The 144,179-nt window shown below is 37.2% G+C and overlaps 15 protein-coding genes, 1 non-coding gene and 1 pseudogene across 18 annotated transcripts; 5 read left to right on the top strand and 12 right to left on the bottom strand.

Moving 5' to 3' along the window:
* The first annotated feature begins 4,189 nt into the window (after positions 1-4,189).
* Positions 4,190-5,422, top strand: LOC141706224 (uncharacterized). The gene is made up of 2 exons (XM_074509037.1): positions 4,190-4,748; positions 5,040-5,422. Exons 1-2 carry the CDS (start codon positions 4,190-4,192, stop codon positions 5,420-5,422), a joined length of 942 nt encoding a protein of 313 aa, XP_074365138.1.
* Positions 5,423-15,551: 10,129 nt separating this feature from the next.
* LOC141666716 (dihydrofolate synthetase) lies at positions 15,552-22,851 on the top strand. Of its 2 annotated transcripts, none has more exons than XM_074472884.1 (11): positions 15,552-15,884; positions 16,347-16,444; positions 16,803-16,953; positions 17,537-17,599; positions 17,831-17,992; positions 18,769-18,960; positions 19,051-19,150; positions 19,594-19,725; positions 19,852-19,983; positions 20,295-20,643; positions 22,717-22,851. In XM_074472884.1, the coding sequence occupies exons 1-11, from the start codon at positions 15,600-15,602 to the stop codon at positions 22,727-22,729; spliced, it is 1,677 nt and encodes a 558-aa protein (XP_074328985.1). In that variant the 5' UTR covers positions 15,552-15,599; the 3' UTR covers positions 22,730-22,851. The 2 variants fall into 2 exon arrangements, with proteins under 2 accessions (XP_074328985.1, XP_074328976.1); XM_074472875.1 differs by lacking the exon at positions 22,717-22,851 and adding an exon at positions 21,673-22,057.
* On the bottom strand, positions 22,753-25,044 carry LOC141706213 (G-type lectin S-receptor-like serine/threonine-protein kinase At4g27290). The gene is made up of 4 exons (XM_074509029.1): positions 23,748-25,044; positions 23,523-23,646; positions 23,228-23,354; positions 22,753-22,980 (listed from the first exon to the last, which is right to left on the bottom strand). The coding sequence occupies exons 1-4, from the start codon at positions 25,042-25,044 to the stop codon at positions 22,753-22,755; spliced, it is 1,776 nt and encodes a 591-aa protein (XP_074365130.1).
* A 4,904-nt stretch (positions 25,045-29,948) lies between these two features.
* On the bottom strand, positions 29,949-30,776 carry LOC141706193 (uncharacterized). Its single transcript, XM_074509010.1, has one exon. It carries the CDS (start codon positions 30,774-30,776, stop codon positions 29,949-29,951), a length of 828 nt encoding a protein of 275 aa, XP_074365111.1.
* A 13,339-nt stretch (positions 30,777-44,115) lies between these two features.
* LOC141666706 (sulfite reductase 1 [ferredoxin], chloroplastic-like) lies at positions 44,116-48,640 on the bottom strand. The gene is made up of 8 exons (XM_074472864.1): positions 48,368-48,640; positions 46,823-47,605; positions 46,446-46,742; positions 46,064-46,261; positions 45,743-45,877; positions 45,503-45,619; positions 45,196-45,354; positions 44,116-44,589 (listed from the first exon to the last, which is right to left on the bottom strand). Exons 1-8 carry the CDS (start codon positions 48,542-48,544, stop codon positions 44,383-44,385), a joined length of 2,073 nt encoding a protein of 690 aa, XP_074328965.1. The 5' UTR covers positions 48,545-48,640; the 3' UTR covers positions 44,116-44,382.
* Positions 48,641-51,155: 2,515 nt separating this feature from the next.
* On the top strand, positions 51,156-53,365 carry LOC141720685 (glycerol kinase-like). The gene is made up of 3 exons (XM_074523247.1): positions 51,156-51,540; positions 51,789-52,743; positions 52,997-53,365. Exons 1-3 carry the CDS (start codon positions 51,338-51,340, stop codon positions 53,240-53,242), a joined length of 1,404 nt encoding a protein of 467 aa, XP_074379348.1. The 5' UTR covers positions 51,156-51,337; the 3' UTR covers positions 53,243-53,365.
* Positions 53,366-54,145: 780 nt separating this feature from the next.
* On the bottom strand, positions 54,146-59,857 carry LOC141666700 (calcium-dependent protein kinase 8-like). Its single transcript, XM_074472852.1, has 9 exons — positions 59,575-59,857; positions 58,775-59,334; positions 58,396-58,519; positions 58,116-58,259; positions 57,748-57,900; positions 57,491-57,606; positions 57,217-57,384; positions 56,658-56,888; positions 54,146-54,883 (listed from the first exon to the last, which is right to left on the bottom strand). Exons 2-9 carry the CDS (start codon positions 59,279-59,281, stop codon positions 54,743-54,745), a joined length of 1,584 nt encoding a protein of 527 aa, XP_074328953.1. The 5' UTR covers positions 59,282-59,334; positions 59,575-59,857; the 3' UTR covers positions 54,146-54,742.
* A 4,547-nt stretch (positions 59,858-64,404) lies between these two features.
* On the bottom strand, positions 64,405-64,788 carry LOC141706183 (14 kDa proline-rich protein DC2.15-like). Its single transcript, XM_074509003.1, has one exon. The coding sequence runs from the start codon at positions 64,786-64,788 to the stop codon at positions 64,405-64,407; it is 384 nt and encodes a 127-aa protein (XP_074365104.1).
* Positions 64,789-79,859: 15,071 nt separating this feature from the next.
* On the top strand, positions 79,860-79,966 carry LOC141683305 (small nucleolar RNA R71). The gene has a single exon (XR_012560226.1). It is a non-coding gene; the product is annotated as a small nucleolar RNA R71 (small nucleolar RNA).
* A 16,722-nt stretch (positions 79,967-96,688) lies between these two features.
* Positions 96,689-97,072, bottom strand: LOC141706177 (14 kDa proline-rich protein DC2.15-like). The gene has a single exon (XM_074508993.1). It carries the CDS (start codon positions 97,070-97,072, stop codon positions 96,689-96,691), a length of 384 nt encoding a protein of 127 aa, XP_074365094.1.
* Positions 97,073-103,359: 6,287 nt separating this feature from the next.
* Positions 103,360-103,743, bottom strand: LOC141706167 (14 kDa proline-rich protein DC2.15-like; annotated as a pseudogene).
* Positions 103,744-107,388: 3,645 nt separating this feature from the next.
* Positions 107,389-107,766, bottom strand: LOC141706157 (14 kDa proline-rich protein DC2.15-like). Its single transcript, XM_074508978.1, has one exon. The coding sequence runs from the start codon at positions 107,764-107,766 to the stop codon at positions 107,389-107,391; it is 378 nt and encodes a 125-aa protein (XP_074365079.1).
* A 3,232-nt stretch (positions 107,767-110,998) lies between these two features.
* On the bottom strand, positions 110,999-111,382 carry LOC141706154 (14 kDa proline-rich protein DC2.15-like). Its single transcript, XM_074508964.1, has one exon. The coding sequence runs from the start codon at positions 111,380-111,382 to the stop codon at positions 110,999-111,001; it is 384 nt and encodes a 127-aa protein (XP_074365065.1).
* A 2,563-nt stretch (positions 111,383-113,945) lies between these two features.
* LOC141720679 (14 kDa proline-rich protein DC2.15-like) lies at positions 113,946-114,478 on the bottom strand. The gene has a single exon (XM_074523235.1). The coding sequence runs from the start codon at positions 114,439-114,441 to the stop codon at positions 114,055-114,057; it is 387 nt and encodes a 128-aa protein (XP_074379336.1). The 5' UTR covers positions 114,442-114,478; the 3' UTR covers positions 113,946-114,054.
* Positions 114,479-115,947: 1,469 nt separating this feature from the next.
* On the bottom strand, positions 115,948-117,902 carry LOC141666684 (14 kDa proline-rich protein DC2.15-like). Its single transcript, XM_074472832.1, has one exon. It carries the CDS (start codon positions 117,066-117,068, stop codon positions 116,691-116,693), a length of 378 nt encoding a protein of 125 aa, XP_074328933.1. The 5' UTR covers positions 117,069-117,902; the 3' UTR covers positions 115,948-116,690.
* LOC141666691 (14 kDa proline-rich protein DC2.15-like) lies at positions 117,813-118,254 on the top strand. Its single transcript, XM_074472840.1, has one exon. It carries the CDS (start codon positions 117,813-117,815, stop codon positions 118,179-118,181), a length of 369 nt encoding a protein of 122 aa, XP_074328941.1. The 3' UTR covers positions 118,182-118,254.
* A 584-nt stretch (positions 118,255-118,838) lies between these two features.
* On the bottom strand, positions 118,839-125,038 carry LOC141666671 (nuclear transcription factor Y subunit A-1-like). 2 transcript variants are annotated; one of them, XM_074472814.1, is made up of 6 exons: positions 124,880-125,038; positions 122,783-123,039; positions 121,350-121,444; positions 121,142-121,213; positions 120,723-120,884; positions 118,839-119,768 (listed from the first exon to the last, which is right to left on the bottom strand). In XM_074472814.1, the coding sequence occupies exons 2-6, from the start codon at positions 123,015-123,017 to the stop codon at positions 119,502-119,504; spliced, it is 831 nt and encodes a 276-aa protein (XP_074328915.1). In that variant the 5' UTR covers positions 123,018-123,039; positions 124,880-125,038; the 3' UTR covers positions 118,839-119,501. The 2 variants fall into 2 exon arrangements, with proteins under 2 accessions (XP_074328915.1, XP_074328922.1); XM_074472821.1 differs by having other exon boundaries at positions 120,723-120,857.
* Between the last annotated feature and the right edge of the window lie 19,141 nt (positions 125,039-144,179).

Genomic DNA, 144,179 nt, shown 5'->3' with positions numbered 1-144,179 from the left:
ATTTATCAATCAAACTCATTTTGATTTTGCAACTGCTTTAATTGGTTTTATTGGGGATAGGATGACAGAGGATCGAGATGTTGTTTATTTTGCTAGATTCTGTCAACTTATTTACACTTATTGTACTAATGAACCTCATTTAGTCAGCACCCAAACCCCACCTTTTAAGGTTGTAAAATGATACTTTAATGACCTGGTAAATGCTGATACTAAGAAAAAAGTGGTTAGACCATTACAGATTCCTCAGTCTGTAAAACAGATCCTAGTAAATGCTGATCCTGATACTTATAGATCTGTTTACTCTGATGTCCAACCAACTCCAAACACCCAAAATCCATCAACCTCAGTACCTACCTCTCATTCTACTCAACCTACCCTCAGAACATATCTCAAATCCTATCTTTCCACTTCACAGACTGCTCAACCTTCATCTTCAGCACCTACTGTGAAATCTTCATCTTCCAAGCCAAAGAGGACAAAGAATGTTCCTCAAACACCTCAAAAGAGAAGGAGGATTGCATTGAGAGATGAATCTGATTCTGAGGAACCGGTTCCTGCTAGAGAACCTGTTGTAGCTGAAGCTGAGAAAGAGATTTCTCAGAAGGATTCTGAAATTGGGGGTTCTAGGCTTCTCAAGAGGCTTAGACGAATGACAGTTCCTGAAACTCCCAAGGAATCCAAATCAACAAGGAAGTACAAGAAACAGAGGGCACAAAGGCCAGTTTCAGATGATGAAGAGGAAGCAACTAAGGAAGGGGATCAGGAATCTCTGATCTCACAAGATAAGGCAATTTGCTCCAGTCACTTCTTCTCCATCAACTCCATCTCAGGAAGCTGTATCTGACAAGGCTAACTCACCATCTGTGTCTCTTGTTGATCCAGGCACAAGTGCTGATATTGATGTTCAACACTTGGTTGTGTCTGAAGTATTTCTCTTAGAAGCTCCAACAGCGAAATAATCCTTCCACAACACCTGTTACTGATGCTTGTTCAAACTCCAGAGTTATCAACAACACCTTCTCTGCATCAAGATGCTGAAGATCAGACTTTAGGTGAGCATCAGGATATGGCTGTTGATCAGAACTTAGTATCAGATCAGTAATTAGAGGATGCTGAAGCCTCCATTGCTACTCACACTGTTGTCTTATCAGAAGATACTGATTCTTTAAGTTCTGATGCTGCAAATGCTGGAGATACTGGTGATGCTGCTCCAACTGTAGATGCTGATGAAGCAGGTCCTTCAGGACATACTCCTCAACAGACTCTTCCTAAGTCTGAACTGGTAAAGAAGTTTATTACCGGGGAAGCACCAGTACCTTGGAGTGAAACTCCTGCAGGTCAGGAGTGGACTAAGGAATGGAACTCAGTTTCATGTGTTCCAACTGAAAAACATCTTGCTGAGCACTTGACTAAAGCTGATGAAATGTTAAATTCTGATGATTTTAAAACCCAGCTTAGAGTCACTGCATGAGTACTAACATCTACAAGGTCTTCATTCAACTACTCATGCAGAGCTACACAAGATTCAGGAGAACTTTATCAAACAGGAACAAGTTTGAAAAATTGATAAGAAAAAGTTCTTTCAACCTACCATTGACAGGATTGCTTATATTGAGAAAACTCAAGAGAAACAACAAGCTCAGATTGATGAAATTCTGACAAATCAAGCTTCTCAGTAATCGCAACTTACTGAAATCCAATCCTCAGTGGAATTACTTATCTCTCTTTTACTACCTGCTGATGCCAAAAAGGGGGAGAAGGTAATTAAGTCCAAATACAAAACTAACAAGACACTGCAAGGAAAGGATGATGGAAATGATGATCAAGGATACTCTGGAATGGGTAGCGGTCATAGTCAAGGTAGAAGGTTTACATCAAGACAAGCTAGTCACAGGACAAGTTCTGATACTGGGAAAATAATAAGTTCTGCTGCTTGGTAAAAGGATAAGTTCCTGATGAACTTCTAGATCTTGATGAGGAAATGTCAAGACAGTTATTTCTTCAAGAAAATCCAGGAATGGACTTGGAAAGTTTAAAGGAAGAAGAAGCCAGACTTAAATCAGAGAAAGTCACATCTAAATCTGAAGCTTTCTGGTAAAAAATCACTTCCAAAACTCAAAGGCATTGTGATCAAAGAAAGGACACATACTGAAGCAACATTGGCTAGATCACAACCACAGATAGATCCAAGATCCAAGGGTAAAGAAAAGGTTGGTGAACCTATCAAGGTTTATGTACCTCCTGAGGAAGAAGAAATTACTGATGAAAAGGATGATCTTGCTCTGACTTCAAGAAAAGTTCTTAAAACAACCTCTGACATGGCTCAAGTTGTTCAGAGTCAAGAAATTGTAAGTTCTGATATTCAGAAGAAGCAAGTAACCTCTGACATAGCTCAAGTTAACTTGATATCAGAAAATAGATCAAAGACACTCCTACCAGGATTCACTAAAGCAAAACAGACCAATCTTTGAAGACTACTGCAAGTGGTTTTGAAGCAAGAGTAGTTACTGGAAAGGAAGCTAGAGATAAAACTGGATTGGGAAGTGCTGATGAAAGAAGAGTACACAACACTACCAATGATCCAACTTCCTTGAGTGAACCAGGTATTGGAGCAACTCCTGAGAGATTGAATCAACTGGAATCTGTACAGATGGTTTACCATACCTACTTGAAAGAATACATCATGTTGTATTTCATGACAGATGGTAGGGTTTATCATATAAGACAAAATGCCATTCCATTGAAGTATTTTGAAGAATTGGAGCATGTACTTTTCTTACTTCAAGTGGATGACAGAATAACAGGGACTAGCTGCAAACTACTTAAAAGAACAGATTAGAGACAGAAAAGGCTTTATTCTGTTAAGTCTGACAGCATATATGTTCCAAAGTACAGAGATCACAATGGTGATATTGTTGATATGAATCCTAATACTGCACAGATCAGAACATATCTTGGTATTAAGGGACTTGAATTCAATCTAGAGTCTGACAAAGCTTATGTCATAAGACTAGATCAGGAGTTGAGAAAAGCAAAGATCAATGATCTCAGAGCTGCAATCTTTCAAACTGGTGAAGATACTGCAGAGCTTAAAGATGTCAAAAGGAGAATGATTGATGAACTCAGATATGCTGAGAAATGTTTGTTGAAGAACTATCTCAGAACAAATCCTGACATCAGAGAGATCAGAAAATGATGAAGCCAAGTCGAAGATCTACAACTGCTTAAATTCTGATATTTATACAGACTGAAGTTGTTATCAGAAGTTGAAATTGGTAAAAGCTTTAAGGACTGTAAGTTGTAGTTATCTAGTCTAATTATCATGCATTTGTACTTAATGTTTTTGACATCATCAAATATCTGTTAAACTTGTATATTATGTTAATTTACAAGTTGGGGGAGATTGTTAGATATATTTGATAATGTCATGGCTAATATGTTTTATGTTTAGCTTTCAGATCTTACTTGAACAGGATAAATCAGTACTTAACTGTTGATCAGTACTTATACTGGAAGTCAGGACATAAGGATATCAGTACTTATGTTATTAGGAGATAATCATCAGAAGATAGATATCAGAACTTAAGTGCTGAAGGACGATCAGATAAGGACAGTAGTTGATTAAAGGAAAGAAGATCAAGATAAACATAAGAAGAGATATGCATGAAGAAGGAATTTTGTAAAGAATGGAATACTTGGAAGAAAAGATATCTGATTGATATATTTTAGGAAGCAGAATTATATTCCATATCAATTAGCGATTATCTTGTAACTGTGTAGTATATAAATACAGACATAGGGTTTACACTATATGTGTTATCATTATTAGAGAAGATTATTCATTGTAACCCTAGCAGCTCTCGTCATATTTGTTCATCACTGAGAGGTAACAGTTCCATACTGTAACAGAGTTTATTATTTCAATAAAGTTTATTTTATGTTACTTAAGTTCTTAAAGTTCGATTTGAGTGTACTATACACTGTATTCACCCCTTCTACAGTGTGTGTGTGTGACCTAACAGAAATCATGAACACCAATATCACAAGAAATTTCAATATGCCAACTATAAAGGCCTATGATGGAACGGGGAATTCTGCTAATCACGTCAGGACCTTCTCTAATGCACTGTTGCTGTAGCCTGTGAATGATGCGATCAAATGCCGGACTTTCCCTCAAACCTTATCAGGCATGGTCCAAAGGTGGTACAGACGTCTGCCACCGAACTCAATTGGATTATTTAGCGATTTAAGTCAAGATTTCATCAAGCAGTTCATCAGCGGGAATGTGCATAAAAAAAGCTCCGCTTCTCTCATGAGTATAGTGCAGGGGGCAAATGAGTCTCTTATGGACTACTTGAATCGATTCATAAAGGAGGCTTCAAAAGTCCCAGATCTTGATGACAAGGTAGCTATGATAGCGTTGCAACAACGAACAAAAGATGAGTTCTTCAAGATGTCTCTGGCCAAGCGGCCACCTGAAAATATGCTACAACTCCAAAGTAGAGCAGAAAAATATATCCAAGTTGAGGAAAGCATGAAAAAGATGGTGGTAAACAATGAGCTCGTTGGTAGCAAAAAGAGGAAAATAGATCAAGAGTATGATGTGAAGGACAAGTATCTGCGGGTTAACAAAGAGGCTGACTTAAATATGAAGAAAGGAAGGCCTGGACAAAAGTTTACCGAGTATGATAGGTTGAATGTTCCTAGGATTCAGATCTTAATGGAAATCGAGAGAGATAAGGATGTTCGTTGGCCTAAACCCCTGAAGGCTGATCCTGCCAAGCTAGATAAAAGCAAATATTATCGATTTCACAAAGATACTGGTCATGACACCGAGTGCTGACAACTAAAAGACGAAATTGAATTCCTTATTCGAAAAAAAAGATTGAGTAAGTATACTGGAGATGGGGAGAGGGGAGAAAGAAACAATAATAGAAGAAGGAACTTTGATGACCGTAGGAGGGATCAAGATGATCAGGGGTGATATCCCCAACCCCGATGACCGATGATAAATACAATCCTTGGAGGACCAACTGCAGCTAACTCGTCTAAAAACTCAAAGAAAGCTTATGCTAGAGAAGTCATGCACATCATTGCAGAAGCTCTGAAGAGGGACAAGACAGGAGTAACAATGGCATTCGATGACTTTGACTTGAAAGGGATGAATTTTCCCCATGACGATCCCCTAGTCATAACACCTATCATAGGAAACAACCCAGTAAAGAGAGTCCTTGTAGACAATGGAGCATCGATAGACATCTTACGCCCTAATACCTTCATAAGAATGGGATACAACGATTCTCAATTGACCCCGACTGATATGCCGATATATGGTTTTGCTGGAGTCGAATGTCTGGTTGAAGGGAAAATTAAACTACCTTTAACAATGGGCAGGAGCCAAGACAGGCCACACAGATGTTGAACTTTGTGGTGGTTAAGGCTGGGTCAACATATAATGCAATCATATGAAGGACATATATACATGCCTTCAAGGCAGTCCCCTCATCCTACCATTCCGTGATCAAGTTTCCAACTAGAGTGGGATAGAAGAAAAAAAAGGAGACCAGAAGATGGCCAAAAGCTGTTATGTAGCCTCAATGAGGGCATATGGAGCCGGGGGCAGGTCTTGCCCATTGAAGATCTGGATATTCATGAGAATGATTAGAAACGAGGAAAACTGGCAGAAGACTTGATCCTGATCCCTTTGACTCCCGAGGATCCCGAGAAAGTAACTTTCGTTGGAGCATCATTGGAGGAGCCCCTTAAAGGAAAGTTAATAAGGTTCTTGTAAGAGAATAATGATGTGTTTGCATGGTCGGCAGCAGATATTCCCGGTATAGACTTAGAGTTGATCACCCACAAGTTGAACATGGATCCAAATCGAAAGACCGTAAAGCAAAAAAAAAGAGTTTTGCCCCTGAAAGGTAGGAAGCTATCAAGCAAGAAGTTGAGAAGCTCTTAGAGGCTGGTTTCATTGAAGAGATACAGTTTCTGAAATGGTTAACGAATCCTGTAATGGTAAAGAAGGCTAATGGAAAATGGAAAATATGTGTTAATTTCACGGATCTGAATGATGCATGTCTGAAGAATTGTTTCCCTTTCCCAAGGATAGACACTCTGATAGATGTTACCATGGGGCACGAGATGCTGATTTTCATGGATGGATTTAGCGGATACAATCATATCAAGATGCATAAAGATGACATCCCAAGGTATCATTTATCACTCACGTTGGTATTTTTTTTTACCTTGCTATGGCATTTGGTCTCAAGAATGCATGAGTCACGTACCAAGATTGGTGAACAAGATTTTTAAGGACCTTATTGGGAAGACCATGGAGGTTTATATAGATAACATGTTAGTCAAGAGTCTCAAGAAGACAGACCATGTAACCCACTTGAGGGAAGCCTTTCAGGTCTTAAGATATCATGAAATAATGTTGAATCCTGCCAAGTATGCTTTTGGAGGATGTTCTGGAAATTTATTAGGATTGATGGTTTCTAAAAGGAGAATTGAGGCCAATCCAGACAAGATAAAGGCCATCTTAGACATGGAACCTCCACATTCCGTAAAGGATGTTCAAAACTTACCGGAAGGGTTGCAGCTTTGGGATATTTCTTCTCTAAGTCCGGGGACAAGTGCTTGCCATTCTTCAAAGCTTTGAAGAAAGTGGAAGACTTCGCATGGAATGATGAAAGTCATATGGCGTTTGAGGAGTTGAAGAAATACATGGTTCAAGCCCCTCTATTGGCTAAGCCAGTCTTGGATAAAACTATGTACTTATATTTGGTTGTTTCTGAAAATTCCCTGAGCGCCGTGTTGGTGAAGGAGGAGCTTTTAAAGTTCAGCAACCCATATATATTATGTCAGCAAGATTCTACATGGGGTTGTGTTGAACTATTCAGCTATAGAAAAGTTCGCCTTAGCCTTGGTTATGGCCTCAAGGAAGTTGCATCCTTACTTCCAAGCTCATAAGATCGAGGTACTAACAAACCATCCTTTGAGAAACATCATTCACAGTCTTAAATCCAGTGGAAGGCTGATCAAATGGGCCATAAAGCTGGGGGAATGTGATCTTAAGTATAAACTCCGAACGGCGATCAAAGCCCATGCCTTAGCTGACTTCGTGATTGAATGTACCATTGCCAACCAAGAAGTCGAGGGGCAGGAATATATTACACCTTAAGTCGTGGAGGGCAAAGAGGAAGGAGGGCAGATCAAGGATAAGGAATTCTGGGTACTCTATTTTGACGGGGCATCAAAAACAAATTCAAGTAGAGCAGGGCTAGTTTTACAAAGCCCCGATGGGTTCTTAATTGAATAGGCTATGAAGTTAGATTTTCCCACCACGAATAATGAGGTTGAGTACGAAGTTCTGATCGCTGGACTAGGCCTAGCTGGGACATTGAAAGTCAAAAACTTGAAAGTTCGTGGGGATTTGAAACTTATAGTATCCCAGGTTACGGGAGGTTCGAAGCAAGGGACGAGACCATGGCAAAGTATGTACGTCTAGTGAGAGCTGTGATGACTCAATTCGATGAGTGACATGTCGAGCATATACCGGGAGAAGAAAATGCTAAGGCCGAAGCATTGTCCAAATTTGCCTCCTCGGAGGTGAAAGAAAGTTTTGGGAGCATGTATTTTCGTGTCTTGAAAACACGAAGCATTGATGTTAAGCTTGTTACCCCCATAAGGCTTGGAGGATCATGGATAGATCCCATTAAGGGCCATATCCAAACTGGCTGGCCCCCATGTGATGTGAAGGAATTGCAAGAGTTGGTTGTGCAAGCACTGAGATATTCTTTGATTGACGGAATCCTATACAAGAGATCTTATGTGGTTCCTTACCTTAGGTGCCTTTGGCCCGACGAGGCACGATTGGCCCTTGAAGAAGTGCATAAAGGTATTTATGAACAACACTTGAGGGGCAGGTCCCTTGCGCACAAGATAACTTGTTTAGGCTTCTACTGGCCATAAATGATGGTTGATGTCAAGTACTATATGAAGAAATGTGATCACTGTTAGAAATATGCACCAGTTGTTTGACAGCCTCCCGAGATGCTAACTTCCATAAATTCTCCTATTCCCTTCGCCATGTGGAGAATGGATATTCTCGGGCCCTTTATCATGGCCATAGTACAAATAAAGTTTTTGATTGTGTCTATGGACTACTTTACTAAGTGGATCAAAGCCAAGCTTTTGGCCAAAATTACGACCAAGCAGGCTGCACAATTCCAGTGGGAAAATAACTTGTGCAGATATGGAATTCCTCACATCTTGGTAACCAATAATGGAATACAATTCAATAATGAGGAATTCAAGAAGTATTGTGAGAAAAATGAGATTGAACTGCGGTTCACTTCCGTAGCCCACCCTCAAGCCAATGGGCAAGCGAAAGTGGCAAATCGGATTATCTTAGATGGATTAAAGAAGAGGATTAAGAAATCCAGGAATAACTGGGTGGATGAAATACTTTCAATACTTTGGTCTTATAGGACCACATGTACAGTCACGACAAGAGCAACACCCTTTATGTTAGTATATGGGGCAGAAGTGGTCATTCCAGTGGAGATATCACATTCATCTTAAGAATCCAAGCCTACAATGTTGAGGAAAATGAGGAAGGGAAAAGATTAGCCATGGATTTAATAGATGAAGTGCGAGATGAAGCACATGCAAGGACTGTGGAGTATCAAAAGAAAGCTTCTTTCTATTACAACCTAAGGGTGAAAGAAAGATTCTTCAAGCAAGGTGATTTGGTCTTAATGAAGGTGGAAGCCTCTGGAGTAGGACAGAAAGGAAAACTTTCCCCAAATTGGGAAGGGCCGTATAAGGTTAAAAGCGTTCAAGTAAGAGGATCTTACAAGTTGGAAATTTTGGATGGGGATGAAGTACCAAGGACTTAGCATGCTCAGAACCTAAAGACTTATTATATATACCTCTAAAAAAGAAGTTCTTACCTACTAATACTTATTAATGCAGTAATAAGGTCCAGAAAAACCATGAGCTTTGGCTCCTTAGGATTTGTATTCCAGTTAGGATTTATATTTTAAGCTTAGTTTTATAAAGTTTATGTAAGGATTGGATCCCAAAGACTTCTAAAATTTTCAATATATGGCACTAAGTTTCTATGAAACATGAAGTTATGATAAGTAAATCAAAGCGCGAGAATGAAAAGGATAATAGTTCAATACATAAAGAAAAACTACAAGTTTTAAATATAAATGTGCATAAATAAACAGCCACACGGGGCTTAATAAGAGCCTCAATGGGCAGAAGAAGCCTCAACATCCATATCACCCTCTCCCTCGCTCTCGCTAGATGCCTCCTCGCTACCACTCTCATCAGAAGAAGTGTTGGAGTCCTTTACATCAGGTCTGGAAGATGACTCGGGAGGAGAAAAAAGCTCGGTACGAGGGACGTCCTAAGAGACAACCACGCGAGTGCGAAACCTCTATAGAAGGGCCTCGTCATCCGGAAAAGGGTGGTTTTCCGGGTTAATATCAGGACAAGCATTGTTCACGGTCCCAAGGGTCGTACCCCAGCCAATCCTGAAAAATTCGGGAAACACCGTACCGTCCCTGACCCGCTTAGACTGAGCAAACTCATCTGTGTCTAGATAGGCATCTATAGTCATGTCCCGCTCAACCTTGAGCTTCACCAACTCCGCGTTGGCTTCAGAAAGTTCATCCTCCTTGCGTTTCATTTTCATCTCCAGAGCAGTGTGATTGGTCTTCTGCTTCCTTAGGGCCCTGTTGGATTTCTCTGAAGCCTTCTTCCGGGATTCGACATGTCGAATGGCCTCCTGGAAATGAGCATTGTTCTAAAACAATAACAAACATGAGACAAGGCAAGAATAATGCTTCAAAAAAAGAGAGTTAAAATAAACAGGGAAATGGCATACCGAAGCAATGGATTGGGCTCCCATGAGCTTCACCCGCTCTAGGTCCTGTCCATCCACAACATCCGTAAATTTCTTAGGGGTAATAGAATGGTAGGACCAATCCCAAGCATGTTTCGTGGAGCCAACCACGGTATCCCCTCGACGAAATCCCTAGAGGGGTTGGAATGATCCCGTAGCGGTGGAACAGGAATGGTTGTGGCCTCAGTTCCAGCTGAGGAGGCCTCCACCACAGGTTCTTTGTGCTTCCTCAGGAAGCTGGGCTCAGTAGCCTACCTACGAGTATCTAGCCCTGCAAGTCGGGCTTTCTTCATCCTGGTCGTTCCTTCGAAAACCGGCACAGTTGCGTTGTTAATCTTCAGAGCCGCTGAAAAGAAAATAGAAACAAAGGATAAGATACGTTAATAACATATGAAAAAGGAAAACAAAAGTAAAGAGGAAGAGAAATACCCTACAATATGACTGAAGAAAGTCCCGCATCAGCCCGAAAACTCTTCCTACAAAGTCCAACTTGCGGTCTTGCCTTCATCTTTTATAAGCTCACTATATATAAGGTTTTCCTCAGCTAATAGGTGAAGGGTTTTGGGGCTACCATCACTAAATTTACCGAAGAATGATCTAAAAAGTGTGCCCCAATCACCGTTCTCCCATCTCAACCCAACAAAATTGTCCTTCCAATCCTGGTTGTTATTAGGGATGAAAGCACTATTGAAAATTTATGGACATTTGGGTCTCTGCCTGATATAAACCCAACCACAAGAGGTCTGGGCACTGTTATAGCACTGAAATATTTTCCTAAAAACGGCTACAGAAAGGGGAAAACCCTGCCTAAGTTATAGAACCATAAAACATAGGACGTTCCTCCATGCATTGAGTGGAAGTTGACAAGGGTTAACTTGTAAGTCAGCTAACAACCTAGGGATAAACTCGTGAAAAGGAAACCTAAGCCCCACGGTGAGGGAATCTGCATAAATAAAAAGATTATCTCTTTTCCAGTGGCATGTACGATCACCACCGTTATCTTAAGAGTAGGACGAATATTATAGATTGTGTTAAGCTTATTAATATCAGTTACGTTATACCATTTATTGGAGTGATCAAAAGAATCTAAGTGAGCTTTGGATGGGTATTCGTCCCCCCTAGTGTTGATCATATCTAATAAAGATATATAAGATGAACGAACTTGAATTTCGTTACCTTTTTTAGAAGCTAAGGCAATCTGAGCAGCTCTCTCTGCACTTTTGTCCGCCATTTATGGAGATGGGATGAAAGCTTAAAATCGGAAGTTGAAAGAAAAAGATGAAGACTCAAGGAATCCCGAGCAAAAACCCAGAAAACGGCGAGTAGAAAGGTTGAAGCTGACCACCGGAAAAGATTTGAAGGTTGAGAAGTAAGGGGAAAGGGAGTTAAAGATTTGAAAATATGGAAATGAGAAGTGAGGTGAACTCCCACGCATATATAACACCCCCTAACCGGTCAATGGGCCGGTAAAAAGGGAATTCTAACCGGCTATAGCCCATTAAAAGCCCAACCCAATATACAGGCCCAATTCGAGAAGTTTCCAGGATATTCCCAAAGAAAATTAAAATTGGAAATCGAGAAAACTCTAAAACATTCTAAAAAAATCAAGAAAAATGAAAAAGAAGAAGCCCAATATATAGGCCCAGTTAAAAGGCCTAATTTAGGGCCCAATAATCTAGAAGTTTCTAAGCTTGGAGGCCCAGCTTAACAAAAATTGATAGGCCCAATTAAGAGGCCCACAAAAGAGCCTAATGAGGTTAGAAAATGTTTTTTAGTTAATCCTGGTTTGAACAAGACAATTGAATTTCGATTACAGTTCTTGTCGAATGAATCCTGGTTGAATTCGACTAAAATCCTATTTGAAAACATTTTGATCGAAAAACCCACGACCAGGAATAATTGGAGCTTAATTTGGTGAAGAATTTAGTCAAAGGGTATATCTTGACCAAAATTCGGTAAAATATCATGGTCGAAAGACCCACAACCAGGGATAATTGGAGCATAATTCGATCACGAAATGAGTCAAAGGAAAAATCCTGACCAAATCCTGACCGAAATTGTGGTTAAAAAATATCCTGGTCGAAAAACCCACGACAATGAATAACTGGAGTATAATTCGGTCAGGAAATAGGTCAAAGGAAAAATCTTGTTCGTAATACTGGTCGAAAATCCTCCTGGTCAAAAAACTCACGACCAGAAATAAATGGAGGGCATAATTTGGTCAGGAATCAAGACTAACTGAAATTCGGTCAGGATCCTGGTCGAAAACCATCATGACCGAAAGTCTCACGAGCAGGAAGAAAGGGGGTTTTCGACCAGGATCCTGGTCGAAAAAGCATATATATATAAGAGAAGGAAGAAAAGAAAAGAGGATTTTTTTTGGAAAATTTCAGAAAATCATAATTTCTGGAAAATGTTTTCTAAAAAGATAGGAAAAATTTCAGAAAATTTTCTAAAAATTAAGGAAAAATTTCTAAAATTTCTAAAATATTAGGAAAAATTAAAAAGTAAGTAAAAAAATACATGTGAATACCAGAAAATTCCTAAAACTAGGAATAAGGTATGAAAATGAGTATTGAAAATTTCAGAAAATATCCTGAAGCCTTGGATAAGCCAAATCGTTGTAAATGTGTAGGTCGCTTCACACTTTACGTTAAAAATGATACCCTGCAAGGGGATATAGGAGCTTAACTTCTACGAAATCTTGCACGGTTTTCTAGAAGTTGGGGGGCAAATGATAGAGAATAAAATAAAACCTGATTGCGTAATTAATATCGTATTGATTATATCCGATTTGATGTGCAAATAAAGCCCATTTAATGAGGTCCAAAATCCTGAATATTAATTATTTTTGTAATTAATAAATATGGGTAAAATCAGCTGACCATTAGAGTTCAATTGAAGATATAAATCCTTGGAGGATAATCTCCAAGAAATTTCATAGGACAAGGAATCAATTTTCTGCATTCTAGGACTCCAAAGTTTATTATAAATCTGAGACTTGCCCACCAAGTTTCTTAACCCTAATCCAATTCAAGGCATCTCATGCCTATATAAGAGGTCTCACCCCACAATTCAGAACTACGTTTTTTATTTGATCCTTAGCATACAACAAAGTATGTAGACATCTTGTGAAGGCTGATTGAGTCACGAAACACGAGAGTAGTCAAACAGAGCATTGAGCTCACGAACCACAGTATTAAACCTAAGTTTTTTTTACCCATGACACTTATGACATGGCAGCTTCAAATTTATATTTAATAAATTTTTCAAAGATTAAATTGCTATACCTGTATTATAGGTGTCAGGACACTTGAACTACAAAACTTTAAAAACTCTAATCTGCTATATTGAGATTACAATTTACTTACATATTGCGGACTTTCGACGAATCACCTTAATTTCGTCTATTTTTACGAAGGTAAATTACTTTTTACTCTTTTAAAACACACTTGGATAAATCAGTCTTTACTCTTTTAAAAAACACTTAAAAAGGAAGATGATTGAGGGTTGTGATTTAAGAAAAGAAAGTTGCTGATCAGTGTTTTGATACTTGTCTTAATTTTGGGTAGGATCGATATGATATGACCAGGTTTTTGATTTAATTTGTCTCATTTTATAATTAATTAATTTGATAATGGAGTTGTTGGTTCATGACAAAATATACAAAGTTGGATAAACTTGATGGTCATACACTCATACACATTTTCTAAAAAACTTTAAAGTATAAGCTTTCTTAAACGGGCTCTTAAGTTCAAATATAAGCAATTTGATTTAAATTGACATCCAACAGTGTGGTTTCTTAAATCACTGATACATCACCTTTGTATCTTATATTTAAGAAACAACTAGTTATCCCTTATATCATTTTTATTAATAGAATATTAATTTTCCACTCTTTCTTCTACTTTTTTCTCTCTCTTTAATACATCACCTTCGTATCTTATCTTTAAGGAACAACTAGTCATCCATTATATCATTTTTATTAATAGAATATTAATTTTCCACTCTTTCTTCTACTCTTTTCTCTCTCTTTCTTCCACTTTTTGTTCATATCTTTTCAAATTTATTATTATAATAATAAGGGATGGATTTTGAGATCATTGTTGGAGTTGAAATATAAAATCATGTTCTAACTTCCTAAGAGTTATTATTTTATAATATTTATAAGGAATCTACTAGTTGGACTTGCTCTTAGAGCATTAACACCCGCCCTCATATCTCCATCCTCGTAATCTTATTGAAAATAGTAAGTTTGTAAATCTATCCCTATAATTTATTTATCATCCAAAAATTTCCTACATCTCAGTCCCCATTTTCATTTCTATATATTATTTTATTAATTCTTTCTCCCACTTTCTTTAAATCTTTAACTACTATTAATATTATTTTATCATTTCTCTCTCCTCAACACATAGATATCATTCAAATATAAATGGGGATTGAATAATAAGTCCTCAAATTTGGGGACTCATTTTCAGTCTGCAAGAATTTCCCTATAATAGGGAACTGGATGGAGCCTCGTTTTTCACTTAAAATTCATCACTTTCTCACAATATGGGGAAATAAATGAGGAAACCAATGAGAATGCTCTTAGTATAGCAAGTGATCCGACATCTAAAGTACAAGTGCATAAAATGCACTTAAAATTTTATAATAAAATGATATTTTGAATTTATAAAGCGGTCTTTTTATAAAGAGAAATGTTATGTTTTTCAAATTTTTTGTTTAATTTTTTTTCAAATATGATGTGTGACGTTATAGATAGTAACTTAGTCGATAATAATATAACATCTGTATGCATATCACAAATCAAAAATTATCATGTATTTGCCACATAATTTGATAAAAATTTTGGAAAACGCAATGTTATGTTTCGTGGTTAATTATCAAATAATCACTTACTGCATCCAAATGTATCAAGTGAGTCACTGATTACAAAAGTGACTCAAATGGGTCAATCATTTTAAAAATTGTATAAAAAATATCACTATATCGTTAGTCGAAATTCTTAAAAGTATTATATATTGAGTTTCACACATTTTTTATGAATGATATTACATCCAAATGAAAGGTTCCGAGTTTTACTATTTTAAATAATTTTATTAGATTTTTAAAACTTTATCAACTATTTATTTTTAATTTTTTGATTGTTTTATTTGATTTAAATAAAAAAATTAGTAGATAAATTTTTAAAAATCTAAAAATATTATTTAAAATACTAGAATTCAGAATCTTTCATTTAGATCTAATATCATTCATAAAAAATGTGTGAAACTCAATATATAATACTTTTAAGAATTTTGACTGATGATGAAGTGATATTTTTGATACAAATATTTAAATGAGTGATTCATTTGAGTCAGTTTTATAATCAATGACTTACTTGATACATACCTACCTGATAATTAACCATTATGTTTCGTGAATGCCAATCTCCCATTTTTTTGGTCAAAGGACAGATATAACCTATTACTAAATAAATTTGACAAGAATAACCTGTTAGTAAAATATGTTCAATTTTAACCGATCAAATACGCGTATGACAACCAAATAAAAAAACTTCAAAATTAAGTTATTTTTTTCATTTTTTCCAATTTTTTTTATACTTTTAACAAGAAATTAGAGGAAATTATAGGTTTCATAACTTCAATACAGGAAACCGGAGAAGAAAAGAATGAGAGTATCGAGAGGTGTGAGGTTTTGCGCCCAATTCAAGGACGCCTTGTATGATTATTCAAATGTTAATGCCCTCAACAGACATAGATTCTTCAGAGGCTTGTCTTCTGTCAGACAACAATACCCTGAACTGAAAGATGTAATAGCTTATCTTGACAATCTTAAAAACTATGAAAAACTTGGGGTTCCTACAGGTGCTGGGACTGATTCTGATGATGGGTTTGATCTTGGAAGGATGGAAAGATTGATGCAATTACTTGGTAACCCTCATTTGAAGTTTCAGGTCTCTCTCTCTCTCCCCCGTTCTCTCTCTCTCTCTCTCTCTCTCTCTCTCTCTCTCTCTCTCTCTCTCTCTCTCTCTCTCTCTCTCTCTCTCTCCCTCTCTCGCTCTCTCTCTCTCTCTCTCTCTCTCTCTCTCTCTCTCTCCCTCCCTCCCTCCCTCTCTCTCTCTCTCTCCTTCTATCCCCCCTCTCTCTCTCCTTCTCTCCCCCTCTCTCTCTCACTCTCTCTCTCCATCCCTCTCCCCCCAGTTATGCAGTCTTCAATAAATGCAAATTAATAAATTATTTAAAATGTGCTGAACAATTATTGACACTGGTCAATGTGTTCTTCGTAGATGGCGTCCACATATATATTTTTGGTGTTATATGTGTGTAATTATTTGATAGCTATTGTACAACCTTAGTTGAAATTTTAATATGTTTGGTTTGGGATGATTTTAAACTAGGATAAAGTTATTGTATAGGCTATTCATGTTGCTGGGACCAAAGGAAAAGGATCAACTGCTGCATTTCTCTCCAATATTTTAAGGGCCCAAGGATATTCCGTAGGATGCTACACTAGGCATGATTTCCACTACTCGTGTTTGTTTACTTAATCTTTGAAATATGTTATTATGCATTTATGTTACTAGTCCATATATAAAGGGTTATGTTTTTGAATATTTTTTAGCAGCTTAGCGCAACAATGAAAGCAAAACTTGAGGTCGAACTGTCGATTTGTATTACCCGTTGATGTCGTTACAAACTACATATACATAGAATTATTTTTTATGTAATATAGGAAGTACTAGATATTGCTAATCACATGTTTTCTGATATATTTCCTAATCATTTACTCTTAATGTCTAGAGTTTTTTTACCTACAAGATTATGTTTTTTGTCTTGTAACTTTGAAACGCCGACTTCTTTTGTCTGAGCAGTCCACATATCCACTCAATTAGGGAAAGGATATCTGTTGGAAGACGAAGCGAACCGGTATCAGCAAAATCTTTAAATCTCCTATTTCAGAGGATCAAAATGATGCTGGACCAGGCTATTGAAAATGAAGATAAGCGCATTAGTCATTTCGAGGTAAAATATGTATGAATGAGGTTAGGGGTGATGGTGTAGCTCATGTGGTAAATGAGGACTATGCCTTGTTGAACCACCAAGGTTCGATTCTCCCCTACCACGTTATCAGAACAGATACTAAGTTATACGCAAAAGGCTTGGCAAAAAAAATGTATGAATGAGGTTTTTAACAACATTGTAGATAGTTCAAAGGTGTGAGGTGGGTGTGCAATTTAATCACCCATTTGTTTCCTGTAATGTTTTCATAGGTTAGTTGGAGGTAAGTTAACAGCTGCACTTAAACTCACAGTTTCAGAATTGTGTCATCTGTAAAGAACATCAACATCATCTATTGATGACAAGTGAATATTGAAAATGACAGCTTTTGAAATCTCAAGGTTCATGTTTTATTCCGCCCCTCAACTATATGTCTTTGCTGTCTTGAGATTTTTATGGCTGGGAGATGAATTATGTTTTTTGTTCTCAGTTTACTTATTGAACCTGATAATAATGTTGAGAATTTCATTATGTTAGTTTAAACCATCTCAATATTTTCTATGTTGATATTCCCTTTCATTTTGCTCTTATGATTGATATATTACAGATGCTCACAGCTATGGCATTCAAGTTATTTGCTGACGAAAACATTGATATCGCTGTGGTTGAGGTGAGATATTTTGATTTAATCTTTTCAGAAAGGGCTTTTCTTAATGTCAAGCTTTCCCTTTGTTAACATTTCAAGTTATCGCTATAATTGATATTATTATCTCAATAACTTGAGTTTGCTATGAGGTGTTATTATCGTAATGAGTTACCTCTAACAAGGTTTTAAGCTTTATGAATTTGTCAAAAATTGTAGTGACCAGACGTCATCCTAAAATTTACCAGACTTTTGTAGGCGGGGCTGGGCGGTGCACGAGATGCTACAAATGTACTCTCAAGTTCTACGCTTGCGGCGTCAGTTATTACAACAATTGGGGAAGAACATATGGCTGCACTCGGAGGTTCTTTGGAGAGTATTGCAATTGCAAAATCAGGAATAGTGAAAACAAATCGTCCAGTTAGGTGATTTTCCTCGTGCTGTTATGATATAATGGTTACATATAATTGTGCTGCCTGTAGTACTGCTTACATAGTATAACATGTTTAGGTTAAAGGCCAGATATGAGGAACCATTTTTATATAGTGAAAGATGTATAATGTCATAGTTCTTTTCTCGAGTTTTTGTTGTTGACAAGTTCATCAGTCATTGCCTCTAGACCTGTATTTACATGTGACTTAGCTAAGATTCTGTGTATATTACTGAAATTAAGGTATATATGTGTATGACAGGTGTAAAAACCCATTGTTATATTTTCTCTATGAACTTCCATAGTAGAAGATTCTTTATTATTAGAATGACATGAAATGATAAGTTGTTAAACAGCCTTTCCTTCATCCAAGTGCTAAGTTTTGAAAAATAAGCTAGCCTTTTCCAGATGGATTTGCAATGTTCTGGTCAGTGATGAGCTATAGTGGGAGTTTTATCCTTACATGGTAAATGCAACTATAAAAGTAAGTAGTAACAAGTACAAGACAAGTTAAAAAAACTTTATTTGAGAGTTAAGTTAGATATCTTTTCTAACCCTCGACTACAAATGCTTACTTGCCTGTTCTCTCTATTTATCTTACTAACCACAGATATATTATATATTAAATATTTATGGACCTTTATAATTACTTACATTTATTGTGTTTATGAGCCTCCAAGTTAGTACATTGTTCTCTAGTATAGTCCTGTAGTCACTTATCTTATAATTGTATTGAGCTTTACGCCATTATTGATTTCATCTCTAGTTGGTGCTTGGGGGACCATATCTACCAGAAATTGAGAGCATTCTTCGTGCCAAAGCATCCTCAATGGGTTCACCTGTAGTATCAGCGTCTGATTCTGGAAATAAAAGTGTTGTTAAAGGCATAAGTGATGTATGTGGAAAACCTTGTCAAACTTGTGACATGGTGCTTGAAATAGAGAATGACTTAAATCTGGTTTGCCCACTTATAATTTATCCTTGTTAGATCTCTATTTTCTAATATGTATCTTTTACTGAAAAAAATTTCATTATAAATCATATGCAGTTTATACAATTGTTTAATGTGAATCTGCGCATGCTTGGACCTCATCAACTTCAAAATGCTGCAACCGCTACTTGTGCAGCACTTTGCCTTCGACATCAAGGTTATAGTTCCATGTGTCTATATCTCTGTTGAACTTTTAATTTGTTGAGATACAAATTTATTACTTTTATTAAACCAGGACTTGGCTCTGAAGATTTTCATGAAACTATTAAAAATAATATATTAAGCAAATCGACTGCTTTAATTTTTACTGCTTTTTTGGTTGATTTATGTGATTTTATTGTAGTAAACTTTGCAATTTACTACCACTAGAAAAGCTACGTATTTCAATTAGACTAGAAAAACTTTGTAATCTCTGAAGAAATCTCAAAAAACTCATGTTTTATATAAGGATCTTTGCTCATGTTATATATTACCCTTGGCTTTTTTATAGCATTGTCTTTGTTCTTTTCCAAAGCTCACTGCTGTGTGATGAATACTTCAGTTGTTATGTTATGCTATTTCTGATTTTCTTTTCTTTTTCTAATTCTGGTTTATTTTTAGGATGGGGTATTTCGGATGAAGCTATCCGTACTGGTTTAGAACATACTGAGTTGCTGGGTAGAAGCCATTTTTTGACATCTGAGGAAGCTGAAGCAATAGGACTGGCAGGAGCTAAAATTCTGCTTGATGGAGGTTTTAGCTCTGCGGTTTTTCCATCTTAAAACAAATGCAACCAGCCATTTAGAGATGCTGTATTTCAGTATTATTGTTCTTCAATGTCTTAATTTTTGTAACACCGGTGTGTTTCAATCTTTCCAGCACATACCAAGGAGTCTGCCAAGGCCTTGGCTGACACAATTCAGATGACATTCCCAAAAGCATGCTTGGTTCTTGTAGTTGCTATGGCGAGTGACAAAGATCACGTATCTTTTGCTAAAGAACTACTACAAGGTACAGAAAAATTGAGGCTGCAAAAATTAAGATAAATAAATGTAAATTGTAATATCTCACGTAAATGGAGAGGTGTGGATTAATTGCTCATGATGGTGCCCACTTATAGTACATGGTTTTCTTACTATAAAGATAAATGCATTTAAATAATTTTTCTCACAGTGTGTGTCAATCATACTTGGGTTCAGGAGTGATTTTTGTCCTGCAAGTTTTTTATTTTTCTTTTAGTTGGATACATCCATTTCGGTAAATCCTGAATTTGCAATTGTAATCTTTGGAAGGTTCTAACATAGTATTGATTTACTTTTCAGTGAGACAGTTAGATGCTGTAATTTTGACAGAAGTTAGCATTGCTGGGGATAACTCTCGTTCAACACCTTCATCCTTGTTAAAGGATAGTTGGATCCTAGCTTCGGAAGATGTAGGTGTTGAAATTTGCGATTTTGGACTTGCTAAATGTATCCCATTTCTGGAAAAACAAGTCAACTCAACCACAAAGAAACAAGAACATAGGACAATTGCACTTGTTGAGAGTTCACATGAAGACACCCTCAAGATCGTGAATCAGATGCTCAGAACAAGAGGGGATCACGCAGATAATATTGTTGCGGTTACTGGATCTTTGCATATTGTTTCATCTGTTTTGGGCTATCTTCAAAGGTAAGATGTGTTCCTCAACATGTAAAAGTACTGCTCTTGGAGCTGTCCCTTTAATCTGAGAGCAGATACACTCATATTTAGATAATATCTTTTTCGTTTGTATCATCTACCTTTTTGTGATGTTAATCTGTTTATTTCCCAGTTTATCAATGATGTAGAATGATGGTACTAGTTTAACTTTTTGTTTTCTTCTCATTAATTGCTTTATTCTGCTAATTAATCCTTCTCTTCTCATTTACAAATGTAAAGTTCTCTGTATAAAGCAAAATTTTAAAAAGGTCAAGTCGCGGACCTTCTAGTCCTTCATATTTAAGTTCTTATTTTTCTTAGTTCTAGTGTCTTCATAGAAACTGATACTATATTTAATTTTTGACTTAAAAAGTCTTATTTAAGAGCATATTCTAAAGTCGAGGTTATCGAGGGGTTTGGTAGTTTAAAAATTTGTACTCTGCACATATTTGAACTCATAGAATCATTACAAAAATCAAAACTATGATCATCTTTGATACTAGTTTCATATCCAGTCCTACTATAGATGCTGAGGTTTATAGCACAGATACTTTATAATGTGAGTGCTTCAGTAGTTCAAAAATGCCTATCCAAAAATACTTTTCATTTGCTAATTGGTAAAGAGGAAGAGACTCCAGTTTATGTTTATGTAGAGATGACTGAAGAGCGCAAAAGATTGTGCAATGAGTTGTACCCCTGTCTTGCAGCTACGCGATCATCACATCATAGCAGTCTGAGGTTGTTCTATTGCTCATCGTTAACGAATACTTCTAACTAGGGTTTATGTGTCAGTAAACAACTTTACTAATTACTATTAGGTTACCTTTACAAGAAACTAAATGAATGTGATATCTAGTGAAGCACTTTGAATAAGGGGGGTTATAAGTGGAACAATGTGTAGTGAACATAGACATTCTCCTTCTGTGATTATACTTGAATTAAACTAGCAGTACAATAGGAATATTATGCAATACATTTCTCAAACTGATGCTAATAGAAAAGAACCTTTCATTTTTCTAGTTACAGAGGACCAAACAGGTATCACAGTACCAAAGCAGTTCTCCTGTTAAGCACTTTAGTAATACTATCTTGTTGCAACCTTCGTAATGCTGTAGTTGTTCGATGAAGATAACATGGGTTCACTCGATGAATATTCATTTGGATGTCGTTTTCTTGCTGTGAAAAATCCAGGATGCTTGGGTTTGGGCAATTCAGTTTTACTATTTAACATCAGAACCACAGATGACATGTCTGGTCGGTCTCCTGGATACTCTTGAACGCTAAGTAATCCAATTTGAATAACTCGAAACACTTCATGTTGATTAGACTCCAAAATCTCCCCATCAACCAGTTCCTCAAGCTTCTGTTCATTATAACATCTCCAAGCCTATATAATGTGATTTTAGAGCTTACAATTAGTCATGAAGATACTATGTTTAGAAACTTTTCATAGTACATATGCATATGTGCTTACATGTCCTAAGAGGTTGAGATTGTGATCTGGATGTTCAAAGCATCTGTTTTTCTTCCCGCTTACTATTTCCAGTACCAAGACACCGAAACTATAAACATCAGATTTGATTGAGAATACTCCGTCAATGACATACTCTGGAGGCATGTAACCACTGTCGGACATAGAAAACACGTTAGAATTTTTTAAGTGAAGAACAAGAAATTCTCTAGAATTTTATAGAACTCTTACTATGTCCCAACAACCCTGGTTGTATTTGCTTCAGTTTGGCTTCCTCCAAAGCTTCTTGCCATGCCAAAGTCTGAAATTTTCGGATTCATCTCATCATCAAGCAAAACGTTGCTAGCTTTAAGATCTCTGTGAATAATTCTTAGTTTGGAGTCTTGATGGAGATACAAAAGTCCCCTGGCAACTCCATTTATAATTTGGTAGAGTTTTCTCCAATCTGCCCACTTGCTCAATTCTTTATCTAAACATTTTTATTAGTACAAGATTTAGACTATAAGTTCGAACTGCTCTACTAGGAATGATGTAAAAGTAAGTTAATTTTCCCTGGAAAATATGAGTAAGAGCTCTAATATTACATCTTACAGGTTACAAGTGTAACTGGTTGGGAAAAAGATTGACATCTAGAAGAAGGATATACCGAAAATAAGAGAATCCAGACTTTTGTTGGGCATGTATTCATAAATCAATATCCTTTCCCCTTCCTCAGTGCAATAACCAAGAAGAGAGACGAGATTTCGATGTTGAAGTTTTGCAATCAATGAAACTTCATTCTTGAATTCATCTTTTCCTTGTCTGGAATTCTCTGACAGCCTTTTCACTGCTATCAGTTGCCCGTCCTCTAGCAATCCCTGCAAATTGATCATTGTGATAGTTGTACTGAGTCGCATACTCTACTTCATAGGTTTCTTTGTTCATATCACCTTTATAATGTTAGTTTACATATTGTGTTTTCAAGAATAATGCAGCTTATGTTTTGAATCTACCAGACTCACTCAAAATCCGCAAAAATATGTAATATAATGAATATAAATTTAATTATCCTGTGGTTGCATAACCTGTCTTGACTAATACTGCAGTTGTGCAATTGATACTCACCTTGTAAACAGGTCCAAAGCCTCCCTCTCCAATCTTGTTATCACGAGAAAAGTTACATGTGGCCTTAGCAACTCGTTTGAACTCAAAGAATGGTAGCTCTGTATCTTGGTCTGCATCTGAATTTAACCTTCCTGTGTTTTAATGAGAAGCAACTTAGAAGCAGATGGTGCTTAAGTTTAAAAATGTTCAGTACAACATACTTCTACTCCTATATCTTGTTGAAGTATTTTGAAGGTTCCTATTTTTGAATTCTTTTAGTTTTTACTTTTTAGTGCATAGTTAAATCATCAAACACTTGCCTTTTGATCTCAGCCTTTTCTTCTTGAACAAATACAGGGCCACCAAGATTGATATCACTGTCAATACCACTGCAATTGAGATGAATGGCATGGGATTCACTCTGGATCTCTTGCTTTTGTCTACGAGGTAAAAACAGAACTTGATGTAATGTTTTCTTTATTTATACTTCTGTTTAGGCCGTAGTTAGTAAAGATGTGTGACTGGGAAATGATGGTTTTACCTGACATTGAAGCTGGCATTTTCACATAGATATCTTGCCCATATTTTGTAAATCCAGTGATATCCATCAATGCCTCAAACCATAGTAAGCATCCACTTGGATCTTTTTCGACGTTTGTACTACTTGAATAAGCTATGCAACTGCAATTCTTCAAACAAATACTTTTGCAATCCTCCAGATTCAGACTCAAACTGTACCATGAACGTCGTGTGTCTGGCAATTTCACTCCAGCATACCTAGTAAAACCTTCTCCGCGTCCACAATCCAATGGAGTAACACGAACACCCCCATCTGTCCAATCGCCAGCATCCCATTTTTCTTGCATCTTTGGAATAAACCCTCTCAAGCATGCACATCTTGGAGCGGTGCTGATGTCACAAGTACTATATGGACCGCAATATCCATATTGATCGCAGTCACTCAGTACTGTATTGACAAAATTTGTCCATTCTTGCTTAGGATCATTCCATACCTGGCGCTGTAGATTACCATTTGGAGTCAATATTACCCTTGTGGCAGGCGTATCAGAACTGTTATCCAGAGGATGAGATATATAGTAGATCTCCTTCTGTCCTATGACTAATTCGTTTTTATAGATTCTTGTTTTTACTAATGGATCGCCACTAAACCGATTACCAACCCATGGTCCAGACCTAGAATGTAGCTGTGATTTTTTCCACAACAGGAGCTGTGGATAACCATGAACATCCACTTTATGTACATAGCTTCCTGGAGACGGATCATCCTCACTTTTCCAAGAAGAGTGCTCCAATTGTATACCTCTCTCCGAATCCACTCCAAGTTTCATGCCAGCCAAAATAGTATCTCCAGGATAATCGAAACTCTGCCAAACAAAATCTTCCTGTCCACCATGTTCTTCTTGGTCCCTAAAAACAAGATTTCCACTATCCAACAGCTGAGCAACTGGATTCTCGACAAATCTTGAATAATTCGAGGACCAAATAATAGTACTAGTAGCATTATCAAGTATCGAAAAAGCCTTGTTCTGGATCATTAGTATTCCAGAAGTGTTAGTGAGTGGTGCATCTCTGTTAGCTACCCAAACAGATGTCCCCTGTGAGATTTTCTTGAACCATATGCCAACATAACGTTTCGTGCTGTGGCCAGGGCTGAAAAATCCCAGTTCGAATTCTTGATTTGCTGAAACAAGAGTGTCTCCATCTCTGATTGTTTGGTTTATTGTTAACACATGTACAGCAGAGGAGGGGAGTGTAGAGATGGAGAAGAGTAACCAAATGGTGGAATACAAAACTAAGTTTGTGCATGTGCCTTCCATTATTGTGGAGTCTGCAAACAAACTACTTCATTATGTACAATCAACCAAAACTCCTGTTAAAAAAATATGCAGTAGTTGAGTTGTTTGTTAAGCGATACAATGATTAAGTAGCTATGTAACCCTGACTCGAATATGGAATGTCGAGAGTTCGACTTAATAAGTCTAAAAATAAGGGACAAGAGTACATTGTCTATTTTTGAATACGGTACATAGACATACACTTTTATTAATAAACAAATATTGTATTGAGTTATTTAAACACTTTGATGAAGTGTTGGTGTTTGTTTTTTCATAGGTCTGAGAATATGTTTGCTCATGGTTAGCTCGATCGGCATATTTTATGTCAGAACTCACGGAATGGGTGTCAAATGCTCCGGAGTTTATCTTATGTAATCTTGGTTTGGAAATGATTTAATGCAAGTTCGCTTTTCAAAAAAAAAGTATGTTATGTTAGAGATATTATAGTAAGATAACATATTTTTTTAGAGTAAACTTGATTTTCTAAAAAAATTTATGAATTTGTCATTTTTCATACTTTTATCTCATTCTCGCTACTTTCTTTTTCTTAAATATTTATTTTGAGTATTAAATATGACTAATATTTTTCATCAACAAAAATGTGACTAATATATGATCCGTAAAATTGTCAAAATGTCCATATTTTAGTTCAAAAATCCTTGGTGAAATAAGTATCATGTCCAAATGTTCAGTTGCGCGACTCGAAAACCACAGCCTAAACACAATAGTCGGACTATACCAAAGTTGTTTATGCAACAGTCATGATCCATGTATTAACCCTTGATAATTTTTTTACATTAATAATTTTTCCAATCCCAACAATATCATTTTCATCTTACACTTTTCATTTGTTACCGTACAATTTTTATATAGAAAAGTGCACCAAAATAGTTATCATATCACATAAAATATGATAAGTGTTGTAAAATACTAACTATATTATAACAATAGCTGGATTAAATGAAAGGGTTGAAGAGCTGATGAAAGAAGAATGCAAGCAGATGAGAGGAATGTTGCTGCTCGGAGGTGTGTTTTTATTCATCACAAACGAAGTTATTTATAGCCAAAACAAGAGACAAGGAAATTAAATGTAATGTGAAGATTTCCAAGTCTAAGCCTAGCCTTACTATTTAATCTTTGACAATAACAATCAATTTACAACACTCCCCTTTGATTGTTATTTTGGAATGGATCATAGACTGCCTCGTTAAAATCTTGTCAAAGAAAAACCCAGTGGGATAAAAACTTTGGCGAAGGAAAAAGAGTACAATCTCCCCTTGGAAGAACTAATCATTCTCCAAAATTTTGTTGTAACAAATCCTTGAGTCGACGCATTCCAATGTTATGTCGTAACTTCCCAAATGTTGAATTCGGTAATGATTTCGTGAATAAATCAGCAAGGTTGTCACATGATCGAATTTGTTGTATATCAATTTCACCATTCTTTTGAATTTCATGAGTATAGAAGAATTTTGGTGAAATGTGCTTCGTCCTGTCTCCTTTGATATATCCTTCCTTGAGTTGATCAATGCATGCGGTGTTATCCTCAAACATAATGTTAGGACTTCTAGAGATGTCTGATAATCCACATGATTCCTGAATATTCTTGATGATAGATCGCAACCAAACACATTCTCTACTGGCTTCATGAATTGCAATGAGTTCTGAGTGATTTGTTGAGGTTGCCACTGTAGTTTGCTTCGTAGATTTCCAGGAAATGGCTGTACCGCAATATGTAAACACATATCCAGTTTGTGATTTACCAAAATGAGCATCTGACAAATATCCAGCGTCTGCATATCCAATTAACTGAGATGTCGAGTTTTTCGGGAAGAATAATCTAAAGTCTGTTGTTCCACGAAGATAACGGAATATATGTTTGATCCCATTCCAATGTCTGTCCATCGGAGCAGAGCTAAATCTAGCCAATAAATTCACAACAAATGCAATATCTGGCCTTGTATTATTTACAAGATACATAAGCGCACCAATCGCGCCTACATATGGGATTTCAGGACCAAAAACATCTTCATCATCTTCTCGTGGTCGAAATGGATCTTTATCAGGCTCTAAAGATCTAACCACCATTGGAGTAGTCAATGGATGGGATTTTTCCATGTAAAATTTGTTCAAAACCTTTTCTGTATATGTGGTTTGGTGGAGGAAAATTCCTGTTGACAAGTGCTCGACTTGTATCCCAAGACAATATTTTATCTTTCCAAGATCTTTCATTTCAAACTCTGTCTTTAGGTATATGACAGCATCATTAACCTCTGTAGATGTTCCTACAAGATTTAAATCATCCACATATACAACAATAATCACAAAACCAGATTGTGATTTTTTGATAAAAACACATGGAGAAATTTGGTTACTAATATACCCATTCTTTTGCAAATAACGACTTAGTCTGTTATACCACATACGACCAGATTATTTCAGTCCATACAATGATCGTTGAAGTTTAATGGAGTATATATGACGAGGTTTCTTGAACTCATCCATTTTTAACCCTTCTGGGATTTTCATAAAAATTTTACTATCGAGTGAACCATATAGGTATGCAGTAACGACGTCCATAAGACGTGTTTCCAAATTTTCTTTAGATGCCATACCTAATATAAAACGAAAAGTAATTACATTCATCACTGGCGAGTATGTCTCTTGATAATCAATGTCAGACCTTTGAGAAAACCCTTGTGCTACAAGTCGGGCTTTATATCTCATAATTTCATTCTTTTCATTTCGTTTTCTTATGAATACCCATTTATTCCCAACAGGGTTTACACCAATTGGTGTTTGGACAACAGGTCCAAATACTTCTCTTTTACGCAATGAATTTAATTCTGTTTGGATTGCGTCTTTCCATTTTGGCCAGTCTTTTCTTTGACGGCATTCATCCACACTTTGTGGTTCAGGATCAGAATTTATGTCTACATCCAATGCTGCGGAATACACAAATACATCATCAATTATGGCTTTACTTCGATCCCATAATTTCATATCATGCACATAATTTATTGAAATTTCATGATTGTTTAATCCCGTATCTTCAGAGGATGGAATCTCTTCAGGAGATAATACCACTTCAGGGGTATTTGCTTCTTCTGGAGCATGTGCCACTTCAGGGACAATTTTCTTTATTTTTCTTTTTCGTGGTGCAACATCTTTTGCACCGACCGGTCTACCACGCTTTAGGCGTGGCTTTGATTCTGTAACCAATTCTTTAGTATCTGATTTTTGAATTGGTATATCTATTCTGGCTGGAGTATTTACTGCAGGTATATGAGATTTAATTATATTTCTAGAATCGTTAAATGCGTCAGGCATTTGGTTTGCAATAGTTTGCATATGAATAATTCTTTTAACTTCAAGTTCGCATTGACCGGTACGTGGATCTAGAAAATATAGTCCTGTTGCATTCCATGATAGGTCAGGATTAACTTTATTCGAATATTTATCTCCCCCTAAGGGAGGAAACATATACTCGTCAAAATGACAATCTGCATATCTTGCGGTAAATAAATCTCCAGTTAGAGGTTCCAGATATCTGATTATAGATGTGGAATCAAAACCAATGTAGATACCTATTCTTCTTTGAGCTCCCATCTTCGATCTTTGTGGTGGAGCAATCGGTACATATACAACACATCCAAAAATTTTGAAGTGAGAAATATTAGGAACTTGACCAAGTACCAGTTGTAGCGGAGAATGTTGGTTGTATGAAGTTGGTCTAATCCTAAGAATATTAGCAGCATGAAGTATTGCGTGACCCCAAATAGATGTAGGTAATTTTGCTTTCAACAACAGCGGTCTTGCAATAAGTTGGAGTCTTTTGATAAAAGACTCGGCTAACCCATTTTGTGTATGTACATGAGGAACTGGGTGTTCAACTGAGATTCCTACAGACATGTAATAGTCAAAAAAAGTTGCAGATGTGAATTCGCCGGCATTATCTAAACGAATTGACTTGATGCAATGATCTGAGAATTGAGCTCGTAATTTGATTATTTGGGCAAGTAATTTTGCAAAAACATCATTACGAGTTGAGAGAAGACAAACATGAGACCATCTAGTTGAGGCATCAATTAATACCATGAAGTACCTAAATGGGCCAGATGATGGGTGTATAGGTCCACATATGTCGCCTTGGATCCAATCTAGAAAAGTTGGGCTTTCAAGCTGAACTTTAGTAGGGGATGGTCGAGTGATCAATTTTCCTAAAGAACATGCTGAACATGGGAGGTCATTGTTGGAAAGAACTTTAAAATCTTTAAGAGGATGGCCAGTAGAATATATTCTCTATAATACGACGCATCATAGAGACGCCAGGATTACCTAATCTTTCATGCCAAAGAGTAAAAGATTTTGGATCTATGAGTTTGGAAGCAATGACATTGTGTGACTCAATAGTTCTAATTTTCATCATGTATAATCCTGAGGAAAGTGAGTGAAATTTTTCTAAGATTTTCTTGTTGTTAGGATTAGCGGAAGTAATAAGAAGATATTCTCTATCAGCCTCAGAGGTAGTTTCGATGTGAAAATTATTGAGTCGAATATCTTTAAAACTAAGAAGATTTCTAGTAGACTTACTAGAATATAATGCATTTGAAATGTGTATGTGGGTACCGTTAGGTAGGACGAAACTAGCTTTTCCAAAACCTTCGATTATATTAGATACGCCGGAAATCATTCCGACTTGAGCTTTGGTTTTGGTTATTTGGGTAAAATACTTTTGGTTCTGTAGAATCGTATGAGTTGTACCACAATCAGCAATGCATATATCTTCAGAATCCATTCTGTATATAATTAAGAAACATAATTTATTTGATAAGAACATAACACACTACATAGTTCAAACAAAATAAAGCACACAATACACACTACTAATCTTCAGCCTCCCATATGGGAGTTTCGTTAGGTTCATTCGGACCATTAATGCTTATTCCTCCAGTTGTGATTCTCGAGAAATCATCTATGTTGTTGTTGGCGAAATTAGTTTCTACCATTTTCTCTTTTGATTTTTGAGAAGATTGGTATAACTTAACAAGATGATCCGGGGTATGACAATTACGTGTCCAGTGCCCATTCATGCCGCACCTATAGCAAACATTTTCAGTTTTTCCTCCTCGTGATGCCTTTCTTTTACTCTGTGATTCAGATTGCCACTTCCGGTGACCAGAGTTGTTATATGGACGAAAATGCCCGTGTCTCCGACCTCGTCCACGGTACCGCCCTTGGCCCCGTCCACCTCTATACCCTCTTCCACGTACATTCTGCTGGAATGACATGTTATTTACTTCAGGTAATGGGGCAGATCCTGTTGGACGGGATTGATGATTCTTAATCACCAATTCATGATTCTGTTCAGCAACGAGGAAAGTTGATAGAAGATCCCCGAATTTAGTGAATTTGCGCTCCTTGTACATCTCTGCTAAGTTGATATTGTTGGGGTGAAAAGTTGATAGTGTTTTATCGATTTTTCTTTTTTCCGTAACTTTCTCACCGCACATAATAAGCCTAGAACTTATTTTGAACAAAGCAGAGCTATATGCTCGGACACTCTTAAAATCCTGAAGTCTTAAATTAGCCCAATCATTTTCAGCTGCAGGTAGATAAACTAGTTTCTGGTGATCGAACATATCCTTTAGATTTTCCCATAAAATAAAAGGATCCTCGACTTCTAAGTACTCAGATTTTAAATCTTCATACATGTGGTGTCGGAGAAAAATTATGGAGGTAAAGTTTTCTTCAGCCGTGGATTTATTTTCTGCATTTATTGTATCGCTTAATTTCTTTGAACTCAAGTTGTTATGGATTAAAACTACTATATATAATTGCTGTATTTAATACTAAGGAACGTGAGCTCCAAGGCTCGATTTGACTGCTCTTGTGTTTCGTGACTCAATCTGCCTTAACAAGATGCCTACGTACCTTGCTGATTGCCAAGGATCAAGTCAAAAAACGTAGTTCTGATTTGTGGGGTGAGGCCCCTTATATAGATGTGGGAGTCCTTGAATTGGACTTGGTATAGGAGACTTGGTGGACAAGCCTCTGAATTAGGATAGACTTAGGAGTCCTAGGAAGTAGGAAGCTGATTCCTTATCCTTTTAGGTCCCCTTGAGGCTGATCTATAAGGATTTATATCCTTATCGGGACTCTTCTCAATAGCTGATTTTTCCCTTATTAATTAATTACGAAATTAATTAATAATCAGGGCTTTTGGGCCTTTTTTATTCCACCAGGCCTGATCTGGTCCATCAGGCTTAACCTTTCTGGTCTGAATATCATATATCTTTTTATTGGGCCTAGCAGCCCACAGTTTGTACAATTAATGCAGTATTTAATTATACAATCATAATTTATTTATCCCTATCATTTGCCCCCCAACTTTTGGGAAACATTGATTAGGTTTCGCAGAAGTTAAGTCTATTCGTTCCCTTACAGGGTTTCGTTTTTGCGTAAAGTGTGGAGCGACCTACACATTCACAATGAATCTTCCTTTTATTCAGAAATTATCTTAATTTCCAGGAATTTTTCCCTAATTTTCTGGGATTTATCCTTAATTTCTGGATTTTTTCCCTAATTTTCCGGGATTTATCCTTAATTTCTGGATTTTTCCCTAATTTTCTGGGATTTATCCTTAATTTCTGGATTTTTCCCTAATTTTCCGGGATTTATCCTTAATTTCTGGATTTTTCCCTAATTTTCCAGGATTTATCCTTAATTTCTGGATTTTTCCCTAATTTTCTGGGATTTATCCTTAATTTCTGGATTTTTCCCTAATTTTCCGGGATTTATCCTTAATTTCTGGATTTTTCCCTAATTTTCTGGGATTTATCCTTAATTTCTGGATTTTTTCCCTAATTTCCCGGGATTTATCCTTAATTTCTGGATTTTTCCCTAATTTTCTGGGATTTATCCTTAATTTCTGGATTTTTCCCTAATTTCTGGATTTTTCCCTTAATTTCTGGGATTTTTCCCTAATTTTCTGGGATTTATCCTTAATTTCTGGATTTTTCCCTAATTTTCTGGGATTTTTCCCTAATTTTCTGGGATTTATCCTTAATTTCTGGATTTTTCCCTTAATTTCTGGGATTTATCCTAATTTTAATATTTTTCAGAAATTATTTAAGGAATTTCCTTATTTTTTTGTGATTTTCCAGGATTTTTCTTCCTTTTCTTTTTCTTCCTTTTTTCTCTCTTCTCTCTTTTTTTTTTTTTTTTTTTCGACCAGGAATCCATTCGACCAGGATCCTGGTCGAATTAGCCTTTGTCGTGCCTTGGTCGAAGGGAATTCGAGGAGGGTACATTCGACCTCACTTCCTGGTCGAATTTCGACCAGGATTTTTGCTTTGTATTTTTTTTTTTTTTTTTTTTTTGAGCAGAAATCTTCGACTAGGAATTTTTGTCCCTTTCGGTCAGGATTCCTGTGTTTCTGACCGAATTAACCACCTTTCTTTGCCTTGGTCGAAGCTATTTCGGGCAGGAGTGTTTCGAGCAGAAGTCCTGGTCGAATTTCGGCCAGGATTTTTCCTACCCCCTTGTTCTTTTTTCGAGCAGGAAAGTTTCGGTCAGGATGTTGGGTCAGAATTCTATATTTTGACCGAATTAGCCATCTTTTGTTGCCCAGGTCGACAGAATTTTGACCTCAATGATTTCGACCAGGAATCTTTCATGTTTCTTGGTCGAATGGGTCTCATTTCTAGTCGAATTAAGCCTCTTTTTCAACCCTGATCGACTTGATTTCGAGCTCAAGCCATTCGACCTGGACTTCTTTGTGTTTTCTGGTCGAATAGGTCAAGATCATTTGCATAAATTTTTGTACATACTTGGATTTAGGCCCCTAATGCTGGGCTAAAACTTGGGTTTTGTTTTTTTTTTTTTTTTTAAAATATAGTGGGCCTTATCCTGGGCCTCCCACTTTTAATTATATAGGCCCTTTTCTGGGCTCGCTTCTTACTGACCATCTTTTCCACAGGCCTTTTAATTGGGCTCCCAACTCTGGGCTTTCAATTTGGGCCAAAAATTTAGCTAGGCTTCTTTTCACCCTTTTTCCTAAAAATCAAGTGGGATTCATACAAGGCTTTTCAAACACTTGGGTTGTCAACTGGGCATGATTATTTCCTCAGGAACATTTTGGTCTTGATAAATATTTTTGACCGAATTAACCTCCTTTTCTAGCCTTGGTCGAAGCCTTTTCGATCTCAACTAATTCGACGATGAATACAACATGAAACTTGATCGAATTGGGTCTGGGATTTGGGATATATTACTTTCTGTGACTCCATATATTTGATTTGGGCCCTAAGTCTGGGCTGGATTTTTTCCAATCTCAAATTTGAGCCTAAGATTTGGGCCTGAATTCTTTTATGGGTACTTTATTTTTGACCCTGGGCCTTTTCCAAACCAGGCCTTTACCTTGGGCCTTCCCCTTTTTTGACTGGCTTTTTGTATTAGGCCCCTTACTTTTAACTGGGCTTCTTTGGTCCACCCTAAATTGGTCTTTAATTTGGGGCCATTTAATTTTCAGCTAATTGGGCCCTTTTCTGGGCTTACCTCTTATTGGGTTGATCTTTGCCCTAAAACCTGGGCTAGATTTATGAAACCTTGTATTGGGTTTCAACTTGGGCCCTTCTAGGCTTTGATCTTTAATTGGGCACTTAGTATTGACCCTGGGCTTGATTTATTGATCCCTATACTGGGTTTTTTTTCTAATTCAAGTAGGATTAGGCCTTATTTTTGGGCCTTCATTTATCCAAATCCTTTTTAGATTTGGGACTTATTTCTGGTTTTTGAAGATAATACTCATATATATTTTCTTCCAGTTTTTGGACCCCGGGTGCTGGGCTTTGAATATTTGGGGCCCTTTTCTGGGCTTGACATACTTCCAGGCCCAACAAGTTTTAACCTTTTTTTTTTGAATTGGGCCTTTTTATAGGGCTTTCATATCATGCATCTAATTTAATTTCCATGCCATAGAGATTCAAACATATTTCAAAAAATTCTCTGAGCTTCAAAAATTGTTTGGGATTCATCCCTTACACAAGTCTTAATAAACTTCATAATAAGACATATAAATCCTAAGCAAAGCTTCAAGGTGCTTTTCAACCTACTCTCCATCCTGACGAGTGAGAATCGTACTTCGATCATCTCACACGTAGTAAACCTTCAGGTTTTGTGCGTGCCAGGTTCTCGGGACTTCAAAACCATCCATAGTCTCCAGCTTGTAGGTTCCTCTACCCTGAACGCTCTTGACTCTATACGGCCCTTCCCAATTTGGGGCAAGCTTTCCTTTCTGTCCGACACCAGAAGCCTCTATTTTTCTCAAGACTAGGTCACCTTGTTTGAAAAACCTCTCTTTAACCCTTAGGTTGTAGTAGAATGAAGCCTTTTTCTGATATTCTACTATCTTTGCGTGTGCTTTATCTCGCACTTCATCGATTAAATCCAGGGCTAACTTCTGCCCTTCCTCATTTTCTTTTTCATCAAAAGCCTGAATCCTTGGAGAAGAATGTGATATCTCCACGGGAACTACTGCTTCCGCCACATATGCCAACATGAAAGGAGTTGCATTTGTCGTGACTCTACAGGTAGTCCTATAGGCCCACAATATGGGAAGTATCTCATCCACCCAGTTATTTCTTGACTTTTCGATCCTCTTCTTTAGTCCATCCAGGATTATCCGATTTGCTACCTCCGCTTGCCCATTGGCTTGCGGGTGAGCCACAGAGGTGAACCGTAACTCAATTTCATTTTCTTCGCAATACTTCTTGAATTCCTCGTTGTTGAATTGTGTTCCATTGTCAGTGACGAGGATACGGGGAATTCCATATCGGCACATAATGTTTTCCCACAGGAATTGTGCAACCTGCTTAGTTGTGATTTTGGCCAAAGGTTTGGCTTCGATCCACTTGGTGAAATAATCAATGGCTACAATCAGAAACTTCCTTTGTGTTGTGGCCATAGGAAAAGGCCCTAGAATATCCATCCCCCACATAGCAAAGGGAATAGGTGAGTTGATAGAGGTCAGCATCTCGGGGGGTTGTCTGGCGACTGGTGCATGCTTCTGACAACGATCACACTTCTTTACATATTCTTTGGCATCAGCCATCATTTCTGGCCAATAGAAGCCTAAACGAGTTATCTTATGAGCCAAGGCCCTGCCCCCCAAGTGTTGCCCACAAATACCTCCATGCACTTCCTCAAGAGCTAAGCGTGCCTCATCGGGCCTGAGACACCTCAAGTAAGGAACCACGAAAGATCTTTTATATAGAATCCCATCTATCAAAGAGTACCTTAGTGCTCGAACAGTTAACTTCCGTGCCTCAATTGTATCGCTTGGCAACCAACCGGTCTGAATGTGAGCCTTGATGGGATCAATCCATGACGTCCCCAAGCCTACGGGAGCCACAAGCTTAACATCTATGCTTCGTGTCTTCAAAACACGGAAGTACACACTTCCTGAACTTTCTTCAATCTCGGATGAAGCAAACTTTGATAGCGCATCTGCTTTAGCATTTTCTTCCCTTGGAATGTGTTCAACATGGCATTCATTAAATTGGGTCATCACAGCCCTTACTAGGCGAACATACTTTGCCATCGTATCATCCCTTGCTTCAAATTCTCCCTTTACCTGGGATATGATCAACTTCGAGTCTCCACGGACCTTTAAGTTTTTGACTCTAAGTGTCCCAGCTAGACCAAGGCCAGCAATCAGGGCTTCATACTCTGCCTCATTATTTGTGGTTGGGAAGTCTAGCTTCATGGCATACTCAATTAAGAATCCATCAGGGCTTTGCAAAACCAACCCTGCTCCACTGGAATTTGTTTTTGATGCTCCATCAAAATAGAGAACCCAATATTCTTTCTCCTTGTCCCCATTGTCGACTCCCTTGTCTTGAGGTGTGGTATCTTCCTGCCCCCCGACTTCTTGGTTGGGTATGGTACATTCCACCACGAAGTCAGCTAGTGTCTGGGCTTTTATGGCCATACGTGGCTTATACTTGAGATCGAACTCTCCCAATTCTATTGCCCACTTAATCAGTCTCCCACTTGCCTTGGGACTGTGAATGATATTTCTCAGTGGCTGATTTGTTAGCACTTCAATTTGGTGAGCTTGAAAATAAGGACGCAGCTTTCTTGAAGCCATTACCAAGGCTAAAGCGAATTTCTCAATGGCTGAATAATTCAACTCAGCACCATGCAAAATTTTGCTGACATAGTATACGGGTTTCTGGACTTTTAGTTCCTCCTTAACCAACACCGCGCTCAAGGCGCTTTCTGAAACAGCCAAGTACAAGAATAAAACTTCACCCAGAACTGGCTTGGCCAACAACGGGGCCTGGCCCATATACTTCTTTAACTCTTCAAATGCCTTCTGATTTTCCTCACTCCATACAAAGTCTTTAATGTTCTTTAATGACTTGAAGAATGACAAGCACTTGTCTCCTGACTTGGAGATGAATCGTCCTAGCACAGCAACCCTTCCTGTGAGTTTCTGAACATCCTTGACAGTTTTTGGGGGTTCCATGTCCAGGATTGCCTTTATTTTATCGGGGTTAGCCTCAATTCCCCTCTTTGAGACCATCAATCCCAAGAATTTTCCAGATCCTACTCCGAAAGCACACTTCGTGGGATTCAACATCATCTTGTGGTACCTCAGGACCTCAAAAGCTTCCCTCAAATGGGTTATATGATCAGTCTTTACTAGACTCTTGACTAGCATGTCATCAACATAGACTTCCATAGTCTTCCCAATAAGATCCTTAAAAATTTTATTCACCAACCTTTGATAGGTGGCTCCTGCATTCTTGAGACCAAACGCCATAACAAGATAACAATAAACGCCAAAGTCAGTGATAAATGATACCTTTGGAACGTCATCCTTATGCATTTTGATCCGGTTGTATCCGCTAAACCCATCCATGAAACTCAGCATCTCATGTCCAGCGGTGGCATCAATCAAAGTATCAATTCTAGGCAGCGGAAAACAGTCTTTGGGGCATGCATCATTCAGATCGGTGAAGTCTATACACATCCTCCACTTTCCATTAGCCTTCTTCACCATTACAGGGTTTGCTAACCACTCCGGAAATTGAATCTCCTCAATGAAACCAGCCTCTAAGAGCTTTTCCACTTCCTGCTTTATAGCATCTTGTCTTTCCGGGGCAAAATTTCTTTTCTTTTGTTTCACTGTCTTCCGGCTTGGATCCACGTTTAACTTGTGGGTAATTAACTCCGGGTCTATGCCTGGCATATCAGCTGCTGACCATGCAAACACATCACTATTTTCTTGCAAAAATTTCACTAACTTCCCTCTAAGGGGCTCCTCTAATGTAGCTCCAATGAAAGTCATCCTCTCAGGATTCTTGGGATCTAAAGGAACCGAAACCAATTCTTCTGCTGGCCTTCCTCTATTCTCATCATTTTCTCGAACATCCATATCTTCAATAGGAAGAACCTGCCCCCCGACTCCATCTGCCCTCAAAGAGGCCACATAACAGCTTCTAGCCATTTTTTGATCTCCTCTCTCTTCTCCAATCCCGTTTCGGGTGGGAAACTTCATGACTGAATGGTAGGAAGAGGGGACTGCCTTGAAGGCATGTATCCCTGTTCTCCCCATGATAGCATTATAAGTTGAACTAGCCTTTACCACCACGAAATCCAGCATCTGAGTCGCTTGCCTTGGCTCCGTACCTATGGTGGTTGGCAATTTAATTATCCCTTCCACAGGACATTCTACTCCAGCAAATCCATATATCGGCATGTCGGTTGGTGTCAACTGGGAGTCGTTATACCCCATCCTTAGAAAGGTGTCGTGGAGCAAGATATCCACAGAAGCACCATTATCCACAAGGACCCTCTTAACCGGGCTATTTCCTATTATCGGCGTTATGACCAGCGGGTCGTCATGAGGAAACTTCACACCCTCTAGGTCGGAATCATCAAAAGCCAATGTTACTTCTGTCCTGGCCCTCTTCGGGGCTTCTCCGACAATATGCATAACCTCTCTAGTATATGCCTTTCTGGAATTTTTGGACAATCCAGCAGCAGTTGGACCTCCAAAGATCGTGTTTATCACAGGCCCTCGAGGTCTCGGCCCTCCATAAATGGTGTTTATAACTGGTCCTCTAGGTTGGGGATTCCGCCCCTGTTCATCTTGGTCCCTCCTACGATCTTCAAAGTTCTTCCTTCCATTATTATTTCTGTCCCCTCCATCTCCAGTATACTTGTTCAATCTTCCTTTTCGAATCAAAAACTCAATTTCATCTTTCAACTGCCTACACTCATCGGTGTCATGGCCAACATCTTTGTAAAACCTACAATACTTGCCCTTATCTAGCTTGGCGGGATCAGCCTTCAAGGGCTTAGGCCAGCGAATATCTCTATCTTTCTCAATCTCCATCAAAATCTGACTTCTGGGAGCATTCAGCTTAGCGTATTCATTGAACTTTTGCCCAGGTCCTCCCTTCTTGGGGGTTGAATCAGGGTTTTGTTCGGTTCTAGGATATTTGTCCTTAGCGATATACTCCAAATCAGTTTTTCGTTTCTTGCCTCCAGTGGGCTCATTACTTACTACGGTCTTCCTCATACTTTCTTCAACCTTGATATACTTCCCTGCCCTCTCTTGGAGCTGCAACATGCTCTCAGGGGGTCGTTTGGCCAAAGACATCTTAAAAAACTCATCCCTAGTTCCTTGTTGCAGTGCTATCATGGCTACCTTATCATCAAGGTCTGGGACTTTTAAAGCCTCCTTTGTAAAACGATTCAGGTAATCTCTCAAGGATTCCTTAGCTTCTTGCACAATACTCATAAGAGATGCTGAACTTTTCTCATGGACTTTTCCACTGATGAACTGCTTAATAAAAGCCTGACTTAACTCTCTGAACGATCCAATAGAGTTTGGGGGCAAGCGACTGTACCATCTTTGAGCCATACCTGACAGGGTTTGAGGGAAGGCCCGACACTTTATAGCATCATTCACGGGTTGCAGCAACAGTGCATTAGAGAATGTCCTAACATGATTAGCGGGGTCTCCCGTACCATCATAGGCTTTGATAGTGGGCATCTTGAATTTCCTTGAGATATGGGCATTCATTATCTCTTCTGTGAAGGGTGGAGTTGGATCATCAGGATCTCCAAGGGGAAGGAGATTGCTTGGATCAGTTCTTGGGATAACAGCCCTTCTTCTTACCGGACCATCCAGGTCTATGATAGGAGGAGGATTTCTCCCCCTAGGAGGTATGTGGGTTCTGGTGGCTTGGTGAGCCTCCAAGTCACGCCTCAGCCTTTGGATTTCAGCCTCATGAGCCCTGATCTTTTCCTGCACTTCTTGGGGATTCGCCCCTGGGGTGCTTTGGGGGCGTTGCCTTCCATCGGCCATTGGCTCTTTTCCAGGACGCCTCCTTCTCGGGGCCACTTCATCATCCGAAGATTCGGAGTCTCTCTCAGTGTATGGACCAGAAAATTCCCGATCCTCAGGGATAGGATCCAAACCTCGTATATAGGGGGGCGACCGCCCTCGTACTTCACTTCGCCCAGCATATCCGCTTCCTCCAAAGTCCAACCTCAGGGTGAAGGGGCATCCCATAAGGGGGGTTAGTAGTAACAACAGTTGAATATTCATACCCGACGGGTCGAGAATTCACAGGTATATGTACTTGTTGAACTTGAGGATTCGTACCTTGAATAGTCGGGGGAGTTGTCCCTTGTGGCTGAGGTTGAGTTGCCCCTGTCTGGGCTTCCCCCTGAGTAGATGCATAAGTTGAATGGGGAGGAACCTCCACGGTTGATGAAATCACCTGGGTTGTCCCTGATGGTGTTCCCTCCTCCAGAGTGCTGGTTGTTCTCCGTGTTCTCGCCATGGTTGTTGTTCCGTTTTTCCCACAGACGGCGCCAAATGTTATGGATTAAAACTACTATATATAATTGCTGTATTTAATACTAAGGAACGTGAGCTCCAAGGCTCGATTTGACTGCTCTTGTGTTTCGTGACTCAATCTGCCTTAACAAGATGCCTACGTACCTTGCTGATTGCCAAGGATCAAGTCAAAAAACGTAGTTCTGATTTGTGGGGTGAGGCCCCTTATATAGATGTGGGAGTCCTTGAATTGGACTTGGTATAGGAGACTTGGTGGACAAGCCTCTGAATTAGGATAGACTTAGGAGTCCTAGGAAGTAGGAAGCTGATTCCTTATCCTTTTAGGTCCCCTTGAGGCTGATCTATAAGGATTTATATCATTATCGGGACTCTTCTCAATAGCTGATTTTTCCCTTATTAATTAATTACGAAATTAATTAATAATCAGGGCTTTTGGGCCTTTTTTATTCCACCAGGCCTGATCTGGTCCATCAGGCTTAACCTTTCTGGTCTGAATATCATATATCTTTTTATTGGGCCTAGCAGCCCACAGTTTGTACAATTAATGCAGTATTTAATTATACAATCATAATTTATTTATCCCTATCACAAGTGCAACTTTACATCTTGTACCCATGATAAATAATTATCGCCAGAAATGTCCAAGGAAATGAACGACAAGCTTGTAATATTTGTCATACTAAATCTGAATTAACACGAAAATAATTAAATTTTAATTCATCAATGTAAATATTACATAAAATCCTACTTAATCGGGTGCGTTAACAAGTATGCAATAATCAATGTATATATCATTATTATCATTGATAATATAAACAAATCTATATATAAAATGACAAATGGATTTTCACCCGCCATACGGACGTCTACGGATGCAGGTTATCTCCGACCAATAATAAATTAAAGTGGACAATCCTGCATAAGTTAGTTATGGGTAAAGTTATTATCCGATAATTATGCAATTTATAAAATAAGGTTCCCACTATATTTCGGTATTACCCAAAATTAAATGGTACCGTAAAATAATTTTAATAGGCGGTGCTCCGGCCATATATATTTAAATTATTAGTAGAGGGTGTAACCACGTCTACTTCGGTCACATATATATATTATATGTAGAGGGTGTAACCACGTCTACTCATATATATGCATATTTAAATTAAAATTATACATTCTCAGTTTCAGCAGGGCTTCGTGCTGATAACGTGTTGTAAAATACTAACTATATTATAACAATAGCTGGATTAAATGAAAGGGTTGAAGAGCTAATGAAAGAAGAATGCAAGCAGATGAGAGGAATGTTGCTGCTCGGAGGTGTGTTTTTATTCATCACAAACGAAGTTATTTATAGCCAAAACAAGAGACAAGGAAATTAAATACTGTGAAGATTTCCAAGTCTAAGTCTAGCCTTACTATTTAATCTTTGACAATAATAATCAATTTACAACAATAAGAAAATTATATTACACGAGGTTACAAACATTTTTTACCATCGTATTTGTGTTTGAAATAAAATATATAAAATTACACGGACACGAAAATGAGAGTACAAGATGGAAGAAAAGAAGACGATTGCTTTATTCACTTTTTCAAGGCAGATCTAGTACAGGATCCATCAAAGTCTTTGGACACTTGCGAAATTTAAAATGTACTTACAATTTTCTATGATTTTATATTTATTGCGTTCTTAGCGTGGTATTTATTTAATTAATAAAACAACGTGGAGATTAGATTAATAATAATGTAAACAATAATATCCCCTATATCTAAAGACACCCTACTACAATCTCTTTCCTGTTATTATTTTAAAAAGTTTTGCAAATACAAAGGGACAAACCTACCTCCATTATTCTGAAAAATGACCCTAAATCTCAAAATTTGGAAGTAATGGTCCAAAATCTCACAAACGGGATGGATGACCTTTAATACGATAAATAAACGTAAATAAAATTTGCGTAGGTCAACCAAACTGAAAAAGCACTATTCATGTTATTGGGCCTCTAAAAATTCAAAGCAACACATTTGTTACATGCATTCTTAGTTAGGAAAAGCATATTTTTTATGTGTTTGAATCATAAACGCATTTTTTGGATGCGTTTTCAAATTTTATTTTTTTTAAATTTTATTTTTACAATTTATTTTATATTCTAAAATTAATATAAACGTAAATAAAAAATGCGTTTTGCAGAAACGTAAATAAAAAATGCGTTTTGAAGTGATAGTAAGGGGCATTTTTCCAGATTGCGAGATTTTGGGCAATTTCTTCAAAAATTGTGATAAAAAGGGCCAATACCCCATTATTCTCCAATGAAATTCTAAAAAATGAATATGCATATAGTGATTTAACTATCCAAGACCTTCATTTTAGTGCATACTCTTACATCCTGGCTTTTCATCCAAAATAGTAACATAAGAAGATGCCTTGCTCGAATCCTATAGATTCATAAGAAGATTCATAAGAAGATGGATACAATAACTTTAGATAATGAAATATTATCATAATTAAGTTGATGCATAGGAACTCAGTAGTAAGAGCACTTTGGATAGCTAAGTGGCAAGAGTTTATCCTCTATCGTCCCAGGAGTTGGTTCGACCCTTGCTCTCATATAATAGATACTCATTTGTAACGTTATAAATCATATTCTTCGAAAAAAGTGAACTCAGTGTCTTTCCTTGTGTATTTCAGGAGGAGCAAACATGGACACAGTGAGGTTCCAACCAAAATACTGACTTGTTGGCATCTGAAAATGTACCAAAAAACCTGTTTTTGTATTCAGATAAATAGCTACCACTATCTTAGTAACATTTTTATCTAAATATGAGCCGAACTATACTATCATCGCCTCTCCATCCAACTCGAACACCCTTGCTGTTTTCCACAAACTGAAATTTAGAGCAGGATGCTCATCGATAAGCAAACATTCAGACTTGAATCTCCCGTGAACAATATTGATGGGACGAGCGACCAGCCAGTTCTTGCAAACAACACGAAAACGAGCCTGATCAGCGAGATAAAGTCTGCTAAGAATTTCACCCAAAAGATTTGCATCAAGTTCTGACCATAAGTTGATATCAGTTTGTTGTTTTTCTTCTTCTGCTGAAAATTTAATAAATCTCTTTATAACTCCTCTCAGTTTATGCATGATATTGTTTAGGTCACTAGTAAAAATTGGTCTATACATGGTTAGAATATAGATTTGGTTGGGCCTTTCTCTAACACCTTGAAGTTTTAGATGACCCGATGAGCCGCTAGTTATGATAACCGGAGAAAGATAGGAACCGTGAGGATGAAGAAACCAGGCAATTTTGTCAGCTAAGAACTCTTTTGTGAACCCTAATTGTGTTTTATTCAATTCAAGAGCACGGTGCACCTCCAATATTTATATATATAAAAATCGGCAAAATAGGGTAAAAAGTTGCTTGTGAAAATTCTATAAAGAAAACAATTCTCTGGAAATATTTTTTCTGTAGAAATTTCTCAAAAACAAATTTTGTAAAATATCGCCTTTTGAAAACTATTTTCTAAAAAAAATATTCTCAAATTTGAATAGGTTTGACCTACTTTTCTAGACGAAGTATTTTTTTTACTCAGAGATATTTAAACGAACATACCATTTATGTATTATATAATTTTAAATTTCATAATTTATTTTAAGTGAAAAAATGACAAAAGTAAGTGAAGCTGATAATATCATATATATAACCGGTGTGCTATTCTAAACAAACTAAATTTATCATTCAATTAAGGGGTGTATTCAATTGGAATTTTAGGGGATTTATAATAACTGCGTTCTTAGCGTGGTTTTCAATATATTTAATACTCCCTCCGTCCCGCTAGATAGTTTACGTACACTGTTTGCACGTATTTCGAGACTCCAATAAAGTATAGTTTCATAATATTTTTATTAAAAAAAAAATTTTGAAAAAAAGTTTAAACATGAAATTTTTTCATAATGTTTCATAATGCAATTCACAGGATAGAATACGACAATAGTCTTGATAATAATAACAATGACAGCATTAGATAATTATCAACATAAACATATTCTTCTAGAAACTTTTAAAGCAGATGTCAAGAGAATGAGATTTCAGCGAGTAACTATCACTACGCAACATCCCAACAATAGATATGTTTCATGAAGACTCTGAGCTAAAACAATGGAGGAATGTATAGGAAACAAGGTTTTAACTGTAATCTTTATCCTCAAAATTTCCCAAATGTCAAACTCGGTCATGTCAAATACAAATTATACAATCAAACTAAAAACAAACAACAAAAATGGTATGTGGACTTCCAACATCAATCACTTGTTAAATTCAAGGTCGGCAAGTTTTAGTTGTTACCTAGCACGGTAGTAAAAGCAGGCAGTGAAGATGCGGAAAGAAGCACTGGCAACCTCGGAGAAGGGATAAAAAATATAAATTGTACTCGGGGCTCACTCATGTTTGCCATTTTGGTGAGAAGCAACAAACTTACGGATAATATCTATGGCTAACTGATGAGCGCTTTTATCCTGGATCTTCGCAAGTTTATCAATCGCATCGTATGTCTCCTTGTCAGCAAAAAGCTTTAAGTTGTAACGTGCAGATGACTTGGGTATACCTTCCCATTTGTCAACCAGCTCTTGTAACTTCTCAAACCCCTAACAAAATATCAGACTGTTATATTACTGATGATTTTCTCAAATACACGAAATTAAGACAAACAATTTAGAGCTGCATGAGAGTTTGCAAACTGTTTATAAAATTCGGTACTTCTCATTATCTATTTACCTCACCATATGAATTTTTTTAAAAAATTATATTATTTGGAAACCCTCCTAAATTATAAGATAAAAGAGATGCAGTCTAAGTTTCTATTAATATTTCCTGCAAGCAATAAGACAACTGATCTGCGCAGGGTTAATATGAATAAACAAGATGTACAACACAAAATATGATGTTTCATAGTATCTAACTATCTATTCACCTCACCAAATGACTTTGAAAATCAAAATATAATGTTTGTATAACTCCTAAGACTAATCATAAGAAAACAAATCAGTGTAAGTTTTAAATCGTATCTATCAATATTGCTTGAAAGCAATAATACAACTGATTTGTGCAGACTGCAGGGGTTGATGTGAATTAACAAAATGTATAACATAAAATTTACTGTGAATATAAGACAGCTTAAAGTGCAACAATAAAACACGTCATCTTTCTTAAATAGGAAGATTATGACAAATATATGTAAAATCTACACTCACCAGGCGATTACTAAAATCACCAAATGACTCTTTAGATTGCCGTTTCCTCTTCCAATTATAAAACAAAGGTTCAAAAACTTTCTCAAGGTCTTGAAGCTTTACTTTGTTCATGAATGTTTTGGCCAAGGATGTCTGATTAGGTGTTCCTCCGAGCCAGATCTGTTTTAAAAGCATATCTTTATAACTTAGGATGCTCTTCATGATATATAATGCTTTTTTAAGAAAAATGTTTAGTCCTGTTGAATTTTGGTAGATTTTGGTAAAGCTCTAGATTTAAAATTATCTTTAAAGGGCAGGACTTGTATACCTGGTAACTGTTGGGTCCATCTCCAACTAATCCAAGTTCTGCCATGTACGGACGAGCACAACCATTGGGACAGCCAGTTATTCTTATTACCACAGATTCATTGTACTTCAGACCAACCTGAATCATACATATCATGCTTGTCTATAAGTGTTAAGAACCTAGTCCAGTCTATTAAAATATATCCATTCTTCTTCGAAATCTATGTACGACTTTAATATAATTGTATCTTCGGAAATATACCTTCTCAAATACCACTCGAACTCGCTTGAGAATGTCTGGTATCCCGCGTTCAGCTTCAGCTATAGCCAGAGGACAAAGTGGCATAGCTGGGCAAGCCATAGCATTAATGTTGAGAGGATCTACATATTTAGGTAGCTGCACCATAGCATACCATACCAACCATATCAAAACAAAGCATTGATCATGTGTGCTAGTTTTGAACCCACACAGCCAGGTTATCGTGGAGTCTCAAACAACTAAATACGTTCAGTGAACTCATGATTTGATTGTAGTGAGATAAATCGTACTAGTATAGATGGTCATTTGAATTTTAATTCTTACCAGCAGACCAGACTGTGCAAGAGCTGTGGTGATAGGCCGTTTCCATGATCGGCGGATATCACATAAGATAATGTTCTGGTTTGGAGTGATACGAGCATTCAGGTTATACTTATCAAACAGCTCTCTTAATGTTTTTTTCATTTCTCCCTTAATACGCCCACTATCAACATGAAGCCCACAAAATAAACTACCATCACCCTGCCAGACACATCCACAATCCACATGTCAGCAGATATAAGTTAAAGGCAACTGATAGCAAAAGTCAGAAAAGTAAGGGAAACCGATGCACATAAAACTCAAGGTGAGAAAAATTCTAGGGGGTCATAAAATGAATACCACATGGTAAAATAAATGAATTGTTTGCACAAACAACTATACTCGCCTGCTCATGCCATCCCAAGTAACTTTTAAATTCCCATTCTGGTAACTCACGGCAAGGTTCAAATTTCTTTCCATGGTATTGTTCAACAACAGTTCTGAATTTCTCAATCCCCCACGAGCTGATTAAGTATTTCATTCTACTATACTTTCGATCATCTCTTCTGCCATTTTCTCGTTGTGTAACAACAATTGCTTTCACCGCAGACAATATATCCTTTTTGGGAACAAAACCTAATGGCTCCGCAAGACGAGGAAAAGTTGTCTCTACTCTATGAGTTCTTCCCATACCACCACCAACCTGCAATAAAAACGGTTAAAACTTTCACTTAAAGATAAAATAGGAATGTAGATCAATATAATAGATTAATTTTCCCTTACATAGATGTTAAACCCCAGAGGCTCTCCACTATCATCAGAGACAAGAACTACACCAACATCATTTGTGAAGAGATCAACAGAGTTATCTGTGGGGACAGTAACTGCAATTTTAAACTTCCTTGGTAGAAATTGGGTTCCATATATAGGCTCTGGTGAATCTGGGAAATTAGTTCCATGTGTGTTATCATTGCGAACCTTGACAACTTCAGCAGGTTCTGCCGTCATAAATTTTTCTCCATCCACCCACATATCATAATAAAAACCAGACTGGGGAGTTAGCAGTGCAGCAATGTTGTCTGCAGTTTGTTGCGCAAAGAGGTAATCTTTTCTGACAAGAGGGGCAGCAGGGGCAAGAACATTTCTGTTAAGATCACCACAGGCACCAAGAGTTGAACCCATGCTCGTAATGATAGTACTCATGACCGTCTTAAGGTCTTTTTTCATAACACCGTGGAGCTGAAACGTCTGTCTGGTAGTGAGACGAAGCGTCCCAATCCCAAACTGATCAGCAAGATCATCCATAGCCAAATAAAGTTTATTGGAAACCTTGCCACAAGGGTTTTTAGTTCGAAGCATAAATGAGTACGTCCTTGAACCGCGCTCGTCTCTGTTATATTGTTGATAGCTTCCATGGAACTTAATCAACTGTGTTGCAGGCTCATTTATATTCGGGGCATCTGTCAGTAACTCCTCATTGAGAGGATACCTTATGAAGTTACTTTGTTCTTTGAATATTTCAACCTTGCTACGTTTAGGCTGAACGCTAGTTTCTGTCTTAGTAGGCTTCAATAAAACACACAATATTTAGAAACCAGAAAGTAATAACCTAACTAATAAAGAACATTACGATAAGCTAAACGTCATAAAACCAATTATTATACTATCTACTTTCATCCTGATTAACAAGTTGAAGAAGATATTAACACTATTTTCCAATTTCAACTAACAGGTATATGATTCACAATAACTCGAAGATGGAAATGAAACAATAGACAAAATCACAAAACACAATAAAAACAGATATCTAGAACCCATTCAATCCAACTTGAAAGCGTCCGAATAAAACAAAATCAAATGCATTTTATATGATTTTTTAGATTTCGCTAGTTTCTTTTAATACAAAAACTTGTAGAATAGTCTATATTGTTATGGAGAAATACACAACTGATAAATGATCATAAGAATTGAACACACACACACATATAAATTAGCAAATCAGAAATTGTGTTTAAACAAATAATGATGTGTGAGAGAGGGGGGGGAGAGAGAGAGAGGAAGGGGGAGAGGGGGAGAGAGAGAGAGAGAGGAGAAGGAAGAGAGATACTGAGAGAGATTACAGGGAGAGAGAGGAAGGGGGAGAGGGAGAGTGGGAGAGGGAGAGAGAGAGAGAGAGGAGAAGAGAGAGAGATACTGAGAGAGATTACAGGGAGAGAGAGAGAGAGAGGAGAAGAGAGATACTGAGAGAGATTACAGGGAGAGAGAGAGAGGAGAAGAGAGAGAGATACTGAGAGAGATTACAGGGAGAGAGAGAGAGAGAGAGATTACAGCAGAAACAGCTCGAACAAGGAAAGGAGAAACAGGAGAGAACAAATTAATGCGATTGTTGAAGGAGTGTGGCGAATACAGCAATTTCAATCCATTGAATTTCTGAAGTTCAAGGTGCTGGTGATTAGGATCCTTAGAAATGCTACAGATTTGAGAAGCTCCAAACGACGTCGTCATAAAGTAGAGAAGCTTGAGATGGAATTTGAGTGAAGGGGAGAAAATGGAGGAAGAGCTACTTTACTCTGCTTTGTAGACTAGTGTATGAGTATGGCTCTATGCCTTACACGCGCACATATAATATCACTGTTAAATTCATATACATTAATAAAATATTTTTTTGTAAAAATCTGAAAAAAATAAATATTTAAAAAACACATTCGCTCCACCTTAGCTACATAGCTCAGGACCAGATATGCACAAAAACCCGTCGCACCGATTTTTATTCGGACTTTAAAAAATTCGATTTTTTTGAAAATGGATCGGACCGGACTTTTTTAAAAATCGGGCAGTCGGACTTGCTAATAAATATAAGGCCTGTTTTAGGCCCGCGGGCCGGACCAGATCAGTCCGAAATAGGTTTTATCGGGGCTTTTTATTCATATATAAAAAAATATTTAATATTTTATAACTCGAATTATGAGTAGTTTAAATATCTGATAAAAATATATTTTGATATATCAGATAGAGGAGTTTAGACACCGAAATAAATAATTATTTTTAAATAATAAATAAATGATCATATATACCTTAATTGGTTCTAATATTATAATATAATATTTTAAAAATCATAAAAAAATATTGTTTATTTTCAATTTTATATAAAAAAAATCTGTTTTTAATCGGGCTTTTCAAAAACCCCGAGCTTTTATCCGGGATTTTTTAGATCTGTACTTTTATCCGGGTTTTTTTAGATCCGGGCTTTTATTCGGATTTTTCGAGTTTCGGGCCGGCCGGATTTTCGAGAAAAAAGAGGCCCATTTAAGGCCCGTGTGCCGGGCCGAACCGGGCCGGACTTTTTCCAGATCGGGTTTTTCGGGCTTTTTTCCGGATCTGGCTTTTCAGGTTTTTTTTCGAATCGGATCGGATTTCCTATTTTTTATACATTTCTGATTAGAATTGTATTTGAGTTGGCCCGCTCACGAGCAACACAAACTCGTTAAATATGGTTGCGCAAGGCTCGAGCTCAAACATAGTTTTGAGCTCTTTCAATTATAGTAGATGAGGGAAGTATGTGTATGGCTCGATTGAAACCGAGTTCGAACTTGTAAACCAGCTCGACTCGACTCGACTCGAAACGCAAATAAATAAATATAAATTTTAATTTTAATATTTAATTTATTAAAAGTTAGTTTTGTTTTGCTGAATATTAAAAGTTAGTAATTTTCTATATTTCTAATATTTTTAATTGTTGAGCTCGCGAACAAATCATGTTCGACTCATTTAAACTCGCAAGTAAACTCGACTTGGGCTCGGTCAAATGTTTAAGATCGTTTATGTTAAATGAACGAGCGACCTCGGCTTATTTAATAGACGACTCGACTCGTTTATTAAACAACTCTAACTCAATTAGTGAAATATCAAATCTAAACATGCTTTTTTTGACATTCGCTATTTCATATTCGTGTATTTTTTACCATATTTTTGTATTATAAGGTCGAATAAAAGTCCAATTCAAATTAAAACTCAGACATATAGGCCTAAAACAAGTCTTATATTTTAAACTCGAATTTTTTAAAAATTTGAATAAAAATCCAGTCCGGTAAAAACACGACCTCCGAACTTAAAACAAGTCTTATATTTTACACAAAGTTTAGGATCTAACTAGGCCGAACTTTTTATAGAGCTAAGAGGAAGTCCAACAATCTCTTAATAGATTTCTTATAAATATTATAAAATATTAACTTTTAGTGATTTAAAACATAATTTTGAATTTCAACTCCAACAATATTCCTTATGTTCAATCTTTATTATTATAATAATAATAAATTTGAATGAGATATAAAAGTAAGAGAGAGAAAATAATTAAAAAGAAGAGAGAGAAATCAATTTTTTATTGATAAAAATGATATAAGGGATGATTTGTGATTTTTTAAAAATAAGGTATGACAGAAATATTTTAGTGATATAAGGAACCACTAAGACATTGTTGAGTGCAATTTTATGTCATCTTCCTTATATTTGGGCTTAAGAACATGTTTAAGGGAGCCGTTGAACTTGCTCAGCCTACTTTTTATGCATTCCCAGCTCCTTCCGGAAACTCAAATCAAATCAAAATCAAAATCTTCTATAACTAATTTGGCGCTAGTTTTCCCGATAGAATCAAATTTATTTTATACCAAAGATGTTTTTACACTGTCTAGTCAAAATTATAAAACTTGAGAATGGAAACTATACTGTTTAATCATATCATCATATCCATGTCATAACAGGATAAATCTCACGGGCATTTTCCCAAGAAATCAGCCTTTGTCTCGACCTATCTATCCCATCAACTTGCTATATAATCTCTCCTCGCTCTGTCATTTACTCATTCATCATAACACAAGCATTTAACCTACTCTTTATTCTCTGCCTCCATTTTCATTAAAACATGTCGAACTCGAATGTTTTTATTGGTTCACTTGATCAAGGCACCACTAGTACGAGATTCATCATTTATGATCATAATGCTAAGGTGGTTGGATCACACCAGGTTGAGTTCACTCAGTTTTATCCAGAAGCAGGGTAAGTTATGTATTTGCGTCTACGTGCATGGACGGATCCAGAAATTTTTCTTTAGCGGGCCATCAACTATATTAACTTTTTGTGACAGACCCTTCAATATATTTGTAAAATTTTTAGTGATAATACAAATGTCAAATTTGTTGCGGTGCACCTTACTAGATACGTCTCGTCTCTGTTTATGTGTTTATATTCGTGCATGATGATGTTTGAGATTCTTGATTGTTTAGATGGGTGGAACATGATCCAATGGAGATACTGGAGAGTGCAAAGGTTTGTATGACCAAGGCCATTGAGAAGGCCACTGCTGATGGTCATGATGTCGAGAATGGCTTGAAGGCTATTGGTATCACTAATCAGAGAGAGACTACTGTTATTTGGAGCAAATCAACTGGTGCTCCTCTTCATAATGCCATTGTTTGGATGGATGTTCGCACTAGTTCTATTTGCAGGTTCCTTTCTCTTTACCATTCTTTAAAGTATATGATATGCTAGATCAATTTGGACGTCTGTCCACATCCAACGATGGTTGGCAAATCATGTCCGCAAAAAAATTTCGTGGATAGAGTTATGTGGGGACAAGATAGTTACAACTGTCGATTGTCAGGGACCAAGACCTATGCACAAATGTTGTTTATGTGTGTGTTTTAGGGTGTTTGTAATAGTATTTTAAATAATGAATTGAATTTGATGTTTACAGGAGATTGGAGAAAGAGTTGGAAGGGGGAAGGACTCATTTTGTTGAGACTTGTGGTTTACCCATAAGTACTTATTTTAGTGCTTTGAAGGTTTTATGGTTGTTTGAAAATGTTGAGAAGGTTAAGAAAGCTGTTGAAACTGAGGATGCTTTATTCGGAACTATCGATAGCTGGTTGATTTGGAATCTGACTGGAGGGGTTGATGGAGGGCTACATGTCACTGATGTTTCGAATGCATCCAGGACTATGTTGATGAATCTTAAGAATCTTGATTGGGACGATAAGGCTTTGGGAGAATTGGGGATTCCTAGTGGAATACTTCCCAAAATTGTTAGCAATTCGGAGATTATTGGGAAGGTAGCAAAGGGATGGCCAATTGCAGGAATCCCTATTGCTGGTTGTCTTGGTGATCAGCATGCAGCTATGGTTGGCCAAGCTTGTAGAAAGGGGGAAGCGAAAAGCACTTATGGGACTGGTGCTTTCATTCTTCTAAACACTGGTGATCAGGTGATTAATTCAACTAATGGGCTACTAAGCACTGTGGCATTTAAGCTAGGACCTAATGCTCCAACAAACTATGCTCTGGAGGGATCAATAGCTATTGCTGGAGCAGCAGTTCAGTGGCTCAGAGACGGTCTTGGCCTAATTGGTAGCGCAAGTGAGATTGAGAAATTGGCATCAGAAGTTGATTCCACTGGCGGGGTTTACTTTGTGCCAGCATTCAATGGACTGTTTGCTCCCTGGTGGCGTGATGATGCTCGTGGAGTTTGTATTGGAATCACAAGGTTTACAAATAAGGCTCACATTGCTCGGGCTGTCCTCGAAAGCATGTGTTTCCAGGTAAAAGATGTGTTGGATTCCATGCACAAGGATGCAACAGAAGTCCAAAGTGAAGAAAAGTTTCTGCTTAGGGTGGATGGCGGTGCTACTATCAACAACCTCCTGATGCAAATTCAGGTACTATTCAACACTCCATAGTTTGTAGTATAAATGTGGCTGTCTGATACATGTTCCTCAGTTTCTTCTGTTCCATAATTCTAAGTACTGCCCTTATCATATGTCTCTAGCTGTGTTAATGAGCCTGATGCCTTCTGCAGTCATGCTGCATTGTCCCAGACTGTTGCTATTATTAGTTAGTTACTAGTTTTCATGAACTCTAGAGTAAAATGCAGTTCGTGTAATCGAGCTTCTCTTTTGTTATGAACTGCAGGCAGATGTTCTGGGCAACCCAGTCGTAAGACCAGCTGACATAGAAACAACAGCTCTGGGAGCTGCATATGCCGCGGGTTTAGCTGTCGGGGTGTGGAAGGAAGAGGAGATCTTCTCTTCAGGTGAGAGGATGAAGATAGCTACCACTTTCAAGCCAGTTTTAGAAGATGAAAAGAGGAAGAAAAAAGTGGAGTCATGGTGCAAAGCTGTATCCAGGACTTTTGACTTGGCTGATCTATCTCTGTAGAGATTGAGTCTTTTTCTGTTTAGTTTCCCATTCATACATGAAATTTGAGTGATTTGAAGGCAGTATTGTAGTTTCATATTTAAGTTTGCAATGAAGTTAATAAATTAGTAGTTTACTATATTATGTTATGAGTCATTTCAATTATCTTTTGCTAAGTATGATTCAGAATTTCATTGTAGGTGCATGTGATTACTGCATTTCTAAAGTTATTACATTAAGAACTATTGAGATATAAATTTTGTTAATATCATTAACTACTAAGATTGCAACTAATATTTTGTTAAACCAAATGTAGGTATGTGAAATCGGAACCTTTTATATGGGTAAAAATCAGACCCACTGTACCCTTTCGATTTCCATTTCATTCTCATTCTCGTTAATCAGATCACGTAATTTTCAGTGACATTCTAATTACCATTTTTCGAGCTAAACAAAGCCCTATTATATTGGTAGAAAAGACACAGAAAGACCATGATTTTCACTACTATTTTTAAAACCAATGGCCGCAAAATTTATGTAGACTCTAGTGCCTCAAAAAAATACTGTAAAGATATTTTTTTTTTATATTTTGTCAAAAAAAATAGATTTTTCCAAAAGAAAGGAGAATACAATTTATTTAACTGTTGTCTACTTATGCAGTGAATAATAAAACTAGCTACAAACATAAATAAAAATGAATCATTTTTAAACAAAATGTACATTGCAGACAGTGTCCCAAATATGCCAAACAGCATACATAAGTGCTTTACATACTCTGAGGAATTTTCTTTTCGATAATTAGAACATCCACACACCTGTCTTTGTCTTCGTCGAGACTTGGACAACAAAGAAATTACATTTAAACAAAGAGATCACTTGGCCGAAAAAAAGAGAGAGAATATACTCGTACGCATATGAACTATGTAGTGAAAATCCTTGGAGGCATTGTTAGGGTCAATTACCAAACTAAAACTAATGTAATATTACAAAATACAAACCCAAGACAAACAGCTTGAAGTAACCATAATCTTTTTTTTTTTGGAATAAGAAGCAACCTAGATTATAATTCTTTTAAAAATTGAAAACCTATAACAGAGTCGGAGAGGCTAAAAGCTGAACAAATTAGTTGTGATTTTATATACAAAAGCACAAAACCCCCCATTTCAACCACGATGACATCCTTCTACTCCCATCTTCCTCTCCATTCTACAACTATGTTGCAACAAACAAAAACACCTACGTGTAATTTAGCAAAAAAAAAAATCTACAAGTAGCAACTATTTGACAATCAATTAAGATAACCGATACCATCCTCAAGGTCTCGTCGTGGGGCCATTTAATAAGATAACCGTGATACCATTTCCAAGGTCTCGTCATAGGGGATAAAGAAATACGTATAATATAGAAATATAATAATTTGGTAAACCGTGAAAAAATGTAGTTATTAATTCGCCATTTATCTTCCCACCTCTGTCACCGTTTCATTTTTCCCGTTTCAAAGTCTAAAAGTATTAACCACCTTCATGCCTGAAAGGAGGCATCTTTCATCAACTTCAAGCTGATAGTATTGTATCTTTCACGAGAATATTGCCTGGATGCCTTTCTCCAATCTGTACCAGCCTTCATCATAGTAGCAAATTCTTCATAACTTATGCGCCCATCCTGTACAATCAAACAAAAATTCAAGCTTGAGATTTGGAATTTCTTTATCACAACACGGATTCTTTCCCAGAACTTCCAACTACATTTCCGTAAGATTTTATAAGAACAAAAAAAAAGATGTTGAAATTTTTAGACTTTATTCTTCTTTTTAAAAAGAATTAAATATGATATATAATAAAGTTACAGATACCATCCATAGCATTTCTGTTTAATGAAGTGCAACAGGGGAAAAAACCTTGTCTACATAAAATTATACTCCGTACAAGTCTTTGTTCCTACATAAATCATGCTTAAAAGATTTGATCAATTCGATTATTTAGCTAGCTGTCTTAGGCTTTGAATGTATAACAAGTGGCATGTTTCAAGTAATATTCTCATTTCTGGCTGTTTACGATTCTCACTAAATAAGGTTGTAACCATATCACATTCAATACTACTTGCAAATTGTATCATAAACTTTCTACCTTGGTCAGTGTGGAGCTGACTTAAATATAGAAGGCTAATGGTCATAGTTGATATAGCAAAACTATAAAAAGAATCTACATATACTGCCCAAGGCTGAAACGTTTTTTCCAATATATGATTGGTAAGGATACTACAAAGTAACTAACAAGGGTGGAGAAGTATAGTACATAAGGAACTTCACACTTCACAGTAGTAACTACTGACAACAATTAATGAAAAAAATTGTAGTTCACTAAACAGAAACAGAGAATGAACCATTATGTGTCAATCTTTTTTATCTGATAAATAGATGTGCTTTTCAAACTTCCATGGGCTCCACACACAATTAAAGACCTGACCTTAAGCAATAAGGCACGAATACTATAATTTATCAATGTTCTGTCTATTGCAATTTGGCTAAAAATGGAAAACAAACGAGAACAGAATATGTATATACACATGATTAGGAGTACTGTATAGGTTTGATGTTATCTCATAGTCTATCCGCGGTTTAAGAAAACTAAACAAAAAGCATGGAATGCTAAATACAAACTAATGAGGAATAAGGAAATGGAATTTTAAGGAAAGAAAAAAATGCATGGTATTGATATTCACCAACAAATTCAAAAACACCACTGTTTTAACCCTATAAACTGTTTTGTAAAGTGACTTCTTAAAACTTACAAATATAGTCAAACGTACAAACATGTGTTGTGTTGGACATACATGACTACACAAAAAGGAGTATATTGAAAAACAAGTGACATGATGTTCTAATATCTTATTGTCTTCATACCCAACTGTGCTAAAGGAGTATAATGAGAAATATCTTCTAAACTTGAATACTCAGATACGTAGTTACTATTTCTTAAAATATAGTCATCAATCTAGCGCATAACTATGATTTCACTAACAAATTAGTAAATGAGCCTTGTGCTTCAATTGATTAAATACGGCATGACCTGTGAAACAGTGGGCGGGAAACATAATAAATAAGGCCACTGTACTGTGAGTATGTAATTTCGATAATAGGCATCAAGTGTAAGTTCACATTAAACTAGGGTCTTACTGAAAAATCATCCCCCGGCATGGTTGCAGTAAGTTGGTAAGAAGTTTTTGCTACCATTAAGGGTGTTTAGTAATTCCTTTTAACAACCACTAAGGGCGCCCCTATAAATAGTGTCTCTCATATATGATCCAAAAGTACAGTTGTAATCATGCATTCATGCTTTACATAGTAAACTTGCATGACAATTGAGGTTAACTTATGAATGTTGTAGATTAAAATTTGGGACTCATATTTTGTTGATATACATTACTAAACACTAACCTTATCTGTGTCAACATCATGCATGATAGCAGTGATGACTTCCTCACTGTTAGCATCCTCTTCATCATTTAAGGCATGTCGAAGCTCCTCAATTTCTATATATCCACTCTTGTTTTGATCAAAAAATGAAAAGGCTTTATGTAGATGCTCATCATTGGCCATCTTCCGAAGATGAACAGAAACAGCAACAAATTCCCCGTAGTTTAAAGTGCCATCCCCATCAACATCGGCCTATAAAAAAAAAATTAATTTTAACTACTTGCAAAACCATAAACTGATTAGCACCATGCAACAAATACTTTTCTCAGCATCCATTGATTTAATACACTTTACATAATAAAATTGTTGTAGCAAATTATTATAATGAAAATATAAGAATTGGGATTCTCTAGGTCTATTTCATATTTCGAAACTGATAAAGCTAAAGTGAAACTCCAAGGTATCCTAAATTTCAGCAGAAGATCAACAAAGTCGACTATGGAGTTCTTATCTTCACATCTACGTTTAATACAGAAAAGAGAAATATGAACAATGATTTTGCAAAAAACATAATACTAACCGCTTCCATTAGAATCTGAAGGTCAGCTTCAGGTACATGGTGGCCAAGCTTTTGCAAACCAATTCTAAGTTCTTCAAGATTTATCTTGCCTCTCTTTTCTGTGTCCATCATATCAAAGGCTTCCTTAATTCCTGCAACTTCCTCCCCTGATAAATGCTCAGCCACCACCTATGTATTTCACATAAATCACAAAGGGCCATTGCACTTAGCAAGTATAGGTAGTGATTTCAGTCAATAGTCACATGTATGTGTCGATTTTTATTTTTTAAATTACCCTCAAGGCTCTTTTCTTGAGCTTGTTCATCACTGAAAATTGTTTAAGCCGTGATTTTACAACCTCTCCTAGCGAGACATTCGGAGCCTTCTTTGCATTTTGTATCCAGGGGTGATCTGCATTTAAAATATATAGATATCCGCCTTAATATAGTCTCCTAAATCTTAGAAAAGTGATTCCAGGAAATTTATCTCCCACAGTCCCACTAGCTTTACTAGTCCTAGGTTCTAGTATAATGTGACAACTGACAACTTTACCAAGTACTCCTTGAGCTGTGAGCCTCTTCTTTGGATCAGGATCAAGCATTTTCTTTACGAGATCCTTGGCATTGTCAGATACTTTTGGCCATGGATCTCTCTTAAACTCAACTACCGAACGGATGATTGCTTGCGCTACTCCTTGTTCAGTTTCTACATATATAAAAGCTTATTATGTTGACAAATGATTACTGAAAAGCGTAAGGTATGTCTGCATGTATCTTAGACAGTACACCAGACCAAAAATAATGAACGCATAATAAAACATTAATTGCTTGATCCAATTTTGGAAATTAGACCCAAGCTTACAATAGCTATTCTACTTAAAGCCTCAAAAGTGCGGTATGCACAGGCATGGAGTACCAGACCTGCCCAGAAAGGTGGGACGCCACAAAGCAGAATGTAAAGAATAACACCAGCACTCCACACATCAACCTCTGGACCATAGTTACGCCTTAGAACCTCCGGGGCCATGTAATAGGGACTTCCTACTATCTCATCAAAGCGCTCACCTGCCGCAAAATTGAAAACTGTGATATACTAGAATACAATTAAAAATACTCAAAGTAACATCAATAATAATATTTTTAACAGATATAGACCATTATTGACCTTAAAAAGAATCAACTTAAGTCAACGATGAAATACCAGGTTTAAAGAATACTGACAGCCCAAAATCAATCGCCTTCAGGGCAGCTGTTTCCTTCTTGTTTGCGAATAGGAAGTTTTCAGGTTTCAAATCCCGATGCATCACACCATTCCTGTGACACATCTAAAAGCATAGGACACAAAAAAACTACAATTTAATCTCAAAAAAAATATTCGTAGATAGAATTAGCCCTAAAGAATGTAAACTAAACTTTAAAACATAGTAAACAATTTTAGCATGAATAAAACTGGCCACTGTGAATTATCCAAAAAACAGTCACGATGATGATACATGTATATCTCTATTCTTTAGGCACTGAAAAAAGCATCATATGTCAACATTATACGACTTTCAAGACATCACATTGCAAAAATTTACCTGCACAACTTCCAGAATAGTTCGCATTACTCCTGCAGCCGCTCGTTCAGTGTAATGTCCTCTTGCAACAATCCTATCAAACAGTTCCCCTCCTTCACACAATTCCATCACAATGTGGACAGCGCTTTCATCCTCGTAAGTGTCCTTCAAACTCACAATATTAGGATGTTTAGGCATATGCTTCATAATCTCAACCTCCCTTCTCACATCATCAATATCTACAGAAGTCCTTAGCTTCTTCTTAGAAATCGACTTACACGCAAACTTCTCACCCGACTCCAAATCAGTACACAAATACGTTGTACCAAACTCCCCTCTTCCAAGCTCCCGCCCAAGCTCATACTTCTGCAAAATATCCTGACCCGTCGGTTCTTTCAACACACGCAACCTACTTCCACTTACAGATCCACTAACAGCACCATAATCAATCGAAAATGGGTTAGGTTTGTTGTTTTTCTTTTTCTCCTTCTGTGATGAACTTTTCGGAACCACACAACAATTACCCATTACTCAAAAACCTCCAATTCTCACAATTTTGCCCTATCTATGTCCCCTCACACCTATCAAACACATACACAAATTAAACCCAAGATCAAATCTTTTTCTCATAAATAACAAAAACCAACTAATCAGTATCAATTTAATTACACTAATATTAAATTATTACTGTCTCAAAATCAAGAACACCAAAAATCCCAAAAAAAATCAACCTTTACACATAAATCTAATCAAGAATCAAGAACAATATTGATAAACAACACAAAAACTAAAAATCTTGAAAAGGGTATAACAGTAAATACCTGAAAAGCAATCACCTTTCTTCACTATCTGAACAAGTTCTTGAAAATACTCTCACACACACACATATACACATGTGTGTGTGAAAATGACCCAGATGGATTTTCAATGCTAAAAATTGAAAACAAAAAAAGGGGTTTAAAAAGAATGTGTAGAAATGGAAATGCTTGTTCAAACAAGCTGAGAAAAGGATTAAATCAAATCCGCCATTTCTAGAGAGAGAGAGTTGAAAGCTCTTTTTACAGCCACTTTTCTCTCTCCTAACCTTCTCTATCTGTATTTTTCTTTTTCTTTTTTAATATATAATTTCATGAATTTTATGTTTTGTGTTAATAAAAAAGGTGAGGTATTGAAATTCTAAAAATGTGGGCTACTTTTGTTGTTTTTTAATAATATATGGAGATAGATTGCAAGGATTGCGATTTGTTATACACCATAGGATATTTAAGTTATGATAGCTATAGGAATTTCGAAATAGTATAAATTTCTTTTATTAGAGCATTTTCTTAGGTAAAAAATTCTTGTGGCATATCTTAATTATAATTATAGAGATTATTTAAAAATATTATGCCCTCCAAGTATGCAAAACCATTAACTAAAATTTTAGATAATTTATTGATGTTGGGCAAATTTGTTGAACATGTCAAGACCTGTATCAATATGCCAAATCATTTGATTACCATATTACAATAAAATATTCGATCTATAACAAACTAAATAATAATTACATACAATTTTTAAAATATAACTAACCATTATAACCAACTTCACTAAGATATAATCTCCTAATAGTTCATTAAAATTTTAGATAATCAATATTTTAATTATTTAGCCAACCATTATAACCAACAACCATTGGAGATGCTTTTAATAAGAATTTTGAGTTTCGTGAGTGTATATAATTTTCATTGTATTCAATAGGAAATTTAAATTATCTTTCAAAAAATCAAGGTCATGCAATTAAGAGTTCATCTTAATAATATGATGATGTTCAAGACTAATTAATTTTAGGGTTTTTTACAATACCCAAATTTAAAAATATTTTTGTAAAAATACTGTAATTTTAAAATAAAATTGTATAAAAACTTTTCATTTGGAAAAAAAAATATTATTTTTCAATTTTTTTTTAAAAAAACACGATTTTCTACAACTCGATTCATGCAATTTTGATGAGTTTCTTTCTGCGACCTCAATCGCAATAAAAAAAACATTATACGACTAGTTGCATATATTGTTAATTTTGATTATATCGTATTTTTGTAAATATTTTAATAATATACTAAAATTGCAAAAAAAGTCTAAAAAATTGTATTTTTTATAATTTCTCTAAATTTTATCGATTTTTTAAAAATGGTGGATTTTGATTGTTCAACATATAATCTTTTTATTTTTGAAATTTAGGAAAATCTACCCGAATCTCTACTAGAAGAATTTACACGTCATCCTATACGCATAAACTTAAGATTAAGTGCAATCTTTTAAAATTCATATATCAATATTATTCCTTCAAAATATGAATTCAATATACTCTCCCATTTATTTTTCTTCGTAAACTCATTATTTGTCAACGGGTGGTGCTAAATGCATAAAAAATTATTCCATACAGTAATTAACAATTACTACTATATCCCTCATCTCTAACTCTACAAACATTAAATAACAGTCAAGTATAAATAACAGATTGTTGTAATCTTGCAAACATTAAATAGCATGTTAATGAACAAATCTTATAATCCTGTCTCAATCAAAACTAATCAAATTGCATGGATTTGCTAATCGAAATTGTCTTATAAACTAATTTTTTTGATAAAATAATTATTAACATATAATTTAATATAATACAATTACTTGGAAAAATATGGAAATACTATTCTTGAATTAAAAAAATATTTATATTTAATTTAAATAATAATTATTATTGTAAAACAAAAAGTGAACATATAAAAGTAAGGTCACAAAACTTAGTAAACTATGTTTGTAATCGGAACAGAATTATAGAAAATAATATTTATAGAAAATAATAATATATACTTACAAAAAAGAGAAAGTACGTAAAAAAGATTGAACTACCTTGGATAGATAAAATTCTTTTATTCCAACCGAACATTCTTGTTTTTTATATGACGCCTTGATTTTTGCATGTATTTAATATATTTTGATTGAATAATTAGAAATATTATTTGTAATTATTTTTGTAAATCAAAATTTACTAATAAAAATAGAAATGTGATAACTAAAAAGGGACGAAGGGAGTACTTCTTTTGTGTGTTTTGATTTATCTGTTTTTCCCGTACTTTTTTGAAGTATACTTCCTTCGTCCTTTTTTATCCCTTTTAATTATTATATTTCTTTTTAAAGGTAAACTTAACTATTTTTTTTACTAATGATTAACCACTACTCTTATATTATTTACAAAAACCAAATATTATTTATTGAAGTATATTAAATATACTTTCCAATGATATATATTTTTAATTTGGTTCAATTATAAAATATTTATTTCATATTAAACATTTAATTGTGTTTATTTTTAATTATTAAATGAGAACTCTAAATAAAGATAATTTCTAATTCATCGCACTTTAACGCCTAAATAATATAAAATTTACATTATTGTTAAACTCAACTCGAATATATTTAGATTAAATTTTACATAGAAAAATTCTTGTATAGATCATTTCAGTAAAAGTATAGTTTTGAAATTGGATCTGAGATGGTCCAATTATCAATAAATTATGTACATATGTCATATTATTTTATAACAAAAATTGTATTATTCACTTAATGATCAATTTAAAAATTGTAATTGCCAAATTGTTTTTGATCAATTGAAATTTTGTTAGGATTTTTTTAATCTATTTCACATGATTAACCATGAAACATTAAAAAGTATTGGCGAAATTTGAAGTTTTTCTGAATGGAAAAAAAATAAGGACTCTTAAAAATTAATACATACACGATCGCCACTTAAGAAGGACATGCAAAGCAATTTAAGATAATACTGGGTAATTTATTAAGTATATTTGTTTGTGAGGAAAATAATTTCTTCTCATTTTATTTGGAAAAGTGAAGAAGAGAGTTTGACTATTAAATTGATTATTTATTGCATTTAGAGAATCACTTAATATGCATGTTAAATGCATTAATTTACACGGAATACAAGTGAAGACATACATTTGCACAAAATATAAGTGAAGGTAAAACTTGTAAACTTGTAATTGCAAATTACTACACGAAAGTAAAAGTGTTTACTGCATTTAATAATTATGTTTCAAATTGTCTCGCTTAAAAACCTATTTATCCTGAGGGCTATGGGATAAGTGATAATGATCTTGTTTCCCGGATTATAAGTTCAATTTTCAGTATGAGAACACATACTCAAATCGTAAATTGTAAGGCATATAAAAATAATTAATTAAAGAAAAACTATTTATTTTTAGATCTCCTAAAAGTAGAGCTTGATTACCTTTCAAGTAATCCATATTAACTTTAGTATAGAGGTACCAAATTGGATGATATTTAGATAGTGATGCCCTTGGCTGATATTAAGTTTGAGTCAATCATGTTGTAACCTGATCAAGGCTTTGCTTGATTTAACAAAGTGCATTGTTGAGTTCAATTAAGAGCATGTAAAAATGGTAATCGGTACTAATTGGTTTAGGTACCGATTAGGGATTAATCGGCACATCGGGGATTAATTGGAGGGATTAATCGGAACAAAAATCGGATATATTTAAATATTTTAATAATATTTAATATATTTACCTTATTTATTATGAAATATATATTTCAAAAATAATTTATAAATATTAATCAGATTTCAAAAAATAGATCGGCCAAATATTTTTAAGGATTAATCGGGGATTTTTTTAAAAATCAGGGATTTTTAGAGTACTGATTAAGAGCCTTCCCTTCACAGTAAAATTAGGCCGGACACTCCAGAGATGGTAACTGCCATTAGTCCTAGCCCTATAGCTGTTTACTGGACCATCAGAAGCAATGTGGCTTGTGCATTTTTAGTAATGAACCTTGTAGGCATTAGTAAGGTTAGAGCATGGCTCGGTTTAGCTCGGTTTTTAGACAAAACCGGAATTTGAACCATATGTTTTCGGTTTTAGAAAGTTAAAAACCACAACAGCAACCAAACTAGTGGTTTGCAGGAAACTCGGTTCCTAAACGCACACCCTTAACGCTTCTTGATTTCTTTACTATCCACCATTATTGACTTAGGAATGCGTGTTTGTGGTCTCAGACACTTGTTTTTTGATGGGAATTCAAGTTGCAGTTGCAAGGCAATGGTTCACATTCCTCCAGTGAGCTTTGTCTTCGTTCTTAGGTAGAAACAAAAAATGTTGAGAAAAACCAACAATCCTCAGACAAGGCTATTCATGCCATATACAGCGCGAATAAGTGTAGTTACAGAGAGACAGGACCAGCAACAAAGATGCAGCTCTTGAAGCAGTATGCAGCTCACTCGTTCACAGATACTCGATTGTAAAAAATTCAGTTAGTTACACACACATCTACCTTCATTGGATGACAGAATAGGTTTAAACGTATGAATAAAGCGGTAATGGTATGTAGTGAATCTTGAGTTATGAACTATATGTATAAATATATTTTCACTCATTTGTTGGAAACAGTTCAATAGTAGATGTTTAAGACTAGAAGTTGAATACTCAGTTGATATAAAGACTGATTGGAACTGATTAAATTAAAGAATGAACCATAATAATGCATTACAAGCACCATAAAAGGAAATGGATGAGATACATCAACAGAAAACAAGCAGGAAGAGTTGTTTCACAAATCGCAGAAATCAAATGGGTATCTTAGTAACACTCGAAACCAGATGGGACCTCCTTGCCGCAGTTATTAAGAACTAAGCTGAGTGCAATAGGAACATTTAAGTTAATTCCCAGAATATTGGCTCTGATGGCAGTACAGAGACAAACTGCAGCTTCAAGATCGACAAGGCCTTGGATGAGACTGCAGCATGGCAGCGTTGGAGGGGAACCAACATCTACTTTAACCAAGTTAAGCACATTGGCACATACTCCTAACTTCAGTCCATCGCATTTACCTCTAGAATAGTAAGTCGAAGTTGTTGAACCGGGCACATTTGGGGTATCAGGACTAGTAGCACTAATCAGGCTAAAGAACAAAAGGTTGAGTGAGAGAAGAAGAGAAAATGAAGCAGTGTTCTTGCTTGCCATTTCGAAAAACCTTACTGTATGTTATATTACTGTGATATCAAATCCTAGGAAAAATAGTTTAAGAATCAGGAGGAACATGTGCATTTTAGTAAACATTGCATTAGATTATATCTTACTGCAGACACTTAGGCTAACAAATGATTATCCAGCAGAATGACTACATCACTATAAAAATGAGTTACAGGGATAAGCTGGCTATTTTGTGCCTGCGTTGTTTGGGAAATTTTAAAATAAGTAACTTATAACTTAAATCGAATAAGTGACCGATAAGTGATGAGTTACAGGGATAAGCTGGCTATTTTAATTATCCTAGCTCTGAAGCACTATGTATAGCATGCATGGGACGATTGAGTAGTAACATTATGATTATAATTAAATTTTTGAATGATCTGTAAATTATATTAAAAATTTATTAAGTTACATTAAATTAAGTATAATAACTTATATTTATTTTCAATTTTAGAAAAACTACAAACTACTAAGTAAATACTGACACAAATTAACTTATATTCTCTGTAAATTTTATTTATTTATAACTTATATTAAAAATTTATTAAGTTACGTTAAATTAAGTAAAATAACATATATTTACTTTTATTTTGAAAAACTACTAACTACAAAGTAAACTATTAACACGAATTGACTTATATTCTCTGTAAATTTTATTTTTTATAATATTATTTTAAAAATAATTAAGTAATAGCAAATGACTTTAGTAACATTTATTAACTTTTAAACTGAAAAGTATTGATTTAACGATTGTATTTGTTATTGTCCATTACAACGTTTATTTACTTTAAATTAAAAAAAACATATTTTAACAGTCCAACTTTATGGGCTGTATTTAGATTATATTAAGTAATATTAAATTAAGTTTAATAACATCTATTTACTTTTAATTTGTAAATTAATTTTTATCAAAAATTAAGTAATATTAAATAAATTATATTGAAAAGGCTAATTATAAGATAATTATCAAATTATATTAATATTAAATTATCTAAAGAACAAATATTTGGTTCAGAGATACAATTCTTTTCACAAAAATAAAACTAATATGTTAGATTTCTATATCAAGTAAAATAATGCAAAACTAGAATTATAGTGGAAAATTTCATAACTAATTCGATTTTTTTAACCACATAACTATTTTTTGCAAGTACCAAATTAATATTGATATTAATATATTAATTTTAATTCATGTTTCGTACGAATTACGAATAATTCTCTACAAATATTAATTCGATATTTTTAACCCCGGGCCCGTGTTTCGCACGAGTTATCAACTATCTATACCGTAAGAAAACTAGCTTTAGGTCCTAAATCTTGGTACTCACTAGAAAATTATACAACATTTTTTAAAGTTTCATGTAATAAAATCTCAACTGACAATATTTCACTTCAATTTTTATTTGTTGCTTAACATCCAAACAGTCGATTTACTTTAAAATAATCGTATTAGTAAGTTAACATGTCAGATTTATATAAATAAATAATTAGGTGCATACATAACTAGAACTATACGGTTAAATTTTAGAGTTACACTTAACTTTAATTTTTTTAACTACATATTTTAACAACATTTTATATATTATATTTAGATCTGTATTTTGTACGGATTATGAGTTTTAATTTTATGCAAATAATAATGATACTATTATTTTTAATTTCTGATCGTGGGGTTACCAACTAGTAGTTTTTAATCCTGAAATCTATGCCAATATACAGATCCTTCTTGTTTTATCATAGTGTGCTACTCTTTCTCACTCGTTCTCAGGCACTCAATTGTAAGAAATTTAATTAGTTGCATACTTGCATACATTTACCTTCATTGGATCTTTGATTGTGATCCTAATGTGTAATTTTATTTCACTATTATCTGTTAAAAACACTTCAAAGTTAGATAATGCATTTTTAGTCTCGGTCCCGTGTTTCGCATGAGTTTTCAACTATGTATACTAATAAGCGAAATCATGTTTAGGTCCCAAATCTTGGTACTCACTAAATAATTATACAACTATTTTTAAAATTTTATGTAATAAAATCTCAACCGACAAAAAATAACTTTTACTCTCTATAAATTTTATTTTCCTTAAATTTATTTGTTGTTGGACATCCAAGCATCGGTTTACTTTAAAATAACCGTATTAGTAAGTTAACATGTTAGATTTATATAAATAATAATTAGGTGCATGCATAACCAGAACTATATGGTGAAATTTTATAGTTACACTTAATTTCGATTTTTTTAACTACATATTTTAAAAACAATTTATATATTATATTTAGGTCTGTATTTTGCACGAATTATGAGTTTCAGTTTTATGCAAATAATAATATAATACTATTATTTTTAATTTTGGTCTCGTGCTTCGCACGGGTTACCAACTAGTATACATATATATATATATATAACAAGGTTAGTCCCTACACTTGGTATCAGAGCTTTCAGTTCAAGAGGACATGATAAGGTGGTGTAACAGAGAATGACAAAATGTAGTTGAGTAAGTAAGCAACACAACAACCATGAAGGAAGTGGTTGTATGGTGCAGAGACAGAAATGGTGAAACTAGGGAAAAGATGATGAGTTTTATTGTTGTGCAGCGTTGGAATGATGCTTCATTGCTGGGCAACGAATATTTATAAGGCCATTCCACGAGGAAATATTGGTGGAGTAAAAGGCTGTGTCAAAAGGAATATGGGGTGCAGTATATGTGTGTGTACATGGCAATGTGTATACACATATGCTGGACAGGTGGTTAATGGAGGATGAAGGGCTTTAACGGATGGGCAATATTACACCTAGTCTTCTGTGATTTGTGGTAAACGTAGTGTATTTTTAGATGATGGATCGATGTATATCTTTAAAGGGTGAAGAAGGTGTGAATATCGAAAGCCATGCGAGCTTGTGAAGAAAAGCCACACGGGCTTAGCTAAACGGGCTGATAAAGAAGTTTGCCAGATGGGCACCGAAGATCTTGCCAGACGGGCACCGAAGGTCATGCCATATGGGCAAAAATGAACTTGTCAGACGGGCAAACAAAAGAGCCATACGGGCTATGTTGAAAGAGCCATACGGGCTCAGTTGAAAACCCGCCATACGGGCTGATGAACGAGATGCCAGGTGAGCAGTGGTGATAAGTTTAAGATTAAGGGGGTGATTGTTGGAATTAATCTTAAAATGGATTATTTAAGTTTTGAAGTCTTGTAAATTTGGTTTTAGTCGTGCTAATTTAGTTTTAGTGATGTTAGTGTAAGTATGAGTAGTTCACCAGAGTTGTAGCAGTAGTGGAGAATTTTCAGGAGTATAGCGGAGAAACTTGAGTAGTTACGTAGTCTGGAAGTTTATCACGTAGTTATTATTTTATTGCCACCACTTTTGGTGTGCATTTGTATTTAAATTGTTGCATGTAATCATTTTGTATATATCAAAAGTTTTAGTTTTCTCCTGAAAATTTCATATGTTTAAACAGCTTATATACATATATATATATATATATATATAACAGGGTTAATCCATACAGTTAGAAGACTTCAAGCTAGAAAGCAGGGAGCCAGGGACAATTGGGTAACCCTCCATGACGCCATATCCCCGTGTTGGATTCTTGGACATGCGTGTCCCGTATTTGACAGTCAACACACACGGTGATTCTTTCACAATCCTACTTTTAATTTTTTTGTTGTTCACCAATTATGGTCAAAATTTGTTTTAAGTAACTACTTTCACAAAATCAAGTATTCATGTCAGCAAGAATTTTTTTTTCGATGATCACGTTCATTTTTGTATAAATGAAAAGATTAAACTCATATGTTTGTGTGTTTGATGATCAAATTATGCATTTCATTTAGTTCGCATGCAGTTTTTGGTTTTATCAATTGGTTTCAGTTTGCGTAACAACAAATATATATGAAAATTTATATTTATTGTTGACGGAGGAATCTAGTAACAACAAAGATTGAGGTTTCTCGCCGGAACTAAGATCTGTGACGGTGGTTCTTTGCCGGAAACTTAAGCGATGTGTGGTTGATTGTGGTTATTTTAGGTTGAGATTGATCAGAGTAAGTGATGGCTCTCTTATCAGCTCTCAACTTCTTACCCTCTCAATGTGCCTACGTACCCTTTATATAGGGATCAAGCCTGACGTAGTTCTCATAGAACAAGAAGCCTGATGGGTTTAGACTTCTTATTCCTAAGTCCCGTAGAAGCCCATTCAATATCCGTCTTCCGCTAGCTTTAGGAATGTCCAACTATGAGGCCCAACCACGAAGGCCCAAGGCTCGTCCGTAATCGCAGGACTTCACGGATAGTGCATCTCCATGCCCAAGGATAACACTCCGCTACAGCTATCTCCCTTGATTTATGAACGCAGGTATAGCCACGGTTCACCCCAAGTGCCAGACGCGTCCATGTCCCCCGAATGAGGATAACCCACCAGATAACAGGACAGGTGATCCCAAGCTCTTGGGTGCAAAGTGCAGGATGACTCCAAAGTTCTCCAACGAGGACACCCGTTGAATACAAGAACAGAGCTCCCAAAGCACACACCAAAGTAAACCCCGCATCCCCAACGAGGACACCCGTTGAATACAGGAGGAGGCCTTCAATCATCAGGCATACCCCTGGAGGCCTTCAAGCTTTTCACGGACGTCCCCCTCCTTGACCGTCTCAAGGAGAGAATTCTTCAAAGAGTACCTGCAACAAATACATTAGTAAAAATAACCTCCATTGCTCCTCTCCATGCAAGCTTTGTCCTGAACTCAACATCAAAAGTATATAGACCAAACACAGGACGCGTCCTAAACCTTTGGGCGCGTCCTAACCTTCATAAATCCAAACTTGTTTCCTCATCAATCGTTCCTTATAGCATTCAAAACCACAGGACACGTCCTAGAATCTAGGGCGCGTCCTTAACCTTATTAGACTTGTACCATCTCCTCTAAACCATCACGCACAACATCTCATTCCTTATGACGCGTCATCGTTAAAGTTGACGCGTCATACAGCTTCCATCGCTATAAGATTTCATCTGCTAAGCATTTTCAAAGATATCGACGTGTCCATATTTCACGGGCGCGTCCTTTCTTGACCATGCACTCATCTTGCCTCGTAACATTTTCTTCCCAAAACAGGCACGTCCTTTTCAATGTGACACCAATTTTGACTTGTAACCAGCCCGCGTTTGACCCAAGTCAATCCGATAATCTGGGCTCAAGGATCTGTCCCTTCTCTTGGATCGCCCCTTGGAGTTATGGGTATTGTCATTCTTTTTTGTTTCTGTAAGCGACTGCTCGATCGCTTTGAACGACTCCACCTGCGGAAGCACATCAGCTAGTGATACTGGGTCCTTCCCTTGTAGGTGCTTCCAGAAATCCGTCCCCACACGCAACCCAACTATAAGCAATATTTTCAATATTTCATCAGTTGCACCCCTCACCAAAGTAGATTCTGCATTAAACCTCTTGAAATACGAAGTCAAACTTTCTCCTTCCTTTTGTTTCACATTAGCCAGCGTGGTAACATGTGGTGTGTACTTCACCGCGGCTTGGAATTGTGTCAAAAATAAAGTTTTCATCTGTTCCCAGGATGTAATTACACCTGGACCAAGTTTTTGGAACCACTGCTGAGCACCTTCTCTGAAAGTGGCTGCCAATAGACGGCATCGAGCCAAATCAGGTACTTGATATACGTCCATTTCAATGTTAAAACGCCCCAAGAACTCCACAGGATCAGAATTCCCGTGAAAATGCAAGTCATTGGTTGTGTTCCTGTATCCCGCGGGCAATTGCGCCTCCCTCACAACAGCAGCAAAAGGAGAAGGAGCTTGCGCAGTCGCCGTTACTCTTCCTCCCTCAAGATGGTTGAGCAACCTCTTGAGGTCATTCACATTAAACGTCCCTACCCCAGGAATGGTCTGAACATTAGGCTGTTGGGGTTGCTCTGCGACTTGCTGAAATTCCCCTTGATTACCCCCCGGGTGTTGCGGAGGATCTCGCCGCCCCTCACCCTGAGGCTGCGGCGGTGGCATGTTACCATTTTGGTTCTGAATATTTTCCCGTACGCGAGGTTCATCTTGACCGCGTCGCGAAATTTCGTCATTGTTCTGCATTATTACTTGAATTCGCCCGCCGTCCTGATCATGAGGACGCGCCTCAGACCTATTACCAGTAACGCTGTGGGAAGCTACGGGAATAACGACGGGGCTTCCCCAGCGGAGTGTGCTCCACCTCTCCTACCATTGTAAGGGGCTCTTCCGTATTGATATCCCATTCTTCCTCGTCCATTCCTCTGATATCCCCGGTAGTAATTCCCGGGCCTTCCTCGCGGAGGGGCACGCTCGTGCTCGTGGTGCCGCATCCCGTCATCCCTTTGGAATGCGGGGGGCACACGCGTCGTGTCACGGGGCCTCGCTTCTCCGGCGTTTCCTTCCTTTTGCCATTCTACCAGCAACATCCTCAAATCGTCATCCTCCAACCTTATGCCAAGCCTCCTTTTCAAGGCTGAAAGATCCCTTCCTTCCTCATCTTTGTTTTGAGTGTTCTCCGCACGACGACGCTCGTTTATCGTACGCCCAGACCTATGTGGGTGTGGCACTACCTGGTTACCCAGGCGAGGCCTTTCTCTGCCATCAGTGTCTTCATCCGCAAGCTCCACAATAGATTCTACATCATCAGAGTACTCCAAGCGCCATGGAGTAATTCGCGGGTTTTCCCCGCTCCCCTGAGTATCTCCTTCAACTTCAGGGGCTTTTCCCAAGGCGTGACCGTGACGGGGGAAACGACGACCTCTCCTCGTCTTTCGACGCTCCACCGTGTTCAGCCTTGAGTTAAAACTGTTAAGAGTATCCCCCATGCGATATAATTGCTCCAATATATCAGCGTTGCTGATGAGAACTGAAGGTGTCCCCCCCACATCCGGAGCCATTGGTGGATCCGCCATGTTTCTGGGAACGTAAGGTTCGTGGCGAGTATAGCGCCCCCCGCCTTCTCCTTCTGACCTGCTGTCACTTCCATCATAAGAACTTCCATCACGATTGTAAGACATCTTTTCCTCCTAAGATTGCGACCTTAATTAGCCCCCCTCCTTCTAGCGCCAATTTGTTGACGGAGGAATCTGGTAACAACAAAGATTGAGGTTTCTCGTCGGAACTAAGATCTGTGACAGTGGTTCTTTGCCGGAAACTTAAGCGGTGTGTGGTTGATTGTGGTTGTTTTAGGCTGAGATTGATCAGAGTAAGTGGTGGCTCTCTTATCAGCTCTCAACTTCTTACCCTCTCAATGTGCCTACGTATCCTTTATATAGGGATCAAGCCTGACGTAGTTCTCGTAGAACAAGAAGCCTGATGGGTTTAGACTTCTTATTCCTAAGTCCAGTAGAAGCCCATCCAATATCTGTCTTCCGCTAGCTTTAGGAATGTCCAACTATGAGGCCCAACCGCGAAGGCCCAAGGTTCGTCCGTAATCGCAGGACTTCACGGATAGTGCATCTCCCTGCGCAAGGATAACACTCCGCTACAGCTATCTCCGTTGATTTATGAACGCAGGTATAGCCACGGTTCACCCCAAGTGCCAGACGCGTCCCTGTCCCCCGAATAAGGATAAACCACCAGATAACAGGACAGGTGATCCCAAGCTCTTGGGTGCAAAGTGCAGGATGACTCCAAAGTTCTCCAACGAGGACACCCGTTGAATACAAGAACAGAGCTCCCAAAGCACACACCAAAGTAAACCCCGCATCCCCAACGAGGACACCCGTTGAATACAGGAGGAGGCCTTCAATCATCAGGCATACCCCTGGAGGCCTTCAAGCTTTTCACGGACATCCCCCTCCTTGACCGTCTCAAGGAGGGAATTCTTCAAAGAGTACCTGCAATAAATACATTAGTAAAAATAACCTCCATTGCTCCTCTCCATGCAAGCCTTGTCCTGAACTCAACATCAAAAGTATATAGACCAAACACAGGACGCGTCCCAAACCTTTGGGCACATCCTAACCTTCATAAATCCAAACCTGTTTCCTCATCAATCGTTCCTTATAGCATTCAAAACCACAGGACACGTCCTAAAATCTAGGGCACGTCCTTAACCTTATTAGACTTGTACCATCTCCTCTAAACCATCACGCACAACATCTCATTCCTTATGACGCGTCATCGTTAAAGTTGACGCATCATACAGCTTCCATCGCTATAAGATTTCATCTGCTAAGCATTTTCAAAGATATCGACGCGTCCATATTTCACGGGCGCGTCCTTTCTTGAACATGCACTCATCTTGCCTTGTAACATATTCTTCCCAAAACAGGCGCGTCCTCTTCAATGTGACACCAATTTTGACTTGTAACCAGCCCGCGTTTGACCCAAGTCAATCCAGTGCCAAATTTTGGGTATAACATTTATATATGGCGTGCCAAGTCCGCGTGTTCTTGTATTATGCATCCGTACCCGTGTCCTTGCTTCGTAGAGTGCAACTGTGCAAGTCGGATGTTGACACCCTAAACACATCTTGATTTCTTTACCTTCCACATTATTGACATGGGAATACGCATTTGCAGTCTCCGACCTTCTTGCTTCTTGATGGGAATTGAAATTGCAGTTAGAAGGCAATGAGTCAAATTTGAAATCTTTTACAATGACCATAGATCCTGGCTGCCTACTGCAACACTGAAGGTTAAAGTATGTCTCATCCTATATTACTCGGACTCTTCAGTTTACCTTCGAGTACCGTGTCGGATACTCGACATTTGGACATGGACACTCGGACTCAGACACTTATTTTAAGCCAAAAACATGATATTTTACAAAATGTTGCCGAGTCTGATACTTCGGACACGTCTAGCCGAGTCTGAGTAACATAGGTCTCATCTTTTCTTTACTTGCCCGTTTTGAATCAATTTTCTTTGAATATCGGTCCTTTACCTTTAAATACAGACTGGGATGACTTTACTAAACTCCAAGCATACTATAAAGGCTTTGGAAATAGAAAATGTTGAGAAAATGCAACAATCCGAGGACGGCGCTATTACTTCTGCCATTAAAAGGCAGGAATAAGTGTAGTTATGGAGATATAGGAGACGACGAGACTGGCAACAATAGCATCAGCTGTAGCTAAAACATCCAGATGTAACTAAACCAAAGAATAGATGGTAAGTGAAAAAGAACATTTAGTATTGCAATTTCATTATGGAACCGCAGCTTGGTTACTAGATGTCTAATAATCAATTGTGATACTGTGACTAAAGCAAATAATATACGGTAATTATAATGCATTACAAGCACCCAAACAATAACAGGAGATGGATGAGATATATCAATAGAAAACAAACAGGAAGAGTTGTTCACAAATCGCAGAAATCAAATGGATATCTTAGTAACACTCGAAACCAGATGGGACTTCTTTGCCGCAGTTATTAAGAACTAACTGAGTGCAATAGGAACATTTAAGTTAATTCCCAGAATATTGGCTCTGATAGCAGTACAGAGACAAACTGCAGCTTCAAGATCGACAAGGCCTTGGATGAGACTGCAGCAAGGCAGCGTTGGAGGGGAACCAACATCTACTTTAACCAAGTTGAGCACATTGGCACATACTCCTAACTTCAGTCCATCGCATTTACCTCTAGAATAGTAAGTCGAAGTTGTAGAAACCATATGTCATCGGTTTTAGAAAGTTAAAAACCGCAACAGCAACCAAACTAGTGGTTTGCAGGAAACTCGGTTCCTAAACGCACACCCTTAACGCTTCTTGATTTCTTTACTATCCACCATTATTGACTTAGGAATGCGTGTTTGTGGTCTCAGACACTTGTTTTTTGATGGGAATTCAAGTTGCAGTTGCAAGGCAATGGTTCACATTCCTCCAGTGAGCTTTGTCTTCGTTCTTAGGTAGAAACAAAAAATGTTGAGAAAAACCAACAATCCTCAGACAAGGCTATTCATGCCATATACAGCGCGAATAAGTGTAGTTACAGAGAGACAGGACCAGCAACAAAGATGCAGCTCTTGAAGCAGTATGCTGCTCACTCGTTCACAGATACTCGATTGTAAAAAATTCAGTTAGTTACACACACATCTACCTTCATTGGATGACAGAATAGGTTTAAATGTATGAATAAAGTGGTAATGGTATGTAGTGAATCTTGAGTTATGAACTATATGTGTAAATATATTTTCACTCATTTGTTGGAAACAGTTCAATAGTAGATGTTTAAGACTAGATGTTGAATACTCAGTTGTGATATAAATATTGATTGGAATTTGGAAGTGACTAAATTAAAGAATAAACCATGATAATGCATTACAAGCACTGAAACAATAAAAGGAAATGGATGAGATACATCAACAGAAAACAAGCAGGAAGAGTTGTTTGTTAGGGCGAAAACACGCGCTAATATTCACGCAAGTATACGCGTTCGCAAGTAGTATAAGATATAAATCAGATTCGTTCCCACAGAGACTGGTTTAGGTTAATTTCAATTTATGCACCTATGCAACAATGTATGGTTATCGCTCAATGCTAAGACAAATAACAAATTGGGTTTTTATTAAACTAAGAGATTATACTAAATAACATTAACTAAGAGAATTGAGGTTAAATTAATATATATGATAAACATGGGATCCTAACTTCATTAAATACTTCATTCAATAGCCTTATTGTTTTTAACCTTAGCATGTGATGGTGATGACACTAATCAGATAACACGAAACTGATAAACGCCAACTTTCATTGCACGAGTACCATTCTACCAGACATCCACAAAAGAGATAGAAGCTGAATAGGCACCAATTATATTGAGACCCTATATGTCTATAGAATTTGACAACATAACGGTTTAAGAACAAGTTATCTATCTTGATTACATAGGGCAAGTAAAACGGTTAGAGTTACCTACGAATCATGCATACACGTACATGAACCTATGCTAGCATGGCAAGTTCTAAACCTCTATATTCACTGTCGCTTTAATAGAGATTAACACGCGATCTTATATGTTAGCTACGCACATAAGACGAATAAGCACAACCATACTAGGATATCATACAATCACCACACACCAAGATATCGAAACAATTAATTATTGAAATCCATAAGTAAATCCGCTAGAATCCCATGACAACGATTAGCCCATAATCGAACTCATCGTCACCATGGGTTCCAATGAAAACATGGTATAAACAAGGTCTTAATAAACTAAATAATAATCAAAGTACGAATAAACGAGATCTAGGTTCAACAAGAACGAAAACGAGCATCCAAAGTTACAACTAATTCAAAGAATCACAAGTTGAAAACAAGATCTTCTTTTTCGGAGTTGTTCTGTGCTTCTAGGTCTTCTCCTTGGTATCCCCTTCGCTTCTTGCGTAAAACACAATCTTCTTCTTCTTAATTCCCCCTGTGAAAACGTCTCAAATCTACTTATATAATAGTCCCATAAAACTCAGATTACATAGAAGTTGGAAGCCAAACAGAAGTAGAAGTCTAAAATAATTCAGCAAAATTCCCGACCCTGCGCGGCCGCTCAGCATAGCTGCGCGGGCGCGCAGGTTGCTGCGCGGCCGCTCAGCATAGCTGCGCGGGCGCGCAGGCCTCCACTGGAAAAAATCCAAGTTTGCTCCGTTTCTTCGCCGTAATCTGCCCGTTCCTTTCCTCTCGCAATAGTGAACACATGCCAAGGCTTATTCTTGATGATTCCTCCCCCGAAATGCAACTAATACCCTGAAATGCATGAACACTAGAAAAACGCATCAAATACATAAAATACTTGATTTCAATACACCAATTTAAGCCATTTTAAGACGTTCTAAGTGGTATAAAATGCCACTTATCACACCCCCAAACTTAAATCGATGCTTGCCCTCAAACGTCACAGACTCAAAAACAAATAAAAATATGAATGAATACAATCTATATGAAAATGCAGCGATCCCCCTTACTACAATTAATCAACCAAATTGCCACATCTCAACGAATGCAGTTAGACAACTAAAGATCAATAACTCATGCAAACGGTCATACAACCAGAAACGTGGTGTGTGCAAATGCTTAACAGATATGCTTCGGAACTAGACCAATTACTATGACTAGACTATCCTCAAGGCAATCCTACGATTATACAAAGAATAAAAATTCCAGGCACAAAGTGATATACAACACTACAAGAACTCTGGAGCTTACTACGGAATCGTGCTTTTTATTTACAACTCAAATGCTTATTTGACCGTGCAATGAGTGAGGTCCACAAAAGACTTATACAATGATATCCATGTAACGAGCGTTAGGTTAGCGGATCCCAGACTCTAAAAGCCTTAGGTCGCTAGGCACAAAGTCCCCTAAGAACTTAATAACTCGAATACCAAAGAGCCCACTCTTGATCAATTATGCCAAATTTTATTTTTTTTTTAATTTCTGAGCAAGTGCGTTTCGCTCCATCTTGCTCAACCCTAGACTACTCGCAACATACGCGAGCCGGCTACTAGCCATTTGACGCCTAGCCACAACTAGCAACAACTTCCATATTTTTTTCTCCAAAATTTTTCTTTTTCATGTCTTTATCACTAAGAACCTATAATCGAATTCTAAGCATAATAAGTAGATTGACCTTGAAAACAACCAAATCATAACACAATCTAGCCCTTTCGCATTCTCTAAGACTTAGTGGACTTACAATTGTTTCTAGCATGCATATCAACCTACACAACTTAATATCACTTTAATGCTATCACTACACTCACATCAATATCACAATTCAGTCGATACATCATTGCAAAAGGGATCATGGTAAATGCATGAGCTACATGACATTCATAAAAAAAAAACTATATGGCATAAATTATGCAACTATATGAACTAAACTATCATGAATATGCAACTAAATGACACACACACAATATTCCTTAACTACCACCCCCATACTTAAAATTTTCAATGTCCTCATTGAAGGCAATAATAAGGATTTCAGGCATACCTAATTAGCGGGAGATTCACCCTCGTCGGGTGGAGGATCAGGTGGCCAATCAACCTCGCCACCAGTGTCTCGAACAACAGTACCGAAAGCATGTGTCAAATCTGCAGCAAACTGACGGTGAATGTCGTGCATGGCCTTCATACGCCTAATTACTCGCCTGTACTGCTTGTCACCAACACCAGTCCTATCAACTACCTGCTGCACATGAGAAGAACCCTCTATAGGCACTGGAGGATCCGTTCGGCTACCCTCTACATCATCAAAGATATATCCCAACCCCTTGTCAGGGGGTGCACCTAAGAATGAATAACTCAAGTGATTTGGTAGTGGGTTGAGCTCAAGTGTAGGAGCATCTTCAATAGACGACTCGAGACGATCCTGAAAAATTTTCAGCTCTGCTAACCTAAGAGAATCGAATGGCACATCCAACTTCCTCTTCCACAGAGGTGCATTCAAAACCTGAATTTGCTCTACTTTAAAGCACTCCTCTTTAGATGTGGGTACTTTTATTTCCTTGAACACATTGAAAGTGACCTTCTGATTATGAACCTTCATCGTAAGCTCTCCTTTTTGCACATCGATCATAGTTCGGCCTGTAGCCAAGAATGGTCTTCCTAAGATAATGGGAATCTTCTTATCTTCCTCGAAATCAAGAATTACAAAGTCAGCAGGGAAGAAGAGTTTATCCACCTTGACCAAGACATCCTCCACTATACCTCGTGGATAAGCGATGGAACGGTCAGCTAGATGCAATGACATGTATGTTGGTTTCGGCTCAGGCAGACCAAGCTTCTTGAAGATAGATAAGGGCATCAGATTGATGCTAGCTCCTAAATCACATAAACACTTGTCGAACGACAAGTTTCCGATGGTGCAAGGAATAGTGAAGCTTTCAGGATCTTTAAGCTTCGGAGGCAACTTCTGTTGCAGTACAACACTGCATTCCTCCGTTAGAGCAACGGTCTCTAAGTCATCGAGCTTCACTTTCCGAGAGAGAATACCTTTCATAAACCTCGCATAGCTAGGCATCTGTTCAAGAGCTTCAGCGAAAGGTATGTTGATATGAAGTTTCTTGAACACCTCCAGAAACTTCTCAAACTGTTTATCCGGATTTTTCTTCTGCAGCCTCTTTGGAAAAGGATGTGGAGGATAGATCTGTTTCTCCCCTGTATTACCCTCAGGAGGAGTGTGTTCCACAGTAGTCTTCCTTGGTTCCACCTCTACTTCCTTCTGAACATCTTCTTCAGCCACAACTGCATTTTCTGAATCTTGAGATTTTTCAGGCTCTTCATCTTGCTGAATTTGGGGGCTTGCAACCTTTCCAGACCTTAAGGTGATGGCGTTCACATGTTCTTCAACTTCCCTCTTTCCTGGATTGGCTTCTGTATCACTAGGAAGCGTTCCTGGTGGTCGATTCAATAAGGCATTAGCAATTTGCCCTATTTGGTTCTCCAGAGTCTTGATAGAAATAGCTTGGCTTTGGCATATAAGAGCCTGGTTTTTGCACATAAGCCTCAACTCCTCTAATTCAGATTTTTCATTCGAAGATAGACCTGCATCATGAGTTTGTTGTTGAAGTTGGAGTTTATGCTGAAAACCAAGAGAGTTGAACAGCTTATTTCCAAACGGCTGGAACGGCTGTTGCATCACATTCTGATTGTTGCTCCAGCTGAAGTTAGGATGATTCCAGTTGTCGGGATGATAAGTGTCTGGAACTGGTTGTTGCGATCTCTGAAAGTTGCTCACAAACTGAGCTGAGTCGCTAGATATAGCGCATTACTCTGTCGCATGCGGACCTGCACACAGCTCACAAACACTAATTATCTGCTTAACACCATAGTTAGCCAGAGAATCGATCTTCATAGACAACGCCTTTAGTTGAGCAGTGATAGCCGTAGCTGTATCCACTTCAAGAACTCCTGCTACCTTGCCCTGTGGATATCTCTGGGTTGGATACTGATATTCATTAGCAGCCATCAGTTCAATTAGATCATAAGCTTCCTTATAGCTCTTTGCCCATAATGCTCCGCCTGATGCTGTATCGAGCATGGGTCTGGACTGTGCTCCCAACCCATTGTAAAAACAAGTGATGATCATCCAATCAGGAATTCCATGATGAGGACACTTCCTAAGCATCTCCTTGTAGCGCTCCCAAGCTTCACTTAGCGATTCTCCCGTTTGCTGCGCAAATTGAGTAATAGCATTCCTGAGTGCAGCTGTCTTCGCCATAGGGAAGAATTTAGTAAGAAAATTCTGAGCAAGATCTTCCCAAGTAGTAATCGAACCAGCTGGTAGAGAGTGTAACCAGCTCTTAGCCTTGTCCCTCAAAGAGAATGGGAATAGTCTCAGCTTCACAGCATCTTCAGAAACACCGTTGAACTTGAAGGTGTCGCATATTTCAATGAAATCCCTAATGTGTGTATTGGGATCTTCCGTTGGAGAACCCCCAAACTGGACTGAAGTCTATACCCATTGAATTATGCCAGGCTTGATCTCAAAGGTATTAGCTGTGATAGCTGGCCGGACAATGCTAGATTGAATGTCATTAATCTTGGGTTGAGAAAAATCCATCAAGGCTTTCGTTCGTGCTGCTGGATCTCCCATTGTAATGAGTACCTGAAACATAAACAAATAAACCGTGAAAGTAAAAGAATCCGAGTCAGTGAACTTTAACGACCACTGATGACAAGCACATAAACTAAAAATTAACACCGAGTCCCCGGCAGCGGCGCCAAAAACTTGTTAGGGCGAAAACACGCGCTAATATTCACGCAAGTATACGCGTTCGTAAGTAGTATAAGATATAAATCAGATTCGTTCCCACAGAGACTGGTTTAGGTTAATTTTAATTTATGCACCTATGCAACAATGTATGGTTATCGCTCAATGCTAAGACAAATAACAAATTGGGTTTTTATTAAACTAAGAGATTATACTAAATAACATTAACTAAGAGAATTGAGGTTAAATTAATATATATGATAAACATGGGATCCTAACTTCATTAAATACTTCATTCAATAGCCTTATTGTTTTTAACCTTAGCATGTGATGGTGATGACACTAATCAGATAACACGAAACTGATAAACGCCAACTTTCATTGCACGAGTACCATTCTACCAGACATCCACAAAAGAGATAGAAGCTGAATAGGCACCAATTATATTGAGACCCTATATGTCTATAGAATTTGACAACATAACGGTTTAAGAACAAGTTATCTATCTTGATTACATAGGGCAAGTAAAACGGTTAGAGTTACCTACGAATCATGCATACACGTACATGAACCTATGCTAGCATGGCAAGTTCTAAACCTCTATATTCACTGTCGCTTCAATAGAGATTAACACGCTATCTTATATGTTAGCTACGCACATAAGACGAATAAGCACAACCATACTAGAATATCATACAATTACCACACACCAAGATATCGAAACAATTAATTATTGAAATCCATAAGTAAATCCACTAGAATCCCATGACAACGATTAGCCCATAATCGAACTCATCGTCACCATGGGTTCCAATGAAAACATGGTATAAACAAGGTCTTAATAAACTAAATAATAATCAAAGTACGAATAAACGAGATCTAGGTTCAACAAGAACGAAAACGAGCATCCAAAGTTACAACTAATTCAAAGAATCACAAGTTGAAAACAAGATCTTCTTTTTCGGAGTTGTTCTGTGCTTCTAGGTCTTCTCCTTGGTATCCCCTTCGCTTCTTGCGTAAAACACAATCTTCTTCTTCTTAATTCCCCCTGTGAAAACGTCTCAAATCTACTTATATAATAGTCCCATAAAACTCAGATTACATAGAAGTTGGAAGCCAAACAGAAGTAGAAGTCTAAAATAATTCAGAAAAATTCCCGACCCTGCGCGGCCGCTCAGTATAGCTGCGCGGGCGCGCAGGTTGCTGCGCGGCCGCTCAGCATAGCTGCGCGGGCGCGCAGGCCTCCACTGGAAAAAATCCAAGTTTGCTCCGTTTCTTCGCCGTAATCTGCCCGTTCCTTTCCTCTCGCAATGGTGAACACATGCCAAGGCTTATTCTTGATGATTCCTCCCCCGAAATGCAACTAATACCCTGAAATGCATGAACACTAGAAAAACGCATCAAATACACAAAATACTTGATTTCAAGACACCAATTTAAGCCATTTTAAGACATTCTAAGTGGTATAAAATGCCACTTATCATTTCACAAATCGCAAAAATCAAATGGGTATCTTAGTAACACTCGAAACCAGATGGGACCTCCTTGCCGCAGTTATTAAGAACTAAGCTGAGTGCAATATGAACTGATAACTCCGGTGAGTGGGCGGCTCCGTCCGACGGCATTCCTGGATCTTCTGTGCGGGGGTGAGGTGTAGCTGCTGGTTGGGCGCCTGCAAAACAACACCGGAAGGGGGGTTTGGCTCCCACGGCGCCTCCGGTGTGAGAATAAGAACAGGCTTTGGAGAAGATGAAGGTATGTATATATGTAGTATCGAGGCTGATGTGTGTGTGTATGGATGTGTATATGTGATGGCTGCTGTATGTTTTTGAATGTATGAGAGTGTGTGAGTGTAAATGAGTCAATATTTTCCAACCCCTAAACCCTTCAGCCTTGGGGGTATATATAGACCCAAGGTAGGGTTTAGGGGTAGTTACCTCTAAATCTGGGCTGTTGGATTTTGGGAGCGGAGGACGCCTGGCTTGGGGGGATGGCTTACACGTGTCCAGGGGAGGACCACCTTCAAAGTGTCCTAACGGCCTCTGACACGCGCCGTGCTTGTCTGGTGTGTTGGTTGTTGATAGCTGTCGAAGTCACGTGCCCATGTACCCTTGCTTGGCGGGTTGTGGGATGTGCATGTGCTTGCTAGGAACCCCCCTCATGGTGGCTTGAGTCCTGATCCGGATCCGGGTAGGCATCAGGTCCGGGTTCCGGGTTGGTTCCGGATCCGGGTCATGGGATGGGCCTGGGCCTGGTCTCTCCATTTGATTGTACTAGGAGAGGGGGTCTCGGTACATCGATTGAGCCTGGTACCCTTTAGATCCAGGTTAAATCCTAGCCGGGTCTCTTATACCCTATCATTTGCCCCCCACTCCCTTATGCAGATTTTCTGGATGAGGGAGTAGAGTAGGATTACATGGTTGCCTTGGGGGAAAAATTTCCGCTCCTGGTTGCCCCCAAATCCGGATCTGGTGTAGTGGATGCCAATCCGGATTAAGGTAGGATGGTTGATGCCTTAGAAACTTGGGGGAAAAATTTCCGCTCCTGGTTGCCCTCCAATCCGGATCTGGTATAGTAGATGCCAATCCGGATTAAGGTAGAATGGTTGATGCCTTAGAAAAATTTCCGCTCCTGGTTGCCCCCCAATCCGGATCTGGTATAGTAGATGCCAATCCAGATTAAGGCAGAATAATTGATGCCTTAGAAAAATTTCCGCTCCTGGTTGCCCCCTCAATCCGGATCTGGTGTAGTAGAGATATCTGGATTGATCTTGGGTAATTTTCTCTTCCAAATCTGTATCCGGTTGACAATGATCCGGATTAGGGCTCTTGATCCGAGTAAAGAGCCGTGGAATTTGAAAAGTCGAGGAGTTGTAACGTCTTTCAGTTTATTCCCTCCCACGAATTTGAATTTTTGGGCAGTTATTACCTAAAAACTCGGCCCATAATGATTATGGGTTTTAAATGAATATCAAGGGGTTTTTTTTATAACCGTTTTCTAGCCAACCACACCCTGCCACGTGGCAGGGGCTGTTACTTTCCTTTGGCCTATAAAAGGCTGCTCACTTCTTCCACTTATTCTTTATTTTTTCATCAAAAAAGAAAACTAACAGTCACATCATTCTTTCTTTTTCGATTCGCTTGGAGTTCTTTGAAGCTTTAGGGTGTTTGTTGCCTGATTTTTCCGCCGCCTTTCCGCCTCTACTTGCTCTTTCGCTCGGCAAATTTGTAAGTCGCTACTGCCCTCTCATTACTTTTGATTTTTCGTATTTCCCTTATAGTTTTCGCATGCTTCGAATTGATCGGTATATTCATGTGTTTTTAGTTCGTTTTTGTAGACAGTTTGTATATTTTCGTTTATGTGTTTGTAGATCTGTATGTGTTTCTGTGTTTTAGGCTCGATTTTTGTCGTTTTGTATGGTTTTTTCGTTTGATTTTTCTGGGATTTTGGGGCTGTTCTTCGTGTTCTTGGAAGAAAATATGTGTATGTATATAAAAAGTGTGTGTGTTTTGCTCTTTGATTCTCACATTGACTGTTTTTGGGTTAGGGTTTTTGCTTTTGATCCGGGTTGGGGTGTAGGATCCGAATTTGGGGGAGGTTTATGGTAGGATTGAATGACTTAGGTTTTATCTATTTTTGGCTGCTTTTGATCCGGGCATGGGTGTTTTCTGTTGGGATCCGGGTATATGGGTTTTGTTTTAAGTTTTTTGTTGCTATGGATCCGGTTCTGGGTTTTTGCCATCAAGATCCGGGTCCATGGTGGTTTGCTTTTGTGGATTATAGTTAACATGATCCGGATCGCTGATGTTTTTCTGGGTTGGACTTGCATTGGTGGTCCGGATCATTAGGTTATGCTAAAACTAACTTAACGCACCTGATCTGGACCGCCTAGTAAGACAAATAAAATCTGTAGGGTCCAGGCTAACTGACCTTCATTTTAATAGGTATATGGTCCGGATCAAGGAGCGAGCTAGGAAAGTATACAACTGCTATCCCAACTTTTCTGACGAGGAGAGTGATCCGGATTCGTCTGGTAGAGAACAGATCCGGGGCGAGATGGTTAGAAAGGGGTCCGGGTCCGTGGGAACAATTACGAGCTTCCGGTTCAAGTGGCTTCCAGAAAACTCTATTATTTTCACCCCGGATGGCCGCTGGTCCGATATTAAATATCACTTTGTTAGAAAGCCACCCGGGTTTGAAGATAGCATATACTATACCCGAGTCAGATATGAGAGGCACGAGGATGGCCACCCGGGCGTTTATGATCAGGGCGCCCTGGAGGCAGCTTTTGCTTCATTTGGGATCAGCTGGGATCATTACCAGCTGAAGGATTTTTATGCTGAAGCTGATCCGGGTGATATGGACAAGGCAATTCGGGCTGCTTTTCAATTGACTCCTGATATCGCTTGGAGGTGGCCCGAGCCGTATGAGAGGATCTTCCATCGTCCTGCGGATGGTTTTGTTCCGGTCTGGCTGGAGCATTTAAGGTCCGGGTGGAGCCCACGCTGCCATATTTTTCTCAAGCACCTGTGCAAGTATGTCTATAGGATATCCCCCATACAGATAACCCCAAATGGAATAAAGTCTATGACTTGGTTCATAGCTTGCTGCAACAAGGCCGGGCTCATGCCTACCTTCAAGTTGTTCCACCAGATATTTTATCTTTCTAGGTCAAGCCAGAAACCTTTTTACGAGCTGAGATTTCGGGCAGCAGAGTGCGGATTTGGCCCGGGTAGGTCCAAACCGGTTATGCACCAGACTTCTTTGAAATATTGGAATGGGGAGATATTGATGTTGAAGGGATACGATTTGGAGTATCTTCCATATTTCACAGTTGGGGAGGTTAAGACGAAGTTCAACCCGGAGGTATTAGAGGGGGAAGCTGTAGATCAAATTAGAAAATTTTGTGGTAGTCTCGGGTTCCAGCCAACCTGGGATACGTTTATGAACCATAAACTCCTGTTCCAACTTGGCTGTAAGTTTTTCTTTAATCTGTTCTGTTAGTGATCCGGGTTCCCATCCATACTCGGAAATCCGGATTACGTTCCTCTTTCTTTTAGCTTATTTTAGGAAACTCTGTTTGGTATTTGATCTGGGTCTCTCTGCTTTCTCTGATGATCCGGATCAACGTATATTTTGCTTTTTTACTTGTCGCTAATTTGCATAAATCGTCTTCCCATGATCCGGGCGTGCTACAGTATTTTACTCCCGTATTTGGTAGTATTTGCATTTTTATCAATCCTGTGCTGATAGTTTTCCTTTTCCATTTTTCAGGTTTGCCGCATTACAACCCTGCATCCCGGGCCATAATGTCCTCTTCAGCTTATGCAGCAGCTTTTAACTCGTTGGGGTTGGCATACAAGACAACCAAGGGGGCCCCTGGTACCGGATCCGGATCTGCGGATATAGAAGGCGGTGCCGAATCTTCTGCCCCCCAGAATGTTGCTGATCCGGGTAATGCTCCCTTGGCTAAGAACCCGGACGTCCAGGAAATCTCTGAAGAGGAACCTCCTTCGAAAAAGAGGAAATCCGCCCCGGGAAAGTCTCCTCGCGGAAAAACTGTTGTTGCTGACCGGGTCATATGCGACTCGGAGGGGAGGGACCGGATGGGGCTCCTATCCGGATAGGGACAAAGAGCCTTATTGATCTGGCCGGGTTCATGTCCAGTATCCCCTCCGAAGAAGATTGGGAGGAGGTTGAGGGCTACAATATGGCTGCTGCCTTGAAGAGGGTCACAGGTCAATGGGGGCAGGTAATTTCTGATTTTTTATGCTCTTGGTTCCGGATTATGCCCCCTCAATCTACCTTGTGCTTTGCTCATAAATTTGTGTTTTTTTTTCTTTTTTTTTGTTTTTCAGCTTGGGAGTGCAATGTCCATTTGCTCCGACGTTGCTTTCACTGAGCTCAAGGAGGCTAACAACCGGACTAAGGCTGAGAAGATGCTTTCTGATTCCCTGAGGGGTGAGCTGGAGGAGGCCTGGGAAGGATTCCGGGTGGTGGAGGCCGGGTTGAATGAGAAGTTGAAGGACTCCGAAACCCGGGCTGAGGGGCTGGCCCAGGAAGTTGAGAGGCTCAAGGCCGAGCTTGCTGCTAAAGAGAATCTGAACAAGGAGGCCATCATTGCTGAGTTTAAGGCTAGCGATGTTTATGACTTCGAGGTTGCTCAGGCCGGGGTTCCCGAGGTACGCAGGTCCTGGGTTGTTGCCGAGCGCCATATAAAGACTGACCCCTTTGCTTCCTGGGAGAGCTTTATTCAAGAGTTCCTTGCTGCAAAGGCTGCGGTTGAGCAGGGTCAAGGGGAACCGGAACCCTATGATGGTCCGAGCCCCAACTTCCTCTAGATCCGGACCAGCTTTGCAAAGCTTCTCGGGCCCAGCCCATGTAATTTCATTTCTAGGATTTCTTGATTTCGTACTTTGATTTGAACTATATGTAATATTTGGATTTGTTCCGGATTGATGTCAATCCGGATCCTGCTTTGAAATTTTCTTTCGTCGTAGAAAATGTTTGCTTTTCTTTTATCTGTTGTTTTTCCTTTTTGAGCAATCCGGATCCTTGTTATTGCCCCTAAGCTGGACTGGGTTCATATCGGGTTTGGTCCGGGTATGGGACAGTGTCCGGGTTGATGTTTACTTTTTTACTTTATGTACTTGCTTTTAATTTTGCTTTCAATCCGGGTATGTTGAACCCGGATTGATGTTTGCTTTTTTGCTTTATGTACTTGAAGAATTTAAGTACATAATGTTTGTTTGCATCCCGGATTTGAATGCTAATCCGGGTTGTTTTTTTTAAGTACATAATGTTTTTTTGCATCCCGGATTTGAATGCTAATCCGGGTTGTTTTTTGTTTTTCTGCTTTATGTACTTGGAAAATTTAAGTACATATTGGTTGTTTGCAACCCGGATTTGAATGCTAATCCGGGTTGTTTTTTGCTTTTAAATTTGCTTTCAATCCGGGTATGTCTAACCCGGATTGGTGATTGCTCCATTTACTGAGAATGTTTCTAAGCGAATAGTGGTTGCTTTCATTTTTTTGCTTCTAACCCGGGTATGAGAAGGTACCCGGGTTGTTTTTTGCTTCCATAACTGGTAATTTAAAAGTAATAACTTTCTGAGAAAGGAAATTTCTTTTCATTGATTTGCAAATTTTTTCATACAAAATATAGGATCATAGATTGGTTGCTCGCCATAGGCTACAAGCTCTGGTTGCTTTTGATTGCTTTTTCTACTGGTAAAACTTTCTGAGCCTGAGTCCATGCCATGTATTTGGTACTTCAGACTCATCCATGTTCATGAGCTTGTATGTCCATGGCCTTAGAACTTCCTTGACTTTGTATGGGCCTTCCCACTTTGGCATTAGTTTTCCAGTGTTGGTGGGTCTGAAGCTTCCGAACTTGAAAGTTTTTGACCCGGGACTTCTTGCTGAAGTGCTCTCTTGTTTTCTGCTTATATTTTTCCATTCTTGCCACTTCCTGGTCTCGGACTTCATCAATTAGCCCAATATTCATTCTGAGCCCCTCCTCATTTGCTATCTCATCAAAGTTGATTGCTCTATGGGAGGGGATCCTACTTCAATTGGTAGCATGGCTTCAGTTCCATAAGCCAGCTTGAAGGGGGTTTCTCCTGTGCTTGTTCTGGGGCTTGTTCTGTATGCCCAAAGTACATTAGGCAATTCTTCTGGCCATTTGGTTTTGCTTTCCCTGAGTCTCTTCTCTATCCCCCTGAGAAGTATTCGGTTTGTTACTTCAACTTGGCCGTTTCCTTGAGGGAAGGCTACTGATGACTTCTTGTGCCGGATGCCCCTTTCTTGAAGGTAGGATTCGAATTCTGAACCAACGAACTGTGGACCATTATCTGAGACTAGTACCCTCAGGATCCCAAACCTCATCAATATGTTGTCCATGAACTTGATGCAGTCTTGTTAGTTTATTGTTCTCATTGCCTTTGTCTCTACCCATTTTGTCATATAATCAATTGAGACTAGTAAGTATCTGAGGTCTCCTCTGGCCCTGGGAAAGGGTCCCATGATATCAATGCCCCATACGGAAAATGGGATTGGTGACAAGACTGAAGAAGGTAAGACTGGGCTCATCCGTGTCACATTGCTGAAGAGTTGGCATTCCTTGCATTTTTTCACAAAGTCTATTGAATCCTGATGGATAGTAGGCCAGTAGTACCCAAGCCTTATGATTTTATGAGCTAGTGCTTTTGCGGACATGTGGTCCCCGCAGATTCCTTCGTGAACTTCCATGAGGCAGTACTGTGCCTCTCCTGGGCCTATGCACTTGAGGATGGGGGAGGAGAATGTCCGACGATAGAGTATTCCCTCTTCCATGAAGAATTTTAAAGCTTTTGCCTTTAACCTTTGTGCCTTCCCTTTATCCTCCGGGAGCTCTCCCTTCTCCAAGTAGTTAATGAATGGGGTCATCCAATTTGGACTATTGTCTATTTCCATGACTTCCTCAGAATCTGTGCTTGGTTTCTGCAATTCTTCGAAGTAGACGGAAGAATCCAGGTCTGATAAATTTTGAACAAGCTTAGATAGTGTATCAGCTTCTGAATTTTCCTCTCTGCAGATTTGGATGACTTGTATTTTTGGTATTAAGGCGAGGTAGCTTTGGACCAGAGCCTGGTATTTGGCTAGAACTGGATCTTTGGCTATGTACTCGCCATTTGTTTGCTTTACGATGATCTGGGAGTCGCTGTAGATTTTGAGATTCTGGATCCTGAGTGTTCTTGCTAGCTTCAGTCCTGCAATCAAGGCCTCGTACTCTGCTTGGTTGTTTGTTACTGAGAATGCAAAGGAGATTGCTGTTTGGATTGTGAACCCTTCTGGGCTTTTTAGGATGAGCCCGGCTCCCGATCTTTCATTGGTTGAAGAACCATCAACTTGGAGAGCCCAGGCTTCTGTTTCTTGATCTGTGTTTCTCTCAGGGTCAATGCACATGGGCACGAGCTCTTCTTCTGGGAAATTGCATTCTATGATGAAATCAGCTAGAGCCTGGGCTTTGATTGCTGTTCTAAGAATGAAACTTAGATTGAACTGACTTAGCTCAACTGCCCAATTTACCAACCTCCCTGAGACATCTGGCTTGTGTATTATCTTCCTTAATGGTTGATTTGTTACAACTCGTATCTCCCTTCCCTGGAAGTAGTGTCTGAGTTTCCTGGATGCTGTGACTAAGGCATAAGCAAACTTTTCTAGCCTCGGGTACCGGGTCTCTGCATCTTTTAGCACTTGGCTCACATAATAAACTGGTTGTTGTTTGCCATTCTCTTCCCTGATCAAGGCTGCTCCAACTGCCAGGGCCCCTGCTGACAGGTAAAGGGATAGGGGTTCCCCGGGTTGAGCTTTTGTTAACACAGGGGGTTGAGAAAGGTACCTTTTGATTTCTTCAAATGCGCTTTGGCATTCCGGGCTCCAATTAACTTCTCTCTTGTTGGTTGCTCCTTTTAACAAGTCAAAGAAGGGTAGGCATCTCTCAGCTAGCTTGGAGATGAATCTTCTAAGTGCTGCTAGTGATCCTGCTAGCTTCTGCACATCTTTTTGTGTTCTGGGAGCCTTCATCTCTTGGATTGCCTTTATCTTTTCTGGGTTGGCTTCAATTCCTCGGTTGCTTATCATGAATCCAAGGAATTTTCCTGCCCCTACTCCAAATGTGCATTTTTCTGGATTGAGCCTGAGTGAGTATTTTCTCAAGTTGTCGAAGCATTCTCTCAGGTCTCCTATGTGCCCGGGGACGCTTGTGGATTTTGCAATCATATCGTCCACATAGGATTCCAGGTTCCTTCCAATCTAGTCCTTGAAGATTTTATTCATTGCCCTTTAATATATTGTTCCCGCATTAGTCAATCCGAACGGCAGCATTACATAGGCATAGACCGCCCTGTGGGTGATGAAGGCTGTCTTTAGAATGTCTCTGAGATTCATCTTGATCTGGTAGTACCCCGAGTAGGCGTCCATGAAACTTAGCATCACATGCCCAGAGGTTGCATCGATCAATTGATCAATATTTGGCAAGGGGTAGGGGTCTTTGGGGCATGCACTGTTCAAGTCTGTGTAATCGATACACATTCTCCACTTTCCGTTTGGTTTTTTCACCATCACTACATTTGCCAGCCATTCTGGGTACTTGACTTCGCATATTATTCCAGCTTTCAGTAGTTTCTCAATTTCTTCATTGATTACTTTCTGCCTTTCCGGGGTAAAATTTCTTCTCTTTTGCTTGACTGGCTTCCTCTCTGGGTTGACGTCCAAGCTATGCATTGCTATGGATTCATCCAACCCGGGCATTTCTTTCGGGGTCCAAGCGAATATAACAGAGTACCCTTGAAGTAGTGACACCAGGTCTTTTCTGAAATTAGCCTCGAGCTCGGATCCTATCTTTATCTTTTTTGAAGGATTGCTTGTGCTGATCAGAATTGTTTCTGTTTCAACAGCGGCCTCTATCTTGGATTGATCCGTATCTGATACCATCTTTTGGATCCGAGCCTCTGTGTTCTTTTTCATATAAATCTGAGCCTGGGCTGTCATCTCTTTATTATTTCTTTCTTCAGTCATTTCTGGGTTGGTTGCTTGCACAGTAGGGTTGGTTTGGTCAATGCCTAGGCCCAATTCAATCCCTTCTATGACTTGGTTTCTTTTTTGCTCTTCTGAGCCTTGTTTGGTCACTTTTGGATCTGAGAGGGTCTCTATGACCTGAACTTCTTTTCTCCCATCATCCCTTGATTGTTGGCGATGTTTCTTGATACTTTGCTGTTTCCGGAGCACGACAGCCTTTCTCTTGTTGTCTTGATGGGTCTCAGCCATTACCAGAGCCTGGCTATAACATCTTTCAGCTACCTCATAGTCTCCCTTAATTTCTCCAACTCCGGTTGGGGTTGGGAACTTGATTTTCAAATGTGATATGGAGGTTATTGCTTGGATCCTGGTCAAGGCTGAGCGCCCGATTATGCCGTTGTAAGATGAGGGAGTATTGATCACGTAGAACTTAATCACATGGGTAACTTGGTTTGGGGCCGATCCAAATATTACTGGCAAGTACAAAGTTCCTTGGATCGGGACCAAGTTGTTCCCGAACCCATACAGAGGGTCCTCTCGGCATTCATTTGAGCGCACGCTCCCTAGCTTCATCCAGTCCACAGTATGCTTGAAGAATATGTTTACTGAAGATCCATTATCAATCAGCATCCTTCTCACTTCGTTGTCAAATATATCAAGTGTTACCACCAAGGCTTCGTTGTGATTTGGGTTGACCCCTTCATAATCCTTGCTGCTGAATGAGATCATGATCTCCGGGTAGGACTGAATTGAGAATACCTCATCTCCTGAACCCGGGCTCCTAGGGGGAGAGTGTGAGCCTCCCAGGACCACATTTACCACATTCTTACCTTTTCTTTACCTTTCCTCTCTCTGATTTTTCTCCCTTGAGATGTATTGATTCAGGTTGCCTTTCTTGACTTGATCTTCAATGAAGTATTTTAGAGAGAGACAATTCTCAGTCTTGTGCCCATGGGTTTCATGATAGTCGCACTGCCTGTTGTAAGGCCTACTCTCTGGGGGAGTCTGCATTGGCTTTGGAGGATAGTAGAATGGCTTTCCCTTGATCTCCTTCAGTATCTCTTCCCGGGTCCTGTTTAGTTGTGTCCACTCTCGCTCTTGCCTAGGCTCCCTTTGCTGCCTAGGGGGACCGGGATCACTTTTGGACTCTGTTTTAGGGCCCAATCTTTGGAATATTGGGGTATTTTGTACAACATTTGTTTGCTGGGTTTGGTTGCTTTGTTTGAACTTTTTCTTCTGATGGTAACCCCCTTTCGGTCGGTCATCAGAAGATTTGTTCCTGTTTCCTCCATTCCGAGTCATTCTCATTGCCTGAAGAACATCCGTTTCTTTTATGAACCGGGCTGCCATAGAATAAGCAGCGACCAGGCTTTGGGGTTCCTTGTTTATCAATTCCATAATATATCTCTCGTTGTGTTCTGGATCCAGGTTTCTTCGAAATATGCTTAGAGCCTCCCTTTCATCGAGATTCGAAACTTTGTTGATGGCTTCCTGGAACCTCCGTATGTAGGCTGAGAGTGCTTCGTTATCATACTGGCGGATTGTCTCCAGGTGGCACATGTGCATTTCATGTGTTTTATTGACTCTGAATCTTCTAAGGAAGGCTTCTCTGAATTCTTTCCAGGAGTGGATGCTTCTTGATGGGATTCTGCTGAACCATCTTTGAGCCCCCCTTTGAGGGTCGAGGCGAAGAATCTGGATTTCGTCAAGTCATTGTAATAATATATCTGAGCTATCTGTTCGAAGTAGTTGAGGTGCTCTTCCGGATCCCCCAGCCCATCGAAAGAATCGAAGTTGTAGTGTTTGAGATTTTTCTGTCGGGGGATGGCTTCTAGGGAGTGGCTGAAGGGCGTTAAGGTCTCCCCAACTTCCACCCCGGATTCTTTCTCTATTTTTCTCTGGAGCTCGTAGATCATTTCCTTGAGGTCTTTCTGACCCTCCTCTTCGTCGTCGGAAATGAGTTCGGGGGTAGGGTCCCTCCGAGTTGTTTTTCCTTTTGTTTTAGCTAGGAGTCTCTCCTCCTCCATCTGCATTCTTTTCTAAATTTTTTGCTCCAGCTTTTCCTCCTCTTCTTTTCTTATCTTTTCTTTGATTTCTTCTAACTTTTTCTTTCTGGCTGCTTCTGTCTCCTTATTAGGCTCTTTTTGATTCTTTTTTGCCTTAGCCCCAATTCGGTCGAAGACAGATCTCCTGGATTGCTGAGAGTCCCCGGACTCTTCTTGCTCATCATCTTGCTCAAATTCCATCTGAGCCCGAGCTTGTTCATCTCTGTAGAGCCTGATTGCTTCAGCAAGTTCATGGCTTGTTAAGTTAGCCATATGCTCCTCTGCAACTGGAACATTGGTGTACTTGTATTGATTTAGCTCTATGACATTTCTAGCATCCCTGATTGGAGTATGCTGTGTCAGTGGTTGCTCCTGGAAGGTCTCCCTGTCTCCCCCAGGTTCTTGAACTTGAGAGGGGTCTTGATCCTGAATGTGGGTACTGGCGGAGGGCCTACCAGCTGTACTTTTTCCTGCTCTTGCCATTACCATAATTGTACAAACAACTGACCAAGATTTGAGGCTACAAATGTGGATCTGAGGTTGCTTTTTTGAATGTTACAAAAATTATCCAGAATAACAGCAAGCAAACTTTTTGGGTTTTGCTAACAATAATACCAAACAAGAACAGCAGGCTCTTGAACACAAAAGAAAATATGCAAGCTAAAACAGTTCTGGGTTTTAAATCACCAAGACTATTAAACCCCAGGCTTCGAGATTACCAAGATTATCAAACCCTAAACAACTAAAACTTAACAAACAAGAGCGGGCTCACACAAACACGGCCTAAAGCAACAAGCTCATATAAACGTGGCTAAAATGAAAACTCATATTCAGGAAAGGGTTTGGTTGTTTATGTTCTTACAGGTTTGAAAGTGGACTCTCTCAAGAGTTTGCTGATGAAGATGAATCCAGGGGCACCGAGACCCAAGGATGGAGCGCCCCTCCTTCTAGCGCCAAATGATAACTCCGGTGAGCGGGCGGCCCCGTCCGACGGTGTTCCTGGACCTTCTGTGCGGGGGTGAGGTGTAGCTGCTGGTTGGGTGCCTGCAAAACAACACCGAAAGGGGGGTTTGGCTCCCACGGCGCCTCCGGTGTGAGAATAAGAACAGGCTTTGGAGAAGATGAAGGTATGTATATATGTAGTATCGAGGCTGATGTGTGTGTGTGTATGGATGTGTATATGTGATGGCTGCTGTGTGTTTTTGAATGTATGAGAGTGTGTGAGTGTAAATGAGTCAATATTTTCCAACCCCTAAACCCTTCAGCCTTGGGGGTATATATAGCCCCAAGGTAGGGTTTAGGGGTAGTTACCTCTAAATCTGGGCCGTTGGATTTTGGGAGCGGAGGACGCCTGGCTTGGGGGGATGGCTTACACGTGTCCAGGGGAGGACCACCTTCAGAGTGTCCTAACGGCCTTTGACACGCGTCGTGCCTGTCTGGTGTGTTGGTTGTTGATAGCTGTCGAAGTCACGTGCCCACGTACCCTTGCTTGGCGGGTTGTGGGATGTGCATGTGCTTGCTAGGAACCCCCCTCATGGTGGCTTGAGTCCTGATCCGGATCCGGGTAGGCATCAGGTCCGGGTTTCGGGTTGGTTCCGGATCCGGGTCATGGGATGGGCCTGGGCCTGATCTCTCCATTTGATTGTACTAGGAGAGGGGGTCTCAGTACATCAATTGAGCCTGGTACCCTTTAGATCCAGGTTAAATCCTAGCCGGGTCTCTTATACCCTATCAGGAACATTTAAGTTAATTCCCAGAATGTTGGCTCTGATGGCAGTACACAGACAAACAGCAACTTCAAGATCGACAAGGCCTTGGATGAGACTGTAGCATGGCAGCGTTGGAGGGGAACCAACATCTACTTTAACCAAGTTAAGCACATTGGCACATACTCCTAACTTCAGTCCATCGCATTTACCTCTAGAATAGTAAGTCGAAGTTGTTGAACAGGGCACATTTGGGGTATCAGGACTAGTAGCACTAATCAGGCTAAAGAACAAAAGGTTGAGTGAGAGAAGAAGAGCAAATGAAGTAGTGTTCTTGCTTGCCATTTTGAAAAACCTTACTGTATGTTATATTGCTGTGAGAGATGAGTGTATTTTCTTTTGCTGATGGAGTCTGAGATTAACTTACTCAAATAGTTTAAGAATCAGGAGGAACATGTGCATTTTAGTAAACATTGCATTAGATTATATCTTACTGCAGACACTTAGACTAACAAATGATTATCCAGCAGAATGACTACATCACTATAAAAATGAGTTACAGGGATAAGTTGGCTATTTTGTGCCTGCTCGTTTGGGAAATCTTAAAATAAGTAACTTATGACTTAAATCGAATAAGTGACCGATAAGTGATGAGTTACAGGGATAAGCTGGCTATTTTAATTATCCTAGCTCTGAAGCACGTCTTATATATAGCATGCATGTGACGATTGAGTAGTAACATTATGATTATAATCAAATCTTTTGAATGATTGTTTAAGGATCACGAGGGACTTGCAATCACGTATCTATACTCTTTATTAATAAACAAAATCATATATAATTTGGTGTTCAAAATACCAAAATACCAAATTTTGGTACTTACATTTTATTCTCAATAAACTTTATTTTTAAGGCAAATCGACATCTATTCTTTGTCAATTTTATTTTTAGTTAGTGTTCATTCCATCATCTATTTACTTTATAAATTAAAAATATTTTTTAAACGATCTGTAAATTATATTAAAAATTTATTAAGTTACATTAAATTAAGTATAATAACTTATATTTATTTTCAATTTTAGAAAAACTACAAACTACTAAGTAAATACCGACACAAATTGACTTATATTCTCTGTAAATTTTATTTATTTATAAATTATATTAAAAAAATTTAAGTTACGTTAAATTAAGTAAAATAACATATATTTATTTTTACCTTCGAGTACCCGTGTCGGATACTCGACATTTGAACATGGACACTCGGACTCGGACACTTATTTTAAACCAAAAACATGATATTTTACAAAATGTTGCCGAGTCTGATACTTCGGACATGTCTAGCCGAGTCTGAGTAACATAGGTCTCATCTTTTCTTTACTTGCCCGTTTTGCATCAATTTTCTTTGGATATCAGTCCTTTACCTTTAAATACAGACTGGGATGACTTTACTAAACTCCAAGCATACTATAAAGGCTTTGGAAACATAAAATATTGAGAAAATGCAACAATCCGAGGACGACGCTATTACTTCTGCCATTAAAAGGTAGGAATAAGTGTAGTTATGGAGATATAGGAGACGACGAGACTGGCAACAATAGCATCAGCTGTAGCTAAAGCATCCAGATGTAAAAAGGGTGAGTACTAAAACTGTTACGAGTGAAGGGCAATCAACTATTACTAGATAGGCGAAAAAGAACATATAGTATTGCAATTTCATTAAGGAAGTGCAGTTTGGTTACTAAATGTCTAATAATCAATTGTGATATTGTGACTAAAGCAAAGAATAGACGGTAATAATAATGCATTACAAGCACCCAAACAATAACAGGAGATGGATAAGATACATCAATAGAAAACAAACAGGAAGAGTTGTTTCACAAATCGCAGAAATCAAATGGATATCTTAGTAACACTCGAAACCAGATGGGACTTCCTTGCCGCAGTTATTAAGAACTAAGCTCAGTACAATAGGAACATTTAAGTTAATTCCCAGAATGTTGGCTCTGATGGCAGTACATAGACAAACAACAGCTTCAATATCGACAAGGCCTTGGATGAGACTGCAGCATGTCAGCGTTGGAGGGGAACCAACATCTACTTTAACCAGGTTAAGCACATTGGCACATACTCCTAACTTCAGTCCATCGCATTTACCTCTAGAATAGTAAGTCGAAGTTGTTGAACCGGGCACATTTGGGGTATCAGGACTAGTAGCACTAATCAGGATAAAGAACAAAAGGTTGAGTGAGAGAAGAAGAGAAAATGAAGCAGTGTTCTTGCTTGCCATTTCGAAAAACCTTACTGTATGTTATATTGTTGTGAGAGATGAGTGTATTTTCTTTTGATGATGGAGTCTGAGATTAACTTAAGACACATATTTATAGGGTCTAAATGCAATTTGTTGATCTGGAAAATACTATAAACATATGGGATTAATTATTTGTGCAGTCTGCAAAAAGGAAAGGTTAGCACGTCTTATGCATAGCAAGAACAACTGTGCTATCAAATCCTAGGTAAAATAGTTTAAGAATCAGGAGGAACATGTGCATTTTAGTAAACATTGCATTAGATTATATCTTACTGCAAACACTTAGGCTAACAAATGATTATCCAGCAGAATGACTACATCACTATAAAAATAATAATAATAATGTGATACTATTATTTTTAATTTCGGACCGTGCTTTCACGGGTTACCAACTAGTAGTTTTTAATCCTGAAAAGGAATATATGCTAAACTCTTGTATAGAGATAATTTTCTTGGTAAATCTAGCAATTGAAGGATTTCCACCATGTAGTTTCAGAGATGAGTGTGAATCATGTTCTCTTATCTTTCTTCATTTTCTGAAATATCTGAATAGCTTATGAAATCTATGCCAATACACAGATCCTTCTTATTTTATCATACTGTGCTACTCTTTCTCACTCGTTCTCAGGCACTCAATTGTAAGAAATTTAATTAGTTGCATACTTGCATACATTTACCTTCATTGGATCTTTGATTGTGATCCTAATGTGTAATTTTATTTCACTATTATCTGTTAAAAACACTTCAAAGTTAGATAATGCAGTCTTTTCAATATTTTTAGTCTCGGTCCCGTGTTTCGCATGAGTTTTCAACTATCTATACTAATAAGCGAAACCATGTTTAGGTCCCAAATCTTCGTACTCACTAAAAAATTATACAACTATATTTAAAATTTTATGTAATAAAATCTCAACCGACAAAAATTAACTTTTACTCTCTATAAATTTTATTTTCCTTAAATTTATTTGTTGTTGAACATCCAAGCGTCGGTTTACTTTAAAATAATCGTATTAGTAAGTTAACATGTTAGATTTATATAAGTAATAATTAGGTGCATGCATAACCAGAACTATACGGTGAAATTTTATAGTTACACTTAATTTCGATTTTTTTAACTACATATTTTAAAAACAATTTATATATTATATTTAGGTCTGTATTTTGCACGAATTATGAGTTTCAGTTTTATGCAAATAATAATATAATACTATTATTTTTAATTTTGGTCCCGTGCTTCCCATGGGTTACCAACTAGTATACATATATATATATATATAACAGGGTTAGTCCCTACACTTGGTATCAGAGCTTTCGGTTCAAGAGGACATGAGAAGGTGGTGTAACAGAGAATGACAAAATGTAGTTGAGTTAGTAAGCAACACAACAACCATGAAGGAAGTGGCTGTATGGTGCAGAGACTTCTGTGAGACCAGGGAAAAGATGATGAGTTTTATTGTTGTGCAGCGTTGGAATGATGCTTCATTGCTGGGCAACGAATATTTATAAGGCCATTCCACGAGGAAATATTGGTATAGTAAAAGGCTGTGTCAAAAGGAATATGGGGTGCAGTATATGTGTGTGTATATGATGATGTGTATACACATATGCTGGACAGGTGGTTAATGGAGGATGAAGGGCTTTAACGGATGGGCAATATTACACCTAGTCTTCTGTGATTTGTGGTGAACGTAGTGTATTTTTAGATGATGGATCGATGTATATCTTCAAATGGTGAAGAAGGTGTGAAGATTGAAAGCCATGCGGGCTTGTGAAGAAAAGCCATACGGGCTTAGCTAAACGGGCTGATAAAGTTGTTTGCCAGATGGGCACCGAAGATCTTGCCAGACGGACACCGAAGGTCATGCCATATGGGCAAAAATGAACTTCTCAGACGGGCAAACAAAAGAGCCATACGGGCTATGTTGAAAGAGCCATACGAGCTCAGTTGAAAGCCCGCCATACGGGCTCAGTTGAAAGCCCGCCATACGGGCTGATGAACGAGATGCCAGGTGAGCAGTGATGATAAGTTTAAGATTAAGGGGGTGATTGTTGGAATTAATCTTAAACTGGATTATTTAAGTTTTGAAGTCTTGTAAATTTGGTTTTAGTCGTGCTAATTTGGTTTTAGTGATGTTAGTGTAAGCTGGAGTAGTTCACCAGAGTTGTAGCAGTAGTGGAGAATTTTCAGGAGTATAGTGGAGAAAGTTGAGTAGTTTACGTAGTCTGGAAGTTTATCACGTAGTTGTTATTTTATTGCCACCACTTTTGGTGTGCATTTGTATTTAAATTACTGCATGTAATCATTTTGTATATATCAAAAGTTTTAGTTTTCTCCTGAAAATTTCATATATTTAAACAGCTTATATACATATACATATATATATATAACAGGGTTAGTCCCTACAGTTAGAAGACTTCAAGCTAGAAAGCAGGGAGCCAGGGACAATTGGGTAACCCTCCGTGACGCCGTATCCCCGTGTTGGATTCTTGGACATGCGTGTCCCGTATTGGACAGTCAACACACACGGTGATTCTTTCACAATCCTACTTTTGATTTTTTTTGTTTTTCACCAATTATGGTCAAAATTTGTTTTAACTAACTACTTTCATAAAATCAAGTATCCATGTCAGCAAGGAATTTTTTTTCGATGATCACGTTCATTTTTGTATAAATGAAAAGATTAAACTCATATGTTTTTGTGTTGATGATCAAATTATGCATTTCATTTAGTTCGCATGCAGTTTTTGGTTTTATCAATTGGTTTCAGTATGCGTAACAACAAATATATATATGAAAATTTATATTTATATATGGCGTGCCAAGTCCGCGTGTTCTTGTATTATGCATCCGTACCCGTGTCCTTGCTTCGTAGAGTGCAACTATGCAAGTCGGATGTTGACACCCTAAACACATCTTGATTTCTTTACCTTCCACATTATTGACATGGGAATGCGCATTTGCAGTCTCCAACCTTCTTGCTTCTTGATGGGAATTGAAATTACAGTTAGAAGGCAATGAGTCAAATTTGAAATCTTTTACAATGACCATAGATCCAGGCTGCATACTGCAACACTGAAGATGAAAGTTTGTCTCATCCTATATTACTCGGACTCTTCATTTTACCTTCGAGTACCCGTGTCGGATACTCGACATTTGGACATGGACACTCGGACTCGGACACTTATTTTAAGTCAAAAACATGATATTTTACAAAATGTTGTCGAGTCTGATACTTCGGACACGTCTAGCCGAGTCTGAGTAACATAGGTCTCATCTTTTCTTTACTTGCCCGTTTTGCATCAATTTTCTTTGGATATCAGTCCTTTACCTTTAAATACAGACTGAGATGACTTTACTAAACTCCAAGCATACTACAAAGGCTTTGGAAACAGAAAATGTTGAGAAAATGCAACAATCCGAGGACGACGCTATTACTTCTGCCATTAAAAGGCAGGTATAAGTGTAGTTATGGAGATATAGGAGACGACGAGACTGGCAACAATAACATCAGCTGTAGCTAAAACTTCCAGATGTAACTAAAACAAAGAATAGATGGTAAGCGAAAAAGAACATTTAGTATTGCAATTTCATTATGGAACTGCAGCTTGGTTACTAGATGTCTAATAATCAATTGTGATACTGTGACTAAAGCAAAGAATAGACGGTAATAATAATGCATTACAAGCACCCAAACAATAACAGGAGATGGATGAGATACATCAATAGAAAACAAACAGGAAGAGTTGTTTCACAAATCGCAGAAATCAAACAGGAAGAGTTTTTGACAAAATCGCCCCAAATCAGAAATAAAGAAAATCCGTATTTATTCCTTTCAAAATTTATTAATTTAAGAAGTTTGTTCTAGTAATTTCTATAACATTCTAGACACCATAAATTACATGCCACGATGGGTGACGTATATATAATTTATATTCGTCTTTATGTTAAATTACCTACAACCAATAATGGAGACCATGAGATTTAATTTCATATTAATTCCCTCTCCCACTTAGATTTTTTTTTATTAAAATTGAGGAATTTTAAAATTAAATGGGGCCCTATGTTGTTATAATTATATCTAATCATGCATTCAAAATACACACATAATTTTAGCAACATATAACATTTAATTAAAGCAATAAATAAAATTTATGTCCATGCCGTCCTAATTAAGTTAAACATGCAATTTTAAAAGAATTACACACATAATTAACGACACACATAATCAATAAATTAAAGCAATAATTAAAATTTAATGGAAAAAATTAAAATAAATTTTCCACTATTATGGCCCTTGAAAAAAATCCAGCTCTAAAAAAAAATATGCCCCAAGCGCCCCGACGCCCCCAGCAGCCCCAGTAGCCCCCGCAGCCCAGCAGCCCCAGCAGCCCCAGCACCCCAGCAGCCCCATCAGCCACAGCAGCCCCATGTAATCGCACAGCGGAACAAAAAAACTACCGGAATTGATTTCCGATCGCACATAACTATTACAAAATACCCGGAACAATTACAAAAAAATAGATCTAATACAAAACTAATTTTGTAAAATCTATTCTAACACGATCAACCCTCGTGTAAATTACAACCACGATTAAACCACGTGGAAACCAAAACAAAAATTAACCACGATTAAACCACGTGGGATCCAAATACATAATTAAAATATACATGGCCATAATAGTGGATTAACAACCTGCATCAAAACCAATACAAGCAAAACACTATATACACGCATATATAATTACGACATGGACATTATATCATAAAACGTAGAACCCATTACCACGCTCTTGATACCAATTGTTGGGAACCACGGACTTAGGGTGTTACTACGTTTTACGATAAAGATTACGAAAAGAGGATTACCTTGTTAATGGTTGATTCCACGCTCTTCTATTGTATTCCCAAATTCCCTTTAGCGAAGTGTGGCCTCCGTCTTCTCAAGTTATCCTCTCTTCTTGCTCCTTGGTGGCTACAATATATTTTCACCCAATTCCAAGCAAGAAGAGAATAAGAATATATATAGGCTACAATAGGGACCATGGATAATTAGGTTGGGCCTTCTAATTACATCTTGAGCCTAGCCCAATGTAATTAAATATTAATTCAATCCACTAAAGAATTAATATTTGCATTACCTTTCCTAATACCGTAATTTAATTAATTCGGTTCCAATATTATTTGCTTATTAAATTCCCCATGTTTAAAATATCATATGTCCATTAATTAAATAAATTACTGATAATTTATTTAATTAATATCTTTTATCCTTGATCATCCACTCAACCTTTATTTAATTATGCCAAAATAAATTCCACCTGCAGGGTTTTCACATAATTAAATCTTTTTGAGTTTTCAAGGGGACATCATTAACCCGAATATTATGAGGACATGGATTCTTTCAATAAATAATATCCACCTTGTATATAATTCGATCACCCAAAATATAATGATATAATTCAAAAGAATTATTTCATATATAAATCAAAGCATGTAAATAATATACACGTGTCAATTACTATTTCCGGATTAAGAACCTAAGCATTAATAATAACATAGAATCTTAGTTCTCCTTCTTAATCAGTATTAAGGGAACAATTCTAAATTTGATCATGTTCAATATACACAAAGTATACTAGTATTATTTATTAGTCAATATAAACTAATCTAAATAATACTACAGCCATACCAGTGGATTGTCCAACACCACATGTGTTGTGAACCTTATTATATTATATAACCGTATTTAACAATCTAATATTCTGTATCCCATTTGATACTAGATTGTTCACAATATATAATATTAGACAACATGTAAACATTCAAATGATTCTCAAATAAACAGGCCAGAAATAAATGTATATACTTCAAATAAATATTTTCAGTATACACTAACAGTTTTTGTATTATTGTGCAAACCAATACCTTTGATTCAAATTGCATCTAAATAACATTGAAAACATGATAAACTCAGAAAATAAAAGAATATATACTCCCTCTGTCCCATTCATTTCTATACACTTTCCTTTTTTGAATGTCTCATTCAATTCTATACATTTCAAACTTACCAAAAATAGTAAGAATTTAATAATATAAAAATCAACCACATCCACAACTTTCTCCCACTACACTCACTTTTTTAATTAAATATTGATTGGTTCAAAGAATAAACAGTAATAACGCGTTACAAGCACCCAAACAACAAAAGGAAAGGAAAACAAACAGTAAAAGTTGTTTCACAAATCGCAGAAATCAAATGGATATCTTAGTAACACTCGAAACCAGATGGGACCTCCTTGCCGCAGTTATTAAGAACTAAGCTCAGTGCAATAGGAACATTTAAATTTATTCCCAGAATATTGGCTCTGATAGCAGTACATAGACAAACTGCAGCTTCAAGATCGACAAGGCCTTGGATGAGACTGCAGCATGGGAGCGTTGGAGGGGAACCAATATCTACTTTAACCAAGTTAAGCACATTGGCACATATTCCTAACTTCAGTCCATCACATTTACCTCTAGAATAGTAAGTCGAAGTTGTTGAACCGGGCACATTTGGGGTATCAGGACTAGTAGCACTAATCAGGCTAAAGAACAAAAGGTTGAGTGAGAGAAGAAGAGAAAATTAAGCAGTGTTCTTGCTTGCCATTTCGAAAAACCTTACTGTATGTTATATTGTTGTGAGAGATGAGTGTATTTTCTTTTGCTGATGGAGTCTGAGAATAACTTAAGACACATATTTATAGGGTCTAAATGCAATTTGTTGATCTGGAAAATACTATAAACATATGGGATTAATTATTTGTGCAGTCTGCAAAAAGGAAAGGTTAGCACATCTTATGCATAGCAAGAACAACTGTGATATCAAATCCTAGGTAAAATAGTTTAAGAATCAGGAGGAACATGTGCATTTTAGTAAACATTGCATTAGATTATATCTTACTGCAGACACTTAGGCTAACAAATGATTATCCAGCAGAATGACTACATCACTATAAAAATAATAATAATAATGTGATACTATTATTTTTAATTTCGGACCGTACTTTCACGGGTTACCATCTAGTAGTTTTTAATCCTGAAAAGGAATATATGCTAAACTCTTGCATAGAGATAATTTTCTTGGTAAATCTAGCAATTGAAGGATTTCCACCATGTAGTTTCAGAGATGAGTGTGAATCATGTTCTCTTATCTTTCTTCATTTTCTGAAATATCTGAATAGCTTATGAAATCTATGCCAATACACAGATCCTTCTTGTTTTATCATACTGTGCTACTCTTTCTCACTCGTCCACAGGCACTCAATTGTAAGAAATTTAATTAGTTGCATACATTTACCTTCATTGGATCTCTGATTGTGATCATTTTATTTCACTATTATCTGTTAAAAACACTTCAAAGTTAGATAATGCAGTCTTTTCAATATTTTTAGTCTCGGTCCCGTGTTTCGCATGAGTTTTCAACTATCTATACTAATAAGCGAAATCATGTTTAGGTCCCAAATCTTGGTACTCACTAAATAATTATACAACTATTTTTAAAATTTTATGTAATAAAATCTCAACCGACAAAAAATAACTTTTACTCTCTATAAATTTTATTTTCCTTAAATTTATTTGTTGTTGAACATCCAAGCATCAGTTTACTTTAAAATAACCGTATTAGTAAGTTAACATGTTAGATTTATATAAGTAATAATTAGGTGCATGCATAACCAGAACTATACGGTGAAATTTTATAGTTACACTTAATTTCGATTTTTTTAACTACATATTTTAAAAACAATTTATATATTATATTTAGGTCTGTATTTTGCACGAATTATGAGTTTCAGTTTTATGCAAATAATAATATAATACTATTATTTTTAATTTTGGTCTCGTGCTTCGCACGGGTTACCAACTAGTATACATATATATATATATAACATGGTTAGTCCCTACACTTGGTATCAGAGCTTTCGGTTCAAGAGGACATGAGAAGGTGGTGTAACAGAGAATGACAAAATGTAGTTGAGTTAGTAAGCAACACAACAACCATGAAGGAAGTGGTTGTATGGTGCAGAGACAGAAATGGTGAAACTAGGGAAAAGATGATGAGTTTTATTGTTGTGCAGCGTTGGAATGATGGTTCATTGCTGGGCAACGAATATTTATAAGGCCATTCCACGAGGAAATATTGGTGGAGTAAAAGGCTGTGTCAAAAGGAATATGGGGTGCAGTATATGTGTGTGTACATGATGATGTGTATACACATATGTTGGACAGGTGGTTAATGGAGGATGAAGGGCTTTAACGGATGGGCAATATTACACCTAGTCTTCTGTGATTTGTGGTGAACGTAGTGTATTTTTAGATGATGGATCGATGTATATCTTTAAAGGGTGAAGAAGGTGTGAAGATTGAAAGCCATGCGAGCTTGTGAAGAAAAGCTATACGGGCTTAGCTAAACGGGCTGATAAAGAAGTTTGCCAGATGGGCACCGAAGATCTTGCCAGACGGGCACCGAATGTCATGCCATATGGGCAAAAATGAACTTGTCATACGGGCAAACAAAAGAGCCATACGGGCTATGTTGAAAGAGCCATACGGGCTCAATTGAAAGCCCGCCATACGGGCTGATGAACGAGATGCCAGGTGAGCAGTGGTGATAAGTTTAAGATTAAGGGGGTGATTGTTGGAATTAATCTTAAAATGGATTATTTAAGTTTTGAAGTATTGTAAATTTGGTTTTAGTCGTGCTAATTTGGTTTTAGTGATGTTAGTGTAAGTAGGAGTAGTTCACCAGAGTTGTAGCAGTAGTGGAGAATTTTAAGGAGTATAGCGGAGAAAGTTGAGTAGTTTACGTAGTCTGGAAGTTAATCACGTAGTTGTTATTTTATTGCCACCACTTTTGGTGTGAATTTGTATTTAAATTGCTGCATGTAATCATTTTGTATATATCAAAAGTTTTAGTTTTCTGCTGAAAATTTCATATGTTTAAACAGGTTATATACATATATATATATATGTATAACAGGGTTAATCCCTACAGTTAGAAGACTTCAAGCTAGAAAGCAGGGAGCCAGGGACAATTGGGTAACCCTCCATGACGCCGTATCCCCGTGTTGGATTCTTGGACATGCGTGTCCCGTATTTGACAGTCAACACACACGGTGATTCTTTCACAATCCTACTTTTAATTTTTTTGTTGTTCACCAATTATGGTCAAAATTTGTTTTAAGTAACTACTTTCACAAAATCAAGTATTCATGTCAGCAAGAATTTTTTTTTCGATGATCACGTTCATTTTTGTATAAATGAAAAGATTAAACTCATATGTTTGTGTGTTTGATGATCAAATTATGCATTTCATTTAGTTCGCATGCAGTTTTTGGTTTTATCAATTGGTTTCAGTTTGCGTAACAACAAATATATATGAAAATTTATATTTATACATGACGTGCCAAATCCGCGTGTTCTTGTACTACGCATCGGCACCCGTGTCCTTGCTTCGTAGAGTGCAACTGTGCAAGTCGGATGTTGACACCCTAAACACATCTTGATTTCTTTACCTTCCACATTATTGACATGGGAATGCGCATTTGCAGTCTCCGACCTTCTTGCTTCTTGATGGGAATTGAAATTGCAGTTAGAAGGCAATGAGTCAAATTTGAAATCTTTTACAATGACCATAGATCCAGGCTGCCTACTGCAACACTGAAGTTGAAAGTGTGTCTCATCCTATATTACTAGGACTCTTCATTTTACCTTCGAGTACCCGTGTCGGATACTCGACATTTGGACATGTACACTCGGACTCGGACACTTATTTTAAGCCAAAAACATGATATTTTACAAAATGTTGCCGAGTCTGATACTTCGGACACGTCTAGCCGAGTCTGAGTAAGATAGGTCTCATCTTTTCTTTACTTGCCCGTTTTGCATCAATTTTCTTTGGATATCAGTCCTTTACCTTTAAATACAGACTGGGATGACTTTACTAAACTCCAAGCATACTATAAAGGCTTTGGAAACAGAAAATGTTGAGAAAATGCAACAATCCGAGGACGACGCTATTACTTCTGCCATTAAAAGGCAGGAATAAGTGTAGTTATGGAGATATAGGAGACGACGAGACTGGCAACAATAGCATCAGCTGTAGCTAAAACATCCAGATGTAACTAAAGCAAAGAATAGACGGTAATTATAATGCATTACAAGCACCCAAACAATAACAGGAGATGGATGAGATATATCAATAGAAAACAAACAGGAAGAGTTGTTCACAAATCGCAGAAATCAAATGGATATCTTAGTAACACTCGAAACCAGATGGGACTTCCTTGCCGCAGTTATTAAGAACTAAGCTGAGTGCAATAGGAACATTTAAGTTAATTCCCAGAATGTTGGCTCTGATAGCAGTACAGAGACAAACTGCAGCTTCAAGATCGACAAGGCCTTGGATGAGACTGCAGCATGGCAGCGTTGGAGGGGAACCAACATCTACTTTAACCAAGTTAAGCACATTGGCACATACTCCTAACTTCAGTCCATCGCATTTACCTCTAGAATAGTAAGTCGGAGTTGTTGAATCGGATATATTAGGGGTAGGAATGGTGGCACTGACCAGGCTAACCAGAAGGTTGAGTGAGAGAAGAAGAGCAAGGGATGCAGTGTTCTTGCTTGCCATTTCGAAAAACCTTACTGTATGTTATATTGCCGTGAGAGATGAGTGTATGTTCTTTTGCTGATGGAGTCTGAGATTAACTTGAAACAAATATTTATAGGGTCTAAATGCAATTTGTTGATCTGGAAAATACTATAAACATATGGGATTAATTGTTAGTGCAGTCTGCAAAAAGGAAAGGTTAGCACGTCTTATGCATAGCAAGCATAACATTGTGATATCAAATCCTATGAAAAATAGTTTAAGAATCAGGAGGAACATGTGCATTTCAGTCAACATTGCATTGTATCATATCCTCCCACAGATATTTAGCCTATGAAATTATACACTTCCCAGTTCTAGAGATGAGCTGGCTATTATAATGATCCTAGCTCGGAAGCACGTCTTATGTATAGCATGCATGTGAATTATACAGAGCCGTAATAATCTGATTATCATCGAATCTTCTGATTGATTGTTTAAGAATCACAAGGGACGTATGCAATCACATATAGTTCTTCATCCAGAAACTTTAATATTTTATTGTGGTAGTTCCTACCAAAATAACGCCTTACTGCATAGTCACTGTCCTTTTGGAGGTTGATCAGATCTATGCGTTTTTTACTGCTGGCAGATACATTCCCCGCTCTGTTAGTAGCGTGCAAGTTATACGTTGACACCCTAAACGCATCTTCAATTCTGAACCTCCCACCATTTTTTACATAGGAATGTGCATTTGTGGTCTCTGGACTTCTTGATTCTTGATGAGATTGTCAGACATAATGTGAAAGAGAGCGATAAGTTACATATTGTTTTTCTACAATTTTTAACTGGGCAAAGATGAACACTTTCATTTGTGACAGCATCTGAGCTCCTCACCCTTCTAACCATACCATCACTCTTTAGTTTAGACATCAGATCTCTCACATTTCTATTACCAAGTCAGATGGTACATCTTGGCATAATGACATTCCATCGAAAACTAATATTTCTACTATCTGAGATTTGATCAGGAGGCCTGGTTCACCCTCCTCCATGGCTGAAGGCAGTGTGGCATCCGTAGATTATTCCAAAATGTGCTATCCATATTAGGTTAGCACTTAAAAATGGACTTCTAACAACGGACAGGATGATATCTTTTGGAACGACCACAGATCCAGGCTACCTAGTTTGCAACACTGAAGTTAACGGTGTCATCTTTTCTTTTACTTACCTGTCCATTGTTTGAAGTTAACAATGGACAGGTGAATTTAGGATGTCAGTCCTTTACCTTTTATTGCAAACTGGCATTGCACGGCCATGTTTATAGTGTGTAAATTGATGTTATTTTGATTGTAATTATTTTGATTGTAATTATCAACTATATATTCATGCTGTTTCATGATGGATCCATTAACTAAATATCTCTCTTTATGAAATTGAGATCGATATCTTACTTAACGTGTTTTTTCTCAAAATGAATTGAATATGCGGAAATGAAATCGAAATATACGATCAAAATATAATACAAATGAAAGCACAAATATCTCATGAAAATAATTACAACTCATAATAATGAAATATTGCGGAGTTAATTAAAGAGTTATTATAGTTGTTTACATGGTACAATTACTGATTAAAATATAATGAAGATGAGGTAATCTTACTTTCCATATTAGAAAATGTAATGATCGGATATGAAAGCCGACACATTAAATATAATATTGTAAAATTGACAATATAAATACATTTTCAATATACATCATTTTTTATGATAAATATATTAATAGATAGGCCAGTAATCAATTATAATGAAAATTGAAAAATGGACTAAATTGGTTGAACTACTGATTTACGGTTTATCAAAAATCGAGAATTTATCGAAATGCTAAATCGAAATAATATCGAACATATTTTTATATTCTTTTTAAAATATATAAGTAAAATAATTATATTTGAGATGTGTAAAATTGCATTTGTACATCCATACTAAGTTATAACATTATTTTGTGTGCATTATTTATTAAAATAATAAGAGTCTTAATCATCTTTACGCATCTATCTTCTTCTTTCCTTATCTTTTCAGTTTCTATTCGGCACCTGTCTGATTTCTTAATTTAAAATCGTCATTCTTCACCAACTCGATGCTGAGTATATTTCTTCTTCATTTTCTTCTCTTCATAATCTCAAATTGTGTGTTTGATTCGTAAAATTTTGACCGGAAAATTACCGATTTTGATCGAAAATGGCAAAAATGTTGTATGCTCCGATTTTGCTCTATAATATTGTTTGGTTGCCTTCTAGCAATTTATCGGCGAAATTGTCGATTTCTATAACAGTGCAGTAATCTTATAACTCTTTTACTTATACCTCCGAAAAAACTTTAAATTGGTTAATGTAAAAAAATGATTCACCTTATCATTGTAAAATATTAATATAACCGTAATGAACTTGATATTTTAATATTTTAATATTTTATTATATATATTCAAAATCTTCAAATCAATGTTAATTTATATTCGATTTGGTCATATAATAAGAATCTCAACTTTATTATAAACCCCATCATAACCCACTATTTTATCCATATACAAAGAAAATATCTATTTTATTTCTTGGATTTAATACTTGATACACTAACATTGTCATTTTCAGATTAGCTAACATATTAAATTTATTTGCTGAAAATAAATTTATTTTATATAAAGTCTTCAAAAAAATAAGAATTTAGTATATATAGAGGCAAATATTATTAAATTTTAGATATCTAATTATAGGTTGTTAATATTCAATTAAAAATGGTATCATGTATAAAATTAATAATACTAATGAGTTAGGTGTAATTAATATATGTTATTAAATATGACATTTATTTATATTTATTAATAAGGAGTAATAATGACCTAAGTGTAATTAATATATGGTATTAAATTTGTATTTATTATTGAGGGATAAATTAGTAATCTGTAATAAATTATCTTACCCAACCCCCTATTTCCTCTATTATATATATAATAAATAGATTGCATCTAACTAGCATTGAAAACATGATAAACTCATAAGCATAAAAGAACATATAGTATTCAAATTTCATTGAGAAAGGAAGTGCAGCTTAGTTACTAGATGTTTGATACTCAATTGTGATATTAATACTGATTGGAAGTGACTAAACCAAAGAATAAACAGTAATAACGCGTTACAAGCACCCAAACAACAAAAGGAAAGGAAAACAAACAGTAAAAGTTGTTTCACAAATAGCAGAAATCAAATGGATATCTTAGTAACACTCGAAACCAGATGGGACCTCCTTGCCGCAGTTATTAAGAACTAAGCTGAGTGCAATAGGAACATTTAAGTTAATTCCCAGAATGTTGGCTCTGATGGCAGTACACAGACAAACAGCAGCTTCAAGATCGACAAGGCCTTGGATGAGACTGCAGCAAGGCAGCGTTGGAGGGGAACCAACATCTACTTTAACCAAGTTAAGCACATTGGCACATACTCCTAACTTCAGTCCATCGCATTTACCTCTAGAATAGTAAGTCGAAGTTGTTGAACCGGGCACGTTTGGGGTATCAGGACTAGTGGCACTAATCAGGCTAAAGAACAAAAGGTTGAGTGAGAGAAGAAGAGCAAACGTAGCAGTGTTCTTTCTTGCCATTTCGAAAAACCTTACTGGTTCTTCTTTGATTAGGTTTTAGTAGTTATAAATGAGTTTATGTTCTTTTGTTGTGGAGTTTGTGATTAACTTGAAACACAAATTTATAGGGTTCGTAAATGCATAATTTTTTATATTATTTTTTGTAGATTTGAATAAACATATGGAATTAGCTATATGTGCAGTCTGCAAAAAGGAAAGGTTAGCACGTCTTACGCATAGCAAGCATAAACTGTGATATCAAATCCCAGGAAAAATAGTTTAAGAATCAGGAGGAACATGTGCATTTTAGTAAACATTGCATTAGATTATATCTTACTGCAGACACTTAGGCTAACAAATGATTATCCAGCAGATAAGTTACAGGGATAAGCTGACTATTTTGTGGCTGCCCATTTGGGAAATTTTAAAATAAGTAACTTATAACTTAAATCGAATAAGTGACCGATAAGTGATGAGTTACGGGGATAAGCTGGCTATTTTAATTATCCTAGCTCTGAAGCACGTCTTATGTATAGCATGCATGGGACGATTGAGTAGTAACATTATGATTATAATCAAATCTTTTGAATGATTGTTTAAGGATCGCGAGGGACTTGCAATCACGTATCTATACTCTTTATTAATAAACAAATCATATATAATTTGGTGCTTAAAATATCAAAATACCAAATTTTAAACTTTGTTTTTAACGCAAATCGACTATTTTATTTTTAGTTAGTGTTCATCCCATCATCTATTTATTTTATAAATTAAAAAAAAAATAAACGATCTGTAAATTATATTAAAAATTTATTAAATTACTTTAAATTAAGTATAATAACTTATATTTATTTTCAATTTTAGAAAAACTACAAACTACTAAGTAAATACCGACACAAATTGACTTATATTCACTGTAAATTTTATTTATTTATAAATTATATTAAAAATTTATTAAGTTACGTTAAATTAAGTAAAATAACATATATTTATTTTTATTTTGAAAAACTACTAACTACAAAGTAAACTATTAATACGAATTGACTTATATTCTATGTAAATTTTATTTTTTATAATATTATTTTAAAAATAATTAAGTAATAGCAAATGACTTTAGTAACATTTATTAACTTTTAAACTGAAAAGTATTGATTTAACGATTGTATTTGTTACTGTCCATTACAACGTTTATTTACTTTAAATTAAAAAAACATATTTTAACAGTCCAACTTTATGGGCTGTATTTAGATTATATTAAGTAATATTAAATTAAGTTTAATAACATCTATTTACTTTTAATTTGTAAATTAAACTTTATCGAAAATTAAGTAATATTAAATAAATTATATTGAAAAACCTAATTATAAGATAATTATCAAATTATATTCATATTAAATTATCTAAAGAACAAATATTTGGTTCAGAGATACAATTCTTTTCACAAAAATAAAACTAATATGTTAGATTTCTATATCAAGTAAAATAATGCAAAACTAGAATTATAGTGGAAAATTTCATAACTGATTCAATATTTTTAACCACATAACCATTTTTTGCAAGTACCAAATTAATATTTATATTAATATATTAATTTTAATTCGTGTTTCGTACAGATTATGAATAATTCTCTACAAATATTAATTCGATATTTTTAACCTCGGGCCCGTGTTTCGCACTAGTTATCAACTATCTATACCGTAAGAAAACTATCTTTAAGTCCTAAATCTTGGTACTCACTAGAAAATTATACAACTTTTTTTAAAATTTTATGTAATAAAATCTCAACTGACAATATTTCCCTTCAATTTTTATTTGTTGCTTAACATCCGAGCGTCGATTTACTTTAAAATAATCGTATTAATAAGTTAACACGTCAGATTTATATAAATATATAATTAGGTGCATACATAAGTAAAACTATACGGTTAAATTTTAGAGTTACACTTAACTTCAATTTTTTTAACTACATATTTTAACAGCATTTTATATATTATATTTAGATCTGTAAGAATAATGAGTTTGAATTTTATGCAAATAATAATGTGATAATATTATTTTTAATTTCGGAGGTTACCAACTAGTAGTTTTTAATCCTGAAAAGGAATATATGCTAAACTCTTGCATAGAGATAATTTTCTTGGTAAATCTAGCAATTGAAGGATTTCCACCATGTAGTTTCAGAGATGAGTGTGAATCATGTTCTCTTATCTTTCTTCATTTTCTGAAATATCTGAATAGCTTATGAAATCTATGCCAATACACAGATCCTTCTTGCTTTATCATACTGTGCTACTCTTTCTCACTCGTTCACAGGCACTCAATTGTAAGAAATTTAATTAGTTGCATACATTTACCTTCATTGGATCTTTGATTGTGATCATTTTATTTCACTATTATCTGTTAAAAACACTTCAAAGTTAGATAATGCAGTCTTTTCTTCAATCTGTTCACAATGAAAGCATTAAAAACACATAAGCGTAGAAGAACATATAGTTTTTGAAATTTCATTGAGAAAGGAAGTGCAACTACTAGATGTTAAATACTCAATTGTGGTTTTGTGACTAAACCAAAGAATAAACGGTAATAATAATGCATTACAAGCACCCGAACAATAACAGGAGATAGATGAGATACATCAACAGAAAACAAGCAGGAAAAGTTGTTTCACAAATCGCAGAAATCAAATGGATATCTTAGTAACACTCGAAACCAGATGGGACTTCCTTGCCGCAGTTATTAAGAACTAAGCTGAGTGCAATAGGAACATTCAAGTTAATTCCCAGAATATTGGCCCTGATAGCAGTACACAGACAAACTGCAGCTTCAAGATCGACAAGGCCTTGGATGAGACTGCAGCATGGCAGCGTTGGAGGAGAACCAACATCTACTTTAACCAAGTTAAGCACATTGGCACATACTCCTAACTTCAGTCCATCGCATTTACCTCTAGAATAGTAAGTCGAAGTTGTTGAACCAGAAGGTATATTAGGGGTATCAGGACTAGTGGCACTAATCAGGCTAAAGAACAAAAGGTTGAATGAGAGAAGAAGAGCAAATGAAGCAGTGTTATTGCTTGCCATTTCGAGAAACCTTGCTGTATGTTATATTGCTGTGAGAGATAATGTATGTTCTTTTGCTGATGGAGTCTGAGATTAACTTGAAACACATATTTATAGGGTTCCTAAAGGCAGAATTTTGTAAATTATTGTCTGCAGATCTGGAAAATACTATAAACATATCGGATTCGCTATATGTGCAGTCTACAAAGAGGAAAGGTTAGCACGTCTTATGCGTAGCAAAGCATAACATTGTGATATCAAATCCTAGGAAACATAGTTTAAGGATCAGGAGGAACATGTGCATTTCAGTAAACATTGCATTGTTAATAAATTATCAAGCATAATGATCCTAGGAATGAGGTCTAGGAATGAGCTGGCTATTTTAATGATCCTAGCTCCCAAGCACGTCTTATGGATAGCATGCATGTAAAGACCGAGCCGCAGTATAATGATTATAATCAAATCTTTTGAATGATTGTTTAAGAATCACAAGGGACGTGTGCAATCACATATAGTTTATAAATCCAGAAAATTTAATATTTTATCTGGCTACTGCATAGCAATTAGCCACTGCCCTTTTGGAGGTTGATGTTGATAAGATCTTATGCTTTTTTTATTGCTGGCAGATAGGAAGCTGAGAAGCAGGATACTTGGATAACCCGTCGTATCCCCGTGTCGGATTCTTGGAAACACATGTCCCCGTATCGGACACGGGGATTCCTTCACAATCATATTTCGAATTTTTTTCCCACCAATCATGGTCAAAAATTTGTTTTAACTAACTACTTTCACAAAATCGGGTGTATTCATTTCAGATTTTAAAGGATTGATAATAATCCATGAATTTTAAAAGATTTTCGTTGATTTTACTTGTTCGTGGATTTTGACGGAGTTGATAAAAAATCTTGCAGAGTCTTGCTAATTTTGTCAAGTTTTCCAGAAATCCTTCAAAATCTCATGTATTTTAAAGAGATTTCAAAAGATTAAAAATGAACTAGCAAATCCATCAAAATCCACCACTTTTTCAAATAAAAAAAATCCCCCGACTTTTGAATACCATCAGATTTTGATGGATTTTTAAAAATCCAAATTGAATACCGCTAGATTTCAGTAGACTTTTTAAAATCTAAATTCAATACACTCAGATTTTAATGTCTATAAGGAAATAGAAAAGTATTGACGATCATGTTCATTTTTGCATTAATGAAAAGCTAAACCCATATGTTCGTGTTTTTGATGAAAAAAATTATGCATCTCATTCATTTTGCATACAATTTTTTGTTCTATCAATCATGAACAAATCCGCGTGTTCCAGTACTACGCACCTGCATTTTCTTGCTTCTTAGAGTGCAAGGATCATATGTGCTTAATTGTGGTCTCCGACCTTCTTGCTTCATGATGAGAATTTTGATTGCAGTTTGAAGGCGATGACTCAAATTCTGACTTATAAGATATAATCATACATAGAGCAATAGCTTTGTAAGACTAATGTAAAAGAGAGTGATAAATTACATATTATCCATCTACACTTTTACACTGAGCAAAGATTTAACACTTTCATTAGCGACAGCATCTGAGCTCCTCGCCCTTCTAACCATTTCCTCGCAAACTAATATTTCTACTATCTCGGATTCTATCAGGAGGCACGCGAACCCTCCTCCATGGCTGAAGGTAGTGTGGCATCCGCATTGTATTCAAGCTAAGACATCCAGATGTAACAAGGGCTCGGCCTAGATAGACTTTGGATGGCTTCCTCCAGTAAGCCTCGTCTTACATTCTTTGGCACAATAAGGGCTTTGGAAACAGAAAATGTAGAGGAAAAACAACAATTCTAAGACACAGCTATTACTTCTGCCATAAAAAGGGCAGGAAGAAGTGTAGTTACGGAGAAATAATAGATAATACTGGCAACAATACTGCAGCTGCAGACTGCAGTAGCAGTATTCAAGCTAAGACATCCAGATGTAACAAGGGTGCTTAATAAAACTCAATTGTGATATTTAAAACTCAGAAAGGAAGTGCAGCTTGGTTACTAGATGTTTAAAACTCAACTGTGATATTAATACTGATTGCAAGTGACCAAACCAAAGAATAAACTGTAATAATGCATTACAAGAACCTGAACAATACATAGAAGGAAATGGCTGAGATACATTAATAGAAAAACAAACAGAGGAAAAGTTATTACACAAATCTTAGAAATCAAATGATTAGTTGAAGAATTATAAAAAATATGCATCCAATTGACCAAGGACCGCGAAATGGATGTCTTAGTAACATTCAAAACCAGATGGGACTTCCTTGCCGCAGTTATTCAGTACTAAGCTGAGTGCAATAGGAACATTTAAGTTAATTCCCAGAATATTGGCTCTGATAGCAGTACACAGACAAACAGCAGCTTCAAGATCGACAAGGCCTTGGATGAGACTGCAGCAAGGCAGCGTTGGAGGGGAACCAACATCTACTTTAACCAAGTTAAGCACATTGGCACATACTCCTAACTTCAGTCCATCGCATTTACCTCTAGAATAGTATGTCGAAGTTGTTGAAGCGGGTATATTAGGGGTTGGAATAGTGGCACTGACCAGGCTAAACAGAAGGTTGAGTGAGAGAAGAAGAGCAGACAAAGCAGTGTTCTTGCTTTCCATTTCGACAAAACCTTGCTGTTATTTCTTTGATAAGCTTGTGGTAGTTATAAATGAGTGTGTGCTCTTTTGCTGATGGAGTTTTGGTTAACTTGAAACACATATTTATAGGGTTCCTATATGCAGAATCTTGTAAATTATTGTCTGCAGATCTGGAAAATACTATAAACATATCGGATTCGCTATATGTGCAGTCTACAAAGAGGAAAGGTTAGCACGTCTTATGCGTAAGAAAGCATAACATTGTGATATCAAATCTCAGGAAAAATAGTTTAACAATCAGGAGGAACATGTGCATTTCAGTAAACACTGCACTATATTATATCTTCACACAGACACTTGGCCTAATCAATTATCTATCAGAATGACCACATCACTATAGAAATAGGCTATGTAATTATCAAAAGGGAAAGTCTATGGAGTTCTAGGGATGCATGAGCTGGCTATTTTAATTATCCCAGCTCTGAAGCACGTCTTATTATGCATAGCATGCATATAAAGAACGAGCCGTAGTATACAGATTATCATCAAATCTTTTGAATGATTGTTTAAGGATCACGAGGGACGTGTGCAAACATATAGTTTTCAATCTGGAAAAGGATAATCTTAAAAAAAAGTTCTGCTTTGCAAAAATCCTATAAGTATGTGTTTCAAGTTGTCTAGTCCATCATCAACTATCAAACTCCTCTATCACAACATTAGAACTACCAGAAGCTAATTAAAGAAATACTAACAAGGTTTTTCGAGATGGAATCCAAGAACACTGCTTCGTTTGCCCTTGTTCTCTCGCTCAACCTTTTGTTCTTTAGCCTGGTCAGTGCCACTAGCCCTGATACTCCAAATATACCAACTTACTATCCTACAGGTAAATGTGAGGGATTGAAGTTAGGAGTATGTGCCAATGTGCTTAACTTGGTTGATGTCGTCGTAGGATCCCCTCCAACGCTACCTTGCTGCAGTCTCATCCAAGGCCTTGTCGATCTTGAAGCTGCAGTTTGTCTATGTACTGCCATCAGAGCTAACATCCTGGGAATCAACTTAAATGTCCCTGTTTCACTAAGTTTGGTTCTCAATAACTGCGGCAAGAAAGTCCCAACTGGTTTCGAGTGTTACTAAGATATCCATTTGACAGTCTCTGTAATAGATTGTCGTTTATTTTCTTGTTCAATTCATATGAATATAATCAATGATAATTGTCTGATGATGTAATTTATCAAAATATTAGAAGAATGTGCTTCACACAGTAGGCAAGTGTCTACTTGCTATTTGCTAAACACGAGTTCGAACGCCTAAAACTTTCTTTGCTAACAAACGGCAGTAAGGTTGCATATACCTGAACTTTTTCTATGCTTACTGACAAGTCGGGGACAACGGTCAATATGGTAGAGCTAGAGCTAAAGCAAATGATCGGTTCAAATTTAGACGAAGACACGATACTTAGGGTGTGTACATCTCTTCTATATATATGTACTTACAATAGTAATAAAAGAAATTATCCGAAAATTATATCTCAAGCCCCTGAAATATCACCAAGATGTGAAAAATGTAGGTTAACCACGCTGCAACTAGGCTGTTCTATACCATCACTACATGGGGTCTCGGTTAATCTGTGTCGGATGAATGACCTAACAGGATCTTATTTATCTTACATATTTATATCAATTTCGAGAGAAACCGAATTTTTAAATAACATGTTGCTATGCACTGTCAGTTGCTACGTACAATACAGTTAATATTCTTAACTATTAAAGAAAATTAATAACATACTATATATTTAGCAAAACAATTATTTAACATCAAATGCAAATATATTACAAGCTGAGGTTGAGGTTCGGGTGAATGGCCTCAGAGAACCCCCTAGTTCCGTCTCCAATTACAAACACAAGAAATCCAAGTTTCTTGGTCAACATGAGTTAAAAGACGAGATTGAATATTCTTGCATAAACCATAATACAACTGCAAAAATATCAAACCTAGGAAGATAAGTTTATATGATGAAATGCATTCTGATCCAGCCTGTTGGGTTACTTGGGTATCACGGGAAATTTTAGGGTTTTAACACCAAAATCTAATAGGTCTGTAGACAAGTACCGAGTCTATAGGAGGATCCTAGACACTTAAAAACTTACCACAATATTTTCCTAATTCTGTCATAATTTGTATAAATTAAAAACAAAGCGCAATCTCTATCTTGTGAGAAGCAGAAAAGTTCATCAAACCCAAAACTTTTTGACTCCTTCCTTACCAGGAAAAAGAAAACAAACTTAAAGCCAAGAATGATTTGCCAGCTGACTTCGACAGCCAAAATAACCGACCAGTTGACAGAAGTAAAACTTGTGAACAATTTTAATCATTTGAGGTGGTAGTTCCTACCAAAATATGGCCTTACTGCATAGCCACGATACTTTTTGGAGTTTGATCAAATCTTATGCATATTCATTGCTGGCAGACATAGGAGTGCGCTTTTGTAGTATCCAACCCTCTTGCTTCTTGATGGGAATTCATATTGCACTTCGAAGGCAACGGTTCAGATCCGGACGAATATGCAGATTGAGCAGGCACGGATGAGGTAACATCATCCCTTTCATACTCAGTTGGCTGTGGGTTCTCTGAAGCATCAACATCAGACTTCTTCGCAAAACGGCCTCCAGAAGCTCTTGCCCTTCTAATAGCATGCCGATGCCGAGATTCATGAAGATATGGCTGCATAACACGAGACAGGGAGAATATTTAAGTTTTAAAAGAGAAACAGTAATCTAATATACACAGATTTCACAAGTAATTTTTTAGTGATAACAGGATAGCTCTTAGTTCAATGAGAGTCAAGACACTAAAACAAAAATTAACTTTTCCTATACTCATCTATCATTAACTAACTGTTTGTTCCTTTGATTTACATTGAATTGACTGATTTAAGGAAGGAAAAACATTTCATCCACTGGGGGCTACATATGGGGAAAAAAATGGTGCAAATTTTTTTCTAAACAAATCGAATATAGAATTAATGACTTTCGAGGTGACATTTTTAAACCTTGCAATTGTATCGTGAACATCAATCCAAGTTTTTACATCTTTTTTATGTAGGCAATCAAAAAGATAATTCATCAACTCATCCCCAAGCAGGTTGCATAATTTAGTTTTGACATGATACAGGCCTGTTCATTTCTTAAATCTCTCGTTATACTTGTATACAAAGTAAAATGGAACGGGATTAGAAACAAAATAAAATTAAAGATTAGTAGGAAAGAACTAAACTAAAAGTACATACAACTCAGAATCAAATAATAAGGATAGAACTAAAAGTGCAAAATGAATGAAATTAAAAATATATTAGAATTAGAATGGAACAGTAAGTAAAACATGATTAGGGGTAGAACATATTAGTTTGCAAATTTATTTACAGTTGTATTTTGTAATTTTTTTCAGACTTTTTTGGATTTCTAATTTATATCTAATTTATTTTTATGTAAAAAAAATCCGTGTGGAGATCAAATATTTTCGACAAAATTTGTTTTAATTTTTTATGTTTAAGATCTCGCTGGAATCTATAACCCCCACTTGTCCTATAGGGCACATTTTAATGATATGATATATCATAAATATGTTATTTTCTTAAAAAAGAATCTTCACCAAGTTTAAAAATTCCAGAGAACTAACCTTTCGATCTTTTATCAACTTCCTTTTGAGTTCTGCCTTTGCACGGGATTCTCTGCGCCGTAAAATTGCACGGTACTGCTTGGCATTCACATAAACAGGCTCTTGTGTCATATCAATGGGCAAAGGCATTCTGGCCTGTGTATCGAGCAGATGAGAATGACCCTGGAAAAAGTATTTTTCACACAATACATAAAGAAACATAATCACACAGTATATATGATCATATGGTGTAATCTACATCAAATAAAGAAATATATTTGCAAAAACAATTAAACCGCATCATGTTCATTAATCATGACCATTTCCTTTTCTCTGGACCACAACTCAGCATAAATATATCTGAAGCGGGAGAAATTATTAAGCCAAAAAAAACAAAGTAATGTCATGTGATAGAAGTTCAAGTAGATAATAAGCCATACCAGAGGTTGACCATATGCCGCCATCATTCCTCTATAATAGTATGGATCATAATATGCATTCGGATCATAAGCCTATAAAAACAAAGATTTAATATAACTATTAGTAAAATAATGAAAGTTTTTCTCATCTGACACGTAAAAAAGTATCAATATAAATCATTAATTGATCAATAAACTTGAGATTATGTTTTGCGATAAGTGTACATACTACTGAATGACCAACAAGTTCAGTTTGTGGAGCCTGAGGTGGGTTTCCATCATTCCCAGGAGGCAGATTTGTTGCAACATGCTGGTTCTGATGTTCTTGAGACAAAAATCCAGATTGAAAATTCTCATAAGAATTAATATACATCATAAGAAGAATTTTAAAGGCAATAGTGGCTCGCAGATGATCTAGGAAAATAACAAAATACATGGAAACTAATAAATGAACTCAAAATTTGTAAATGTATCCCAACAACTTTTTGTTCTGCAATAGCAATACTAACCATGAAGTTAAAATGTCATTACAGATTCTTTATATGAAAGAACAAAAAAGTTCTATAATCAGACTTACGAAGTTCAGCTAGGCCTAGTATAGTGTGACTAAAGAAAACCAGATATCAAAACTTAAACCAAAAATTATGAACAAAAGATTGCTTAGTCCATGAGCTTAGACCTACTTCATTTATTTTGGTTACTTGCACGTTGCATCTGAAATACTAGGTTCTGTAGCGTTACAGAATTTGTTTAGTCCAAAGCTCAATAAATCTAGATTAGATCAATTTGATTAGCAATTAAATAGAGAAGCAAGTATAGTGAGAACATTCCAATTTTGCCAAGCCACTACAATGATCCAAACGAGAAACAAAAAATAATATTCCGCACTCAAACAGATACATCCATTTCTTAAAGATGACATGACGAGGAACGAGAATAAAGAATTAATATATATATATATGTTATTAATTAGTTTATATTTATTTAGTGTAAAGATAAATAATGTATTTATCTATAAGTTTTTATTGTGGGGCTAGGAGTATATTAATTAAGTAATTTATTTATAATAAAGTCCAATTGTTTATGGGCCTAAGGGCCTTAGTCCATTAGGCTATTTTAGTAGGGTTTCTATTCCTTATATAAGCATTGTAATCCCCCACATATTACTTAGCTTTGATTATACACTTTCTTAGGAATAATATTGATTAATTATTCTTGGAAATCATATAATTCATCACTTAAGACCTTATTATCATTTTTGCTTAATAAATCTTTTCTTCTACGATCTTGTCCTGCATCATGACAGGTCTTGAGGTGATCCTCCGATGGAGAACAACTCAAGGATAAGTCCATTCTAATTCGTAGCTAGTTCATCTTATAGCTATTAGTGTACTTTTTACTTATCTACTTTACCTCACAACTTACCAACTACCATATGAACAGCATTTGTTAAAACTATCAATTCAAATTTATACCCCCAAACCTCCAGAAGATAAGAGATTTACAGAATTTAGACAGACTTCTTCGAAGCCTTACAAGAAAATGTAATGCAAAGAAACCCAAAAACATTTTCCTAAAACCATCATTATACTATTTTTAACTTGTTCAAGGAAAGTGATATGTACTTGTGTCAGTAACCACTTGCAATAACTCAAAACATACCAGAAGGCACTGTTCCAGTATTCTGTGACTCACTGGATCCATCATCTTCATTTTCACTACCATTAGCATGTGACATACCATCTGCTGACTGTGAAGATGTATGGGATGCATTCCCTTGCAGTCCATCGGGATTGGTTGAATTGTTATGCCACCATGGTTCTGAAAATATTGTGGGTTGTGGAACTTTATATGAATCATATTCCATTTGATTTCCAGGTCTAGAATTCGAGTGCATCGTATATAGGTCCGCCACAAGACTGGGAAAATGTAACATATTGTGGTTATGACATAGCTTTAATCAAGAACAATGGACACTGCATACAATGCGGCTGAAACAGTTGAAATGTTCATTGGGAATGAACTTATCATACACCAGCGAGTATACATGAGCCGACTCGGATTCTAGGAGTTGACTATAAATTATAATGCACCATAGAGTGTAGAGATGATTTTTATATCAAGATAAAGCAAAACTAGTTAACTGAAGTTCATTCGAATAAAAAAAATTGAACAGCACACAGAAAGACAAGGTATCTTATTTTTAGGCCGCTAGCCTAAATGATTTATGTGAGGAAGCTAGTTTAAAGTTACAGCTTAGTGTAGGAGATTTTGGCTGATTTCCAACTGAAGAAGGCACGTAACTAATGTATAGACTTCTTTCCCTATCCAAAGAAGTTATTTCAAAATACAACTCACAATGAAATAAATGGAAATAGCACAATACTTTAATACTGACTATCCTTAATATCCAACACACTAGAACATTCTTTATACACGCTTATATTCTCAGCTAGACGTATCATTAATTGCAAAAATAATAATCAATCTATTGAACGAGCCAGTAACAAAAGGCAGAATATAAATAATTAGAACCCAATTAATCCCAAAAAAAGGACAAAAGTAATAAAAAAAGCTTTTCTTCTACAAAGTGCTCCTACACTGGTTAATTGAATTTAAGAATTTTGTAAATAGGTGAATGCGGGGAAATTTTTCAATACAAAAACAAGTCCCCGCAAGGCAGAATGGCATTTCTTCAATTTAAAGTCTTACCTTATTATACTCCCGCTGCTCTATTTTTACACCTCTCATCTCATTATCAGACTCCGACTGAATTCCGGGAACATATCCCGTTTTCTATTGTTTTTAAAGAGCTCAATCCGGGAGAGGTATGTAATACTCGACCCAAGGTTATGAAAGAAAACAGATTAACAGGAGAAAAATAACTAAGAAAAGTGATACGCCACAGCCAAGAGGTCTGAGACGTGAACATGACCTCTTCTCCTTTTCTAATCGCAAGGTAAATTTTACAATTTCATACAAATTTACGACTAGATTATTAGCCCTTCTACATATCCATCAACTTAGTACCTTTTTTTGTGTTTAACATAAAGTCCTTACATTCTATGATTTATAGCTAAACCCTACTAACGAATAAAACCCATAACTATATATCTTTCTTAATAATAAAGGCCTCGTTAAATTGAAACAAATGACGCAATTATAGAAGTATCTAAACTCATTAAATTTCGTGTTTTAGCATCTTCATAACAAAACAAATACCACCTATGTCATAAGATCAAATCTTCAACGAAACATCCGAATACGATCGAATAACGACAAAAATCTAACCTCAATTGTTATTCAACAGATATAAACAGACTAAAAGTAAACCAAGGAAACAACAAACAACAATAAAAACCCTATGAATTATCGCAAAACCTCACCAACCAATTAAAACCGTAAACTATATATCATTCCAAATAAATGCCTCGTAGTATCAAAACAAATGACGCCATTATAAAAGCATCCAAACTCATTAATTTTGTGTTCTAGCATCATCTTAATAACGAAACAAATACGAAATATCAGCTACGCCAAAGATCAAATCTTCGACGAACACAAACACGATCGCGTAAAATCTGAGCTCAATTTCAATTCTACAGATATAAATAGACTAGAATTATTACCAAATTGAATTAAGGAACAAAGCTTGAAAATTTAAATTACGAATTGAGGAAGATATGAGGATGATATGAATTGAGCAGAATTGAAGTAATAAATAAAAATGAAATTGAATAAAGATGAAAAATGAATTACCTGAGTGAAACCCTAGAAATTGATTTGGGGGCGAATGAGAATGAGAGGTCCTAATTTATAAGTTTCCCTCTCCGGGGACACGTTATGGTATCCACTTCTTCAACGACTCTCAACTCTCTGTCCTATTCATACAAATTCACAATTCGGTTACATCCAACCCGACACCAATCCGATCCGAACCGAAATTATAATTATATAATTTCCTATTTATTTATAAATTTATTTATTTATTTATCATCACATATTAGAAACTAAACAATATTTATTTACTTTTTTTGAAGAACCAATATTTATTATTGATACTAGCTCTAAGTAATTTTTAAAAATATTTACAATTTTTAAAAATGTTAAAATTTGTTAATATTCTTAATTCAAACTATGTAATTCTATCAGTTTTTATTTATAATTTATTTATTAAAGTGTATTTTTTATATTAAATGCAAATATTCTTATTTATATATAATGGTTTTTTTGTAATACTTTATTGTACCATCTAAATCAAATCAAATCAAATTAAACAAAATATTATATATAGCGTTTAAAAAATGGAGAGTAAAATGTAAGGGTATTATGTCCATACTCCGATGAAGACTTTTTTCGGGGAAATTCACAACTTAGCGCAATACAAATCTAGTGAACGATAGTGTTGGGCCTGAAAATAAATAAGGAGAAAGAAGTACTATAGATACGGACTTTAATATATAATCTTGTAATAGGAGGCCTAATAGGGGCCCAATTGTAAAGAGAAAAGCCCATTAAGGGTTCCCTATAAATAGAGACTAGTTGTTCTACATAAAGGGGGTTGGAAAATATTATCAATTAAGAGAGTTGTTCCTCATTTAAATATGATTCAATATTAGGATCATCATTTGACGCTAGAAAGAACTCTGAAATTTGATACTCCAACATGATAATTGAGGAAGAAGATCCAAAGAAATGCAGAAACACGACAGAAATTCAAACTGTCCAAAAATCAGAGCAAATCAATCCAGCAGGAAAAGAAAATGAGCCATCGACCCTCAGGCCAAGAAGGCTGTTTCCGGTGGAGGATGATCCCCCACCTGAAGGTTCTCAGATGCAGAAACCAACTGTTAAGCGCAAAAGGAGGATCATTAAAGACACCCGTTCCCGTGTCTTAACAGAGAAAGGAAAGCAAGTACTCTCCAGTGATGCTAGGTTTCATTTGCAGAAATTGAGACATAAAAAACTTTTACGGGAGCAGGAAATAGAAGGCACGGAAGGTTCAGATGAAGAGCTTAAGTTGTTGGAAGCTGAAACTAAAAGACTAGAAGCAAAGTTAGAGAAAATAAAAGAAATCCATCGTTTACAACAGGAGTTGAAGCAGGCATCAATTAAAGAAGGGGGTGATGAAGAGATGGGATATGTAGAGCTGTCAGAGGACGACGAAGATTACTACTATGATGAGGAGGAAGTATCCACAGAATCTATATATTCCAGGCCTCGACGCCCAAAGACAGTTTCCTCAGGCGGTACTCCACAAGGGTCGATGTCGACCGACTCGATATCACAAGAGGAGTTCCTTAAGATGCAGGAAGATATGGCTCAACTTCGTGACCTAGTAAAAACGCAATCGAGATTTGAAGCCCCGGTGGAAAGCCCCTTATCTCGAAGCATCGAAAAAGCTAAGATAGATAGGACTTTAAAAACCACGGCGCTCGACCAATTCGATGGATCAACAGACCCATCAGGCTTTCTCAATACTTTCGACAGTCGAATGGCATTATACGGACACTCAGAAGTCGCCTGTTGCCAATTTTTCTCCACATATCTTCAAGGAACAGCCTTACGTTGGTATAACAATCTCCCATCTAGGTCAATTGACTCCTGGACTACATTAAAGACAAAATTTCAGATGAGGTTTTCAAGCAACTACAAAGGGGGCAAGATCACAGCATCTTTGATTACGATGCGTCAAAGACCTAGCGAATCCTTGAGAAGCTATTTAGGACGCTTCCGTCAAGCTATATCTGAAATAACAGACCTGGAGGAACCTTTGGCAGTAAACTACTTAGCAGCAGGCATCGATGGAAGCAGACATGGTATTCTGCTAGAAGAACTCATAGAGAAACATCCTCAACATCTCCACGCGGCTTTCCAGATTGTCGAGCATAGGATGACGCTCCAAGAAGCGGTGGGAAGCATAAGATCTCCTCGGCGCTCTAGCTACAAGTACGATAGAACAAGAACTCAAAGCCCTCGGACTCCGAGGTCTCGAAGATATGACTCCAAATCTCCTCGACGTTCATCGCCGAGGAGGGATACTGGAAAAGAGAAATATCAAAGTCCGAAGGATCGAGAATACCCGTGACAGCCCGTATCAGATAGAAGATGGCAGTCCCGTGATAAAAAAGACAAAGAGTTTACTAGGCTTACAGTCGATAAAGTAACAATTTTGGCAATTCTAAAAACAGAGCCTGACTTTCGACCCCCGAGGCCGATGAAGCCGGGTCGTCCTTCAAGTTCTCGGTATTGTGACTACCACGAAGATACGGGACACACCACAGAACAATGCTATCAGTTAAGCAATCTCATCGAGTCCAAAATCAGAAGAGGTGATTTCATCCATTACATCGAAGGACAGGGCCAAAATCAACAAAGACAAGACGACAGAGTAGTCTATGTGATCTTCGGTGGTTACGCCGCCGGAGGTATGTCAAACAATTCTCGTAAGTCCTATGCCCGAGAGGTGTGTAGTGTCAACCCTTCATATCCCAAGAGATGTAAGCCATCTCCATCTCTTGTAATATCCTTCTCAGGTTGAAGATTATTCTCCAAATATCATAAGAGGACATCAAGATGCACTGGTTATTACAGCAAAAATTGGCACCAATACAGTAAAAAAAATCCTTGTAGATAATGTAGCTGTCGACATTCTGTATCATCACGCCTTGGCGTGAATGGATACAGGGGAACGGAAATTAGAAAATACCCATTCGCCTCTCTATGGCTTCACGGGTAATGAGGTAAAGGTGGTCGGAACAATTGATCTCCCGGTCCTTTTCGGCATAATGCCTTGTCAAGTATGGAAGATAGTTAAATTTCATGTAATCAGTGCAAACTCAAGTCACAATGCCATCCTAGGTCGAACGACCATTTCGGCACTGGAAGCCATCACGTTAATACCCCATCTGAAGATGAAATTCACAACTGAGTTTGGAGTAGGGGAGATGTGTGGTGACCAAGCGGTCTCGAGACAATGCTACTTTACCACCGTGGTACCCAAAAAGCAAGATTGTGATTCTCAAACGATCAACGAGGTTGTCCAGATAGACCCGGGTAACATCATCGATATCCCGAGGGAGCCCTCGTTTTCCCCCGTCGGTGAGACTGTCGAGGTGCCGATAGTGGAAGGTTCGCCGGATAAAACAGTAAAAGTGGGAAAAGATCTAGACTTTGAGACACAAGATGAATTAACAAGGTTGCTTCGGGAATTTGCAGATATTTTCGCATGGTCGCCTTCTGACATGCCGGGAATTCCCGTTGATGTAGCGAGGCACTCTCTACATGTCGACCGCCTGAAAAACCCAGTCAAACAAAAGAGGCGCACGTTCTCAGAAGAAAAATGACGAGCTATAGAGGAGGAGCTCGATCGACTCTTACTTGCCCATTTCATCGAGCCAGTAAAATTCCCGACATGGATTGCTAATGTCGTTCTTGTGAAAAAAGTAATGGGAAATGGCGAATGTGTGTTGATTATTCAGACCTTAACAGAGCATGTCCGAGGGATTATTATCCTTTGCCAAATATAGATCAACTTATCGACGCTACGGCGGGTCATGAATTGTTATCTTTCATGGACGTGTTCTCAGGGTATAATCAAATCAGGATGGATGATCAAGACTGGGAGCAAACGGCGTTTATCACACATCGCGGGGTCTTTGCTACTGAAACATGCCTTTCGGTTTAATTAATGTTGGTGCAATATTTCAGCGTATGATGGATGAAATATTCAAGAAGCAATTGGGACGGAATCTTGAGGTGTATGTTGATGATATGATAACCAAATCAAGATCCTCAAATAATCATTGCAGCGACCTTCGAGAGACTTTTGAAAATGTCAGGCGCAATAACATGAGGTTGAACACGTTAAAGTGCTCTTTTGGCTTAACATCTGGGAAATTCCTAGGATTTCTCGTTTCCCAACGAGGAATAAGAGCTGACCCCTCACAGATAAAAGCCATATCTGAAATGAAAGACCCGTCGACCATCAAAGAGGTTCAACGTCTTACTGGTTGCATAGCGGCCCTTCGACGCTTCATACCACAAGCCTCCAAAAAATGTAGTCCCTTTTTTAAGGTGATCAAAGAAGCATCAAGGAACAAAAAATTGATATGGGACGATCAATGTAAAGAAAGCTTTGAAGTTATAAAAGCATTCTTGACAAGCCCCCCAGTTTTAGCAAGAGCATTGCCTCGTGAAACTTTGAAAGTATACATCTCGGCCTCCGATGGGTCAGTAGCCTCTGTGTTGGTCAAAGACGTTGAAGGGCGAGAAGCCCCAGTTTACTACGTCAGTCATACACTGAAAGACGCCGAAACTCGTTATCCACATGTGGAAAAATTAGTTTATGCTCTCGTGGTAGCAAGCAGAAAGCTTCGCTATTATTTTCAAGGCCGTCTGATAAATGTCATGACTGACCAGCCCCTGAAGCGTATCTTGCACAAGCCCGACATGATAGGGCGTCTCGCCGCCTGGACGGTCGAGCTTAGCCAATTCCACATCGAGTATCTACCACGGAATGCAGTAAAGTCTCAAGTCTTATCAGACTTTATTGTAGAATGCAAATTTGATAGTCATGTACTCGAAGAAACATTATTTCCACAACAGGCATGGTTTCTTTACGTCGACGAATCATCAACATCATCGTCAGGGGGTGCAGGGGTCATTTTAATCAGTCCAGAGGGATTCAAAATACAACAGGCCTTAAAATTCTCATTTCCAGTAACAAATAATGTAGCTGAGTATGAGGCTTTGTTAGCAGGTCTTCGCCTAGCAATTGAGCTACAGGTAAAGGTTTTGGAAATATTTGGGGATTCACAGCTTGTAGCAAAACATATACAGGGAGAGCTCAAAGCGCACGATGCTCGAATGTCAACATATTTGAACTGGCCATGTCTTTGTTGGAGAAAGTCCAGTCATGGACAATTAAAAATATATGCAGGGGAGATAACCAATGGGCTGACGCACTGTCTAAATTGGCCTCGTCCGTTGTGACAACATCTGAAGCAATTTATATCGAGGAAATAAAGGTTCCATCCATCGACTTAAGTCCTCCATCCCCCGACATGCTGAAGATCAATGAGATATCTTATGTGGCAAATTGGCGTCAACCTTTTTTAGAATATATCTTGCAGAACAAGCTCCCACAAGATAAGAACGAAGCTAGATCCATATCATACAAGGCAAAAAACTATTGTGTCCTAGAAAACAAGCTATACCGTCGGGGACTTGTAGAGCCTCTACTTCGATGCTTAGGCCCAGAAGATGCTAACCTATCGATGGTTGAAGTACACACTGGCATCTACGGGGATCATTTAGGAGGCAAGAACCCATCCCTTAAAATAGTAAGGCAAGGTCTTTTTTGGCCTACAATGCGAAGTGACTGTGAAAATTTTGTGCGAAGGTGTAAGTCATGTCAGCTTTACGGGACTGTTTCCCATCAACCCTCGGTAGAAATGATTCCAGTCATCAACCCATGCCCCTTCTTTCAGTGGGGTATAGATATCGTGGGCCCTTTCCCGAAGTCTAAGAATCAAGCCCAATACATTGTTGTGGCTGTTGACTACGCAACAAAATGGATCGAAGCCCGACCTTTGGCTAAGATTCGCGAGAAGGAGATGGTACAATTTTTGATGGAATACATTGTGTTTAGGTTTGGAGTGCCAAGAATTGTTGTGACTGACAACAGAACTCAGTTCGTGGGAGATAAGTTTACAGAAACGCTTTCGCATCTCAAGATAAAACACATCAAGTCATCGGTAGCTTACCCCCAGGCCAACGAACAGGTTGAAGTTTCTAATCGAATCATCTTACAGGGTCTTAAGAAAAGGGTTGACGAACTACCAAGGCCATGGGTCGACGAATTACCGAATGTTCTCTGGTCTTATAGAACGACCCCTAGGAGTTCAACAGGCATATCCCCTTTTAAAATGGCCTTTGGTTTGGAAGCAGTCTCGCCTGTCGAAGTCTCCCTTAATTCTCCAAGGGTCGAATATTTTGACGCTGAAGCGTCGCGAGAAGGAATTCAACTCCACAATGTCCTTATAGAAGAGGTCAGAGAAGAAGCGTCAAGAAGAATTCTCCAACAACAAGCTCACACAGCAGCCTACTTCAACAAGAAAGTGAAGGTCAAAAAGTTCTTGGTTGGGACTTAGTCCTTCGAGAGTCGGCAGCCTCCCAACCGGCTATAACAGGTAAGTTTAAGGCTCTGTGGGAAGGACCATATCAGGTGACAGGCATCGTTGCACCGGGGACTTACGTCTTTCGACCCTCGACGGAACTCCTCTCAAGAATGCTTGGTGGAATGCCATTCACTTGAAAAAAATTTATTAGTAATCAGTTTGTTTGAAATGTATGAATCAGAACTACCTTTAATTATGCAAAAGCAGTTTTAGCGAAAAGGGGTTGATATGAGATCCCCGCTAAGACATTACCCTAAATTATCAATGCAATCTATTTTGTTCAAGATGTTGTGTAATTCATAAGTATAAAAGATCTTGTATAAAAACAAGTTTAGTTAGCTTAAGAAAGGAGATCTAAGTTCTATAAGTTCAAAGGATCAAATCCAACAACGAGGGTTGTAGCACAAGGAAAACCATCATCTATCGAGACTAAAAAAAAGAGATAAACAAGCGTAACAATACTATCATAAAATCAAACACGATTGCAAGAAAATAATGACAAGTACATAGTTAAAGAACCCCTTTGTTGAACGAAATAACAAGTTTCAATATTTTCAAAAATCAGCAGTTAACCGTAAGACTAATTAAGACTGAAATCAGAATTATGCATACACAAACAAGATAAACCGAGCATCTTCTTCAAAGGAATTGGCCAACACAAATCCATAACAAATCCATAACATACTCAAATTAAAAAAAAAGACAGTTTAAAAATACATAGATAAACGAGGCATCCTTCGCCTTCAGGGGTCGGCATCTTTCTCCTTAGTCTCCTCAGCAAAGTCTCGGATATAATCATCAAAACCATGTCTCCCTAAACATGGTTTTCAAGCTTCTTTTTCTCACTCTTTAAAATATCCCTCTCTTCTTCAAGCTTTGAAGAAGAATCCCCGCTCTCATCAGCTCTATAATCCTCAAGAAGGTGCACCATATCGGACAAAAACTGTCAAAACATAAACAAAAATAAAGGCTTCGACCAACGAGATATATAATTACAGTATCTAAGAAATAGGTTAAATAAGCATCTAAAAAAGAAATGCATACCCTTCCAGCTCTCCCTAAACATCGATCAACGAGATCCGTTCTGGATCTCTTAGCATAAGCACTGGAATCTTGAGGCAAATTAAAAACTCGGAAAGTTCGAAGAGGAACTGTCGAGCCACCAACCCATCTCTCGGTGGGACGAATCTCAACACGAATAACTTCCTTGCTCACCTCAAAGTCAACGGTAGGCTGCATAATCCTCCGATTCCCAATTATCGTCAAAGTTCTGTTAACTCCAGAACCCGCAGCACCTTCACGAGCCTCTTTTTCTGTGTCATCTGGAATCTCAACAACTACAGTCCTCTCCCTCTTCCGAGAAGGTGTCTCGACCCCCTCAAAAGGGACACGTTCAGACCCCTCGACCACCTTGTTACCATTCTCATCCAACAGCTCAATAGAAATTGTTTTTGATGAAGTATTCTCATCAACCCTCGATGCATCGACAGCTCCAGCCTTGGATTTCTTAACCAACATCATCATGGCCTTGTCCATTTCCACCGAAACTCCACGGTCCAAAAGCTTTCCCAAGGAACTTCCAGCAACTGAAATAAAACACATACAAAATCACATTAACGAAAGTATATAAAGAAAAAGAAAGGAAGAGGAGGAAACTTAAAAGGACAAGTAGCAAAAAGCTTACGGTTATGCCCTTCAAGAAACTTAGAGTCTTTTAAATCGTTATGCGTAAAAACGGGTCTCGACCCCTGAAATCTATCAAGATATTCACTATCATACTTATCAAGACTGTTCAAATACTCGACCGTCGACTGAGTTACTTTACGACAAGGCCTCACAAACTCTAAATCCTTACCCCCGATATAAACCCACTTAGGATGATATCCTGAGTTAGAGGATTTCACACTTACAATCTTAGGTCGCTTACTTTGGGTATCGAAATAGACCTGGCCGTTATGGTATCGAACACAATAAATTGAAAAAAACAGTTTCACAGAAGGAATCCTTTCCTTCTCGTTACACAAAGCTATAAAACCACTAATCTGAGCTACCGAGTTAGGCGACAACTGGGCGACCCCACACCCTATAGCCTCGTACATAGCTAAGTGGAAGGGGTGCATCGGGAGTCGAAGACCATACTCGAACATAATTAAGGGGATACCGTGCGTACCGAATTCCGGCATAAACCACATCCGCTCTTCGGGGGTCGAGATACGTAATCTATACCCATTGTTTAGGTCAACCCAAGACTCTAGTTCGTCATATTTAATCTATGGTTAGTAAAATGGCTTATGTAATCAAGGCTGCTACCCTGGGGGAACTCAAGACGACCAAGTTCTAAGCTTTCGCGAAGAACTCTCTCTCTATACTCCAATGTACGAGGGCTGAGCGGGGGAGATTTCTTCGAAGCTACTTCGACGCCAGAGAATATCTCGTCTTCATTCATAAAGTCGAAGGATTTACACGAATTCAAATTGGGAATCTCAAGATTATCTAAGTTTATGGCAGATTCTTCGTCACCCTCATCTAAAGGGCGCTTCTCAAGATTGCGAAAGAGATCGGATGAAGCAGAAGTCGGTTTAGCCATGGAATCGAATAAAGAAGGAACTGTAAAGATGTTAACGTGGATAGCCAAGACTCAAAACAAAGGCTACAAACCAAGATTAAGACACTAAAACGTTAAAGAGTTAATCAGAATAAAGCTTTAAGTTACAGAAGACTTACAGGAATGGAGACGCCGGAGGAAAAGCACGGTGCTTTTAAAAAATACTGTAGCACCTGTTTGATAGAAGAGAGGGAAGGTGAAAAGACTTCTCATATTTAAAAATCTATACACACTGGACTGCTAATCATTACACGCCCCTAAACATACAACTAAATGATAAAAACAAAATAATAAAAGGAAGCATGTAAAAAAAAATTAATATTTTATCTTTTAGCTTATTCTCTATTTTGGTCTTTATTTTATATTTTTTACAGGTTTTAATAAGGAACTATAGCAGCAAATCTAAAGATATTGCAATAATGTTCGTGGGGGACAAATGTTGGGCATGAGAATAAAGAAGGAGAAAGAAGGACTATAGATAGGGACTTTAATATATAATCTTGTAATAGGAGGCCCAATAGGGGCCCAATTGTAAAGGGAAAAGCCCATTAAGGGTTCTCTATAAATAGAGACTAGTTGCCCTACATAAAGGGGGTTGGAAAAATATATCAATAAAGAGAGTTGTTCCTCATTTAAATATGATTCAATATTAGGATCATCAGATAGATATAGTCATATGTGAAATCGAATAAAAAAGGAAAAAATAACGAAATTAACAAATAATAATTCACAACAAATAAAATGTATAAAGTGGTCTTGACAGGATCTGACAATATCCGTGTTCATGGTCAAATTCACATGATAATTATCTCAATTACTTTGAATATTTAGTCTAACACAGTAGAAATGGTGAAGAAAATACTTCAGTGTGGTTATTAAGATGAAGCATATCATCAGTTCTTTGTCAATGATCACTGTTTGTCCCGTAAACCCAATTACAAGTCAATAATAGTTCCGTCAACAATTAATTGCTATGTCACCATTTTTAATTTGTGACCCGTGATGTAATAGAGCTGACAATTTAGAATATGACACGATAAAATAACACAAGAACGACACGATTTAAATGGATATGCGTTCGATTTTTTAGGATCCGAACACGAAAATACACGACACAAACACGAAATCTAAATAGGTACGAATAAATGTTTACGCTTGGGTACACGACATCACGAAAGTACACGAAATAAATAAATTTATTAATAAATATTTAAATATATATAAGATATTTATGTATTCATTTATATAAATATAAATATTTGGTAATATTATACGTATATAACATATAATTCGTATATATTTATAAAAAATATATTAAAAAATATTACATTATATGTATATATATTTTTTATATCCAAAAATATAATATTCTTATATATTTATTCATTTATTTATTTATATATTTATATACACGAAACGTACACAAAACGATTGTTTACGAATATTTTGTTTGCTGAAATATATATATATATATATATATATATATATATATATATATCCATTGATAAAAATCAATAATACAATCTGAAGGGATAGTGTATCATTCATTTATCAAGGTATATTATCTAACTGAAAAGCAAACAATTGCTCCCAGAAACTTAGATAATATCACTTCAATTCACTGATCAGATAACCCATAAAAAAGGCCTCGTTAAAAAAAACTCAGGATGGGAAAAAGAATACCTACTAAAATATGTTATGTACAAGACTAAGAATAAACTAGTGTCTAATAGTTACGGTCAGTCTCTCATGCCATCAAAATTGTCTTGTACTCCGAGATCCTAATTGATAATTGAGCTTTAAGATCAGATATGTGAACCCCCATTAAATGTCTTTCTGGATACCTGAACATAATATCAAACGAGACAAAGAAAAATATTAAAAATAATATGAGAAAATTATAAATGATTGTTAAAATTTATTATAAGGGACAAAAGTAGATATAATACTTAAAATAAAATGAAATTTAACCCAAGAAAATTTTTAGTTAGACACAAACAAGCCAACTAAATTGGTACACGATTTCCTCTAAAAGGCCAAAATTATGCCATCAAATAAGGCACCCATAAAAGGTACAAATATGTCATCAAATAGGCTACCCATAAAAGGTACACATCAAAGCCCTCAATATAACATCCCGATATTTTATAATTATTTTTAGTTGGATTATCTGATTTAATTATTTATTAATATCAGTGTGTTATAGTTAAAATAGTTTGTGCAAGTTTATTTTTATTCTTATATTCAGAATATCAGGTATTAGTTTAAATAATAGCAAGGCTTTTATTAAAAAAGAGTGAGTGTTTTAATAAAAAAAGAGAAAGAAGGAAGAAAAAGTTAGGGTTTGAAAAAAAATAACAGGGAGAACAAAACGAGATTATTTACGTTACTTTTGCGAAAAGATGATGTTAGGTAATGAATCACACACAGAGGGGGGTGAATGTGTTTCGGTGTTTTTCTGCTTTTCTTGAAGTGTTTATGGTGATAAACAAAATAAATTAAAATCTTGTAGTGAAATGTGTTAATACTGAATTTAAACAGGTAAGAACAGTGAACACAGATCTTTCAAAACTCACTTAATTTTATATTAAAATTAAGAATATTTTGCTACAAAATTTCTAGGCTCTTTGTTATTAAAGAGATTAGCTTCTTCCTTGAGAGAATACAAGATTTTTCTAATCTGAAATTGTTACTACTAACAAAGGATCAGTGTTAACTTTATAGAATAGTTAAACACTGGTTTACACAACATGTAATAAGAAGTGCTAATCACTTTAGCAACATGTCACTAATCTTTCCATTTCTGGCTTATCATATCTTTCCATATTGTGTTAACTTTGATCTTCCTTTGTCAGTTTATCTTTACCCTTTATCTTGCACTCTTCAAGCTGCTTTTTGTAGACCAGTCAATCCAACTGATTGGATTGTTTGTTGATTGATAATCTTGGATATTTAACTTGATAGTATTCAGCATTTGAGTTTCATTAGAGGTCTCCAGTTAGCTGTTAGAGAACTGACATCTCGATAAGTATAAAGGCTTATCGAGGTCTCACAGTTCTCTAATGATTCTTGACTTATCGAAGTCTCTGATTTCTCTATAAGAGAATTTGGCTTGTCGAGATCTCTTATCTTCATGTCTTCATTTTGGCTTATCGATATCTCTGAGTTCTCTAGTGACAAATAGACTTATCGATATCTCATAGATCTCTAGTGATATTTTGACTTATCGATATCTCGGAGATCTCTAATTAGGGGTGAGTATCGGTTGGTTTGGAGGGTCCAAACCGAACCAAACCGAAGTTAGCGGTTTCCTTAAAGTCCAATCTGAAACCAAACTGTTATGTGAAAAAACCAAACCAAACCAATCCGTTTAAAACGGTTCGGTTCGGTTTGGTTTCGGTTTTAACTATTATTTCTATAAAACAAAGTTAAAAATTAAATTAAACTTGAACTTGTAAATAAGACTCAAAAGTTTGTTTCATATTATAGAATTATATTTTTTATTATAATCATATTTAAAAATATTATATAAATATTATGACTTTGAGACATTAAAAAAGGTAGGAAGACGAGAAAGATGCGACCAACTCTCATACTTGTATTGAATAAAAATAAAAATAATGAAAACATAACACATACATAAATATTAATATCTTAGAATAAAATATTAAGATTAGTTCTTTTATATGTTTTAGTTTACACATATGTTATAAATTATAAATTTATTATTAATTGCACATTACTAATATATGCATATTATTATTTCATTCTAAATATGCGGTTCGGTTCGGTTTGATTATTTCGGTCGGTTTGGAGGTAAAAACCGAAACCCAACCGAAAAAAATTGGTTTTTAAAATGTCAATCCAAAACCGAACCAAACCGTTAGTAAACCGTAAAATTCGGTTTGGTCGGTTTGGATTGGGCGGTTTCGGTCGGTTTGGCTAATTTATGCTCAGCCCTATCTCTAATGATATTTTGACTTGTCGATATCTCAGAGTTCTCTAGTGAAGAAATGACTAGTCGATATCTCCAATCTTCATGTCTTCAATTTGGCTTGTCGATATCTCTGAGTCCTCTAGTAGCTAAGTCATTCTGGAGTTCTCGACTGACTTCTCTATAACACTTAATCTATGACTTGTAGACTTCTTGACTTAGAATGTTTTCATAAAAGAGATTTATTCTACTCCAAACTTCTTCACACTTTCTCTGAGGCATGATCTTCATGATCTTCTTCCAGAGCTTATCCTTAGGCTTGAGACTGTTTACATAAAAATACTTAAGTCTAGTCTATTTACATTTTTACAGATTTAAGTGTTACAGTACAAAATACAAACTTAGATTACAATACAACTTACTTAGGATTGTCAATTTGACTTAGTCTTGTTATAGTTCAAGCATTTCTTGCACAACAATCTCCCCCAATTTGTGAGAAGATTGCTTATCACAAATCCATGTCTGTTAACAAGACTAACCCCATGCTTCAATAAACAATTTAGACTTTATATACAAATTGACATAAATATAACATTTGACATTAAATGGTCATTAAATTTTTAACAAGAACATTCATTACATGAAATCTTCATAGCCTGACTCCTTTCTAATGAGATCTTTAAGAGTCACTAACACTTCCATTTCTTCTAAAATTTCATTTCCTCTTAAAGCTTCCACAAGCTTGAGTCACTCATCTAATGAATAACCATTTAAATAACCAGCCCTAAACCTGGAGAATCTGCCAATCTTGATGTTCAGAAAATGTCCATCTTTGGAGAGTCTGCTCAACCCTTTTGCTTTAAGCTCATTTGATCTTTTCTCAATTCTGAAGGGGTTTTAGCACATAAACGCAGCGAAAACGTAAATTTAAATCTTAAAAAAAAACGAAACCCTCCGCAGGATCCATGCGAAAAATAATATTTAATTCGTAGTTCAATATGTTTACCTTAAGAAGCTTTACGTTAATGGAAAGATGGGGGTCTTTAATAGCGATCCAAAAACGATGAATGCAGATCCTTAGTAGCTGCTCCTCAAGTGTGAAGCACTCCACCGGTATCCACCAAGAAAACGATGTAATTGAGGAGGAGGAGATGGAGAGAATTAGGGTTTTGTAAATCTTTTTGGTTGAGGCAAAAATAGGGTCTATAATAGTATATTTATAGGCAAAATTTTCAGCTGAAATTTTTTCCATAAAATATTATTATTATTATTAACCCTTTATTATTCTCACTAATAATTAAAACACCTTTTAATTATTAATAATTTTTCTAAACTCTTTAGAAATAATTCTCTCACTTGATTTAATTTCCAAAAATTAAATTCTTAATTAATAATATTAAGAACCTTTTCTTAATTAATTTATAATCAATTAAATCTCATTTAATCAATTATTAAATTTGCCAATTAATTATTTATTTCATAATTAAATAATTATCAGTCATTATTAATTAATTCCTCCACCATTAAATCATTCTCTTTTATGGTGTGACCATGTAGGTTCAATATTAAGCCGGTAGTAGAAATAAATAATAATAAAACTATTTTATCATTATTTATATAAATTCTCTAATTCATTAAATATGATTAATTAATTAATCATATTTATTCTACATCGTGAGGGATACTTCTCAGCATATCGCGACTATCCGGATAATACGAATTCACTGCTTAGAATACCAAGAACCTATTCAGTGGGTAGTTACCGTACAATTAATTCCTTCTACCCTCCAATGTCACGATTAAATACAAAGCATGGAACTTGTGTCAAGCCTATCTTATTTAATCACTTGCTTTCCCATTCACTATGCTTAGTTCTATTTAATGTAAATTAGAAACTCCTTTCTAATTTCATTCACTCTGGCCATAGATTCCTGAACTAACATAAGTGGATCAGCATTGAACATTCTCTTCCTTCACTGGAAGGGGTAGATCCTTTATTGATCATACACTATCTTCGTGTACAAATTTCTATACCCAGTAGAGCCCTTATAATTGTCTCTGAAGACTAAGAACTAAACCAAAGCATAGTTCAGTGTACACAAGATGACTATGATGACCTCAAGTCTAAGGATACTTGTACAACTATCACTATGTGAACAACTGCTGACACGTGAGTGAACTCCATCAGTTGTTCAGCTGTGTGAGTCATGTTCAGTGAACTTATTCTATAATAAGCACCTACATATTAGCTATAGTGTCACCACACAAATGTCTATGAGAGCAGACATCCTTCATAATGAAGCAAGCATAGTATGTACCGATCTTTGCGGATTACTAATTACCAGTTAGTAATCCTACGACCAGGAACTATTTAAGTTTAGAGTTATCATCTTTTAGGTCTCATTATTATGATCTCATCACAATCCATAAAAAGCTTTACTCTAAACTGTGGTATATCTTATTAAAACATTTAAATAGATAGAGCCCGCAATAAAAGCAAAACAAGCCTTTTATTAATATCAATGAAATCAAAACAGATTACATAAAAGTTATTCCTAAATCCTCATACATGATTGGACTTAGGACATGTCTCTTTCAAATTCTTGCCAGTTCTTCAGCATATTTTCTATCTCTTTCTTCCTTCTTAACTTTTGCCTTTGCAATTTTCTCATCTATTTCTTTCACCCATACACAATACACAGCTTTCCAGAACCTTGTAATAGTATCCTTATCCTTCATCAGACTGATCACTCTTTTAAACTCTATGGTTGAAAGTGTGTCCATTAGATTGCTTCCAAGTAGAGTGAAAGAACCATCATCATAATAAATTCTGACTTCTGTATATGATATAACCCAGACTCTGACTATTTTTTCAACTAGCTGTTAAAAATATTCTTCATCTGTGAGGCACCAATTTAGTGGAAGAAAGTCAGTTTGATCATAGCAATTCCATAATGATCTCTCAGTAACTGACAGTTGCTTTGCTTTTCTTCCAACATATTTAAAGTGTGTCTTGATTGGAGGTTTATAGAAGGTAGGGTTGTGATTTTCTTCAAGCTGGTTTGAGTGGAAGTGATTGAAATTTTGAGAAGTGAGTTTTCAATTGGCTTGTATAGAAATTTTGGCTTTGAGGTGAGAGATGGTTGAGTGTTTGAGCTAAGAGATTTGGTAGTGATAGGGATAAATAAATCCTGATTACATATTACAATAATTATAAATGGTTTGGGCTGCAAGGCCCAATAAGAAGATGTATGACATTCAGACCAAAAAGGTCAACACATTGATCAGGCCTGATGGACCAGATCAGGCCTGATGGTACAAAAAAGGCCCAAAAACCCTGAATATTAATTAATTTCGTAATTAATTAATAAGGGAAAAATCAGCTATTGAGAAGAGTCCCGATAAGGATATAAATCCTTGCATATTAGCCTCAGAGGGACCTAAAAGGATAAGGAATCAGTTTCCTACTATTTAGGACTCCAAAGTCCATTCTAATTATGAGACTTGCCCACCAGGTCTCCTATATCAAGTCCAATTCAAGGACCACCAGCATCTATATAAGGGGCCTCACCCCACAAATCAGAACTACATTTTTTTGGCTTGATTCTCTAATTCACAGAGATACGTAGTCATCTCGTGAAGGCAGAGTTAAGCTACGAAACACGAGAGCAGCCATTAAAGGCCTTGAGCTCCCGAACCTTAGCAATAAATACAACAAATAATAACCTTAGTTTTTTATCCACAATATTTGGCACCGTCTGTGGGAAAGCACAACAATAACCATGACGAATACACGGAGAACAGTTAGAGCCCTTCGATGAGGAATACCAACGGGGACAACCCAGGTGATTTCTTCAACTGTTGAGGTACCTCCTCATTCAACTTATGCAACCACGCAAGGAGAAGCCCAGATAGGGGCAACTGAACCTCAACATCAAGGAACGATCTCTTCAGTTACTCAAGGTACGAATCCTCAAGTTCAACAAGTACATGCACCTGTGAATTCTCGACCCATCGGGTATGAATATTCAACTATTGTTACTACTAACCCCCTTATGGGATGCCCCTTTACCCCGAGGTTGGAGGAAGCAGACATGTTGGGCGAAGTGAAGCACGAGGGCGATCGCCCCCATATATACGAGGTTTGGCTTCTATCCCTGAGGATCAGGAATTTTCTGGTCCTTACACTGAGAGAGACTCCGAATCTTCGGATGATGAAGTAGCCCCAAGAAGGAGACGTGCAGGCAAAGAGCCGATGGTTGATGGTAGCCAACGCCCTCAAAGCACCCAAGGGATGAATCCTCAAGAAGTGCAGGAAAGAATCAGGGCTCACGAGGCTGAGATTCAAAGGCTGAGGTGCGACCTGAAGGCGCACCAGACCACCAGACCCCCATCACCTCCTAGGGGGAGAAATCCTCCTCCCATCATAGACCTGGATGGTCCAGTGCAGAGAAGGGTTGTTGTCCCAAGGGCTGATGCAAGTAATCTTCTTCCCCTTGGAGATCCTGATGATCCTACTCCACCCTTCACTGAAGATATAATGAATGCCCATATCTCAAGGATGTTCAAGATGCCAACTATAAAAGCTTATGACGTCACGGGAGATCCCGCTAATCATGTCAGAACCTTCTCTAATGCACTGCTGTTACAGCCCGTAAATGATGCTATTAAGTGTCGGGCCTTTCCTCAAACCCTGTCGGGTATGGCTCAAAGGTGGTATAGTCGCTTGCCGCCAAATTCTATTGGGTCGTTCAGAGAATTAAGTCAGGCTTTTATTAAGCAATTCATCAGTGGGAGAGTTCATGAGAAAAGCTCAGCATCTCTTATGAGCCTTGTGCAGGGAACAAAGGAATCCTTGAGAGATTATCTGAATCGTTTCACAAAGGAAGCTTTAAAAGTCCCAGACCTTGATGATAAGGTAGCTATGATAGCACTGCAACAAGGAACTAGGGATGACTTTTTCAAGATGTCCTTGGCCAAACGCCCCCCTGAAAGCATGTTGCAGCTCCAGGATAGGGCAGGGAAGTACATAAAGGTGGAAGAAAGCATGAGGAAGACCATAGTGAGTAATGAGCCCACTGGAGGCAAGAAGCGGAAAACTGATCTGGAGTATATCGCTAAGGACAAGTATCCTAGAACCGAGCAAAACCCTGATTCAACCCTCAAGAAGGGAGGACCTGGGCAAAAGTTCACTGAATACGCTAAGCTGAATGCTCCTAGAAGCCAGATCTTGATGGAGATCGAGAAAGATAGAGATATTCGTTGGCCTAAGCCCTTGAAGGCTGATCCTGTCAAACTAGATAAGAGCAAGTATTGCAGATTTCACAAAGATGTTGGTCATGACACCGATGAGTGTAGGCAACTGAAAGATGAAATTGAGTTTCTAATTCAAAAAGGAAGATTGAACAAATATACTGGAGAAGGAGGGGATAGAAGCAACAACGTGAGAAGGAACTTTGATGACCGAAGGAGAGATCAAGAAGATCGGGGGCGAAATCCCCAACCTAGGGGACCGGTGATAAATATAATCTTCAGGGGACCGCGCCCCCAATGGCCTGTGATCAACACAAATTTTGGAGGACCAACTGCTGCTGGGTTATCCAAGAACTCCAGGAAAGCGTATGCTCGAGAAGTTATGCATATTGTTGGGGAAGCCCAGAAGAGGGCCAGGACAGGAGTAACAATGTCTTTTGATGATTCTGACATGGAGGGTGTGAAATTTCCTCATGACGACCCATTTGTCATAACCCCGATAATAGGGAACAGCCTGGTAAGAAGGGTCCTTGCGGATAATGGTGCTTCAGTGGATATTTTTCTCCATGACACCCTTTTAAGGATGGGATATAATGACTCTCAATTGACCCCAACCGATATGCCGATATATGGATTCGCAGGAGTGGAATGCCCCGTAAAAGGAATAATCAAGTTGCCAACAACCATAGGACAGGAACCAAGGCAAGCAACTCATATGTTGGACTTTGTGGTGGTGAAGGCTAGTTCGACCTACAACACTATCATGGGAAGAACAGGGATACACGCCTTTAAGGCAGTCCCTTCTTCTTATCATTTAGTTATGAAGTTTCCGACTCGAGATGGGATTGGAGAAGAAAGAGGAGATCAAAAAATGGCTAGAAGCTGTTATGTGGCCTCTTTGAGGGCATATGGAGTTGGGGGGCAGGTTCTTCCTATTGTAGATCTGGATATCCGAGAAAATGATGAGAAATGGGGAAAGCCAACAGAAGACTTGGTTTCAATTCCTTTGGCCCCCGAAGACCCTGGTAAGGAGACTTTTATTGGAGCAACGCTCGAGGAACCTTTTAGAGGGAAGTTGGTGAAATT

This window comes from Apium graveolens, chromosome 1, assembly GCF_009905375.1.
Source record: "Apium graveolens cultivar Ventura chromosome 1, ASM990537v1, whole genome shotgun sequence".
NCBI lineage: Eukaryota > Viridiplantae > Streptophyta > Magnoliopsida > Apiales > Apiaceae > Apium > Apium graveolens.
Note: the sequence above shows the minus strand (reverse complement) of the source record. Positions and strands in the feature narration are given on the sequence as shown.

Bases quoted from the DNA above. Each gene is read 5' to 3' on its own strand.
- LOC141706157 (XM_074508978.1), bottom strand. From the start codon at position 107,766: ATGGCAAGCAAGAACACTGCATCCCTTGCTCTTCTTCTCTCACTCAAC.
- LOC141666716 (XM_074472875.1), top strand. From the start codon at position 15,600: ATGAGAGTATCGAGAGGTGTGAGGTTTTGCGCCCAATTCAAGGACGCC. The intron at 16,445-16,802 runs GCATGATTTCCA...TTGTCTGAGCAG, and splicing joins TCCGTAGGATGCTACACTAG to TCCACATATCCACTCAATTA. The intron at 19,151-19,593 runs GTTATAGTTCCA...GTTTATTTTTAG, and splicing joins ACTTTGCCTTCGACATCAAG to GATGGGGTATTTCGGATGAA.
- LOC141720685 (XM_074523247.1), top strand. From the start codon at position 51,338: ATGGAGATACTGGAGAGTGCAAAGGTTTGTATGACCAAGGCCATTGAG. The intron at 51,541-51,788 runs GTTCCTTTCTCT...TGATGTTTACAG, and splicing joins CGCACTAGTTCTATTTGCAG to GAGATTGGAGAAAGAGTTGG. The intron at 52,744-52,996 runs GTACTATTCAAC...TATGAACTGCAG, and splicing joins ACCTCCTGATGCAAATTCAG to GCAGATGTTCTGGGCAACCC.
- LOC141720679 (XM_074523235.1), bottom strand. From the start codon at position 114,441: ATGGCAAGCAATAACACTGCTTCATTTGCTCTTCTTCTCTCATTCAAC.
- LOC141706224 (XM_074509037.1), top strand. From the start codon at position 4,190: ATGGTCCAAAGGTGGTACAGACGTCTGCCACCGAACTCAATTGGATTA. The intron at 4,749-5,039 runs GTTGGCCTAAAC...GACCAACTGCAG, and splicing joins CGAGAGAGATAAGGATGTTC to CTAACTCGTCTAAAAACTCA.
- LOC141666671 (XM_074472814.1), bottom strand. From the start codon at position 123,017: ATGCACTCGAATTCTAGACCTGGAAATCAAATGGAATATGATTCATAT. The intron at 121,445-122,782 runs GTATGTTTTGAG...TTTTGTCTCAAG, and splicing joins TACTGGAACAGTGCCTTCTG to AACATCAGAACCAGCATGTT. The intron at 119,769-120,722 runs GTTAGTTCTCTG...CGTGTTATGCAG, and splicing joins AGTTGATAAAAGATCGAAAG to CCATATCTTCATGAATCTCG.
- LOC141666684 (XM_074472832.1), bottom strand. From the start codon at position 117,068: ATGGAAAGCAAGAACACTGCTTTGTCTGCTCTTCTTCTCTCACTCAAC.
- LOC141706177 (XM_074508993.1), bottom strand. From the start codon at position 97,072: ATGGCAAGCAAGAACACTGCTTCATTTTCTCTTCTTCTCTCACTCAAC.
- LOC141666706 (XM_074472864.1), bottom strand. From the start codon at position 48,544: ATGACGACGTCGTTTGGAGCTTCTCAAATCTGTAGCATTTCTAAGGAT. The intron at 47,606-48,367 runs GTAATCTCTCTC...GTTTTATTGAAG, and splicing joins TTGTTCGAGCTGTTTCTGCT to CCTACTAAGACAGAAACTAG. The intron at 45,878-46,063 runs GTAAGAATTAAA...GCTATGGTGCAG, and splicing joins TTGCACAGTCTGGTCTGCTG to CTACCTAAATATGTAGATCC.
- LOC141666691 (XM_074472840.1), top strand. From the start codon at position 117,813: ATGGAATCCAAGAACACTGCTTCGTTTGCCCTTGTTCTCTCGCTCAAC.
- LOC141706193 (XM_074509010.1), bottom strand. From the start codon at position 30,776: ATGTATGAAGATTTAAAATCTGAGTACTTAGAAGTCGAGGATCCTTTT.
- LOC141706213 (XM_074509029.1), bottom strand. From the start codon at position 25,044: ATGGAAGGCACATGCACAAACTTAGTTTTGTATTCCACCATTTGGTTA. The intron at 23,647-23,747 runs GTAAAACCATCA...TTTACCTCGTAG, and splicing joins AATGCCAGCTTCAATGTCAG to ACAAAAGCAAGAGATCCAGA. The intron at 23,355-23,522 runs GTGTTTGATGAT...AAACACAGGAAG, and splicing joins AGGCTGAGATCAAAAGGCAA to GTTAAATTCAGATGCAGACC.
- LOC141706183 (XM_074509003.1), bottom strand. From the start codon at position 64,788: ATGGCAAGCAAGAACACTGCTTCATTTTCTCTTCTTCTCTCACTCAAC.
- LOC141666700 (XM_074472852.1), bottom strand. From the start codon at position 59,281: ATGGGTAATTGTTGTGTGGTTCCGAAAAGTTCATCACAGAAGGAGAAA. The intron at 58,520-58,774 runs GTAAATTTTTGC...CTATGCTTTTAG, and splicing joins CTATTCTGGAAGTTGTGCAG to ATGTGTCACAGGAATGGTGT. The intron at 54,884-56,657 runs GTTAGTGTTTAG...TTGATTGTACAG, and splicing joins ATGATGTTGACACAGATAAG to GATGGGCGCATAAGTTATGA.
- LOC141706154 (XM_074508964.1), bottom strand. From the start codon at position 111,382: ATGGCAAGAAAGAACACTGCTACGTTTGCTCTTCTTCTCTCACTCAAC.